The sequence below is a fragment of the Canis lupus genome, chromosome 1 (genome assembly GCF_048164855.1).
Source record: "Canis lupus baileyi chromosome 1, mCanLup2.hap1, whole genome shotgun sequence".
Classification (NCBI taxonomy): domain Eukaryota; kingdom Metazoa; phylum Chordata; class Mammalia; order Carnivora; family Canidae; genus Canis; species Canis lupus.
In genome coordinates, this window is record NC_132838.1 from 69692417 (window position 1) to 69836595 (window position 144179).

General features: G+C 47.7%; 1 protein-coding gene and 1 long non-coding RNA gene across 4 annotated transcripts; both read left to right on the forward strand.

Annotated features, from left to right (window-relative positions):
- Positions 1 to 3007: 3007 nt before the first annotated feature.
- TMEM200A (transmembrane protein 200A) lies at positions 3008 to 61698 on the forward strand. Of its 3 annotated transcripts, none has more exons than XM_072833929.1 (2): positions 3008 to 3115; positions 58472 to 61698. In XM_072833929.1, the coding sequence occupies exon 2, from the start codon at positions 58483 to 58485 to the stop codon at positions 59956 to 59958; it is 1476 nt and encodes a 491-aa protein (XP_072690030.1). In that variant the 5' UTR covers positions 3008 to 3115; positions 58472 to 58482; the 3' UTR covers positions 59959 to 61698. The 3 variants fall into 3 exon arrangements, with proteins under 3 accessions (XP_072690030.1, XP_072690026.1, XP_072690029.1); XM_072833925.1 differs by having other exon boundaries at positions 3018 to 3115; positions 58467 to 61698; XM_072833928.1 differs by lacking the exon at positions 3008 to 3115 and adding an exon at positions 53955 to 54355 and having other exon boundaries at positions 58467 to 61698.
- A 14229-nt stretch (positions 61699 to 75927) lies between these two features.
- LOC140619111 (uncharacterized) lies at positions 75928 to 76855 on the forward strand. Its single transcript, XR_012019054.1, has 2 exons — positions 75928 to 76037; positions 76593 to 76855. It is a non-coding gene; the product is annotated as an uncharacterized lncRNA (long non-coding RNA).
- The last annotated feature ends 67324 nt before the right edge of the window (positions 76856 to 144179 follow it).

Below are 144179 nucleotides of genomic sequence, written 5' to 3' on the forward strand. Positions count from 1 at the left end.
TCAAAATCCATTACCAGTGGTGTTATCCTCACTGGGCTTTTTTCAGATGGACAGACACTGGCCATTAGCAAAGATTAAATAATTAACCCGGGCTTGCCTTGAGCACTCAATGCCAGGAAAGAATTTATGACGAATATCCTGGGAGTTGCTTGGTCTACTGGATTGCAGACAGTCCTCTATTTATAGGACATCTTACCTTGGTCTTTTCTGAGACAAATAGTAAGTATTTTTATTTTTTTTATTTTTTTTTAAGTTCAGCTTTAAAAATAGTAAGTATTTTTAAAGGAAATGTAAATAATTCCCTTTGGGTGGTCTCACGTGGTCCCTTTCTGCTGCTGCTCCTTGTTGCTGGAATCACTGAAATCTAACTTTAGAAATGAGGGACCATCAACATAGAATGGGATTATTTGTTCTTTCATGGCCCTTGTCACATCCTCTTTGAGAAAGGCTCACTCATCTGACCTGTAGGGTGGTGAGATGGCGGTTTTAAATGTCTCCCCACTTGTATTAGAGGCAATGTCATATCTGATGATTTCTATGGACAGTGGGAACCTGTTATTCTCTGGAAACCTAGTGAACATGACCAGACAATGGCTCCTCTCCGGAGTTTTATAGAAAAATGTTGTTTTATAAATATAGAGAGCTACAACTAGAGGAAAGTCCCAGTGGAATCACAGTCCTCAGTGGAGTGTCCGGAAACCAAGAGAACTAGGCAAGTGGCGTGGCCTAACCAGTACTAGATACAGGGGAGGTAAAAATAGGACCACAGAAGGTGTATTAGTGTGACTTATTTCTTCACCTACCTCCCCGCCTTTTTTTAGTTTAGTATTTTTTTTAACATTTTGATGGTGAGATTTTTTTTTTTTTTTTTACTAAAAATGTCGAATCTCCAAATTCTCCTAGTTAAGGCAGGAGGACTGAGCCCCAGGAAACCCATTTCCACGGTGTGTCCTCATTGCCGGGTCGTGTCCGAATTCCACAATGTGCGGCCTTGCACGGCATCCCCCCCCCCGCCCCCGCCTTCCTGTCCCCAGAACACGAGCACCTGTCACCCGAGCGCCCATCACCCCAGGTACACTCGGGAGGCCCGCGGGTGTAGCCCCCTCTTCGCGGGCCTGATGCAGTCGCCACGCGTCGGCCTCGCGGCCGGACTGGGAATCCGCGGGTGTAGACGAGACTTTATTTATCATTGCGGTGGCCCCACGTGGTCAGGCCACAGCCCGCCTCTGCCGCGCGACCGCACGTGGCTGCCGCCCGGGTTCCCCGCGACCCCCCGCCCCCGCCCCCACGCCCTCTCTCGGGGCTCCTTCCGGGTGGACCCCCACTGCCGGCTCCCGCGGTGTAGACCGGGCTCTGCTCGGCCTCCGCAGCGCCCGCGCAGCCCGCCAGGGGGCCCCCGCCCCTCCTTCCCCGCCCCGCCCCCCCTCCCTGCCCCTCCTTCCCTTCCCCGCCCCTCCCCCTTCCCCGCCCCCCTTCCCCGCCCCCCTCCTCCTTCCCCGCCCCTCCCCTTCCGTCTCCGCCCCCGTCGGTACCCTTCTCTCCCCACCCCTCCCCTCCCCTCCACGCCCCCTCCCCCTCCCTTTCCTGTACCCTCCACTCCTCGTCCCATCTCCTCCCTTCTTCGCTCCTCCCCTCCGCTCCCCGCCCCTTCTCCCCTCCTCCTGCCCCCTCCCCTCCCTGTACCCTCCCTCTCCCTCCCCTCCTTCCCCGCCCCTCCCCTCCCGCCCCCTCCCCTTCTTCCCCGCCCCCGCCCCTCCCCTCCCGTCTCCGCCCCCTTCCCCCTTCTCTCCCTGCCCCTCCCCTCCACGCCCCTTCTCCCTCCCCTCCCGCCCCCTCCCTTTCCTGTACCCTCCACTCCTCGTCCCATCGCCTCCCCTCTCCACATCTCCCCTCCCCTCTTCGCCCCTCCCCTCTTCGCCCCTCCCCTCCGCTCCCCGCCCTCTCCCCCTCTCGCCCGCTCCCCCGTACCCTCCCTCCTCGTCCCATCCCTTCCCCTCCCCGCCTCTCCCCTCCGCTCCCCGCCCCTTCTCCCTCCCCCTCGCCCCCTCCCCTCCCCTTCCCTCCCCTCCCCTACGCGGCGGCCGAGGCGGGTCCGAGGGGCGTGGGCCCGGCGCCGGCTCCCGGGAGGCGGGGATCGCGGGGGCGCCCTGCAGCTCCTCGGCTCGGGACCCCGGCCCGGGGCAGGCGGCGGCGCGCCCCTCGGGTGGGTGTGTCCGTGTCGCGCGGCCTCCGGCCCCGAGAGGCGCTTCCGCGCGGCTCCTCCGTCCCCACCGCCAGGCTCTGCACGCGGCCGTCCCGGAGCCGCGAGTGGAACGGGGGACGGGGGGAGGCTGCGGGGCCCGGGAGGGGCGGGGAGGGGGCGGGGAAGGGGCGCCCCGGGGCGGGGGGGGCAGGGGTGCGGCGGCGGGGGCCGCGCGGCGGCGACACCGGCCGGACCCGGGTCCCCAGCGCGCGGTGACGCCCCTGGAAGCCCGCCCCCCGCCCCCCGCCCCCGCCCCCGCCTCGCCGGCGCTCGGGCGGGTGCTTCCCCGGGTCCGGCTGGAGCCGCGCTGAAAACTTTTCCCCGCAGCCCCCGGGGCCCTTTTGTCTTCCTCGCGGGCGGCGACGACCCCGCGGCCGCTGACCTCCAGGGCACAGGCGCCCGCGCTCCCAGCGCTCCGTGGCGCACCCCCACCCCCCCACCCCGCCCAGGTAGGGCGCCCGGGTCACCGCCCCCGGACCCCGAGCCCGGACCCCGGACCCCCGCGGACCCCGGACCCGGACCCCGGATCCGGACCCCCGCCCCCGCCCCGATCCCGGACCCGGGACCCCCTCCCCCTCCGGACCCCGGACCCCGGACCCGGACGCCCTCCCCCCTGGACCCCGCCCCCCGGCCCCCTTCCCCTCCCCCCCGTCCCCGCCGCCCCCGCCGCCCGCCCCCTCGCCTGACTCATCCGGCCGCGGTGGCCGCGCCGGGGCGGGAGGGAGCCGGCGGCTCCGAGATTCCCGCGGACGCCCCCCCCCGCCCCGCCCCGCCCCCGCCCGCCTCCCGAGGCGCCCGACGCCCCGACTGCTCCCGCGCTGACCGTCCCGGGAGGGAGCCCGCCGGAGCCCCGCGGCCGCGCGCCCCGCACAGGTGAGGGCAGGGCAGGGCAGGGCTGGGGGGAGGCGGGCGGGCGGGTAGGGGGGCCGCTCCTTCCCGCGCCCCCGCCGCGGCCGCCGGAGCTGGGGTGAGCGCGGTCGCCCGAAGTTTGGGGCGCAAAGCGGGTCCGCCGCTGGCGTGGGACCCCGGCCCACGGGGGGTGGGGGAGCCCGGAGCCCGCCGCGGCCCCGACTACACCCTCCTTTGTCTCGGCCCCGGGTCGGCGCGCTCCGCGAGGGCGTCCGCGGCCTCGTCCCCGGCGGAGCCCGGCGGCTGCGGGCAGTGCGGTCCCCGGAGCGCGGAGCCCTGAGCGCGGAGCCCGGAGCGCGGTGCCCGGAGCGCGGCCCCCAGAGCGCGGTGCTCGGAGCGCGGTGCCCGGAGCGCGGCCCCCGGAGCGCGGTGCTCGGAGCGCGGTGCCCGGAGCGCGGTGCCCTGAGCGCGGCCCCCAGAGCGCGGAGCCCGGAGCGCGGTGCCCTGAGCGCGGAGCCCTGAGCGCGGCCCCCAGGACGCGACCCCCAGAGCGCGGTGCCCGGAGCGTGGCCCCTGGAGCGCGGCCCCCGGAGCGCGGTGCCCAGAGCGCTGTGCCCGGAGCGCGGCCCCTGGAGCCCGCTGCCCGGAGCCGCGCCGCTGGCACCTACGCGGGCGGGCTCAGCTCTGCGCCCCCCTGTGTCGTCCTACGGCCGGGCCTGGGGACGAGCCGGGTGCGCGCGTGAGATGCGCGTGGTCACGGGCCCCTCGGCCTCGGCCCGGGAGGCGGTGGCGCGTCCCGCCTGCAGTTCGTCCGCCGTGTGCACCCCAGGGCCCCTCGTCGGCCGCTTCAGCCCCGTTGCGTTAAAGCGCCCCTTGACCTCGTGGTTTCCTCTGGAGAGGCTCGGGGGCCGCTGTGGACGACCGAGGACCTTGCAGGAGTGGAGTGGACAGCTGCCCTTGGCCGTGAGCGCGGCCGCCCTCGAGGCTTTGCGGTCCAGCCAAGTTCCCACGCGCGGCCGGAGGGCTTCGGGCGAGAACACTAGCAGCCCCTGTAACAGCTGTTGGCGTAGCTGGTTGGGCAGGCCTTGCATCGTAGAAACACTTGTTATCAAATGACCTTCCGTTCGTGTTGGGGCTGCTGATGCTAGAACATATTACCATTTGGTGAAAAAGGGGCTGCATTTTGAAACTTTGGTTTTCCCACTGCTGTTCATTGGTACAGAAGCGTATCTGCATGCGGTGTCAGCCTTTCCAAAAGGCCTAGGTGAAGAATAGGAGTCCTGAACAGAGAATAATGTTTTCATTAAGCGGAAACAATGGTTAAATGTTTTAGCGATTTAACGTTGCGGAATTTTTTTTTTTTTTTTTACTCTTAAAAATATATGTGTTAGGACTGATCCTCTCTCACCAAGTCCCACTAGAGAGCTCGTAATTACGGGATGATTTAGCTATAATGTGTAACCCCTGTGACAATTAGCTTTGTATGCTAGGCTGGGAAAGCCTTCAGTGAAAGAGGGAATTGTCGCGTGGGAAGTCTTTGTGTGTGGCTTCCAGGCCGTCGGTGCGGAGAGGATTTCTCTGTTGCATCTGAGTTGGGTCCAGGTAAGTGCCATGTGGTCTCCCAAAGGCAGCACCCGTAATCGGAAGGGATTCTTCAGGAAGGACCGTTGTGAGGAAGGATGGCTGCACTTATTTTAACTTACAAGAATTTTTAGGGAAGCTTTTGAAAGCTCCAAGAGCAAAAAAAAAAAAAAAAAAAAAAAGAAAGCTCCAAGAGCTACATTGCTATAGTCGGATGTGTGTGCTTTCAGAATTTTGACAACGGCTCACTCCGCAGAGGAAGATAACTACCGACACGTACGGGGAGCGAATCTGTGCTGATTGTTTAACTGTTCATTCCCCTGAAGATTCTCAGCCTAAAGGCAAAGAAATGCATACTCAGCTCAGGAAAATAGAGGAGAAGGAGGATAAAAGCAGATGTCACCTTTTACATTTCTTAAGCAGAATTAGTAGAGGATGAATTAATAAGTCCTCATAATAATGCACTTATTAAACAGAATATATAGCCTAAAAAGGGAAAGCGGTCTTAAATTTCTTTATTATCTCTCTCCCTAAGTAGGAGACCGCATGGGACCTCTTCCTTAAGCAAAGAGCATTTGGAAAAAAAACAAAAACAACAACAACAAAAAAAAAAACAGAACAAAAAAAGAAGCTTGTGTGGAGACCAAGAAAATGAATCTGCAGTGAGATGGACCCTTTGTGTTATGAAGGGATATATGACCTGCAATTTTCCTAAGTACATCCGTTTCAGAGCTTAAGAGGTTTTGTCTGCTGATATAGATGTGCTCCGGCTCTCGGAGAACACAGTGAGCACATGTGGGGTGCCCTGCTAGCGGGGGGACTGCGAGGTCGCTGCTCCTATAGGAACCTAGAGGCTGGGGGTGGTGCTGGAAAGTGTGCACAGATCCTTCCATACCTGGGATGCTCTTTGAGCATTAGGGGCCTGGTGGGTTGCAAAGGACTTTGGAGGGAGGCTTGGAAAACCCACGTTGTCATCTGACCAAGCCGCTGACTGAGTGGCCTCTGTGCCCCCTCATCCCCTCATGGACAGGTCGAGAGCTTTGGTCCATGGTCTCTCTTTTCAAAGTGCTTCATGATGCGTTCTGGTGGAATCGAGAGGGAGGAGTCAGAACGTGGTTTGGGAATGGTGCGGTTAGTAGAGTTGGGGTCAGGGGAAGACAGGCTGGAGGCCATGCCGGACCTGGGGAAAGGGTAATGGTGCTGACGCGAGGCAAAGGAGGCCTGGCCCATCATTGATTATCTGAGCTCATGAATAAAATACAACTCTTGCTTAGTCCTGAATGGTTTTTGGTGAATTTTAACAAATGACGGCGATTGATTTTTCACAACATCGCTAAGAGTTAATTAGGGCAGAACGGCGATGAAGCTGGCACGCTCGCACCAGGAGCCCATTAAGGCCAAGGAACACTGTTCTGCTCTACGCCCCGTTGCCTTTCTGCAGAATTGTAGAGAATAGGAGAAGCTAGAACGTACTTAGGAAACCCTGTGTTGGGATCTCTGGGTGGTGCAGCGGTTTAGTGCCTGCCTTTGGCCCAGGGCGCGATCCTGGAGACCTGGGATCGAATCCCACATCGGGCTCCTGGTGCATGGAGCCTGCTTCTCCCTCTGCCTATGTCTCTGCCTCTCTCTCTCTGTGTGTGTGACTATCATAAATAAATTTAAAAAAAAATAAAAAAAGGAAACCCTGTGTTCATGGGTCCTAGAGATAAGGCTGGTGTCCGATTTTGGTGCAGGTTCACATTTCTGCATAAAACATTTAGGTTGTGTTCTGGAAGGTAAGTCTCCAGTGAGGAGATGGAGACCTCCCGGAATGTCGTGATTCGTATCATTGATGTTTAGTCTGATTATTTCTGTGTGCTCCCTCCCCGCCTCACCCCCTCCCCTTCCCCAGCAGGAATTCTAGAGGTTTGACTATGACTGCGTCATTGCGAGCTTTGATGCTCACAAGGGCTTTGAGTGCAGCTGGGAAAGGAAATTCTCCTATAAAGGTGGGGTTTGGGGGCTGTGCTACTGCTAATGGGATCTGTTGTAGCAGCAAGTTGTGCTGGGGTGAAATTACACAGGAGTTGTGGGAATGTGAGCAAGGTGTGAGGATGAGGATGTCTACATCCCCTCCCGCTCTACCCTCCTCTCTGCCCGAAGCACCAAGGGTGGACGAGTTCCCTCCCGCCCCACCCCACCCCGTGTTCCTGGCCAAGCGAATTGGTCAGGACTCACCTGATTGTCTGTATGAGGAACCTCTACTTAACTATGTTAAGCAAAAAAGGACTTATTGGCTCATGTGACTGGAAGGTCCAACGGTAGACCTCGCTTGAGTCATGGCGAGAACCCAGAGACTCACGAGGCTTTGTCGGGGTTCTTTCTCTCTCTCTCTCCTCGTTTCTAGCTCTTTTCTGTCTGGGTCAGCTTCATCCCATGTGCTGAGAAAGCTGACTTTCAAGCAGTTTGCAGCCTGAATTCTTGGGCTTTTGAGCCATAGAAAAGAGGTCTTGTCTTTTCCATAGAAAAGAGGTCTTGTCTTCTTTCTAGAATTTCTCTTCTAGAAATTTCTTGGAAGGGCTCTGATTGGCCCTGCCTTGGTGGCCGTTGAATCCACCCGCGTCCGTCAGAGAGTATGATGGGGGCCGTCTAGCTGGGGGGCCTCCCGCTGTGTGCATGGTGCTGGTGGTGGGGTGAGGACCTAGAGGCTGGTGGGGACACCACGATGGACGCTCTTTGTCGAGATCACAGAGAGGTGTGGTTCTCCGAAGCTGATGATGCCGATGACCAAAAACGACATGTCTGTTGTGGAGAAGAATTGTCCCTTCCTGTTTCGGGACAGACCCCCCCTGAACAGTGATGTGGAGTCTGCACATGAAGGCAGCTCAGGCGCCCGTGACCGTGCAGATTCCAAAAGTGCGACCCTCTTCCCAACCAAGGCAAAGCCCGGTGATGAAGGAACACCCTTCATGCCTAGACTTCACTGAAAGACTCGTGCTTGCGGCCTATCTCCATTTATCTATATCCACACACTTCCACTAAGTATCGCCCTGCTTTATCTGCAGCCTAGTGAGCTCACCCTCAGAAGCCCGGGGCGTCTAGGGATCATGAGGCTGGAGACCCCCTACTTCGGGCACTACAGCTGTAGCCAGGGCTTGAGTGGGAGAGAGAAGAGGCGCACACAACGCCAACGGGCGGGCGCTTCCCTGGGTCTGTGGGAGGCAGCCAGGGGAGGCCCACGCGGCGTTATCACCTGGGGCTGACAGGTTATCACGGGAGCCGACCCTCGCCAGGACCTCCCTCGTCCGCTGGTCCTCGTGGAGGCCGTGTGGGGCGAGGACCCTGGGGGTTAGGGGCACGCGGCTCCAGGTCTGTGGGCCGCCACCGGTGGGAGAGGTGTGCAGAGGGGCCGCTTTCTACTCGACACCCAAAGCAACGGGAGCTCCGGGGGGATGGACTGGGGGGCTTGGGTGCTCAGTGGCGGGGCTGGCGGCCGCGGGTCCCTGGGGTGGGGTCTGCGGGGAGCAAGGAAGCTGTCCGAGGGGTGTGGGTGAGGGACCGGGGGCAGCTCAGAACAGGGCCCACCGCCTTGCCTCAGCCCCCCTCCTCCCTGGGAGGCCGCTCCTCCGGGGAGACCGGGTCCTGCTGGCTGTCAGGCGTTGTCAGGACACAGTGAAGAGCGGCCGCTCTGTGCCTCGGGGACGAGATCTGCACCAAGTCCTCATTACGGGGAATATTACGGCTTTTCTCCCTGTTTTCAGCCGGGAACTCGAGGCTCAGAAGGGCCAGATGACCCTGGAGCCAGACTGGAGACAAGGCGCCGTCACGGAGCCCCGTTGTGCCTGCATCCAGACCTGGTTCTGGGCCTTCGGGGAGCTGTCCATGGGGCCAAGGCCGTGGGGAGTCAGCGGGGCGTGTGGCTGTGCAGGGAGCCTGGGAGCTCGCGTGTGTCGCCAGGGTGGGAAGGACTCGTGCAGCACGATGGATCCGGAGCCGGGGATGCAACCACCCAGCGGGGTTTCCCCTCCGCGGGGATCTGTCCCTATGCAGGACACAGACGTCAGCAAGTCAGGTGTTTGGGGGGCTTCATTTTAGGCCCTGATTCCTGTTGCAGAGGAGGGACCTCTGCTGGCTGCCGTGGCCTGAGTTTACCTTTGTGCGGACAGACACTCTGCCCTGAAATATGATGAACAGGTATGGAGGGAGGGGGAGGGAAGGAGGGTGGGCGGGCAGGAGGGAGGCGCTCGCACAGGCTGAATGGAGGAGGAACGTGGGTCACGCTGTGGCCATAAGGGGCCGGCACTTGACGATGCTGCTTAATGGATGAACCTGCTGACCCGTGGAATATGAGCCACATCGTGTCACTCCCAGCCGACGCAATCACAGTCATCTGCTCAGACACGTGACCATACGTGTCGTCATGTGCATTGGACTGTGTGTGTGTGTGTGTACAGTAAGTGGAAAGCGGATGTGAAGGTAGATAAAAGTATATATTTTAGGCCTATTTGTGAGAACTCAGAGCCGTCACCTTGGGGGAGGGGAAATAACCACGCAGGGAACTATTAAAGCAACCCAGTAGAATAATATGTGTTGGGCAGCGCGGGTGGCTAAGTGGTTAGTGCCGCCTGCAGCCCAGGGTGTGATCCTGGGGACCCGGGATCAAGTCCCACGTCGGGCTCCCTGCATGGAGCCTGCTTCTCCCTCTGCTTGTGTCTCGGCTTCTCTCTCTCTCGGCCTCTCATGAATAAATGAATAAAATCTTTAGGGGAAAAAAAAAAGTATAATACATGTTTAGGGTTCAAAGGATTTTTCAGAGAGCAGCGCAGATCCCAGCGTCGGTGACTGTCCTGAAGTCCACGCTGAACGGTAGCGGTGGAGCGGACGGAGACGAGCAAGAGCAGGCCCGCCCAAAACCTGAGCGGCCAAGCCAGGAAGGCGCTCAGGAGGAAGAGGGTTCTGAAGGCCCTGCACGAGCAGAGAGACGACAGGGGAGCATGTAGGATTACGAACTTCTTGCCTGCCCTGCGGCCAGAGGCCCGGGAAGCACCCGCGGGGAGCAGCGGAGGAGGTTGGCCGTCCGGAGTCATGGGGTGTCGCCAAGGGGTGTGAGAAGGCACTTAGCACAGGATCTCGAAGTCGGGGCTCGTGTTCCGCGACTTGGGGGAAGGTCACAGGAGCAGGAGCAATCCCGTGACTTTGTCCTCATCAGCGTGTCTGATGGAGACAAGGCTGCAGCTGGCACAGAAGCACATTTGGGGGAAATCTGCTGTGGGCGGGTGTGACTCCCGAAGCTCTGCTTCTGTCCTGAGCCACCGTGGGCACAGAGTGGCCTCGTGCGGGAGAATGCTGGGGCGGGGGGCGAGCGCCAGGCCAGTTTGGGGTTCGGGTGGCTCCGCTGCTCGCGAGCTGGAGGTTCCATCTGGGGCTCCTCCCGGTTCCGTTGCAGGAGGTGCCCGCTTGTGCATATTGCTCTTGGGTGTCACTGAGGTGTCGCGGCACGAATCTATTTCACAGCATTTGTTAGATGCCACCGTCTGCTAGGCACTGGGCTAAACTCTGCGGATGTTGGGGTGACAGGGACCTCAAGAAGTTCACGATGTGGGGGAGCCAGACATTGGCCGGTGCCCGCAGCCCGCCGCCCCAGCGCTGAGCAGGGGTGCGGGTAAGGTAACGCCCGCCTGGCCCGGACGAGCCATGCTGAGGAGGAGCCGCCTTGCAAACGGCGGGCTCGTCCCAGAGGGGCTGACGGGTTGGCCGCTGCTGAGGGGGATTTTCCTTTTTGCGCATTAACATCTTCGGGCCAAAACGCAAGGTGAATCCAAGGAATCTCGGCCTCTGTCTGTGCCGCCGTGGGCAGGGCTGAGGCCCGGATCTGCACCCACGCGACTCACCACTTACCCGATGGGCCCCGCCATCGGCCGCAAGCGTGGACCCGGCGTGCGGTGGCCACCGCCTGCAGAGGACACGTCACCACCTCCAGCCATAAACACGCTACATGCTCCCCGTCAGAACTTTGGAAAACACGTGAAGTATAACAAATCGGGGAGACAATTTGCCTGCAATCCCATGACCCGAAAGCACCCGTCACATTTTGAGATTTTCTTCACTCATTTTTAATGCATTTTTTCCATAGTCAGTAACATGTTACACCCTGCGCTGTCTGTTTAACCTTGTGTCCTAAAGATTTCCCGACTCCCAGGCAAGCTCTGTTAATGTCTGTATGAGAGTTGATGGTGTGGATGCACCATCTTCTGTTAAAATTGGACCTTTAGAAGGTTTCCAAATATCTGGCATTATAAGTGGCGTTTTGATGGAATCTTTGTTCCGATTTCAGATTACTTCTCTAAGCAGGATCCGTGGAAGAGGCTGATTCCTGGGTCGGGGGGTGTGGATGTGTCAAGATACTTCGTGCAAAACTCATTTTCAGGATAGGTGACTGTGTACTGACAGTGCATGGAAATACCCCTCATCATGCCTGCACTGGGGTTTTATGTATTTATTTTTAAATTAAGAAAAGCTACTGTTTCAAAATGAGTAACAGCTTTTAACTTTTTACTTTGTTTCTTTGTTATTAAAAAAAAACACCTTTCAGAATGCAGACCATTAAAATGCTCTGATAAACCATTCAAATTTTAAAAATTTATTTGCACATGTTCCTGATGATGCAGATGGTGACACAAGACAGAGAGCAGGTTAGCTTGTGAGTAATTCTTTAAAATCCATAAGATGCACGTCCCGTGGGAGCGTCTTCATGCTGCGGAGAACCTGTGGGGCCAGAGCCGCACTCTGTAGAGTGAACCTGTCCCGCTGGGCGTCAGTGGCGCGTGGGATGCTGTGACCTTGTGCTCGTGACCCCTCTGCCATGGCGGTCCTGTGCCTGCTTGACGGGCGGCTGCGTCCCCGCCGGGGCTACTGGGCCGCGGTGAGCTGACAGGCAGGCTGTGAGGTCCCAGATAGAATATGAAAATGCTTGAGGTTTTCCCCCTCAAGCACGTTGGCTCTCTTAACTGACCCATTCCCCCCAAATAAGCCAAAGAACCTGAATTTTGAACCTTCAGATTTTGCTCCCCTTTCCAGAAAAAAAGCCAGCCGCATCATAGTCGCTGGCTTTCAGAGTGAGGACCCTTGACTTTCCCTAGGGAGGAGGAACTTGCATCTTAGGTAAACCTCTGTAGGGTTTTTTCTTGTCCGAAAACACCGCTTGAGACTACAAGGAAACGATTAAAGCTACCATAGCAGCCCGTTTGATGTGGGTTTTGCATACCATTTTCCATCTTTTCACAACTGCTATTTTTCTACAAAACTAACATGCAACTCAAATAAACGGTTTTGGTTTTCTTCTAACAGTTGAGGGAGAACATTAGAGCGTTAGGACGCCGTTTTCGTGTATGGATCTCAGTCAACCTTGAACATAATCATTCTCACTCATTTATTTGCCAAATCATGATTTAGGGAGCTTCGCTCAGGAGTCGCCGCAAGGTCGTACTCATGACCCGTTTGGTTGAATGTGAAGCACGTCATGTACGTGATAGTGGTGAAGGCCAAGGACAGTAGTTAGGGTAGTCAGTTCAAGGTCTCTAGGATGTTCATTAGTAAAGAGCTGAGGATAGGGCAGGGTCACAGCCCAGGTTGTGGCGAGGGCGCCTTCCAGATGGGGAGACACCCACCGTGGGTTCACTCACGGAAGGCAAAGGACTCTGCTGCGACAGGTGCCTGGGCTTTTGCAGATCGGAGGGTCAGGGCCAACTCCGTGTGTCTGGCGCGGTTGGGCTCACGCCTGCACCATCATGAGAGCCCAGCCTTGCACACTGCGGGAAGGAAGGTTCTATTCTCAGTGCACGTGGGGGCTACTAGAAGGTTTTTCGTTTAGAGCGTGGTGTGTAAGTAAGGCCATTTATTAAAAACAGGGGATTGGGAGCAAAAGTGCCCCTCACGTTAGAGACTCAAGACGTGCTGAACATCATCACGTGGCTGCAGACATACTATACATAGTATATCCACCTTCAAAGAGCGCTGAATGTAAATACAATAAAATACTTAATATAAATAAAATAAATGACATAAATAAAATATTCAATACTAAGATCAATATAGTTCTCTTGGTAGAATATGAACAGCTCAGTCAGTCCACCTCACTTTTTTGTTGTTGTGTGAAGCTTATTTATTTTAACTGTGGGCCTTGCATGTTGTCTGCATTCAGTCAGTGTTTGCTGAATCGAGTATATTTGATCTTCTGTGATGTCAGGGAGGAGAAAAATCACTGTAAGGTATAGAACACGGAATTTTTAGGAAAACAGGGCATCATTTTTTTCTGAAAATATTTAGATAAAGTGTTAATATTATCGTGAATATTAATCATATATTTTAAAGGATTTATTTATTTATTTGGGGGGAGGGAGTGAACCTCAAGCCGACTGGGGGCCCAATCCCATGACCCTGAAATCATGACCTGAGTTGAAATCAAGTGTCAGACGCTTAATTGACTGAGCCACCTAGGTGCCTCTGAAAATTAATAATACTTAAAATAATTAAAAATAAAATAAATAATTATTTAAAATAATTAAAAATAAAATCAATGATTATTTAAAATTAATTAAAAATAAAATCAATGATTAAAATTAATTAAAAATAAATTAATGATTATTTAAAAATAATTAAGAATAAATTAATGATTATTTAAAAATAATTTAAAATTAAATTAATGATTATTTAAAAATAATATTTAAAGAATATTTTTAAAATATTAAAATATTTAAAAATTAAAAATATTTTCAAAGTGTTGAAAAATGAAATCTTTTTTTTTTTTTTAATTTTTTTATTTATTTATGATAGTCACAGAGAGAGAGAGAGAGAGAGAGAGAGAGAGAGGCAGAGACACAGGCAGAGGGAGAAGCAGGCTCCATGCACCGGGAGCCCGACGTGGGATTCGATCCTGGGTCTCCAGGATCGCGCCCTGGGCCAAAGGCAGGCGCTAAACCGCTGCGCCACCCAGGGATCCCGAAAAATGAAATCTTGAAAACAAAAATGTAATATGCAGATATAATCATCTTCCTTACATACTTCTTCTCCTCCCCAACCCCACTCCCCTGCCCCTGTGCTGTAGAGGTAGAAATTTCTGGAAATGCACACGGTGGTCTTATCACACCTTATGACACATGTGGAAATCCCTTATTTATTCTCTAAGTCTTCTAGTCCTTGCACTGCTCTCTATGCAGGACTAACTCTGTCCAACACCTGCATAGTTGAAGAGAAGACAATAGTAGCACGTAATTAGTGATGTTTGCTTGTGAATGTTTAGCTCGGTGTCTTTGGGGAGATCGCGTTCAATATCTCCGCACCGCGTCTTCGGGTGTTTGTGAAGAGCATGCCGAGAGCCGGCCTCTGTGGTCGGTGCTGGGAGCCCCGCAGCTCCTCCGGAGGGACTTGGAGTCTAGGGGGCAGGAGAGGATTCACAGCCTTGAGAGATGATGCACGGCCTCCCTGAGCCCACGCTTGGGGAAAGGGGTGGTCGTGAGTGAAAATGTGGACTAGCTCACAGAAGCCTTAAATTCAGAATTTGATTAAACGATATATTTTTTAAAGATTTTATTTATTTATTCATGAGACACAGAGAGGGGCAAAGACACAGGCAGAGGGAGAAGCAGGCTCCCTGCAGGGAGGCCAATGCGGGACTTGATCCTGGGACTCCGGGGTCACGCCCTGAGCCGAGGGCCAACGCTCGACCATTGAGCTCCCTGCGTGCCCCTGGTTAAGTGATTTTTAAAAGACAATTTACAAAAGAGGACACAAGTGAAAAGGTGGCCGCATCCCCCTCCAGGTCGCAAGGCCGCCGCATCCTAACCCCGTTTCCACCGTTCCTGCCCCGGGGAGTTCGTGTCCTCCGGCCCCGGGGTCAGCAGCTCACCGCTGCTTGGCAGGAGACCCACGGGGTGGCAGGGCCCCGGGCCCCAGCCCCGCCTGCCACCCCGTGAACAGAACCTCTCCCCAGCGGCCTGTGGGTGGCGGTGGGGGCGGCACGAGCTGGAGTGTGCAAATGGGAGGCTGTCTCTTGGCTCCCTTGCCTTGGGGCCCAGCAACCTAGGCTCTGCCTCGACTGCTCGTTGCACCACTGCCCCTGCCTTTCAGAGACACAGCGGCTCGAGGCCCGAGACCCTCAGCGCCGCTGCCGCCTGGCCTCCGGGAGTGTTGCTCGTTGGCTCCTCTGCTCCTACATGCTCACCTGTTTCCCAAGCGCCTGGGTTGCTGCCCTTGCCCGACGACGTCTAGCAGGAGCCTGGAGGCCGACAGTTGTCAGGACAGGACAGGATCCAGGGGACGAGCCAGGGCAATTGCAGGGTGCTCCAGCTCCGGCCACAGGGACCAGTGTGTGGGGGACGCCTGCGGCGGTGAGGAGACGGGCCCCAGTAGCCCCTGCGTTGCCGTGAGCAGGGCCCACGCGCGGAAAGCAGGCTGCCGGAGAGGAGCGTGCTCGGGAAGCCCCCTGAGATCCCAGCGGGGACCTGATGGGAGGCCCGGCCGGCAGCCCAGGAGCTCCTTCCTCCTCCCGCCTGCATGCTCCGTGGGGCGGCCAGTGTCTCCGTCCGGCCGTGGGGCCGTCAGCAGTGTGTCCGGGGAGCAGCGCCGGGCGCGGCGTGCTGTGTCTGCTCACCCATCTTCTCGCTTGTCCTCAACAAAAGAAAAAAATAATTGAAAAAAAATGTGCCTTTCGGGGAACTCCCTCTGAGGCTGGCCCTTGAGGAGAGGAGGTGGGGTGCTGGGGGGTCGGCCTGACCTTGGATCCATGAGGGACCGCGCTCCCTGGCCCGACGCTGGGGCTCCGTGAGCTCCCGGCCGCAGTGGCCCACGGGTGACACCCGGGGGGGGGGGACGTCCCCGCTCCCGGGGCGGGGGAGCGCTGGGAGGCAGCTGGTGGAGGGGCTCCGAGCGGCCCCCTGGAGTCCACGTCCAGGGACCAGAGACGTGGATGCGGTTTCGGTTTCTGAGTTTTCTGTAGTTCGTCTGATAGGATTTGGGGAACCGCGGACCCACGGTCAGCAGTGGGAGCTGCCTCGCCGCCGGCCTGCTCCCCGGGGCCGCGGGGCCTGAGCCTGCCCTCCACTCCGGAGGCCAATGCCGGCGCCTGGCCAAGCGGCTCTCCTTCCGACGGGTTTTTAAAATACACGGTCCACTTTTGATTATCGGAGCTCTCTGTGATTTAAGGGACATTGTGTTTAGAAAAAGAGTCCCGTTGCCAGGGGTTATTGGAGAAGCCATGGAGACGTTCACCTCAGCCACCTAAGCACCGTGTGGCCCGGGTCAGGCGACGTCCCCCTGCCCAAGCCCACGCTGCTCAGCTGCGGCCGGGGCAGGACCTCCTTGGAGGGGTCGCCCACCCGCAGAGGTCCTGTAGATAAAGGATCCCATGGATCGTGGGACGCTGGGTGGCCTCGCCCGGTGTGGTTCTTTCCCTCCGGTCGCTCCCACTCAGATGACCTTACTTTGCACACATGCTCTTAGGTCTGCGTGGCCGTGAAGTCCTGGGGGGGGGCGGGCGAGCCTGTCTGGGGAGAGTCTCGGGCCTCGTGCAGCAGGTTCAGGTGCCCTGCTCGCGCCAGCCGTTGGCGAGGTCCCCCCTCTGCCCACCCGGAGGCCTGGCTGGTAACAACTGGCCGATGGCTGTCAGGACGGGGCACAGGATCCAGGGGATGAGCAAGGGCAGTTGCAGGGCTCGCTCCAGCTCCAGCCACGGGGGCCAGCGTGTGGAGGAGGCTGCAGCGTCCCACCCAAGGCCTCACTCCCCCCCAAGCAGGCCCCCCAGGTAGCACCCCCCCAGGTAGCACCCGCCCCCAGGCAGTGCCTCCCCCCACCACCTCACTGTGCAGCCGGATGACCCCTGGGCAGACCCCTGAGGCACGGGGAGCTTCCCGCTGCGCGGCGGGTGGGTGAGCAGGTGCCACTGCTGTGTTGGCTGGGCCTGGGGACCCCACACAGGCGTGGCCCCCACTTGAGTTGCTGTGGGACCCCGTCAGGGCTGCCTGGTGTCCCCGGGAGCTCAGGGGTCTCCCCGAACTTACGGGGTCCACCTAAGCCCAAGCAGGGCAGTGGTCTGGGGGGTCTGGGGGTCCCAGGGGGCCTGGGGCAGCGGTCCAGGGACAGGCCAGTGGGTCTGGGGGTCCCAGGGGGCTTGAGGGGGGCAGGGGACACCTGGGGGGTGGGGGGGTCCCTGGGGGCTTGGGGCAGCAGACCCGGCTTCTCCTGGCCGTGCCCATTTGGAGGTCTGGAAACATCCACGAGGCCCCCAGTGAAATTGGCAGCGGCAGTGCAGGGCCACCGTGCGTGCTCCAGACCCCGGAGGCCTTGGGGTCCCCGTGCCGCCCCCCACGCGGTTGGCACCCAGATAAGGAGGAGGGTCAAGAAGCCGCGAATGCCATCTGTATTATGAGCACAAATGATTATTCTTTCCTTTCTAAACTTTTCTGAGAAATTATGATAAATGTTAAAACTTGCAGGGCCAATGGACCCAAGGTAGTATGTAGGAATAATTTATTCAAATAATCTGAAAAAAAAAAAAAACCCCACAGGAATTGCTTAAGTATTTTCTGAACATTATTAGTTGTTTTTGCCAGTGAGCCTTTCAGAACATACTTCTTTTAGTTTATTAGTAATCGTGTTACTGAAGTTTTGGTAAACATATTTTTCTAAAGGCTGCACGATGTTCCGTTACCTATGTTTCATTTATGCATTTATTTTTTCTTAAGGTTTTATTTTTTGAGTCATCTCTATGCCAGGAGATCGAGAGTCGCATGCTCCACTGGGTGAGCCAGCCAAGCGCCCCCGGTACCTACGTTTTTAAATTAGTTTTTAATTAATAAAAAAGGAGACATTGATTCTTGTGAGAGGTGGAGTTTTCCTTTGCCATTTCCTTGATTCAAGAAAGAAAAGCATGAAAAAAAAAGAAAGAAAGAAAGAAAGAAAGAAAGAAAGAAAGAAAGAAAGAAAGAGAAAGAAAGAAAGAAAGAAAAGGAAGGGGAGGAAGGGGAGGAAGGGGAGGAAGGGGAGGAAGGAAGGAAGGAAGGAAGGAAGGAAGGAAGGAAGGAAGGAAGGAAGGAAGGAAGGAAGGGTTCCCAGACGTATCATTGGATATTATGGCATTTTTCTATCAAGCTTAACAACTTGAAGTGACGACCAAATCACACTGAAGTGAGCTCGTCCCCTTTTCCCTTGAAGTTTCCGATGGAATCTTTTTCTGTTCTTCTTAGAAGCTTTGGAGTGTCAGACACTTTGGGATTATTTTTGCTTTTTCTCTCATATCACAAATGTTTATATTTGGAGTATCTTTACTTACTGTCTTTTTGCAGAAAGATTTCTATCACAGCATCTCATCCAGGGTTAGAGAGAAACATGAGAAAAACATCATTTTTACTTACTTATTTTTACGATTTTATGTATTTATTCATGAGAGACACACAGAGAGAGGCGGAGACACAGGCAGAGGGAGAAGCAGGCTCCGTGCAGGGATCCCGATGCGGGACTCGATCCCAGGACCCTGGGGTCATGCCCTGAGCTGAAGGCAGACGCTCAACTGCTGAGTCACCCAGAGGTCCCCAAAACCAGTCATTTTTTTAAATAGAATCTTTGGAATAGAAATATAGAAGAAAGCAGTAAAAAAAAGGCGGTCTTTATCTAGCAAGGGGATTTGCGTTGTTAACACGGTGCTCCGTGCACGTGCTTTTGGGGCGTTATGCGTCGCAGTGGTCACAGTAATAAAACTGTGATTTTTCGGCTCCTAGAGCCGCCTCAAGGAAGGAGGAAGGGCTGGGCTCCCGCTGGGCCGTGTCCCGGAGGTGAGTGGGAACAGCCTGGCCCGCTCGGCAGCTTTTTATGGCCATCTTTATGATCTATTTGTTCTTCCAGGGATCCAAGAGTCTGTTTACATTCTAAACAGAGTTTATTGTTGGGGATTTGTCAGGCCGTTCCTCCTGTTAACCGTATTACGTAGAGCAGTTGCCTTATTTTGCCAAATCGAAGCTCCTCCAATAAATAATTTTATTTTATTTATTTTTTTTAATTTTTATTTATTTATGATAGTCACAGAGAGAGAAAGAGAGGCAGAGACACAGGCAGAGAGAGAAGCAGGCTCCATGCACCGGGAGCCTGATGTGGGAATCGATCCCGGGTCTCCAGGATCGCGCCCTGGGCCAAAGGCAGGCGCCAAACCGCTGCGCCACCCAGGGATCCCCAATAAATAATTTTAATGCAAAATAAAGGTGGGTTGCTACCCTGGCTGAACACTCACCGTAAAAATAAGTTTGTAGATCCTTTTGTAGAGGAAGTCGTCTCACAGGATTGCTTCCGGTGCCACCGGTTCTTTCATCTCCACCAAAGTCCCCCAAAGAAGATGCCAAGTAGGGGTGGCCCGGGTGGCTCCGCGGTTTAGCATCTGCCTTTGGCCCAGTGCGTGACCCCGGGGTCCTGGGATCGAGTCCCGCATCGGGCTCCCCGCATGGAGCCTGCTTTTCCCTCTGCCTGTGTCTCTGCCTCTCTCTCTCTCTCTCTCTCTGTGTCTCTCGTGAATAAATAAAATCTAAAAAAAAAAAGAAAAAGAAAAAAGATGCCAAGTAGAAGCTCATTGTCTGAAAAAAAAAAAAAAAGAATTTCTTTGCACTTCTTTAATTTTAAAGTCACATGATGTGCCAGTTGGAGTAAAGGAAGGTTGATGACCTTGCGACCAGTGGTTCTTCACACCATTTTCCTTTTTTTTTTTTTTTTTTCCATTTTTCTTTTTGAAAACACTTTTCTTGGAGTCTGAGCCTCAGCCAACTCCTAGCTACGTGAGCCCCCGTTATTATAAATAAACTATGAGGAGAATGTCCAGGTGAGTTTTTTAGGGGCTACCTTGTGCCCTTTGGCCGTGCCTCGACGGGCAAAATGCACAGTTGAGGAAATCATTCTTCAATCGAGGAAGAAACTCCCCCTTTTTCCCTGAAATCTTATGGATGTTTGGGGGGAAGTTGTGTATAACAAGGGGAGAGCTCCTAGACGTGGACTAGCTAGCATTCCCCGTGTTCTTTGTGTCCCTTCCGTGTCTGCGTCTGGGTTTATGCAACTGACGTGCAGCGGTTGGAAGGAACGGGACATAGTGGAAGAGCTTTCTGGTTCCCATGCTCGTAGCTCATCCCAGCCCCGTCCCTGGCAGGGAAGGGATGTCTGACAACGAGGAGGCTGAGCAGGGCCCAGTCCCTCGAAGCTCGAGGCCGGCCCAGGGAGGGGGGGACAGAGGACACACCTCGTGCGGCAGCCCTGGTGGTTGCACGATCTCTGCGGACAAGAGCCGCAGTGTGCTGGCGACAGGACGACGCTGCTCAGGGTGGCCCTTCTGTGGCTCGGTGGCCCTTCTGCGGCTTCCTCTCAGAGCCAGGAAGGCAGCCGGTCACTGCGGGCCATGAAGCCCGGTGCAGGGGAACTGGGTGGTCTCTCAGACGGTCCCGGGGGTCCCGGGACACGGTTGGGGGCCTTTCTGGACCCTCCTTGCCTCGTGTGCCGGCCCCTCTGCCCCCTGCAAACACCAGCCTCCCAGGGCAAAAAGCAAACCTTGGCTTTTGAAAAGCTCCTCTAGGTGATTAGCATTAAAGAGCGACATGAAAGCCCTTTGGGGGACACCCGTCGTCCGTCTGTCCATCCGTAGCGGAACAGATGCTCTTGCTGGGACAGCATCGGAAAGAGCCGGGAAGCTGTATCTTTTCGGTTCGGGCGCAGTCCCCACGGCTCCTCGGGTTCCTTGGCGACGGTTGAGTCGGGGGCCCAGGTCTCCAGAGGGAGTTCTAGAGAAATCACGACGCGGTTTCCTTACCCGTAAGTGTCTTTCCCTGGAACTGCCGTCCACGAGACAGCTGGACTCTATGACCAGACTGCAGAGCAGGTCCCATTTCTGTCTTTGTTTTTTCCCTTTGGGAAGTCCTTTGGCGAAGGTGGGAAGGACAACGAAAATGGGAGGCAATGAGCGTCCCGGGGCGTTGGGGGTTGGCGGTCCGTCTCTGCTGCCTGGGGCACGAGTTTTCGTAATGAACAGTCTGGGAGTGAAAGGGAGAATGAAAGCAGGCGTCGGGGAAGGGGGAAGCCAAGGCCTACGGTGCCGCGACTCCGTTGCGCTGTCCGGCGGAGACCTCCGGAGCTGGGCCCGCCTCAGCCAGCCACCTGTCGGGCGGGAAGGGAGAGGGGTGAAGCTGCAGATGAGCAACGAGGCCTGATTAAGAAGCTGGGAAGCGTGAAAGGATTCTGGAGACGAAAAGGCTTATATTGATGGTTTCCAGAGGGGTGAGAATCACGTATCTTCCTCCTGAGGATGGAAATAGTTTAAAAAGGAAATGTGCTCACGCTGCAGCGCCAGGAGGTGACCTACGTGTAGGTGCTCCCCAGCTGGGTCGGTCAGGCCCGGAATGAAGTGTCAAGAGAGGTGGCATATGTGTCCTGGGAGAAGATGGGACCCGTCCTCCGGGTAGGACAACTGGCTGCGTAGCTGAGTTCTGCTTCTGTGGCTGTGATTGATGTGTGTCCTCTGGCTTAGGGGGTCTTCATCCAGGAACAGTGTCTTAGAATCCAAATTCACGCGTCCTTCTTTCTCCAATTTCTGAGAAGATGATGGATCCTTTTGGTGCCTGTCCTAACTAGGTCATCACGCTTTCCCCATCTTGTCCCCAGAAACGATGACAATTAATTTTTACGTTTGCGAGTAGATAGCTGATTCTTAAAATAATTCTAATACTTAAAAAATACACGCATCACCCCATTACACACACTGAAATTACCGAGACTAAAAAGAGTAAGCATTTGAGTGTCCTTACTAAAAACGCATTTATTGAGGCTTTTTTTTTTTTTTTTTTACCATATCAACCCCTGCAGGTATGGGTGCTTATAAAACCACTTACCCCATGGCGTTCAGGGTATCACTACATGGCAATAATTTTGTTTTTAAAGATTTTATTTTAAGTAATCTCCACAACCCACGTGGGGCTCAAACCCAGCTCAAACCCACAGCTCTGAGCTCAAGAGTCGCGTGTTCCACCAGCTGAGCCAGCCAGGTGCCCCTAAATGGCAGTAATTTTTTTTTAATAATAAATTTATTTTTTATTGGTGTTCAATTTGCTAACATATAGAATAACACCTAGTGCTCATCCTGTCAATGCCCACCTCAGTGCCCGTCACCGAGTCACCCCCACCCCCTACCCTCCTCCCCTTCCACCACCCCTAGTTCGTTTCCCAGACTTAGGAGTCTTCATGTTCTGTCTCCCTTTCTGATATTTCCTACCCATTTTTTCTCCCTTCCCTTCTATTCCCTTTCACTATTATTTATATAAATAATAGTAAATGGCAGTCATTCTAATGCTAATCATTATGTTTAAGGAGAAAACAAGCAGACTTTTTTTTGGTAAAATCCATGATTCATCTGATAAAGGTGAATTAATTTAAAACAAAGCATGTTTTCTATAAAAATAATGTAGATATCATATGATATATCAGAGAGGTAGACAGCACATGAGAGACTCCTAACTCTGGGAAACGAACTAGGGGTGGGGGAAGGAGAGGTGGGCGGGGGTAGGGGTGAGTGGGTGACGGGCACGGAGGGGGGCACTTGACAGGATGAGCACTGGGGGTTATTCTATACGTTGGCAAATCGAACACCAATAAAAAATAAACTTATAAAAAATATAGATATCATATGAAAACAAGACCATCTTCCAGTTAGGTAATTAGGTAAATCAATGACATTTTCATCGCCTCTCAGGAAATTAGGCCTTTAGAATAAATAAATTGTAGGTCGGCATTATAGATTGCTGGACTTGCATAGTCCTCTGATTTTACAGATGAGGAAACAAAGATCGACGGTTGCCCGGCAATCACGCAGCGAGGCTTGGAGAAGCGGGAGCCACACATTAGGGTGGGGGCCCAGGGCACGTTCCGCGGTCGTGCACCGTCCAGAAAGCCAACTGCGGATTTTGAGAAGGGCCCGTGACGGGGATATGGAGAGGAGGACAGACGGCTCAGCGTTGGTACCGTCGGGGTTTAGCGCCCGACCAAAGGTTTTTGACCCCTAGGGGAACGCGATGATGCAGCCCTTTAGAGTTTTAAGAGACCCTTGATTTTAGACACAGAATGTGGCAAGCCAGGTTCTGATACTATCAATTGGTTCTGATGATTCACTGATTTTCAGATTCCCCCCAAATCTGAAAATTTCTGAGTAGAATTTCCAGGTCAGTTGTACTAAGTAAGGGACGAAAGGTCGATACTCCCCGGGGCAGATTTCCTCCCACGGGCTCCTGCCGTTAGGACGGAGCTACGGGGTCTCCCCCAGTCTTCTGTTAATGCCGACTACTTCAGAAGCGTAAAAATCGCCTTATAAAAATGGCTCATCTCGACACGTCAGGGTTACCGATAAACGTTTTTCTGCTGCCGAGTGCATTTTAAGCAGTTGTCGAGAGTGGCCAGAAATAAGCGTTTGGGTTTTGGGGATGTTGTAGTCCACTAAGAGCTGCTCCGAATGCTTTACCAACTTTCCGAAAAGGATAACAAACGAAATGTGCAACAAGCTCCCGGGCGATTTCTGACTATAATCTTTCTTTGATTAAAAAACAAACAAACAAACAAAAAACTCAAAAAAAAAAAAAAAAACCCCTCATGTCCTGATAGACACGATTATGAATCATACTGTTCTATTTATTTTATCTGCGTTGTCTGGTCTGGAGAAATGATATATTATGAAACCTCGCAGGTGTCTAACTTTCCTCGGGAGGCTCGGCAGCCGGAGAGCCAACGTGAAGGTGTCACACTTTGGTGAACTGACTGGCGTAGATTACCCGGGGTGCGGGGTGCCGCCCATGGGGTGCTGTCCCGCAGGGTGCAGGGCAGCACGAGAGAGGCGGCCGAGCAGCCCTGCCACTGCCCCTGTGGGCTGAGGTCTGTCTGGGGTCTCAACAAGTGGCATCCGATGGTAGGGAGCAAGGCCCGTTCAGCTCCGTCGTAGGGTCGACGTGAGGTTTACACAGTGAAGTGTCTGGGGAAGCTGGGCAGGAATTAGTGTCCTCCGGACTCAAGGGATGAACCCCACCTTCCTCATGAGTCTCTCCCCCAGAGAGCTGGAGAGATGCATCGCATACAGTAGGTGCTTACTGGATGCTGGCACATGGATCGGGACTGTGGGGAAACAGTGCCCAGTAAGGAGCACATGTGTGCTCGCACATCTTCGGGGGCAGCTCCAGTGTGGGTGGGCTTGCTGCGCTCCCCCGGCAGCCCGGCATTGGGTGCCGTCTGCCCCTGGCTCCCCGCTCCCCGGCCCCCACGCTAGTGACCACAGGGCCGGGCGGTTCTTTGCGGCAGGAGAGGAGGCCCGGCCTCTTCCCACCGACGCCGCTAACACCCCTGGCATTTCCGTTGCTGGTGGCCTATAACCCTGAGCCGTGGGCGCGTGGTGGCCCGAGCTCTGGGTGCAGAGCCGCCCGCCGGGCCGGCCGTCTACACGGCGTGCAGCCCTCCACACTTCACCGTGACTGGCTCGTCGGCTAAGCCAGCAGCCCCTCGGGGGCCCCGGGCCTTCCCTGAGCCTCCGTTGCCGCGGGTGGAGGCGCAACAGCTGGGCGGGGGGGGGGGGGGGGGGGAGGGAGGAGGAGCCGCCGGCCAGCAGAAGCCGCTAGGATCCTTGGGTTGGTCTGGGACCTGTAGCGGATTTGGGGGGGCAGGGGTGTGAAAAGGGCAAGGACTCGCCGGCACCTGAGGTCTCCTTTGGTCTAACCGCTGCTGTCCAGTCTCCTTCAGGTCTTCCTCTCCCATGGCCCGACCGAGGACGCCGTCACGCTGGGCATCCACTCAAAGTGCGGGTCATCCCAGGCTGAACCCTGGGGCTTTAGGCTTCAAAGTCGGGACAGAGGTGAAAAGCCTCTCCCTCCTCCCCCCTCTCTCTCCTTCCCCCTCTCCCCCCTCCCCTCTTCCTCCCTCTCCCCCTCCCTCTTCCTCTCTTCCCCCTCCCCCTCCCCCCTCCCTCCCTCCTCCTCCATCTCCCTCTCTCTCTCTCCCTCTCTCCCCCCACCCCCACCCCCACCCCGGAACACCTCCCTGGAACAGCCAGGCTCCAACCACCTATTCCCTGAAGACCCCAAGCGTGTGTCTCCGGCATAGAGCCTCCCTACTAAGTCGGACTCCCGTTTCCTGGCCCCGGGGAGCTCCTCTTGCCATTTCCCGAGCTCGCAAACCGGCAGCCTGGTGTGCAAGGACTGTAGACTCACCTGGTCCCTTCCGTGCCCCTTCTCAGCTTCCCCGCGACGTGTTAGCCCAGGAACCAGGCCTGGTGCGGGGGTCGGGAGTCGGGATCTTCCTTTGCCACCTGAGGACTCGGTGACCTTCTCCTCTTGTCGCCTCGTTTTCTTCATCTGTCAGATGGATTCCGATCTCCTAGGGCTGCTGTGAAGACAACAGTGGGTAATACATGCAAATCACTTCAATGAAACAGTATGTAAAGCAGCGAGGGGACCCAAAACGCCTGCTCCGCTCAGTAGAGGCCGTGATGGGTGAGGACCACACTTACGCAGCCTCCTGCCCTCAGGTTCAGGCCTCAGACCTCTGATGGTCTCCTGGTCCCTGGACACACGGACGGCCTAGCGCCTGCCATCGCCTCCATAACGGAGGCCGACCTCAAGCAGGACACAGTGGCCCTCGGTGGCCCGACCGCAGCCCGGCTCATGCCTGTGGCCCCTGCACTTCCGCCCTCGGAGCCGGCTCCTCCTCGCCCTGTTTCCCTTCCTCTTTTTCACTGAACTGACATCTCCTCTTTAAGGCAAAGGGCCGTCGTGTCCTCATCCTCGAAGCCACCCCTGGTCACCAGCCCCCGGGACCGCGCGCTCTTGTGAGAGTGCTCTTCACAGGGCATGTGCCCGTGTGGGGACGACAGAGATGAAATAACTTCTCCACGGTGGAGTCGTGTCGTCGCCTGCGGCCCAGAAATGACCGGCTGGCGCCCCGGAGGGAGGCTCCCATCCGGGCGTCCTCAGATCGCCGGCCTCTGCCCGCACACGGTGCCCGCGGTGGTCGTCCTGCACCCGAGCATTCCCAGGCCAGCTCGCTGCTCAGGGCCACGGTCCCGGGAGCCCTTGCCTGCAGCAAGGCTGCCCCACACGGGCAGACGCGCACTGGCCGTCCCAGGCGGTGACCAGAGCAGCGCTGGGTGACGGGCCCTTTGACCCACGCTGTCTCCAAAGGAACCGCACTGTGGGGTGGTGGCAAGGAAGGCGTGGGCTCGCTGCCCACGGGGCTGCCTCTGGAAGCCACAGCTGGGGAGGCCGTAGCTGAGCTTTGCCGCCGACGCCCGCGTCGCCCTGTGCGGAGGGTCCGTCCTCGTCCCCCGACCTTCCTGGTGGAGCAGCGCCCGCCACGCTTCATTAGGGTGACGGCGACTCTCTGGCCCTGGCATTTGTGCGGTGCTGGGCGGGTGCGGGGGCAGCATGATCACAGCCCTGGGGGCCTTCAGGGCTTCAGTGAACCGAGCCCCTCTGGGTGGTTGTCGGGCCATGATATCAGGGCTGCCCATTTCCCACGGCCTCGTACCAGCCCTGGAGGCCTGGCTCCCGGCTCTCCCGCACCGGGGGAGCCAGCATCCTCCTGCCTAGCAGGGTCCGCAGGATCCGAGACCCCGAACGCCAGCGGGGCCCATCCCCAGAGCTGCAGATCCCCAGCTACCTCACAGCGATCAGGTGGGGAGCACCGACCGTCCCTGCAGAAGGGCACAGCCCCGGCCACAGGCCCTGCCGCAGCGGGACCCCGTCCCTGTAAATACCCAGGGCGGCGGGGGCGGTAGGGCCCTGTGCCCCCCACGCCGCCACCGCTGCCGCTGCTCTGGCAAAGGCCTGGGTGTCGGCAGGGGCGCCCCCCCGCCTCTGCACAGTCTGCTCCGGGAGGCGGGGATCCCTCTCACTTCCAATTACCGGCTGCTGTACACGTGGGAGGACATTTCCTGGCACATTATCCTCATTTCTTCGTGTCTGGCTGACAGAGCCCTTGCTAATTTGTTTTTTTGGCGTCTTTTACGCATTTGTTAAGATGTCACAAGGTCTGCACGAAGTCTGGGCGTGAAGGGGGCCGAATTCACATCCCGGAGCTTCTGGCGGGTCTGCGACGTGGGCAGCGGCCTCCCTGGGAGAGAGGTCGCGGCTCTGGGTAAGCGGAGGACCGCGGCCTGACTCACTCGCCCGCTTGCAAAGGTCGGAGGACCCCTTACTGAACGTCGAGCCGCGAGGTCCTGAACCGGAAGGCAGGCAAGGGTCTGGGACTTAGCGTGAGCTCTTGCCAGCAGAGGAAGTTGCGGCAAGACACCGCTCAGTGATGTGCCCGCGCTCACCCCACTGGCTCGCGCTGGACCCCGAGCTCGAACTCCGGGCTCCTCGCTTTGTTCTGTGTTATTTTCACTCTCCCGTCGTGTTTCGCAGGTAGTAGGGCCTCAGCGACGTGGGAGACGCATTGGGTCATCTGCCTCCGTGGTTCATCTTGCGTGTAGGACGCATCGAAGCAAGGGCTCCCCATTTCCCCTCCCGAACAGTGCTGACTGGCTGTGTCGCTGCCCCGGGTGGACTGGCTGTCGTCCTTGCAGCTGGATTGAGTTGCCTGGAAAAGGGGTCACTTTGCTAGCCTTCCCCGCTCCCGAGTGCTTGGAACCTTGGTTGAAACACCAGCCAGCTGGAGCGCATCAATGTCAATCTGTAATTTTAGAGAAATTGGAAAAGCAGTTGCATCGCCAGCCCCAGACGCTCTGTTCCGTTGGGCTCTGTGAAGCGTCCCTAGCGGGTCGGTGAAGGCACACGCGGGAAGAGCGGGGCCGCAAAGCCTCTCTTTGCAGGGAAGGATTATACAAACAACCAATTTGAGTACAAGTAGCTCAGAGAATGTTCCAGGCTCTGCGTGAGAACCTTGAATGCTTCAATTTTAAAAAGCTCTTGTTAAACCTGATAGGATGTGGTGATTTTTTTTTTTCTTTTTAAATAAGGGGTCAGTGAAAATGCGTTTCTGTTCGTGACAATTGCTTCTGAAATCGCCGCTTGGGTGCAGGCGATTTTGCTGGCGACGATGGTGTCGTGTGGTCAAGAAGGAAACTCACGCCGCGTCCAACTTCGAAGCTAAAGCAAATGCCACACGTGACGGCAGGGAAAACACAGAGGCCGGGATGCCCGAGGGGGCGCAGCGGTTCAACGCCCGCCTTTGGCCTGGGGTGTGACCCCGGGGTCCCGGGATCGAGTCCTGCGTTGTGCTCCCTGCATGGAGCCTGCTTCTCCCTCTGCCTGCGTCTCTGCCTCTCTCTCTCTCAATAAATAAATAAATAAATAAATAAATAAATAAATAAATAAATAAATATATTTTTTTTAAAAGTTGGAAAAAAAGGGAGGAAAGTGCCTGGGGTGCCACTGGCAGCTCCCTCCTACTACGTCCCATACTCTGCCCTCACTCCTTGGAAGTGACTGGTCCCTCGTAAAGCCTCGCATCCCCGTTCTTGTACTTTTGCTGTTGATGTTTGATTACTGAGACCATTGGATCATGGATCTTGACATTTACACAAGTGTCTTCCTGTCCCACGTGCCCAACCTTATGGAGTAGGAGACCAGAAAGGAAATCATTGGGTCGAAGGGTGCACACATATTTAAAATTACACAGGTATTACGAGATTGTTACCCTCCCGGGTCTATGCTTACCCCACGCTTCACCGTCACCAGATCTTTCCAGTTGTTTTTAACTGTGTAAATTTAATATGTGTAAAAGGATATGTAATTGCTTTACTTGGCATTTCTTTCTTAATAAGGTTGGGCATTTTTTTCGTTTATTAATGACCTTTTTCAGTTTTTTTGTAAATTGCCTGTTTATGTTCTATTTTTCCAATGCAGTGTTGTTTTTTTTAATCATTGATTTCTCCCCCCCCCTTTTTTTTAAGTTGTCTTCATGCCCAATGAGTTGCTTGAACTCGTGACCCTGAGATTGAGAGTCACGTGCTTTACTGAGCCAGCCAGGAACCCCCTAACCATTGATTTTTTTTTTAAGATTTTATTTATTCATGAGAGATCCAGAGAGGCAGAGACACAGGCAGAAGGAGAGGCAGGCTCCATGCAGGGAGCCCGATGCAGGACTCGATCCCAGGACCCCGGGGTCACGCCCTGAGCCAAAGGGAGACACTCAACCATCAAGTCATCCAGGTTGCTCTAACCATTGATTTCTAAGAACTCTTTATATAGTTGGAACAGGCATATACAATTGCCTGTTGTATATGTTGCAACTTTGCAGTTTTTGTTCTAAAATTGACTGTAGTGGCTTTGCAATATAAGAATTTTAAAGTTTAATTGAACACCAATAAAAAATAAATTTATTATTAAAAAAAAGAATTTTAAAGTTTATATATTCATAGCTCCTCTTTAAAAAAAAAACAATGACTTTTGGCTTTCTTACACTGACTAAAATACTCTAAAGAAGGAATTGGTGAAGTGCTCTCATCAGAAAAAAATTCTAACTTGTCATGAGTAATTCATATAATGAGCAAATGGAACATTATGTAAAAATAACATTTCCCGGAATAAATAGGGGGAAAACTTACACACTTAAAACAATAAAAATAACAAAACTTTATTTTTTATTTTATTTTTTTAATAACAAAACTTTAAAGTGAAACCCAACAAGCAAATTTTCAAGTAATGGAAATTCAGACACTGTGCCTCCAGCGACGAGACTACGACACTGTTTGTGGAAAATAGGACACGGTTGCATAAAAAAATGAGAAAAAACATGAAGAGACTAAGTAAATCTAAATGAAAGAAATATGAAACCCACAGTCAGCTGTTCTATTCACATAGTACTCGAGATTTATTGTTAATTGGATAAGATCCACAGAGGAACTTTTTATTACACTTAATGAGAGTCGTTCAACTTTGACAGAACTTAACTTTTGGGTTTGCTTTTCAGTCGACGTGTATTGATGACCTGCTGTGTTTCAGAGAATGATTTCTGGGTCATAATTGTGGCTTATTAGATCAATCCCTAGGGAGTCGCCTATGGCTGACCTGTCTTCCCCCTGCGGTACCAGCAGTGGCCTCTGTTCAGCCTGCCGCGGGCTCCCTCGTCCTTCTGTCCCCCTGCCCCGTGTCCGTGCCACCTGTAGCCGCCGTCCACAGCTACATTGTAAAAAACAAAAAAACAAAAAAACAAAAAAACAAAACAGCTACGTTGTGGGGCTGATGTAGGTGACATTCAGGTGCCTGTCGTCTGGTTCCCCGTCTGCAGGTGTGCCTCGTAGATGCTGCACCTGACACACAATGTCCTAAATCCCGGACGGAGTAACTTATCTTCCCGGTTGTTATTCCCTGGAAGCGGCTTACTTCGTTTCACGAGGCCGGCCTTGTTGCCGAAGCAAAGCTCTTCCGCCTTCGACAGGAAACTGGGCCGTGTCCTCCACGAGTGTCCACCTCCGTGTCCTTATCTACCTTTCCCCTTTGCTCCCCGCCCCATCGTTGGCCCTTTCTCCTCGGGTCCCTGCATGACGCTGCTGAGTCTGCATCCACGTGGTCTCCCACGCTGGCCCTCGCCCCTGATCCTACAGGCCGGCCTGCTGCCGTGGGGCCTGTGCATAACTGAGCCCCAGCGTCCGTGGCAGGTGCGACGGCCCGCCTGAGTGCACCCCGAGTGTGGACCCAGGGGAGGTAGGACGTGGCTGAGGGGCTCAGAGACGAGGGGGCAGGTCGGGACCCCGTCCCCGGTGCTCGGGCGCTGTTGTGCACGCACTGGGCCAGGGCGGTGTGGACCCCGACTGGCAGCTGTGGCTGGTGGCCTGGATTCCGACCCAGGGGCTCATTGGGGGCTGCCTGACGAGTTACCGCAGGACATGGGGAGCACCTCCTGGGCCTCTGCCCAGCGGGCACTTGCACGGGTTCCTCGCTGCGCCTGGCACCGGAGCAGGGCTGTGACCAAGCTCCCCGGACACGCAGTCAGCTGTCCCCGCTCGACCGCTGGCTGCAGCCCCAGCCTCGGGTCCTGGTCTGCTGTCCACCCTGCCTCTGACTCCGCGTGGCCCAGCGCCCAGAACACTCTGGGAGGTGTGGGGCTCACCCTGCGCTGGGCAACCAGATGCGGAAGGACAGGAAGGACCTGAGAACAGTTGGGGATGCGGCGGCAGCCCGAGGCCTGTGGGGGCCTGAGCATGGTCGGCCGCTTCCGGGGAACAGGTGCGACATGGGGGGGCACAAGGGCAGCATCTGGACGGTGAAGGAACCTGTGTGCTCTGCCGGGGGTGTGGACCCTACGATGTGCCACGTCGCTGGGTCACTTCCTACTGGAGCGAGGCATATGCTCCTTGGGGTCACGGCCAAGTGGCCTGCAGGGTCCCACCTGGCCCACCCGCCACAGGCCCTCCACCTGGCCCATCCACCGCAGCCCCCCCACCTGGCCCACCTGCCGCAGTCCCCCACCTGGCCCACCTGCCACAGCCCCCCACCTGGCCCACCCACTGCAGCTCCCCCATCACCTGCCACAGGTCCTCCCACCTGGCCCACCTGCGGCATCTCCCCCGCCCACAGTACTGCCTGACCACTCTGCCCAACGCCAGGCGCCTCGCTGGGTGACCTGGGCCTGGGGTGCCAACCGCACGGACTTGCAGCCGCATGCATCCTCCTGCCCCCTGGCAGGGCGCCCCACCTCACCCGCGCCCGCCCTGCATCACCGGCCCCCAGCACCCTCTTATGGGCTTGATCACGTGGCCACCTGCTTCCCTAGGACGTGACCTGAGGCCCATCGCTCCAGAGGCCGCGGCAGGTGCCCACGTAGGTCTGGGAGCGGCTGCGCCCAGTCCCTGGCTCGCATCCTTGCTTGTGTGAAGCCAGGTGTGGCCCGAAGCGAGCCGCGACCCCAGCGATGCCCCGCAGACCCCGGTGACCCCAGCACTCTGACCCGCACAAGGTCAGCGGGCGGCCGCCTGCCCGGCCGGCTTCTCCCTGGGGTGTCCCCCCCCACCGCCGGCCGCCCCCTGGGCGCGGGTCAGAGACGTCGTGGACATGAATCGCTTCCGTCGGTTGGGCGTCCTTGCCTGGCTCTCCTCTAGAGCGCTTCAAGGGCTCCAGACCAGCAGGCGGCCACGTCAAAGGAGCCGATTCGGCATCTGAACATCCGGTGGCCAGCGTCTGGGGGGACGGGGCTAACGGGGCGAGCTGCCTGCTGACCTCTGAGGCAGGTGCCCTCCCTGGAATACTCTGCCTTCTGTGGGGAGGCACCTCCCCGCTCTTCCTTTTTAATAAACTTCCGATGAATCATATTTAGATGAATCATGTCCTTGGAGTAAGCTCTCAGAAAAGTATGGAAGTTAATTTTTAGCGTTTCGGAGGCCTGTCCTGGTTATCGGAGGTCGTGGGGCACGGCCAACAGCAGAACGCTATACTTCGTTTATTTAAGGTAAAGAGCTGTCGATGGACTACATAGTTTTCAAAAAACTACAAGGTTTTTTTTAAACCAAAAGGGAGGTGTTTGAGTTACCTTGTGGAACTGGGCCCTATCTGACCTCCTGGGCCGGCCTTCAGGTGTGGCTGTGATCACACCTGCTTTGCAGGTGCTCGTGAGTGGGAGGCATCCTCTGTGTGGTCCAGGACTTAGGGAGGGGCTGAGGACCAACCGCATGGCCTTGCTGCCCCACTTTGTTCTCATCCTTCCATGTTAGAATCTCTTCCGTAGGAGGCGGCTAGAAGACGGCCGATAAAACCTCAGATGGATTCAAAATCTGGAGTGATAAGATGTTAAATGCCTTTAACTTTCCCATTAAAAAAAAACAACACATTTTTTAAAGTCCAAATAACCTAATTGTAATTGTGCACATTTTCTAGTACATTTTCATTTTTTTTAAAAATATTTATTTATTCATGAGAGACACACACACACACACAGAGGCAGAGACCAAGGCAGAGGGAGAAGCAGGCTCCATGCAGGGAGCCCGATGCTGGACTCGATCCTGGGACCCCGGGGTCACACCCTGGGCCGAAGGCAGGCGCCAAACTGCTGAGCCACCCAGGGATCCCCTACATTTTCATTTAAAAAGAACACATATGTTGCTGAAACATGAAAAGAATCACGTAAAGAAAAACCTCGTGTTTCTGTGACATTGCTTAATGTGCTGGGAAGTCTATTTGGTGAAAGGATCGCATGCGACATCATGACTTTGCAGTGTTTGGAACCCGTGACACGTGAGACGCTGCCTCTGTTCAGCGTGGCAGATCTGCCGTTTAAACGAAGACAAAAATGAGGATCCGCGAACGTGACAGGAATCATTACTTTAAAAGCCCGAGTGAAACGTTAATGTGCTTACGTCTTAATTTGGGTGAGATTGAATTTGGGCGTGTGCGTGACCTTCTTATTTAACTTAATAATGAGCTTTCTGTGTCGCCAGAGTTGTTGCAGGGAAGCCACAGAGTGCGCGGAGGGGCCTCTGCAGGGAGGCTCTCTGGGTCAAATGGAAGTTTGGGAACACAGTATGGCCTTTCCCTTCGACATTTGAGATTTGTTTCAAGCCAGCAGTTGACTGTGTTTGATGGACATGAACGGACGGGGTGCTGAGGCGAGGCAACGCCATTTTTCGAAGTGTTTGTCTTTCCTGAACCTCATGCTTACAAAAACTTTGCAAATACAGCACAAAGAACTTTTTTTTTTTTCCCTAAACCACTTGAAAATAACCTGTTGGCACGAGTTAGCGGGCAAGTAGATTAGTGTGCGTTTTTTACAAGGACGTTCTCTACATAACTATAATACAACCATCAAATCCCAAACCTTAACACTGATGCTTTACTGCCTTCTAATCCTCAGACCCTATTCCTGTTTTGCCGGGTGCCCCAGTCTTGTCTTTTCTAACAAAAGGATCCGGTCCAGAATCATGGGTTGGATTCAGCGGTCACGTCTCTTCATCGCCTTCAATCTGGAATTTTTCTTTAGTCGGCCCCAGACGTTCATAATCGTGAAAGGCCAGTTTTGTAGGAAGTCTCTCAGCGTGGGTTTGTTTGATGATGCTTCCTTGTTCTCAGGTTCAGTTTTGGCATGGGTATCACAGAAGTGGTTGTTGAGGGGGAAAGTAACTCTTCCTCTAACCTCTCCAGTTCAGGGTATGGGGGCCTGCAAATTAAACCGACACAGGCAGGTTAGTAAGGAGGAAAGAAAATCAGATTTAATCAATCACATATGCACGGGAGGTCACAATGGTAACGCAGAGAAGTAGTAAAGATTTGAGACTCCTATGGCATCCTAATCAGGAACAGAGAGGGCCAGATGGGCACTTCGAGGAGGACACAGGACTTTTTAGAAAGGAAGTGCAGGGAAAGGGCACTTATGGAAAAACAAATGACTCTCTGGAATGATAAATGGGCCCTCAGGAAAATAGATGGGAGATACAATCAGTTCGGGTGTGGTGCCAGCTTCTCTCTCTGAAAGAGAAGATTGGAGTTGTTCCCAGAGATGGGGATTTATGACCATTGAATTTTTTTTTTTTTAAGCTGTTTTGGGAGCCTCTGCTTTTAGGCAGATAAGGGATTTCAGGAACTCAAAATACCTTTATCTTAAAATAATTTTTATGCCACAGTGGCTTATTCTGGATCCTTTCATGGCGCTTTTTCCCTGTTGGGTCAATTAGTGCATGATTTCAGTTCGCCTCATGATAATGATGTTCACTTTGTTCCGGTTTTTGCCACTCCTTAGTCCATCAAAGTTTCACAGTGTTTTCCATTTATAATTAATAAGTGTTTTGTGAGGGGGCACTTTGAATTTGTGTAAATATATTTTCTTAAACTTCAAATTTATGCATTTGCTTGTTTATATTATCATGGTCTCATGGCTTAGTGGGTTGTAATCTGTGGCTACCATTATTTATTTTGATGCTCTGTTCTTCCACATTTGGCTGGTGGGAGCTCGTGCAAGCTGACCTCTGTGTCCTCTTGACAGATCACTGTCATTGAGCATTTCCTTGCTTTTGGGGGCCCATGTTATTTTGAGGTCATGTTACACTTCTCCTACCCTAGTTCTGAAATTATCCTTCTTCCAAAAGGTCTTGTTCCTTTCAGTGGAGAACAATATTTAGAAACCAAAATTTGGGTGATAGGTGTGCTCATTATTAGGGCATTGTTGCTGCTTATAGACCCTCTCAGTAGATAGTCATCACTGCTGTCCCCGCCCCACCCCAGGGGGATGCCCTCCTCCTGGTCCTGCTCGGATTCCCTGAGCTGGTGTGCTGTGCCATAGTATTGCTCCTTCCCCACCAAATGGCTTTAGGAATGAATTGTTCATAAAGGAGAATAGGGCTCAATGCCATTTTTAAATGTTGATATAGAAGCAACCTAATAATTTGCTGGGCTCAGAAGATCTGTGGTCATATTTTTAGCCAAGATTCTGGAACATACTATTAAGGAGAAATGATTCCTGAAGTATCCTCATATCAATTCATTTTTTTAAGATTTATTTTATAATGTGAGGATGCATATTTTAATATAGCAGAGCTTTGATGTTTAATTTCTTCTACGCTCAGTAGGAAATGAACACACATGTATAGCATATCTTCTCCAAAATAGACAGAGGCATTAATTACTTAGGAGTAGGTTGTCTTCAGAGGATTTTGTGTCCAAAGTAATCTGTGATGAAACCTTCAGAATCAAGTGCCAGCAGTTTCTCATTGACATTCCATCAGATCTATGCTCTTTCATATCAGGCAAAGGTCTAAGGTACTGCCCACCCTGCACGCGCAGTATATACTGGAGACCCCAAATTTGTATTTCCAGCACAGATATTGGCCCTGGAGCTGCCTTCATACCACTCTACATTAGACTGTTCTTTGTGTCAATTGTACTAAAACTTTGTCATTGACATGCCTGTGGGACACCGAGATGGAGACGCGTTTGTGCTCCTTTGGTATTTCACAGGCATCTCCACTTCAGCGTGTCCACACCCGAACTCTTGATTACTAACACCACCCTGCGCAGTGCACATCTCCTTCCCAGTCTCCCCGCTCCCGACACCTGGCGTGGCCATGCCCCAAGTGAGAGATCTGGAAATGTTCTTGATGCTCCTTTATCCCTATGTAGGACAGTTTAATGCATTCTGTGGTTTGTGGTCTGTTCTGTTCTTTTTGGGACCTCTTGTCTCAACTCGAGTTGGAATGGGAATGGGATTGGGATAAAGCTGGGAATGAGATGTCTAACTTCATTCTACCCTGACCTTGAAGTGAGGACGGCTCCCTTCCAAAACCTTGGGCCCTGCCTACACACAAACAGGTCCCACCTGGCACCATCGAATGCCCTAGGCCGCCCGTTGTCAACAGAGTTCCCAGAGGCAAATTACGAGGGCCCTGTGGCCCGACTCATGACGGAGTCACAAGGTTTCTGCCCAAGCCCTCGGTTTGTTTGTTTGTTTGTTTATTTATTTATTTATTTATTTATTTATTTATTTATTTCAAGCCCTCGGTTTAAAGCAGAGCGCGTTGCTCTGAGACACTGGCTCTGAGTGGCTCCCAGGGGGGACGTGCTTTGGAAAAAGAGCGAAAAGATAGAAATGGATACACGGAGGGCCAAAGTTCTTCATCACAAATGAAAATGGGGTAGAGTTGAGAATGAAGAGCCTACCAGAACCTCCTGGGGAGTAAGAAAATAGCTGTGGGCTGGAGAACAGGAAGCTTCCATGGGCTACATGGAGGAGCCCAGTGGGCAGGTGACCTTCATTCTTCCTTCAAAAAGAGGGAAAGAAAAAACCCCAGTATTTCTCCTCTCATTTACTTCTTATCCTCATTCCTTATCCTCACAGCTGCCGAAGCGAGGTCTGCATCTCAGATCACTTCCCTAACCTGCTTAACCACACTCAGCAAGCCCCACGATTCTTACGTACAGTTGCGTGACCAGCCCGTCCCTCTCTCCACGCTCATCTTGTGCGGCTCACCCCCTCTACCCCCTAAGCCCTGAGCGCCTGGCCCTCTTTCTGTCTTGGAACGGATCAGACTTATTTGCGACTTTAGAGCTCTTGAACATCCTCTGCCTAAGAATATCATTAATGTCCCTATTCCAAAAAGGACGTTTGAGTCTTTCCACCAGAGCCAAATGCTTACTGATAAGTGTGATTTGGGGACTAGTTTCTGTTCTCCTTCAGTATTATTTATTTTGTACTTGAAGGAGAATCTCAGTGGCAATTAATACGAAATAACTGTTAAACTTAATTTACTATTAAGAAAACAACAAGAAGAGTCTGCTTCCAACCACTTCCAAAGTAAAAGTCTTAATAAGAATCCATGTAATTATGACACTGAAAAGATAAAAAGGAGAATAAGCCACAGTTTCTATAAAATATTCAGTATATGAAACACTTTGAAATCCTGGGGAAATAAGGGGGAATTCAAAGTATTAGTGTCACCAAAGGATGTCTAGCTCAATTTTCACATGAGTCGCTTCAGTAAAGACGGCGGATTTTTATTAGCGGTGTCTGTAAGTGCTGTAATAATTTCTTACAGGTACATGGAACAGCCCAGAGTACAAGAATGTGTGCATGCATTGTCTCTCTTGAATTTCCAACCTCATGAGATCAGAGAAGTGACTTATTAGCATCATGTCATTAAGTAAATATTGTTTGAGAGTACTCCGCATCAAGCACTGTGCTAGGAACTTAGGAACAAAGTGTGCTCATGATCTCCTAGAGGACAAACATAATAAACAAGTGAACCAGCAAATACATTTATGTGCTTGGAGGGATATTTCCCCTTGCTCATACACACTGTATTTCTGGAGCCAGGAACATACTGAACATCCAAACCAACCTTTAGATATGACATACAGGGAGAAGGAAGGAAGGGTCAGAGACTCTTGGTTCATATGAACTCATAGGAGGCAGATTACTTGAGGCATTGTAAAATTTTATTGTTTTGTAAATACTGTATCCTTGGGGACTGAAAGCTGAAAGCTCACCCCTTCCACCCCATCCAGAATAGAACCCAGTGGAATGCAGGTATTAGCAGATCGAGCCTCGGAGGAAGCAAAAAGAAATGGAAGAGAATCAGAGAGTTAGAGACTATAGAGGATGGAGAGAATAGAGGTTTGGCCCAAAAGGATGTATTTTCTTCATTTGAGGGCCTGGTAAGGTACCAAGCTACGGAGATGAGCAGATGGGTAAGGAAACCTCTTCACCCCCAATTCCCCACGCATCCTGTAGAGACTAAGAGATAAAAATGGAACATGGATTCATGAACGATTTAGTATGTTCTCCTTAATTCTGCGTGCCTGGCTTGCCAACAGCAAGCTTCATTATTAATGAGTCACATTATTCCTTGGTGACGGAATCAGCTCCTTATAATTTCCAAAAAACTATATGCCAGAAAAAAGGAGAGCCAAAGACTCCAGAAGATGATGGATCCCTCAGTTGTGAAGGGACATTGGGACTCCCTTGAGCCCCGCTTGGACAGTTTACTAAATTGATGGTAAACCTACGACCCTCCTCTGCCCTACAGACCCCTTTCCTCCACTTACAGGCACCCACGAGACCATTCTGGGAGGGCGTCTGAGGTTGTACCCTTATCCGAACGAAAACTCCAATCTGATATGTAAATGAGCTACTGTGCTATGTATGTGTAAGGAATTATTAGAGTATTTATAAGCATCATTAGCAAAGATCCATCATCTTTACTAAAACAAGTCATCTGGAAATTAAACTAGAGATGATTTGGTAATAATAATACTTTGAATTCCCATCTCTTCCAGGGTTTGAAAGTGTTTTGTATACTGAATATTTTATAGAAATTCCTGTTTTTTTTTCCTTTTTACATTTTAAATGTCATAATTACATTGATTTTCATTAAGACGTTTACTTAGGGAGGAAGATTTTTGTCGTTGTTGTTGATGCTGTTGTTTTTAACAGTAAATTAAGTTTGACAGTTATTCCGTGCCAATTGCTGCTGGGATTCTTCTCCAGGTTACAAAATAAGCAATACTGTAGAACAGAAATTAGCTCCAAAATCACGTTCATTATGGAGTATTTGAGTCTAGCGTGAAGATTCAGAGGATCTGTTTCACTGAGAAAAACAACATGATGATTCATGGTCATTAAGCCTCATGCTTATTTTATCAGTGGATTAGATTTTCCACTTTTCCTTATAGGATTGCTGTCTTTGTGTGTGTACACATAGTTAATTAACTGTAAGTCTGTAGGAATATGAGGACCACTGACCGATTCAAAACTAAACTTTTCCCTTAAACAGCTTTTCATTTGTTCCTTGTCTTCATCCAGGTGCTCAAGCCAGCATCCGGTGGGTGTCATCCTGACAACTTCCCCTCCCCCACACCAAGATCTTGGTCCTCCCTCCACAGTTCTGTCCACCCTGTTAACCCCATAGCCACCACCCTGTTCCAGCTACTGTCGCCTCCTATCTAGATTGCTGTAGGGCTCCTTACCTGGTCTTCCTACATCCATTTTTGCTTCCTTTCCCTCTGACGCCAGGAATCTTATAATCATGCAGATCTGATCCTGATCTAGCTCTGCTTAGAGCCTGCTCATAGTGTCTCCCAAAATAAAGCTTAAGGCCCTTAATATGATCTGTGAAATCTCCTGTGACCTTGCCCCTCCTACCATGTCAGTCTTGGCCCATGCTGTTCTTCCCTCCCTGCTCTACTTTTTTTTTTTTTTTAAGATTTATTTATTTATTTATTCACGAGAGACACAAAGAGAGAGAGGCAAAGACACAGGCAGAGGGAGAAGCAGGCTCCACGCAGGGAGCCCGAAATGGGACTCGATCCCGGGTCTCCAGGATCATGCCCTGGACGGACCAAAGGCAGACGCCAAACCCCTGAGCCACCCAGGGATCCCCCCTGCTCTACTTTAAAGTCACCTCCTCACACTCCTTTAGTCGAAAGGGGTCACCTTGGTGTTCACTTCCGTGCCACCCTACGTTCGCCCCTCCTACCGCATGTAACGCTCGCAATGATTTGTCCAATGTCTCTCTTCAACACTCAACAGTTAGGTCCTTTCTCCAGGCTCCCAACAGAGTGCTTGGCACATAATGAACGCTCAGCAAATATTTGTTGAATGAATGAAAATGAATAAATGAAATGAATGAGTGAATGAATGACAGACCAATGTGAATGTCCCTCAGATACTTAGTTTGGTATTGAATTATTACGATAATAATTAGAATCAGTTAGAAAAGAAATAATGAAAATTTGGGCACAGACTGGTGGTACTCTTAAAAAATTCGTTTGAAAGTATTATGGACATTCTCATATACTCGGGTTCAAATTGGCTTGGCAGTGTGTAGGAACGCAGAGAATCCTGCAGGTGAAGAAATTTAAATATATGGGTAAGCCCTCCACAAGTGGGAAGCATCCTTCATGAGAACAGATACAGAATGTAACGTCTAGAAAATACTGGCTTTCTCGTACTCCGGCTACAACCTGTCTAAACAGCCCCTGACGGGTAGAGGCTGATCCAGCGACGTAAGGACTTTACCTTCCCCGGGAATCTGCAGACCTATTAGGGACAGCAAAACCAGGGTAGACACACACCCAAGTCAAACAACAGGTTAAATAGATGCCACCAAGCCCAGAGCGGAGTGTACCCCGAGCCTTCACTCTGGCTCTGCCCGCGTTGCCTTAACGCGCCGTCGGCACATTGCTGGGCCCCTCATTCCCGAGGATGGCGCCCCGCGTAGCCCGGGGACGGGGAAGCCTATGGCAGCGGCGGGTCAGCCACGGCACCTTCCCCTCACCCACTCCGCACCCTGGGGACTGTCACCCGCGTCACAGCGCTGACCGCATGCACCTCGCGACTCCAGTCTGCTTTTAAAAAGTTCCTTCCCATTCTCGATCTTAAACATCTCAAAGAAAGGCCTTGGCTTCTCACAGAGCCCTCCGGGCGGCACGCGGGAGCGGGTCGTGGCGGATACTCAGATTCCGAACGGAGCGAAACAACTCGGAAGCATCAAGGGAAAATTAAATTATGGTTAATATTGCTTGAGGAACCTGGAATGAAGTACTGTTATTGCATTATTTTTTTTGAAGTGTTATATTTTATTATAAATATAATTATTTATTTATTTATTTATTTATTTAGAAGAAATATTTTATTCCCCATAATGAAAGTACAGAGAGGTGAATACAAACCTGCTACTTCTATTTTTTTAGAGCTCCTCAGAAACCAGGGAGTGTCCCAAACCCGAAGTGTCACTATGCACCAGTTCTGATTTTATCAATGTATAGTTTGCAAACCCTTTAAACTCAACCTGACTCAGAGCAACCTATTAAGGATGGGAGCGCCAATATTCTGATTTCGCAAATAAAAACCTGCAGCGGGAACCTGAATTATTACCTTAAAATTACAGTTTATTAAGGATACAAACTTCTAGTCTTTTCAGGTTATACTGGGCCATAAAAGCAATGTAGCAGTGTGATAAAATCACAGCTTTTAGGGTCCTAAAGATCTAGGTTTGGATCCTTCCGTTGGTCACATACCAGCTGAATCGCAGTGAGCAATTTGCTTCATCTCCGTAGATGGGGGCAACCTCTGAGCAATTATTAGTCATGTGATGTCATCATGTATCAGTTGGGTGAAAAATGACCTGGAGCCACCAGAGGGAATCCCTGAGAAATCCGCTAAGGGTTTCCTTTAGCTCCTGAAGCTAGAGGGTCAGGCATGAAACAAAACATTAATCCGGTGACAATACCCTTTTGCATTCAAGTCGCTTTTTAGCCTCCCTGGCTCTGGTTTCTTTAGAAGGCACTGGAAAGACAGCAGTACTTAGCTGTATCCATCAGGCAGGGTGTTCAGAGCAGACAACCCCACATCTCAGTGCTTTAAAACAGCCAGGACGTCTTTCTTATTCAGGTCCATGTGGGTTGGCCCGCAGCCCTTCCCGTCATCCTCGTATGAGAACCTGAGGTGTGGACCCATCTGGAGGGTCCCAGCCACGGGAAGGGGTCCTAGCGAATCACACATGCCTTGTCCCCCGAAGGGACACACACCTGTCCGCTCACCTTTCAGGGACAAGGCAGGTCACTTCCCCTGCCTGGTTCATGGGGTCGGGAAGATGCAAGGCAGGAAGGGGTCTGTGGACCTGGTGGGGGGGGGGGGGTGGGTTGGAATGTGGAGAAGCACCCTCAGGAGCACCTGGCCCATCAGCACCGTCTGGGCGGAAGCTGCTCGGTGCCCCGCGACGACCCAGCCGCCTGGATTGTCAGCCTGGCATCGGCTGCAGGCTTCCCCAGCACGCAGGCCTGCAGCCTCCTGCGCTTGTGGGTGCATGCTCCTCATGGGGGGGGGGGGGGCGGTGCTGAAATGAAGCCCGTGTCTGTGAACCCGGCTGAGCCCTGAGCGGCGCGCTGGACGTGCCTGGGTGTGCTGCATGGACGTGGCACCCGCGGCAGGTGCCCAGGCCTCCCCCCTCTCCCGCAGACCTCTCTCCCCAGGTCTCCTCCCCCAGGCCTTCCCCCTCCCTCCACCATCCCCTCCCCGGGCCTCCCCCCAGGCCTCCTACCCCCTAGGCCTCCCACCCAGGCCTCCCCTGTCCTCCCACCGCCCCCTCCCCCGGGCCTCCCCCAGGCCTCCTCCCTCCTGAGGCCTGCCCCCCGAGCCTCCAGGCTTCCCGGGGACCTCTCTGCTCAGGCACTGGGTTTACATAACTGTTCCATGTTGCTTCTGAACCATGGGAATGACCCTAATGACTTTTCTCCTGCTCTTAGAATCCCCGTGTTGTCTTCTGTGTGCGGCCCCAGTGTTGTTTTGATTGTCACGGATTATGAATTGCTAAAGCACTGGAACCTCTGGTCCCAGAAGACCGTCCGGGGGTGGGGGGAGTCCAGGGACCTGCCTGAAGACTGCACTCGGTCAGGAGGGGAAAGGCATGGCTTCCTGTCGCAAAACACAGTTGGACCCTTTCATCGGCTGTTTCCCAAATTCGCAAGAGTTTGCATCGTGCGCCTGGCGTCCAGCTAGTTAGCCAGTCGGCCTTTTTGAAATCACGAAGTCACTTCGGCTCTAGGGGTGAAATATAAAATCCACGGGCCGTGATTTTGCACAAGGAGCTCTATCACGTAGTTGACTGAGCCAAGTTTTAAATTCATAGCTGTAGCTCTCAAACTGATCTTGATGTAACAACAGAGTAATATGACTTTTGAGTGAAAAAGCAGTGTTTACCGAGCTGTGCTGCACGAGCCAGAAGAAATCAAAGTCTAGATGCTGCGTGATCTTCTATTGGGGATATTTGTTGTTAGACGAGCCAACTGGGGACTGTGCTTAGACCGTAGGGTGAACTCTTTTCCATATGGCTTTTCTGGGTATTTTCCCCATGTGTGCATTTTTTTCAGTGTGCCTCTGGCTACGCAGGGGCATTTCTGCGGCCCGAACAGTGGACGGTTGGCGGCTGTGCCTCACCTGGCTGCCGCTCTCCAGCTGTGCCCACACGGAGGCATGTGAAATAGATTTTTCAAATAAATGAGATTGCTTATCACACTGGGTTTTTGATATTGGTTTGATATACTTACTGAACATGTCTTCCTGTCATTAAATGTCTGTCTACGGGGATCCCCGGATGGCTCAGCGGTTCAGCCCCTGCCTTTGGCCCAGGGCGTGATCCTGGGGTCCTGGGATCGAGTCCTGCATCGGGCTCCGGGCATGGAGCCTGCTTCTCCCTCTGCCTGTGTCTCTGCCTCTGTGTCTCTCTCATGAATAAATAAAATCTTAAAAAAAAAATGTCTGTCTACATTTTGGGGATGACCGCCAGTGTCCGTCGCCGTGAGGGCGCCATAACTGGTGGGTCGGGTCGCTGTGTTAATACAGTCGAGAGGAGAAGAAGGTACATGCTGCTGAATTACCCCCTAAAAAGAGAGAAAACCCCTCCATATAAACATTGCTAACTAATAAAAAACCTTTTGCTGGCATTTCCTTAGTTTGTACTGATGACGCTTTAGGGGAAAAAATAAAATCTTGAAGCCAGTTGGGTCTAAAATATTCTCCAATCTGATTAGGGTGCCAGGTCCTTCTTAAGTGCCTTTCCTTAGTTTGGGTCAACTGCGTAGCGGCATGGCGATGAGTACGCGTCAATGTGGCAGGATGCGAAGGCAACTAAATAGATAGAGTGACACCACCGTCGCTTGCTTTTTGGGATAATCGATCTCTATTTTATTTCTGCATCCAGTACTATAGTTTTGGGTGGTTTTGGGGTTTTTCTGTGTGTGTTTTTTTTTTAGGCATTTGTTTATTTCTCATATACAACTTCGACGATTTTTACAGAAATGGGTTCCTACAAAGGTCAGAAACGGAACTCACTGTGTCATCACCAGCGATGGCGCGGTGCTGAGGACGTGGCACTGCGCTGTGCAATTCAGAGATGCGTACGATCTCCTTCTTTAAATGACATTTTTTTTCCTTTAAATGACAGACTTTGTTGTTGCTTTAAATAACGTATTATTTCCTCTCTGCATTCTACATTCATAAGCACAAATTCTTCCCTCTTCCCCTCATCTCCTTGTTTTCTCTCGACACTTGCGGTCACGCCTCCCCCTCCCCCTTATCCTATTACTGCGCGATGTGATTTGGGATAAAAATCACGTTCTTGAAGCTGAGCGGGTCTGGATGTGAAGCCCTGCTCTCTCTCCCATTTCCTGGCTGCGTGACATGAAGCAAATTACTTACCCTCTCTGAGTCTCAGTGAAGCGGTTTTCCTCCCTCACCGAATTTTTCTGAAAATCAAGGACAACGGTGTGTATTTAGTTCCTAATGAGACATCACAGCTCGGTAAACATTACCTCCTCTCTTATTTCTGATTTTTCATTCTTCCTTCACGATTTTCATCCTTTTCCCCCCAAAGCCTCCAGATGAATAAGTTGAGCTTCTTGACTGTTCTCTTGGAAAAGAGTCAAACTTTTTTCTTTCCCTCTGGAACAGATGAAAGTCCTCCTCTCCGGCATTTTTTCCCTATTTTTCCCCCTTTTGCTGTGATTCTTCATCTTCTGAGAGTCTGGTGACTCTAGAGTATTACGATCTTTGAGGTTTTGATTGTGGCTTTGACAAAAATCGCTTTGCTTGTGAGAGCCTTGCCATCATCTTCAAAAAGTCACCATTTTTTAAATAATAATAAATTTATTTTTTATTGGTGTTCAATTTGCCAACATATAGAATAACACCCAGTGCTCATCCCGTCAAGTGCCCCCCTCAGTGCCCATCACGCAGTCACCCCCACCCCCCGCCCTCCTCCCCTTCCACCACCCCTAGTTCGTTTCCCAGTTAGGAGTCTTTATGTTCTGTCTCCCTCCCTGATATTTCCACCCATTTCTTCTCCCTTCCCTTCTATTCCCTTTCACTATTATCTATATTCCCCAAATGAATGAGAACATATAATGTTTGTCCTTCTCCGATTGACTTATTTCCCATTTACCTAATATTTACTTTGGTCTCAGTAAGGTTGCAGAGCTTCGGCGAGTCAACTCCAGCCCTTTCCAATCGGAGTGAATCCTACAATGACCTTTTACGCAGCACAGGGTCTTCCGCTGCTTTATGAGGTTAGGCGGGGCTGGGCTGGGCTGTGATCATGATGGTGATGACGACTTGTGGTAGAGTAAGTCTCGGGGAGTTCACCACCGACTTCCGTGTGCTGCTTGGGGATTGCTGATAGGAAGCTATCAGAAGCTATGCTTCTTAGGTCTAAACCCCCAACCAGCCTGAATTCCTGCAGGTCCATCCATGCCGTCCTAGTGGCCACCTTCCCTCTATTTCCTCTGCTGGGAGTTCCTCTCTGCTCCTCTTCCTCCCTTGGTCATGAAACCTCTCCTGCCCGTTCACTGTCCTGACCCGCACACTCCGAGGTCACTGTCTCCTCTGGGCCTTGTGTGTCCACCAACATTCCCGTCGCCGCGCCTAGACTGCGTCTCAGCACCTGCTTGTCAGCCCAATGACAGCACAGGGGATGGCACACTCACCGCTGAGCTTTGGAGCATAGTTGGTGCTCAACGAGTCTGCACCAAGTGCAGAAATAAATGAACATCACAAGCACGGCTCCTCAGATCAAAGGGCGTAGAAGCTTGAAATCATTGTAAGTGGTGATCAGAATGAAAAGCAGCCCCCCCCCCCAAAAAAAAAAGAAAAAAAAAAAGAAAAGAAAAGCAGCCCAAGCAGTGCTAAATAGAAATGCGAGATTCCCTGCTTCCCAGAGTGAACGAGGAATTTGAATAAATGATCAACATCGTTCTGGAAGAATTAGGACTGTGCTTTGATTTGTTTAATTACTTGGCTTCGTTATCTTAGGTGGATTTAGGAACAAAGAAGAATCCTCGTCATCTTTTCAAAAGCAATAAAAAAAAATAGCCCAGATGCCCTCTAAATAGGTGGTTGGAAGCGAAGGATGCTGAAGCCTGAACAAGCCCAGCCATTGCTTCAACCCTCTACGTAATTTTCCTTTTGGAGATCAGCCAGTTCGGAGGTAATCAGGTGGCCCCAGGGGTTGTAGGGTCGGAGCTTGCTTCGGCAGAGCTGCAGAGCTGCAGAGCACTGCCCTACACACGACCGATGTATCGTCTTGGACTCTTGGCCCATTGCCGGGAGGGGGCTGCTACGCAGCTGTGTGTCGGGCCGTGGTGCTACAGCCTGCTCCCCACGGCTGTGAGGCTCTCATGGGCCAACGTGTGAATAAGCCAGCAAACGTCTGATTCACCTTCAAAAGGCTACGGGTAAAATCCGTGGTTTGGCAGGCAGCTGTGGCAAACCTAAGAAATACTTAGAATTTTATTTATTTATTTATTTATTTATTTTAATACTTAGAATTTTAAAGGAAGTTTTGTTTGTCCCTGGGCTGGATGTCATTGACAATCAAAAACCTGAACCAATGCTGCGTATTTGTTTAAAAAGCATACACATCAAAAACTCGTCCTTATAATCCCATTAGTCTTTCATTTTGATGATAAGCATCGAGATCGAAGGCATTTTTAAAACTCAGATTGAAGTCGCACGTGAGTTCATTTTTATTTTTTTTAAGATTTTATTTATTCATTCATGATAGACATAGAGAGAGAGGCAGAGACCCAGGCAGAGGGAGAAGCAGGCTCCATGCAGGGAGCCCGACGTGGGACTCGATCCTGGGGCCTGGGGTCATGCCCTGGGCCAAAGGCAGGTGCCAAACCGCTGAGCCCCCCCAGGGATCCCCACGCACAGTTTAGAGGCCGGCTCAACCTTGGCCTAAACTCAACTTCCATAAGCCCCGGGATGGGATGCCAGTGCCTGAAAGAAAGTTCCTCGTGACTGTGTTTGTCTCCATTCAGATGAACCGGGGGGCATGCACGGAGGCCCTTGGGCACAAGGCGCCAGTCCCTGCCACCCGCCCGCCAGGCCGCGGCCAGAGCAGAGCCTTGCCTGGCCAACGACTCACGCCCACGTGGACTGCTTGGCTCCCCTGTCCCCGCGCGCCCACCCCCCGGACCCCTGCGAGGCTTTCTCAAGGCTGTGGTCGTGGAAGTGAAGTGGGGCAGGAGGAGGGCGACTTTGCAAGTCACCCCCAGGAATGCACATAGTCAACCCTTCTTTTTCTTTTCCGTCAACGAGTGAACGAAGGCGCAGCTTTTCTTTCGAAATTGCGTCAGGCCACGTGTCTCCCTTTCCTGTCGGGTTGCTCTTTGACTCTGCTCCCTGGACATTTGTATTTTTTTTTCTTCTGTGGCTGGATGAGGAATCTCTTTTGTCCCTTTTCCCCTCGGATTGCTGTCTCCCGTGGAAGTTAGCAGTGAGGCAGGCTGCGATCTGGGGTCACAGACAGCTGAGGCTGAAGCTGTCCCAGGCGGGGCCCCCACACACCCCACCCGTGGAAAGCGGACATGTGCGTGTGTGGTGTGTTTAGAAACGCGCTTCCCTCCGTCGCTGTTGTTAGGTTAAGCCTCCCTCGAAGTCATGTCCTGTGCTCTTTCCAGTTTGGTCTTCGATGCCTGAGATCGTGGGCAGTTTACCATTATTCTCGATTTTCCCCTCTCGGCCAATATATTCAACCAGAGTGTGCGGACGACCTGGTAAGCCTGGCAGGCCCAGCCGGAGGATTCCTGACCTTGTATGACCTTTTTTTTTTTTTTTTTTTTTAAAGAAGTTCTGGAAAGAAGGAAGCATTTTTAAGAAAACAGAACTGATTCATGGTTTCTGATAGTTTGTGTCGCGTTAGTATTCCATAATTTTCTGCCCCGGAACATGGTTCACCTTCTCTTCCTCCACTGAACTCATTTTCCTTCTTCCTTCTTTTCTATCTTTTGACCTTCCCCCTTCCCTCCATGTCCTCCGTGTCCCCATCTAGCAGCAGCTCTGACATAATTAATTTTCTCCCCCGGAATCTAGGTTAAAAACTCTACCTGAAGCAGTATGGACAGGTAATTCGGTGGTGGGACCGGGGGGTGCTCCCTTTAAAACCAGGAGCCAGGCAGGGAGGGCCACACACACCCCCCACTTTGTCCTGGTTTACCTACCTCCTCCAGGTCCTCGGTGGTACAGTTAGAAAATGTCGGTTGTGGGTTTGAAATTGGGAAAGGGGGGCACCTGGGTGGCTTAGGGCTCAAGCATCTGCCTTTGGCTCAGGGCCTGACTCCGGGGCCCTGGGATCGAATCCCACATCAGGCTCCCCGCAGGGAGCCTGCTTCTCCCTCTGCCTGTGTCTCTGCCTCTCTCTCTCTGGGTCTCTCATGAATAAATAAATAAAATATTTTTAAAGATTGGGAAAGAGGAGGCAAAGATATATCTGGATGATATCATTGTCCTTCTAGGACACGTAAGAGAATGAACTAAAAATTTATTTTTTTAACAGTCAACAAGCTCAGTTAAGGCAGCTTAGTAAATTAATGCACAAAAGTCAATAGCCTTCCTACAGCCAAATGACAACCACTTGAAGATGTAAATGATAGGGACAGAAAACTCTGCTTTACATCAAAACGCAGTGACCCAAGAAAGAGTAAGAAGAAGTGAGAAACATCTATGTTGAAAAAAAGAGAAAGAAAGAAAGAAAGAAACAAAGAAAGAAACATAGAAAGAAACAAAGAAAGAAAAGAAAGAAACTATGGCATAAAGCTTTTAGTGAAATGCTACCATGGTACAACAGTGTCCGTCCTCCTCATATGTATGTAGAGATCTGGTGCGATTGCAATAAAATTGCCAGGTTTTTAAAACTCAAATTCTGAAGTTCACAGGCAACATAAAATGTGTAAGCATAGCAAGAAATTTTTGACGCAGGAGAATGAGAATAAACTAATCTTATCAGGTGTCCAAATATGAATTATCATATTAGTTTCGTTCAGGCAAATTAGTAGATTAATGGAACAGAATGGGCAATCTTAATATTGACCAAAATGGGTATGAGATTTGGTACATAGTACGACTATAAGAAATTAATATACAATGAAAGTATTTCGAAGCAAAGGAGGAGAGGTTTCCTATGAACACGTTAGAGCCCTACCTATATTCTTACACACACAACACATCCAGATACACAAGAAAATGAAAATGTAAGATAATTAGAACATGAAATTATTGGGGGGAAAATGAGGGAATTTTTTTTCAAGATTTCTTTATTTATCTGAGAGAGAGAGAGAGAGAGGGCACGCACACACATGCAATCTCAAGGGGGAAGGGCAGAGGGAGAGGCAGAGAGACTCCTAAGCAGATCCTGCACTGGGCATGAACCCCACTAGAAGGCCCAATCCTACAACCCGAGACCACGACCTGAGCCAAAACCCAGAGTCGGATGCCCAACCCACTGTGCCACCCAGGTGCCCCCACATGGAAGAACTTTTAGCATGACTTTCCAATGAAGAAGAGCTTTCTAATGATTCTGGGAAGCCATCAACCAACATAAGGCTGGCCACATAGAATTGAAATTTTCTGTTCGATAAAGGATACAATAAAAACGGAAGCCAAAACATAAATATGTGTGCCAGGCATATCACTACCAGAGAGCTGATTTCTTTCATATGCAAAGAGTTCTCATAGATAATTCTAAGACACCAAGTGAGAAAACCTCCTTCCCACTTCTCAAAGAGCTGCAAAAAACACAACACTCGGCTGACCTCTAGGAGGGGGAAACTAGGGAAACCAGTTTCCCTTACTGGTTTGGGAAACCAGCTTCACTTACTCTATTGCTGGATTTTTCCCTTGCACAGAGAGGGGAGAGAAGAGGAGGGGAGGGGAGGCGAGGGGAAGGGAGGTGAGAAAGACAGACGGGCTGACCAACACTGGTTTTATTTTTTCATTTTTTTATTTTTTGATACATGGATGCAAATTCTTATTTTTTATTTATTTTTTTGTCAATTTATTTTTTATTGGTGTTCAATTTGCCAACATATAGAATAATGCCCACTGCTCATCCCATCAAGTGCCCCCCTCAGTGCCCGTCACCCCAGTTACCCCCAACACTGGTTTTAAATTGGAACTGTAAAAATCTATTTCCTTGATTCACCTTGCTGCCCCTAAGCTGTGCAAGGAGGAAAAAAGACGAGGCAAACAAAAATAGAAATAGTCACATGTGTCCCCACTGCCTCCTCTGCCAGAGTTTCTCTAAAGACTATGTTCCTTATGCTGAAGGACTCGTGTGTTTCGTTCTTTTTTATTTTTTTATTTATTTTTATTTTTATTTATTTATTTATTTTTTGTGTGTGTTTCATTCTTTTCTGTGACTGGTGAAGGCTTTGGCCTTGGCCTCTCCCGCGAGGCCACCCCTTCCCCCCTTGCCTGAAGGGCGATCCTACTCAGGTCGCACTTCTGGGGGAAAAGAAATTCCCCAGTGGAAACGATGAGGTCTGACTTATTGCCTAATGTAAATGCTTCATGGCAGCCTCGAGCTACCGTGGTTTGGAAGACTTTATGAGAAATTCGATGGATGGTGTGTTACTGTGGATTAAAAGATGGCGCAGCTGTTTGCTAATTTAGATGGTGCTTTTGCTCTGGTGGGAAATGATCCCTAATTTGCAGCAGAGAAGAAAGTGGGATGTTCGGGCCCCGTCACAGTACTGGCCCAGTGGCACTGCACGCACCCCTGGCGGGCTGACATAGGACGTTTGCTAGAAAGTGGGGCCAAGGAGAACTGAGACTTGCTACCGGGTTTCGGCCTTCCCCCTTGTCCTATAGGATGGTCACCAGAGTGTTTGGGGCTTCTTGGGGTTTTTAAGTCACTGTAAAGGGTGTGATTACTGGAGCCTCACTTACCAGTGTTGTTTCCAGAAGCCTTGTCACTGTACCCTTAAGTGACGTGACCGCCGGTGTTTCTCTGCAGGGGAGAGGTCTGTATACCAAGTCTAGCCCATGGTTTTCAGTGTTTCAGCTCTTCATCTCAGCTAATCTGCATTTTGGTAACCTGTGACTTCTTTAACGGTAGCTTCTGTGCATCGATTTCAAGTCGGCTTCCTGCCCGGAAACGCAGTGAGCAGGAAGGGTGGCTACGTTGTGAGAGCTTGTCCTGACTTGAAGAATGAGGGTACAAGGCAGGAAGCATTATTTCTACTTTGGGGGAAATAGGCTTCTAATTTCTTCTGTTCCTGCGGAAAATGTCTCCCACTGGGTCTCAGCAGGGTTTTTTTCCAACAGCTCATTACGGATCTGTTATTTGGCCTCCTGAAGACTTTTGCGTTCTGTGAGCTTCGTGGCTCTTAGTCCTGGGAGAGCAGTTGTTCCTTGTCATTGTTACACAGTCTGTAATTGGTTTGGACCCTAATTGTACAGTTTGTCAGGCTGGCGGGTTTTGAAGGCCTCAGTAACAAAGAACACGTAGGATTTCCCAGCGCATCCTCTGTTCCTAGTGTTTTCTGCATGCGTAGGATGTCCTTGACCGTAACGTGGTGTTTTCTATCTAATGATTTGAGTATCATTCTGCTAATTTTAAAGAATTCTCTATTTCCCTGTAGTTCCAGCCCTCATGCAGATGTAGAATTATGCTGAATATTAGGATGCCCTTCTCCAAGGCAGACCAGCACAGGTCATCACGTGTGCATAAAATCGCAGCTTAACCTATTGTCACAAAATTAACATTTTGCAATGTTCGCTTTATATCACCCTTATGGCAAATTCTCTAGTCCCCATATCCCCAAGCCCCATATTCCTCTTCATTTTCAGTCTGTGTTATGCCCGAGGGTCCCAATGGAAGCAGAATGGTGCTTGCAGAATTGATCAGATCCCGCTGCCTTTGGTTCACCTGCATCATTAAGATAGATCAAAACATCAGATGAACTTAATTCTTGTAATTGCTTGTATTTTTTTGGTCGTACAACAGGTCTCTGAATCTGAAGAACTAGAACTAGGAGGAGGGCATGCTTTATATTCTTTCTATAATCCCCCACTTGCCTCTCTCTTATATAAACACAGCTCTTCCTAGTAACTACCAAATTATTAATGCTCCTGCCACTAAAATACAGTTTCCATTCAGATAGCTTTTGACTCTAAACCCCGTGCAAACCTGCAGTCATAATTCCCTCTCCACATACAGTGAGCCGTCGTTAATTATTTCGCTTCGCGTATTGGAGTGTGTGTTGGTTTGCCTAGCAGAGCAACGAAAGAGTGGATGGCACTGAGCAATGAAGAGCTAATAAAAATAGCTGCTGTTTTTTGAGGATTTACTATAGTCAACACTACAGTGAACTTTTCATAGATATTTCTTCATTTTATCCTTAACAGGGCCAGTGCTCTACATACTGAGTATTAAGGAAGGTTTTTGCCATTTGACTGACGGAGGAACTGAGATAGGAATTTAAAACACCTTGTCCAAGGGGCCCCTGGGTGGCTCAGTAGGTTGGGTGGCTGACTCCTGATGTTGGCTCAGGTCGTGATCGCAGGGTCATGAGATGCAGCCCTGTGTCGGGCTCTGCGCTCAGCGGGAGTCTGCTGGAGACGCTCCCCCTTTCTCTGTCCCTCCCCCTGCTCGTGCACCAGTGCTCTGTCTTTCTTTAACAAAATATATGAATCTTGGGGATCCCTGGGTGGCTCAGTGGTTTGGCACCTGCCTTAGGCCCAGGGCGTGACCCCGGGTCCCGGAATTGAGTCCCACGTTGGGCTCCCTGCATGGAGCCTGCTTCTCCCTCTGCCTGTATCTCTGCCTCTCTCTCTCTCTATGTCTATCATGAATAAATAAATAAATCTTTAAAAAATAATAATAAATAAATATATAAATCTTAAAAAAAAATTGTCCAAGGCTGCCTGGCTATCAGGTTTCTGTGATTCCAGAGACAGTGTGCAAATCCATTATGCTATGTGCTAAGTAATGATTTCTACCTATTCCTATTTTTTAAACTTTAATATGATTGAACTTATTAGTCACCCATAGGCATTTTCTCTTCCAACTCTGGTAAAGATGTAGATTAAAAATCCCAGTCTGAAAATTTAAAATGTCTCTCCTGGGAAGAAAGTCCTAAAACTGTTCTAGCTTGAACAGAAAATATTTCTATCTGTCACATTTGTGGATACCACATGGGGTTTTTATATAATGTTTTTGTTTGGTCCTGAAGGCACAGATTAACTTTCACTTCCTTTTGGCAGATAGCCTCACATTCTGGTGCATTTTTAAGCCTTGAGATAAGAATATAAATTCAAACAGAGAAGTAAGACAATATCAAATATATTTAGGATAATAAGCATACTGCGGTTGAGCGGATAGAGAGAAATCCTGGTGCGAGGGCCTTTGTGAAAGAGTGAGGAACAGCAGTGAGTTAGAATCTGCTTCTTGGCAAACTCCTACAGCTGTGTCTCCACTGCCCTGCTGCTGCTGCCTCTCGGAAGCCTCCGGGTTACTCCAGATAGTGGGGAAGAGCGTCCTCAAGTCCATCATCACAGCAAGTAGGTGATTTCGTTTTAGGTACTTTCCTGCTCTCGACCGGACTCCATGCTCCTGGAAGTCAGGACGAGCTGTGAGCCGTGCCCCTGGCCCCCAGCGCATGCCAGTCATGCCCTCGCATCCCTCACATCAAGTCATAGTCAACAGATCAACTTGTTGGGCATCTGTCTCATTCCCGGCACCATGTGAGGCCCAGGGGTAGCAGGAAAAACAACAGGAAGAGGAATATGTAACCAAGAATGAACGCTGGCCTGCTAGTCTGAAAACTTGAAATCCAGTCCTATTCTTTCTGCTTCTCCGTTGTTGGATCTGGGACAACATTCCTGGTCCTCAGTTGCTTAAAAGGAATGTCTGATTCAAAGACTTCTGACATCTCTCGACTCTGCAAGTGCGCGTACTTACCATGTCCGAGGGGAGTGTGCGAATGCATCTGGAACCGCATCTGCTGAGCGGGAGACTCACGGCGTGGTCAGGGCAGGAGGTCACGTGGTCGCAAGAGGATACAGGGTACAGGAATGGGCTTCCGTGAGGGTGGGAGCCCCACATGCGGGTGAACGCCGTGGAGAGCCGGGTCCACGGGGTGCATAAGCTCGTGATGGGAGTGACGGGCCACAGCAGCAACTTCGAAAACGATTGGCTGAGCAAGAGTATGGAGGTGAGGCCTGATGGTGAGGCCAGTGGTGTGTACTGACACGATATGCAAGGCAGAGATCTGCTCAGGCCGGAGCAAGCGCTTACAGCCAAGCCCGAGGTGTCGGGTGAGCACGGCCCAGAGGGCAGAGGTGCCCCAGGTAGGCAAGTGGACAAGAATGGGGCATGCAAGCGAGCGCAAGAGGCTGCACCTATGGTGGAAAGGTAGCAACGGGGCCTGAGTCCCCGTTGATGACGCTGACGTGCCTCATGAGCAGGTAAGAAGGCGCAGGCCAGACACAGCCCAGCACGAATCTGCTTGACGGGGGAGAAGAAGGGCGAGTGTGGGTCGCAAGCTGCTAATTGGGGCAGGGGCAGCTAGCAGCGCGTGGCTGATTCATGAGCACTGGGAATGGCAGATAGGCTGACTGATATGCAGCCAAAAGTTAACCCAAACTGATTTAAAAAAAATTTTTTTGGCTGTCAACAGATGCTTATTTTCATGCATGTCTTGACGACATCATGATTCCTCTCTGGAGAACATGGAAGGAGACTGTGGCTGACCCTCTAGCTAGGTTGAGGTATAACTCGTCGAAAGGCCTCCTCAAAAAAACAGTTGCTGATCATTATATTCTTCTGGCCAGAAAACTGATGTTGAGTCTTCCACTAGACGTGCAAGCCCAGGTGTCAGTGTTTACCGTTACATGAGTGAATATCTACACAGACTAACACTCCCCCTTAGGAGGAGGCCCCTACTGGAGTATTCCAGCACGTCCTCCATTTTCCAAAGGTTTAGGGAAAGCTGTGGATCCAGAGAGATTGGGAAGCACAGACTCTGTGCCCAAATTAGCAGAACAAAATTCAGCGTAGTAGCAAAATTCTTTACTTGGATGGTTAAGGAAATAAGTCCTATCCCTGCCCTGGGATGGTAGGGAGCACACATACAGTGATAAAAGTGTAGGATGGAGAGGATGTGGCTTTTTAGCATACATTAAAAAAAAATAGATTTAGGCTGCTTTCACATGGACCGAACACCATAGACCAGGCTGACGTTGCGGGGCGGGGGTGCAGGGGCCCAGGCCCAGACGCCCGCCCCCGGAGTTGCAGTTCCGCCAGAATCTTCATGGGGGCCACAGTGTCGGTCCCTCATTATGGCGTCAGCCTACGAGTTGAAGTCGATCCTCCTAAGCTATGACAGCAGTATTTGTGTCTTCCTCCAGCCCCGTCACGTGTGAATGGGATAGTCAAGCACCTGGGAGGGACCCTTGCTACCTTCCAAGACCCGGGCCTTCCCTTTCTCCTCGCACATGGCCTGGCTCCCTCCCTCCACGCTGAGCCGGGTGCTCAGGGGTGCTCCGCACAGACCAGGGCTCTCTTCTCCAGCCTCGCTTTCCCTTGACCTTCCTTGTCCCAAATACTATTCATTCGGCTTCTCACTGTGATGAGAGTCAGAAAGCTTCCACCTGCCGGAAGCTGCTGCAAAGGTCCTCCACAATAAACCTTTGGTTCTAGGGGCGTTAATTCTGTTTTATGGAGATAGACTAGCTCTTTACAGTGGAGGTTCAAGTTCTTTGAAGCAGTGACTGCGTTTAAGCACCTTTGCCTTCCTGTCGGAGTCAGTCTGGGCCCAGTCACCACGGCGGCTCACAAAGGAAGACACGGGCACCCGCCCGGAGCCGCGTGCCCCCTCGGGGTCTGGCCAGAGCAGGTTGAAGAAGCCAGGGGGTCCTTTCATCTCCCCCCCTCCCCATTCTTTATTTCTGACCTCGGCCCGGACTCTCCCCCTTCCAGTTGCGTTTTCACACGTCGACTAGCCCTGTGTGCTTGCTCTCAAGGCCCACTCCCCGTCGCTCTGTCCTGCCTTCCAATCTTCATCCGTCTTTCTCAAATGTGGTTTTCTCTTCCAGCCGCCTCTCCTCCGTGGGCCTCGGGAATGGAGAGGGCGAGATAGCGGGAATGTCTTAACCACTGGAGGTGGGCGTGGGCTCCGTGGAATGTGATCCACCATGGAGGCTTTCAACCCCTGATGGAAAAGTCCGTGCCTTTGTCTTCATTCTGTTTAGAAGGATGGCAAACTAAATCCTCGTCCTGCTACACGGAAATAACGGAGTTAGATGGCTTCTATCTGATCAAATTATTTTATTCAAACATTCAGAACTGTTTGGGGATCGAGACAACCTAGGTTGACTAAGCTCCGAGGTAGCCAAGGTCCGGGAGAGGTTCTGAACCGCAGTAGGAGGCCTAGCTGACTTTCCTAGGCTCCTGCTGTGTGTTACAGGATAGTTGGTCCTTTCGACATTAAACTCTTTTCCTCCTAGTTATAGTTGCGGCCAAGGCTGGATTTATTCAGCGGCTTGTTCAGCTAGCTCAACGTGTGGATGCCTTCCACGACCCCGCTTATTTAAACAGAACTCAGAAATCATAAATAGCAATTCAAAAGGAGAGCTTGATTTCACAAGCTGAGATCTGAAACCCTCTCAAAAATTTGCTAGAGACCCCGTGAGTCCTAAAATATCCTCCGTTTCCTCCCAGCCAGCACTGGCAGCTGGAGAACTATTCTTACAAATAATGACAAATATTTTACCAACTCACAACATGTTGCTTTCTGTTTTGGTATTAATTTCATTTGTTCATATTTTTGACTGGGGAAGTCAGTGTGGTGTGACATGATGGTCATCCAACAAATCCCAGGAAAAGAATTACTCTCATTTTGAACGTTTTAGTGTGTGTTTCTTGAACAGTGGCTCCGCGCAAGCTATTATATTGAATGTTTTTGGTGATGAAAATATGAATTGAACTTGATGTTTGACCACAAGAATTGAAAGAACTGAGACGTTATAATACAGCCAGTGCCGTGGAAAACTTGCTAAAATGCACTGAGAAATGAGGGCTCGGGTGGGATTGGCTGAGTGAGTCAAAGAAGGCTTTTAAGGGAAGTGGGACACGAGCTTCGATGACCAGCCTGTGCTAATATGTGAAATGGGGCATGGAGGGTGAGGAAGGGGCATCTAGACGAACGAAACCTTATTAACAAAGTCTCAAAAATAGTACAGTATGAAGTACAGGGCACTTTGTTAGGTTTTAGTTTTATGTAAATGAAAGAGAACAGTTAGAGATAAAGCTAAATCCCCTGGGTCTGAAATCCCGCATTTAATGCTGGTAGGTAATGGGGAATGTTTTATCTATTATTCCACTCTTTAAACAATTTCAGAGTTGTGTTTGAGGATAATGAATCACATAATTAATCTGTCCTCAGCTTATAAGCTTGACTGTGGAAGAGAAAGAGAATTGGAGTTTGGAAGGCCGGCTGGGAGGTTATTACAATGGTCTAGTGACAGGTACCGAGAGCGGCCTGGGCTGGGCGGGGTAGGATTGGAGTGGGCGGTAGAAAGGAGAAACGTCAGGGAGTGAACATTTCTCAGATTTAGAGCCTGATCAGCAGATGAGAGAAAAGAGAAAGGAAGGAGTTAAAGATAATTATGAAGCGTCAACCAGAAGAAGCGACACCGTGAGGGAAGTGAGACAAGTCAAGCCGTACGGAGGGAGGGTGAGCTCAGCTGTGCGAGCGGTGCGTGGACATACACGCGCTGCCCTGGGAACCCCGGCTACGGCCTGCAGTACAGGCTTGGGATGCGTTAGCACAGAAGTGATGGCGGCAGGAGTAGGAGCGGGTATGAAGGCCAAGGGGGGATATAAAGATGGCCAAAGGTCGGCCTCGCGGGGGCAGGCGGTCTAGTTGTAGGGGAGGGAAGATGAGCCACGATGGAAGTAGTCAGTGAGGGCAGGGAAGAGCCCGACTTAGGATCATAGGAGACTGGAAAAGAGCGAGTTTCAAGGAAGCAGGGGTCCGAGTGTTCATGGACACAGAGAAATAAGGAGGCTGAGAACAGATCGGGAGAAACGAAGTGTGATAGGCAAGAGCTCACTGGTGACTTCCACAAGAGTGGATGTTAAACTGTGATTTGTTGGAATGTGTTCTCTTTGTAAGTCTAGGGTTTGATGGTTTGGGGTCTATTAAGTGTTCTGGATTTTCCCATTTCTTTGAGATGACACAGATAATGAAAGACGGCATGCGTGTGTGTGTGTGGGGGGGGTTCCTTGTGATCAGGGACTGTTTTATATAAATGATGAGATTGTTTGAATAAACTATACCTTGAGCTCATGTTTCATTAACAACCCAGACATTAATTCAGCCGATAAAGGAAATCTCCAGAATTTTACGTTATTCAATAGACAAAACTTCTACCCAAACTATATCAGGTAAAGAGATACTCCACTGCCCTTTTTCATTATATGAAACAGCAAACAATAAAAACATATAAACAATTGCTGAACTGGTGAGCATGTCCCAGAACAGCTAAGATGATCATCTTTTCTCTTTCCTTTCAGAACAGAGGGCTGAGCTATGATAGCAACCGGGGGAGTGATAACGGGCCTGGCCGCCTTGAAAAGGCAAGACTCGGCGAGATCTCAGCACCACGTCAGCCTCAGCCCGGCGCCTGCTGCCCAAGACAAGAAACCGGCCCGGCGTCGGCCTCAGGCCGACGTCGTAGTAGTGCGGGGCAAAATCCGGCTTTATTCCCCATCTGGGTTTTTCCTCATTTTAGGAGTGCTCATCTCCATTGTAGGAATTGCAATGGCAGTCCTTGGATACTGGCCCCAAAAAGAACATTTCATCGATGCCGAGACAACACTGTCAACCAACGAGACCCAGGTCATTCGGAACCAGGGTGGCGTGGTGGTCCGCTTCTTTGAGCAGCATTTACATTCTGATAAGATGAAAATGCTCGGCCCTTTCACCATGGGGATTGGCATTTTCATTTTCATCTGTGCCAATGCCATTCTTCACGAGAACCGTGACAAAGAAACAAAAATCATACACATGAGGGACATCTATTCCACGGTCATCGACATCCACACGCTGAGGGTCAAGGAGCAGAAGCATATGAACGGCCTCTACACGGGTGCGATGGGAGACTCAGAGGTTAAACAGAATGGGAGCTCCTGCACCTCGAGACTAGCAGCAAACACCATCGCATCTTTCTCCGGCTTTAGGAGCAGTTTTCGGATGGACAGCTCCGTCGAGGAGGATGAGCTTGCACTGAATGAAAATAAGAGTTTGGGGCATCTCATGCCACCTTTGCTTTCTGACAGCTCTGTCTCCGTCTTTGGCCTCTACCCACCTGCGTCCAAGACGACAGAGGACAAGACCGGTGGCCCCAAGAAGTGTGGAACCAAATCAATCGTGTCGTCGTCCATCAGCGCTTTTACCTTGCCTGTGATCAAGCTTAACAACTGCGTCATTGACGAGCCCAGTATAGACCACATCACTGAGGCTGCGGACAACCTCAAGAGCAGGGCGAGGAACTTGTCCATGGACTCCCTGGTGCTCCCTCCACCCGACGCTGGGGAACCCTTCCAGCCGGTCAGCACGGCCTTCCCGAGGAATCATTCTGTTGGCGAGTCGCTGTCGAGCCAGTACAAGTCCTCTGTGGCCCTCGGACCTGGGGCCGGACAGTTCTTGTCTCCTGGGGCCGCGAGAAGACAGTTCGGGTCCAACACATCTTTACATTTGCTCTCGTCACACTCAAAATCCTTAGACTTAGACCGGGGTCCTTCTACCCTAACTGTTCAGGCGGAGCAACGGAAACACCCAAGTTGGCCTCGGTTGGACCGAAGCAACAGCAAAGGCTACATGAGACTAGAGAATAAAGAGGACCCCATGGAGAGACTGCTTGTGCCCCAGGCTACGATCAAAAAAGACTTTACCAACAAGGAGAAGCTCCTCATGATTTCCAGATCGCATAATAATTTGAGTTTTGAACATGATGAGTTTTTGAGTAACAACCTGAAGCGGGGAACTTCTGAAACCAGGTTTTAATGTTCAAAAATATATCATTTTACAAGGCTATATATTTTAAAACTATTTTCACCAGTGTTTCCTTGTTAAAGTATAGGTTATAAGCCTTTTTATTAATCAAATGGTTTGTAGTGGGTTAGACCTGGCTGTTTAATTCTGTGTGGGAGATGGCTGCTTATGTTTGGGTTGCTCATGGTTGCAGTTCTTTCTACAATCGCACATGGTTTAGTGTTTTCCCTTCCTTTGGAAGCATTATCTCTTTTATTGATATGAACACACCAGACTCCCATCTGAACTACAGCTCCCTTTTCTTTACTTTCAAGTTCTCACGTTGATGGTCATCTGCATAGAATGAAGTGTCCGGTTCGGAAAGGGCAGGGTGCCAATGTGTGGACCCACAGTACCAAATTTAGGCCCAAGACTCAAAATAAACTTATAGATGCACATGAGTACAAACCATAGGTGGATTTTCTAAATGATTGCTTTTTTAAAAGCATTTTTTTTTTTTACAAAATCAGATAAATTATTTAAAAGGAAAAAGATCTAGTTTCTGTGTGAGTGAAATAATGTGAATTGGTGAAATTGGTTTAGCTCTATGTGAGCTAATTGATAGGAATTAAGTTGGTTGTGACTAGTTCCCTGAGCTCTGGGTAGGTATATCTTTTTTCAATGTTAGTTCTATTTTAGGGATATTTTATTAAAAAAAACAAACATGTATTCGAGAACCATGGCTGAGAATGCCAGGTATTTTTAGGGATAAATATCAAAATGCTATTAGCTATAACTTTAGATATTCAGAATCAGAATTTCTTTGCAACTAACTCGGAAAAGGAATGAGCCAATTTAGTTTGTAGGAATGCTATCTTGAAATAATTATATACATGAAGAAAATGTTGACTAGTCACAAAAATACACTATGGGTTAGTTAACAGTAACTAGGCTCAGTATCCCTCCTCGCCATCTCTTTTGTCATCCAGCATCCATGCATTCCCACATCCTTCTTTCCCCTCAACATTTTTTAGATCCTGTTCTTTGGGAAATAATCAGCTAACCTTGACATTTCTTTTTATCTTTGTGTATCACTAGCTTGGTGATTCAAGAAAATTTAATCCTTGACAAATGGCCTTGAAATTTACCTTGTGCTGGAAAGCCTTATGAAGACCCCAAAGACTTTCTTAGGGTGTAATACATTTTTGGAATTGTGGCTGTCAGTCACCGAAGATAATAAACACGAAAATGAATGTTTCCATCAGAAAATGTTCATGTTTTCCATTAAGGTAACATTTAATTGTAAGAACTGTTTAATGGAATACTCAGGAAATTTTACAGATTCTTCCCAATGCCTAAATGTTTCTGAGCGGCATCAGCATTGGTATCATTGCAGCTCTTGTGGAAAAGGAGAAGGAAAATACATCTCTGTCCGTAGCTCCCCACAATCCCACCTTGTGTTGGCATCCGAGCTTCCCTGAATTGAGTCAGTGTTACTTGTTAGAACACCAAGCTTGTGTATCGTTATAGAGTGAGCTCAATATTTTGCTATAAAGCATTGAATAAACTTCTGTTCTTAATAGAAATTTGTGTTCTGCCTACATTTGCTATTATTTTTAAATAAAATGTACAATTCTGTTTAAAGTACTGTTGTTCAAACTTTCAAGATGTAGTCTCCTGGAGGCACTTGATCCTCTAGGATGTGTATTGGGTTTTGTGGCTTTCTTATTTTGCTTCTATTAAAGAGCTGGGTCTCTCCACTTATTGAAAATAGGCTATTTTCATATTTGTTCTCTTTGTGTGGTGATTAATTTTCTGTGTCAACTTGACTGGACTAAGGGACATCCAGATTTCTAGGTGTTTATGACGGTATTTACAGAAGAGATTCGTATGTGAATCTATCAACTGATCACCAGTGCAGGTCGACATCATCTCACCTGTTGAGGGATTGAATAGAACAAAAACACAGAGGAAGGGCACATCTGTTCCCTGTGCTTGAGCTGGGACATCTGTCTCCCTGCCCCCAGACATCAGTACTCCTGCTTCTTGGGCCTTTGGACTTGGACTGAGGTTTATACCATCGGCTCCCTTGGTTCCTGGGCCTTCGGGTTTGGACTGGAACGACACTGCCACCTTTCCTCTGCCCCTCTAGTTTGCAGATGGCAGGTGGTGGGATTTCCTGGCCTCCACAATTATGTGAGCGAGTGCTTCATAGTAAATCTCTCTATATCTGTCTACCTATCAATCTATTTATCTGTCTATCTCCTAAAGGTTCAGTTTTTCTGGGGAACCCTGACTTGGGATCATTTTCACTTAAAGTTTCATTGGTTTTCAGGAAAACAACCAGATACATAGCACCTAGCAAATGTCAGTGATAATCCCAAGTTTGAAAACAGTGACTCTAAGCACCCCTGATATGACAGGGGACTGGAGCCATGTAATTTGCTCAGTTCACCCCTGAAAGAGCTGTAGCAGCTTGAAGAGGATTAAACAGCATGGGGCTTGGAGGATCCAAAGAAAGGAATTGGGGCCCAAAGCAGTGATTCCTGCTCACTCTTCTCTTCATCAAAAAGCCTGAGGTTTTTTTTATTTCCCAAACAAGCCAACTTTATGAAATGATTAACTTTATTTTAAATTAATCAGACACGTGTTGCTAATTAAAGCTTCAGATGAATTTGAGACAGCGGACGCCACCATGTTGACTTGATACAATTCTACCCAAAAGCAATGAAACTTGGAATTTTAGTCGGAGTGTGTTTTGTACATTTCCCTTTAGGCTTTAATAAATCCTGAAAATTATTTAGAAACTCTTATTTCTTCCCTTGGGAAACATCAGGTATCTGGACTGTGGGCTAACTGCCTCTAGGCCAAAGAGATCTAAGGCCTGTGATCTACCTGGGATGTATTAGCTTGCTGGGGCTGCCATAACAAATACCACAAACTGGATGACTTACGCAAAAGAAATTTATTTTCTCTTAGACCTGGAAGCAAGAAGTCCAAGATCAGGATGTTTGGTTTCTCCGAGGCCTGTCTTCATGGCCTCCAGAAGGCCATCTTTTCCCTATGTCCTCACACAACCTTTCCTTGGAATGCACGTCTCCGAGTCTCTTTTCTTAGAAGCACACTAGTCCTGTTGGATTAGGGCTTTATCCTGTCCTCATTTCACCTTCATCACCTTTTTAAAGGTTCTGCCTATCTCCAAATATGATGTCATTCTGAGGTGCAGGGGGTTAGGACTTCATGAATTTGGAGGGGAACACAAATCTGGCTCTAACACGAGGTGTGCCTGGAGAAGTGGGGCAGCTGAGTGAGTGTTCTTAGCCTAGAGCAGGTAAGGAAACCACAGTATACCCCCTAATGGCTTTACTACCCCAGCTGTCTAGCCTGGAGTGAATCAATCTCTCAATTTCACTTAACTCCATTTTTATTAATTTCTTAATTTCGAGCCTTAGATTCCTCAACTGGGAAGTGAAATGAGCAAGAACATAAATGATAAAGCCTAAACTCTAGAGGCTCTGGGTTCTTGATGCCCTGGGATGAAGACCCAGTGCTTGTCACCATCTCTGTTTGCTTCTCAAATAATGAGGGGCAGGAACCATAGTAGAGCAGAGTGGTTTGACTCATGGATGTCGGAGCCAGAGCATCAGGATTTGCACCCGGCTCTGTCACTTTTGGGCTTCTCCCCCTGCTGCGGCAAGACCACCAACAAGTACCAACTGAGTGCCAGCCCCACTCCAGGCTAGTATAGATTTAATCGGTTGGAGCTCATAGAGGATCCAGGGTGGTGCCTAGGGGGGCACATGGTGAACACTCAGCATCACTATTACTATCTGACAGTGTCAGCTGAGTGCGTTCTCACCTTCTTCACCCCAACCACATCCCACCCCCAGATGCAGGATGGATTGAGGCCTCCTAAAAATGTTCATGTCCCACTCCCCGGAACCTATGAATGCTACCTTATATGGCAAAATGAACGTCTAACTCCAACTAAATGAAGGATCTTGAGTTGGGGGAGATTATCCAGGATTATTCAGATGTGTCCTCATGAGAAGGAGGCCGAGAAAGATTTGACTACAGAGATGATGTGTTCAAACCAGAGGGAAAATAGAAGATGCTCGGATCCTTGCTTTGAAGATGGAGAGAGGAGCCACAGGCCAAGAAATGACAGGAACAAAGCTCTCGACACTGGAAAAGGCAGGGAAATAGACTCTTACCTCAGAGCCTTCGCAGGAACCAGCCCTGCTGATACCTTGATTTTAGCCCAACGAAACTGATTTTGGACTTTTGGCCTCCAGAAGTGAATTAAGTATATGTTATTTTAATCCACTAAACCTGTGTGTTTTGTTACAGCAGCCATGGGGAGCTAATACATTCTCCAAAACCAAAGGAGCTTTTTCAGACAAGCGAGCGGGTTGTCTGCAGACTAACAAGCAGGGTGAATGCATCCATCCCAGGTGATGGCAGGTGGCCCAGTGTTGATGTAGGATCAACATTGATAATGTAAGTTATTTAGACAAAAGAGGTAGAGATTCTTTGAAGCAGCAAATATTGACTTTGGTGGATAATAAATAAATTGCCAACAGACACACGAAAAAATGCTCAACATAACTAATTATCAGGGAATTATCAAAATCAAAACCACAATGTGATAGCACCTTCCACCTGTAAGATTGGCTAGTATCTAAAAGACAAAATATAACAAATGTTGGTGAGGATGTGGAGAAAAGAGAACCCTTGTGCACTGGGAATGTAGCCACAGTGGAGAGCAGCATGGAAATGCCTCAGAAAGCTAAAAATGGAAGTTTCATATAATCTAGTAATTCTACTTCTGTGCTTTTACCTGAGGAAAATGAGGACACTAATTCAAAAAGATGTATGTGCCTCTATGTTTATTGCAGCTTTATTTACAATCACCAAGATACGGAAACAACCGAGGCGTCCATCGATAGATGAATGGATAAAGGGGATGTGACATATATACACAATGGAATATTACTCAGCAATGAAAGAGTATGAGATCTTGCCATTTGTGAGAACAAGGGTGGATCTAGATGGCATTATCCTGGGTGAAATAAGTTGGACCGAAAAAGACAAATAATAAATTATTTAATTTATATGTAGAATCTAAAAAATCAAAACCAATGAACAAACAAGCAAGCAAACAAAACCAGAAACAGACTCATAAATAAAGAGAACAGACTGGTGGTTTCCAGAGGGGAGGGGAATGTAGGGATGGGCAAAATAGGTGGAGGGGATTAAGAGGTGTAAATCTTAAGAGGGGAAAATATATATATTCTTATATATTTATTATTATTATTCATATATATGTATATTTATATTCCCATATTTGGATAAGGGCATATCTTAAACTGGGCTTAAGAGCAGCTATCAATTGTAAAAGTTTTCAGAGTCAAATTAGTGTTTCTGTTTATATAATTTTAAAAGAAAAGTGGAAACATTTTTAGCAACGTTTGTATCAAAATGGATATTGTACTAGCAATTAACAATTTACTAAAGGTAAAGTTTTAGTTACTTGTTTTAGCAGTTCAAATTTAACCCTTTTTAATTTATGGAAACACACGATGAATGACTAAAGGAAGTAATTTTTTTTTTAATCCATCGATTTACCAAAGCTTACCTACTGTATTTTAAAGATGAAAATCTTGGCCTGCCCAATGATGTACATCCAACTGCTGTGGTGTTTTCGATTGTTAAAGATCTTAAGCATTAAAAAAAAAAAAAAAAAAAAAAAAAAAAAAGATCTTAAGCATTATTCACTAAGAAGCAGTGGCCCTACATGCACTATCCTGTCTTTTACTTCCAAAGAATTGCTCTGTTACCCTTCTCCCATGCTACATGTAATCCCATCTCAGGTCTTGTATCAATAATAATAATAACGTTGATATGGGATCAGATCCTCATTTAAGTCCCTTGTGATCCGAATTCAAACTGAAGTAATTCAGTTGGTTTCTTTCTTTCTTTTTTAATTTGAATTCAATTTGCCAACACATAGTCCAACACCGGGTGCTCATCCCATCGCGTGCCCTCCTCAGGGCCCGTCGCCCCACCAGCCCATCCCTTCACCCCCCACCCCTCCAGCAACCCTTTATGTATTTCCCAGAGTCAGGAGTCTCTCATGGTTTGTCTTCCTCTCTGATTTTCCCCCACTCATTGTGCTTGTTTTGGCGGCACATATACTAAAGTTGGTTTCTTTCTGTCTGCTGTTTCTTTCAGGATGATGGCGTAAGAGGGGAAAGGCCAACTTCATTGAAGTGCTTTTTACTCATTGATGCCATCTTGAGATAGAATTTAAAAATCAGGCCTGCCCAAGAGCAGGGTTATTAAAGCGACAGAATTAGGTCACTCAACCTTTAAATGTCAGCAGGTCAATTCCTATGGGGATTGTAGGAAAAGAGAAAATAAATAATAAAGAGGACACAGGAAACTCCACACACAGGATCTTGTCATTCTCATGCATCAAGTAGGTCTTCACTATACACTTTGAATATTCTCTTCTTACTGCTTCCTTTCACTCCTGGTTGGTTCAGGAGTTATTTTATTACAGAAATTATTGAGAAATTCACTTTTATTTTTACTCCTCCCTACTCATTCACCATTTAATACTTTGAGATTTTGAATGATTTTCTAGTTTTCTCATCACCAAATAGTATGGGTTGTGTCTCCAGGAGCACGTGTACTCTGTAAATTAAATTTAGAGATTTTGTTTGTGGTGCAATTATTTATAATCTAGATAATAAGGCCATGGTATTTGTGGTGTAAAGATTGAATACTTGCAAATGAAAACATAAAAGTCTGGACTTTAGAAGCAATAGGACATTAGAGCTGACACCCAGTGGGACACACGTTAGTGGCAGTACCAGGACTCGAACCCAGAACTGTTGACTCCCAGGATCTACATCAATTAAAATCAAGCCAGGTGGTTCTTTTTCTTTTCAAGGGTTTTAAAAAATATATATGTTCAAACTCTGATGGATAGATTTTGAGTTCATTAGGACTGGTAAAGAAAAAGTATCTAAAATTTCAGGCAGAAAATACAGTGTTGAAACTTTCATCCCATCTTAGAGGTTTGTGTGGGGTGTGCAGGGGGTGATATACTTGGGACAGACATTAGATAAGGCACAGAGTTTGAAATGGGAATTTTTGCTATTTATCTTACCCATGATTTCCTGCATTTTAATATATTACCTATGTAACTCTACCATTTTTCCTGCCTGAGCCATTATATTATCTTTAATATGAACAAGATTTATGGAACTAAAGTGAGTCATTTGCATCCATATTCAATGAACCACATGTACATGAAGGAAGGCAGGAAGGCAAGGGGGAGGCAAGGAAGAGTGTGGGATTTGAGGGATAGAGAGCAGGGACTCCCATATGTTTTTAATGCTTATTGAAAACCCATGCATAGCAAATGGCATTCCATTTACACTTTGTTTTGGAATAAAACCAAGCTTATAATTTTTAATCATGGAAACAGTGAGAAAATATTCTTACTTGATTTAAAAATACATCTTAATAGGTATTATCAGTGTTTATTTTCCAGCTTATTTCTGTCAATCACCCTAAGGGTTCATGAATTAATCATTAATTTGAGGTTGTCGACTAACGAATCAATAGCTCAGAGCTGTTCAGAGATTATTATTTTTAAAAATGAAATCACTTTTTTTTTCTACACTCACATGTTCTGTATTCATTAGGTATAGTTTTTTTCTCTAAGCACTTCCAATTTCCACTGTGTTACCTTGTGTCACCAGTTATACTGTGTTAATAACCTGAGAAGTCAAATGAACTTTCCAGCCAGTTAATTGAAGAGTTAAGGAACTATCGTTCAAAGGCTCTTGCATTTTATGTTTGTTATTATAGTCTATTACTGTTTCAGGGTCAAATAAAATACAGATGAGCAAAAATATGAAGGGCATTTAGAACCTGGATCATATTCAATATAGGTTATGATTGGTTATCCCCTAGAGTTCAGTATACTCATTACCAATTCACAGGAAAAAAAAATGTCTTACAAAGTAATCAAAGTGAAAAATAAAATATACTCTAGCATGTGAACCCTGCACCATATTTTATATTGACCTGCAAGATATTTAGCAGCTTACAAAGCAAATTTAGTAGAAGCCATAGTTTTCTTATGCTGGAGTTCTGGCAATGATGTGCACTAAGAAATATTGATGCAAAATTACTGTATGTTTATAAACTTACACCAAAGAAGTCTGGTCCCGAAAGTACGGCCTGCAATCAAGTATTTAAATGTATAGTATTTCATCTGCAGATCCTTTAAACTCTTCTCTTTTAAATTCTTTTTTTAATTTATATATTTCATTATTGACTTTGTTGGCATAATCTTATGGCTGTGTTCTCTGGCTAAAGGAGAACTAGAAAGTGGGTATTGGCCCTCTGCGGCATAATGGTGAGGCTGCCATGGGCTCGCAATGGAAGGAAAGGGAGGATATCTGAAAAGGTGTGATATTGAGTATTTCTAAGTTTGCTTTATGTGTGTGATTTCTGTTGTCTTGCTCCTGTTGCCACAGTCAACCCAGAGTTGACTTTTGGTTAGAATGGAGGTTATTGTCAGCTTGGGTATTATGTCTTGAAACGGGTGTGTGTACTGCAAAGTCCAGGAAATTTAGGAATTGATTTTAACTTATTTGTTGCGGGCCCTCTTTTCAATATTTCTATTTATAGACGTCAGACTCTATTCATCAAGAGTCTTGTAAACGTTGGTACATATCAGGCTCCTAATGGATGTTGGTAGAATTTACTCTTCAGTTCATGGTGGAAAATACAGACTGTATTTCATTGTCCTATACTCACGGGTCAGATGGGTCGGTGTGCAAAAACCTCTACGATAAGAAAGGGAGAACATATGTGGCTGGTTATAAAAGTGGAAGGTTAGGGCAGCCTGGGTGGCTCAGCAGTTTAGCGCTGCCTTCATCACAGGGCCTGATTCTGGAGACCTGGGATCGAGTCCCAGGTTGGGCTCCCTGCATGGAGCCTGCTTCTTCCTCTGCCTGTGTCTCTGCCTCTCTCTCTCTCTCTCTCTCTCTGTGTGTGTCTCTCATTAATAAATAAAATCTTAAAAAAAAAAAAGTGGAAGGCATGGACTGGGCTATCAACCAGCTGCAGGAAGGGAAAGGAAGAATTAATCTGGGGTAACTCTTAGTCATTTGATCCTAGAAAGAATAAGAAAGTAATTTCAGGGGCGCCAGGGTGGCTCAGTTGTTGAGCGTCTGCCTTTGACTCAGGGTGTGATCCCGGAGTCCCAGGATCAAGTCCCACATCAGGATCCTTGTAGAAGCCTGCTTCTCCCTCTGGGGTGTCTCTGCCTCTCTCTGTCTCTCATGAATAAATAAATAAAATCTTAAAAAAATAAATAAAACAAGAAAGTAATTTCAAAAGCTGTGTATATCTTGTAAAAGCATAGAAAACAGAAAAGCTATATCTGAACTGCAAAAAGAATTCAGTACTTATGGTTGGTCAGTGGCCTTTTGGAAACATTAACTTTGTATTATGTTTTTGTCCCATCTACTTGCTTTAGTCTTTAAGGCCCAAGCCCTCTTGAAAATTCATTTCAGCAATGGAACAATTACCAAGGCCTACATACTACTTCAATTGCATGAATTTTAGGCCGAAATGACCATCTTCATTCAGTGTTTCTTTAGAGTTGCCCGTTCAGTTCATTTACCAAGGCCGTGTGATCGGTACAGCACGTCTCCCCCAGGCCCATGTCTCCCAGGAACCCCAACATTACCTGAGCATGCAAATTACCTTTATTTCCTAGATGTAACCCTGAAATAGAAACTTGCGCATAATGAAATTTGATGCCTATGTGCTAACAGCAGATACCAGAAGAGTGGGAAAATAGAAACTGAAGATGCAAACATTCACTCTTCCAGGGTAAGTAAGAAAAAAATCCTGCTGTTATTTATTTTATTATTAAATAAGGTAAAGAAAGAGATTCTTTAAAGGACTCTTAAGCGTCGCACGCACACCCCTGTGACGTCCGTTTGTGGCGTTGGGAACCCTTGGTGATCCTGCACTGTCCTTTACACCCTGAGAGAATATCAAAAAGAAAGTCATGCTCTCTGAAGTGAAACAGCTTGAACTAGATTTTGAAGGATTTGTATGAATCAAGGAACTATTTCAAGGACAGTCTTTTTAGAGAGAAATTGCCGCTCGAGTTAAGCCCCGGAAACTGAGAGAGTAGAGCCTGCAGGACATCCGGCCTTCCCGGAGTCGGGAGTTGGAGTTAGAGAGGAACAGAAGAGGAACAGAAGAGGAACGGGAAGGGAACCGGAAGTTCAGATTAGCGGGAACTTTAAGAAGCCGGGCCGGGGAGCTAGGCCCCAGGGCAGGGGTGAGACGCCCCAAACACTGAGAGACGTCGCTGGTTCACTCTGACCTCATCCTCTCTGTTCCCCAATTCCCCAAGGCTTGGCTTGAACCTACCCCTGTGTCCCGCCCCTTGTGGACAACGGACACTGGCTCGTACCAGACCATGTCATCTCTATCCTCCTCTCTTGCTCTTCCTGCTGTTAGTGTCCCCAGTCTCTTTCGTCTCTCGACCACGTCTATGTTTTTCCTTTGGATTTGACAACCCAAGCTATTACTTCCCCTTTGCTTGCAGGACTTTCTTCAACCATTATTCAGGTGTTTAGAAGTATTTGTGTGATATTACTGGTTATGGAAATAGTGTGGTCACTGTTAAAAAAAAATTCCACATCCCAACAAAATGGAATTGCATAGTTTAGAAAATTAAATGTCCCTCAAGATGCCACCCTTAGATGGCCAATGCAACAATCATTTTTTGAAACCCCATTGTGTACCAGGCATGGTATTAAGTGACGTGAAAACACCACCAGATGAGCCATTGTTTGTCCTTTAAGGAACTGGAGGGTATGATGCTGAGTGAAATAAGTCAATTGCAGAAGGACAAACATTATATGTTCTCGTTCATTTGGGGAATATAAATAATAGTGAAAGGGAATAGAAGGGAAGGGAGAAGAAATGGGTAGGAAATATCAGAAAGGGAGACAGAACATGAAGACTCCAAACTCTGGGAAACGAACTAGGGGTGGTGGAAGGGGAGGTGGGCAAGGGGTGGGGGTGAATGGGTGACGGGCACTGAGGGGGCACTTGACGGGATGACCACTGGGTGTTATTCTGTATGTTGGCAAATTGAACACCAATAAAAAATAAATGTATTATAAATAAATAAATAAATAAATAAATAAATAAATAAATAAAGCCTGCAAAGTTCAAATGGCCAAATCCTCCTCCACAGCGCCAGAGCTCACACCCTGCCCTGGCGTCAACCATCCCCTCCAGCCGGGGCCACCTTCCCGCCTCTCTGACCTGTCCCGGCCTGCGCAGAAGCCCCTGCCCACAGTGGGAGGGTCGGGAGGTGGAGCCTGTGGCCTGAGAATGAAGGGGCTGGACGAGGCCAGGAAAATTAACGGCAAATGGTTTTGAAAAGACTATTTCTCAGATGATCCAGACACAAATTATTAAGTCATTTAACCTGTCATCGAATGCATTTGCATACATTCTAAGTTTTTTATTTTGTCAGTGACAGATCTGTGAACTAAAATTATTTTAAAAAATAAGAAACATATGCCCCATTGGCTAGAGCAAAGTCTTCTCAAACCTTGAGAAACAGATTGGCATATATTCTTAGCTACCCTTGAAAGAGCACCAGGCAAACAGGTGTACTGGACCCAGGCCGGAGGAGAGCCCGGGGAATTTTCAGGGTATGTCCATCGGCAATTCAATTGCCTAATTGATTACATTTTGATGTTTAGCTTTTTTCCTCTAACTGTGGAACAAATATCTTTGTTCTCCAGTAGATCATCCCTGTCTGCAAGCAGGTAGGGCAGGGAGAAATTATACTTCTACAGGTTTTTGGAAACTCCTTTCTCCAGAAGGGAAAACTAGAGCTGGCTTAGCTGCCAGGGAGGGAACCATTCCTGTAATGGTTTCTGTAATACAGGAACTGCTGGGAATGGAGGAGCCTAAGACCCGTATCACAGCTTTTTCCACGACCTGGAACCTCTACAGCTAGAACCTCTACATTCCCTCCATACTGGACGCCCCCCTCAGAAACCTTCTACTCTCTTCTCTAAGTGAATTTGGCTTCCAGTCTATGTGCTCATCTCTTGGCTTTATTCTTCTTCCAACTTCCCAACCATCTACTCCAAGTCTCCTGAGCATATGCTTTATGGTTTTCATTACTGGTACAAAATGACCTAAGCCAATGGGGGTACAAATCTCCAGTAAGTTCTTTTTGGTTGTAGGGTGCCCGCGGGGGGGGGGGGGCTCAGTGGTTGAGCATCTGCCTTCGGCTCAGGGCGTGACCCCGGGTCCCAGGATCGAGTCCCGCATCCGGCTCCTTCAGGGAGCCTGCTTCTCCCTCTGCCTGGGTCTCTGCCTCTCTCTGTGTCTCTCATGAATAAATAAATTTTAAAGATCTTTTAAAAAGTTCTTTCTGGTTGCTTACAATGCTCGCCAATAGTTACAGATAGGCGTGGCTGCTCTCTTACCTTGCTGCGACGTTATAATGAAGGCAAGTCTCTACCAGGTCTTGTGACGATGCAGACAGTTATTAGCAAGTGGGAGTAAAACCGCTTGTTCTGCAAGCTCGATCAAGTCCTACTTCTCCAAAAATTTATAAGCTTCTACGACACTGCAGAGGAGTTAAAAGTTTTCCTTGACCCTCTTAGAGTCCTGATTGGGTCTGAAAATGAAGCTGACAAAGACAGATTAACAGGAGAAAAGAATACAAATTGTATGAAAATGTTACATGTCTATACGAAACTTCATAAGAGAATAAAGACCTGGAGAAGTGGCCGAAGTAAGAAACCTGTATACCTTTTAGACAAAGAAACAATAAATTTGTGAAGAATTGACAAGACAAAGGGGTTTGGGCTCTGGGTAGTAAATGGTGAAAAAGTAACAAGATTTGCTCATATGGCTTTCTCAGCCCTAAATCCTTTTCTCTTGTGATAAGAATGTCTTCCTCCTGATACAGGGAGATTTATCCCCTGTTTTCAGGGAAGAAAAGCAACTGTGGAAAGGAGATCAGAGTGACCTTCCTGCTTCTGCTGTTTCCTTAGTCTCCCTTAGCTTAAAATACTCAATATGCCACGATGCAATATTTTGGGGTAGTGTGTCCTGAACCCCATCAACACCTTGCATGGTGGTTTTACTCAAGACAGATGTACTAACAATCTAAAGTAGGGGTTCCCAAACTTTTTGGGCTCAAGAACCTTTTATCCTCTTAAAATTTATTGAAGACTCCAAGGAGATTTTGCGTTTGTGTTTTATGTATCTAGGTGCTCGCTGTATTGGAAAATAAAACTGAGAACTTGGACAGCCCAGGTGGCTCAGCGGTTTAGCACTGCCTTCATCCCAGGGTGTGATCCTAGAGACCTGGGATCGAGTCCCATGTCGGGCTCCCTGCATGGAGCCTGCTTCTTCCTCTGCCTGTGTCTCTGCCTCTCTCTCTCTCTCTCCCTCTCATGAATAAATAAATTTTTAAAATCTTAAAAAAAAACTGAGAACTTTAAAAAATTAAAACGCACATCCCATTAGCTTTCAGAGCAGTGATGTTTTCATGTATCACGTAGGCTCCGGGAAACTCCACTGCACACTCCTAAGAGAATCAGAGTGAAAAAGCAAAAGGAACCTTATTGTCAGGAATATAAGTCTACCTTGCAGACCTGTTTCAAGTCTTGGGGGCCCCTGGAGGTCCCAGCTATATACTTTTAGCGTCGCTAATCTAGAGTCAGGACTCAGTTACTCAAAAATGAACAAATGCAACTAGAACCCTCTGAACCAATATCTGCATATAGAACAATGTAGGCATGAAACCTCCCACACCATCCTTGAGAGTGAAAGATAAAGAAGGAAATAAAAGGGATGCCAGGACTTTTCAATTAAATCTGTTTATATGCATGTGGGGACGACCCCAAAACACCGGAGCAAATCCTCTTATCTCAGACACTGCAGATACCACAGGTGGAAGCCCATCTCTCACATCCTTGTTGCTTTTAGAAAGCCGCTGATTTTAACAATGAAGTCTCCTTTCTCATGTCATTATACTAATGAGCAAATTTTCTAGTTGTTGCTGAGACATTAAAAAAACAAAAAGGTGAAGGTCTCACCTCTACTACCACTTCCGCTGAATTATTTTGGAGCAGATCCCAGACATGCCATTTCATCGATAAACGTTTCAGCATTTATCCCCAACAGTCTTCTTTCGTCTTAGCCTAATTACGATACTGTTGTCACAGCAAAGAAAATTAACATTAATTCTTTAATATTATCAAATATTCACTTGGTATTAAAACTTCCCTAATCATTTCATATTTTCCTTCTCTTCGTTTCTTCATATTAGGATCTAAATAAGGTATAGACATTACAATTGGTTAATATCTCTAAGTTTCTTTCAATCTTTAGATTCCCCTCCCACCCCCAAGCCTCCTGATTTCTTTATTGAAGAAACCAGGCCATTTGTCCCCTTTCATTCTCCATATTCTGGATTTAGGAGACCACATGCGTCTGGTGTTATTTGAGAAGTTTCTCTGCCCCATCTGTCCTGTAAATGGATCATTTGGTTAGTGAAGCTTTTTGGCAAGCGGATTTTGTAGATGGTATTGGGTACTTCTCATTGGGTCCTCTTAGGAGGCACGTGAGACCCGTGAACCCTTTCCATGATAAGTGGGCTGTTAAATTTGTGCTGGTTTTGAAAAATAATCTTCATTGAATTAAACCTCTGAGACTTCTGGGCTTTTCTGCTACAGAAGCCACGTTATTCAACGTTACTAAGACACTGATAGTAACATCACTTTGCCTAGGAGGGAGTATTATAAACTAATTACAGGCATCAAGAACATCATTTTTGAACCAACAATTTTCAGTAATATTTTTATAATGTAACCCCCTTCACCTGAAAAAAGAATAACTATTTCTTTTGATTTTTTTTAAAGATTTTATTTATATATTCATGAGAGACACAGAGAGAAAAAATAACTATTTCTATTCTTATTTCTCCCTCTGATGCTAAAATCTCTGAGAGAAATATGTGACTGGAACAGTCTGTTTGTTGATAACGATTTCATTGTCTTTTGAAACTAGAACAGCCTAATCACTAACCAGCCATACCAGGTAACATTTTTTTTTATTGTCTCTACATTCCATTAAGAACTCTTTTATTTAAACAATAAAATTTCTTCCTGTTCAATAATACACTTCTTGATAACATCATCATGTGCCGATGTTTTGGCAAGGCTTTCACAAGCAAAGCAATTTTTGTCAAAGCCACAATCAAAACCCCAAAGATTGTAATAATCTAGAGTCACCAGACTCTCAAAAGATGAAGAATCACAGCCAAAGGGGGGAAAAATAGGAAAAAATGCTGGAGAGGAGGACTTTCATCATGAAACCTTCCTGCCTGTGCTGGAAGAGTCATTCAACACCCCCTACAGCTGAGCTAGTAAAAAGTTGCTCCATATATGAAAATGTAATGATTCACTAGGAAACTTCCTGACACACAGAGAACAAAACTTGATAGTAATTCTTAAAAAAAAAAAAAATATTTGAGAGAGAGAGAGAGAGCAGAGGGGAGTGTGGGTAGGGGGTGGGGGGAGGGAGAGAACCTCCAGCCTACTCCCACTCAGCACAGAGCCTGCTGTGGGGCTCGATCTCACGACCCTGAGATCACAAGGGTTGATTCACTCAACGGACTGAACCACCCCTGTAACTTGTTAATAATTATTAAATGGTCTAGAAAAAAAAACAAAAATCAAGGTTTGGGGCTCATATGCCTTTATAAAAGTGTTTGCTGCTCTTTGTTTGATCATGATTAATTTGGCCAGAAATGATGAGATTGCAACCTCTCCTGTTAGCCCTCCTGGTATTAATCATCTCCAAGGTGATTCAGTTTCCATGGCAACTGTAATATTTATTTTTGCATTACAGCACTGGTTGGGCTCTAATGGTTGGGAGGGCAGAGTCATCCTGAAATGTTCAGTCTCAGTCATCAATTTCTCATTGCTGATGTTAGAAAACTGGCTCATCACTTCCAGGTATTAATATTAATCTGTATTCAGGCAATTCAAGTACAAGGGTGTCCTGAGCATATCCTGTCCGTTGGTTCCCAGTTACCAGGCTTGAAGGCCCAAAGGGTTTTTACTGAGTAAAGGAGCTCCTGGTGTTTGCGTCCAAATTTTCATGATAATTTTAAACATACATAACATATTACCATATTTATATGCAAATAGACTGAGGAGGTCTAGCTATAATTCCTTCAAGGAAAAAGAAAATAAATATTAAATATGACTTTATGTATTCTCCAAAACAGAGATCTCAATCGAGACCGGCTGACAATGAATTAAAGTTTCTGAATTTCATTAAAATTAAGTGTATTCAAGGGTGAATTGCAAATGAGGAGAGGTCTCAGATATTTCCTGTCTTCATTCAGAGCAATGAATATTGTACCAGATGTAAGATTTTCCTAGACAGGCTCCCGAACAATGGAGGGGAGCGGGTTTCTGTCTTGGTACATTTGAATGTGGAAGGAAGCTTTCTCTGAAATATGGCCTGAGGCAAAATCACAAATTCTTGGTATTTTGAATTATTAGTGTCTGTATCCCTGTCACGTGTCTTCAAGTACTTTCCATCCTGCGTGTCTTCTAAAATATCCAGGCAACCAGGCAGCCCGGGGGGTCCAGCGGGTGAGCACCTGCCTGCGGCCCAGGGCGCGACCCCGGGTCCTGGGATCGAGTCCCGCATCGGGTCCCCACAGGAAGCCTGCTTCTCCCTCGGCCTGGGTCTCTGCCTCTCTCTCTGTGTCTCATGGATAAATATATAAAATCTTAAAATAAAATAAAATAAAATAAAATAAAATATCCAATCAACCTATTGGGTCAATCCATCTTAAAACCCTTGCTCTCTGGGACGTGTAAGACAATCATGTGCTAGGCAGGCACGTAGGCTCTTCATCCCGCCCCGAAGCTGGCTCCCCGGCCTCCCCGCTGCGGGTCAGGACATGCTGCCCGCCTAGCAAGCTGCCCCTCGGTCCCCGGGCTGGGAGCGGGGTGAGCGGGGTGGAGTGGGCACGCGTAGGGACAGCAGTGCCCTGGGCAGCGAGGCCCTGGTGTGGGTGCCCAGGAGCCCCGCATCGGCCCCGCATTGAGCCCCACATTGAGCCCCGCATTGGCCCCGCATCCAGCCCTGCATCGGCCCTGCATCCAGCCCCACATCCAGCCCCGCATCCAGCCCTGCATCGGCCCCGCATCCAGCTCTGCATTGGCCCCGCATCCAGCCCCACATCGGCCCCGCATCCAGCCCCGCATCCAGCCCTGCATCCAGCCCCGCATCGACCCCACATCCAGCCCCGCATCCAGCTCTGCATCCGGCTCCGCATCCGGCCCTGCATCGGCCCTTCATCCAGCCCCGCATCCAGCCCCACATCCAGCCCCGCATTCAGCCCCGCATCGGCCCCGCATCCAGCCCTGCACCCAGCCCGGCATCCAGCCCCGCATCCAGCCCAGCATCGCAGTGCCTCGGGTGGGCGGGTGCGTCGCGGGTGGAGCAGAAGGAAGCAGCAGGTGGCCCGCATGAGCACTGGCGCGGCCAGTGCAGGCCAACGGCTCCAAGGACCACCCGGCCTCCTGGGGGATGTGTCCGCGGGACCCCGGGGACCTGAGCTGCAGATGGCAGGTAGCACAGGGCTGGTGCCGCAGGGGCCCCGCTGTCATGGCCTGAGGTCCACCCCCGAGGCGCCGTGCCAGTGAGAAGCCCGGGGACAGCGTGGGAACCACCATGGTCGCCTTCTCTGCCCACCCGCGTCCCGCACGGCGCTGCCCACCCTCCCGGGGCCTCTGCGCGCTCAGGCCTCGTGCTCCCACGGCCGTGGACGGGGGTGTTGACGTCGTTCTCCCCCATCCCGTGCATGCTGGCGTGGGTGGGCACAGGTGCACCTGAGGGCAGGGACGCAGGTGCACCCGAGGGCAGGGACGCAGGTGCAACGAGGGCAGGGACGCAAGTGCAACAAGGGCAGGGACACAGGTGCACCCCACAGCAGGGACGGAGGGCGCAGGTGGCCGTGGGGCAGAGGGAGGGACAGGCTTGCACGAAGGCCCCGGGACAAGTGCGCCCTGTCCCGCCCCTGGGCACCCTGTCCACCGCACTGCACTCCCTGTCCTGCGCCCCTGGGACAGTCTGCTCATCAACTCCGCCACCTGTGGGCGGGCACATGCCTCGCTGCTGTGGCCACGAACCCACGTGCTGCACCTACTCAGAGCCATGTCCTTGTCTTTTCTTTCTTTCTTTTTTTTTTTTTTTTAAGATTTATGTTTTTTGGGGGGGTTGAGCATGCATAGTGGAGGGGGAGGGAGAAGCAGACCCTCTTCTGCGCGGAGGTTGACCTGGGCCCAGATCAAGGGCCGGATGATTCCCAGCTGAGCCCCTGGCCCCCCAAGCCCTTTCCGGAGAGCACATTAACTGCTGGATCCCAGAAGCCTGTGAACCCGGGTCCCTGGAGGGCGACTCCCAAGGCGAAGTCCTGGGAAGGTCTGGGCCGCCCACGGTGAGCTCATGGGGCGCCTGCTTCTCCTTCGCCCCGCTCATGCTCTCTCTTTTTTCTCTCTCTTTGTCTTGTTCTGTCTCAAATAAATAAAATCTTAAAAAAAAAGGGGGGGGGAGGGGACCCGGAGCAGGCTGGGTTCTCATCTGTCGTTCGGCTCGCGTCCCTTCCCTGGCACCGTGGACTCAGTGCCCAGGGGTGCAGGAGCGCCCAGGCCAGCGTGCGGCCAAGGCTATGGTAAAGAAGGGGCAGCGGCCAAGGAGTCGGGGCCCGGCGGCATCTCAGAGCTCCTGGCCACCGTAACAGGCCGGAGCCTGCGCGTGGGGAAAACAAGGTCCTGATGCGCTCAGGCTGTGACCATCCATTGCTGTGGCCCAACATAGTTGCACGTGAACCGCGTTGGAACCGGGCCCTCGCTGGCCTGGCTGCCAAGTGGGCAAAGTGGACGAACACGTGAGGATCTCGAGGCCGCAGCTGCAGGGACACAGCGAGGCCGGAGCAGGTGCCGTGGGGAGCGTGTAAGGTGCAGCCATGAGCACGCAGGCCACACACTCAGCAGGTGAAAAGAGCAGGAACGCGGGAGGAGCACGTGCTTTTGAATTTGTCGGTTAAAAGCAAGTGCAGGTTTAGAGTCCCAACAGCACCGGTATCTCCGGGGCCCCGCGGCCTGCAGCGTGGTGACTCGGCCCACGGGGAAGCCTGGATTCCTAGCACTTCTCACCCTTACCCAGAGATGTCCACACTGCCGGCCTCGGAGCCCACCTACTTGGAACAGCAAGCTGCAGGTGTGCTGCGGTGCCCGGCGAGGGATGCCGGGCTGGACCACTGCCTGCAGACATCGTCGGGGAGCCCAGTGTCAGCCCAGGAGACAAGGGGGTCAAGGTCAGGAAGAGGCCAAGGAGGAGGGGGTCATGGGCGGAGGAGCTGGGCCCCCCCAAGAAGCCGAGGCGGTCGCGATTGTTCCAGGAGCCCCAGGAAGCAGACACCAGGCCACACCTGGGTTAGGGCTCCCCTCCCGGGACAGATGTGCGACCGTGGGTCCTTCCCTGGCCCAGCACACGGGCGACGCGGTCCCTAAGTATCCACCTGACGTCCTCCAGGTGCTGGCTGCCCTGGTGAGCCCGGGGCGGGGGGACGTGTGCGCGTGTGCCCGCGGGAGGGGCACAGACCACACGGGAGGGTGGCATCCCCCTGGGGTGCACTTCGCCCCAGGCCGTCGTGCTCCCACACAGAGGGCCCAGTGTGGCGGGTGAGGTTGAGCCACGATGGGGCGGGGGGCGAGGGGGTGGGTGTGGGTGGCTTGGGCTGCAGGGGTGCTGTTGGCAGAGGCTCCCGGCCCGCTGCCTTCGGGGGCTAGGGGCAGGGTCAGAAGTGGTCACCTCCGTGCACCTGCGCAGGGCGGGGGTGGGGGGACACCCGAGGGTCCCCGAGGAGCCGCTGGGTCTCCGGGAGCCCGAGGCACTGTCGCGACGTCCCGGACCTGTGAGGGGCAGCTCCGCTGTGCAGGTGATTCTGCAGCACCAACAGCACCAGGGGCTCGAGGGCGTGCGCCTCCTGACCTGTGTGGCTGCGGGGTGGCTGGAAGCGGAGCCAGAGCCTCTGAACCAGAAGCCCGGGCGTGTCCCCGACCTCCAGCGACAGCAATGCCAGGTACCAGGGGCCGGGCTTCTCTCCAAGGCTCAAACTGCGCCGAGCTTCCCACCCCGGCGGAGAGCCACCTGCCCTGGCAGCAGCCGCGCCCATGGGTGCTGCCCCCGCCGCTGGCCCCAAGGTGATGCCCCGGCTTCTTCCCGCGCGCCGGCCTGGCGGGCAGCCCCTCCCCGCCCCTCCCACTCACCCGCCCCTCCCCGCCCCTGCAGCACGGTCACCCCGGCCAGGTGACACAGGGTCACACAGGGACGCGCTGCCTGCACCACGGGTCACTCCTGAACAGCATCCTGGCTCGCGCCCCGGTGCCCACTTGTCCAGCCGCCGCCCTCCCGGCCTCGTGGACCACAACGACCGTGACTGGGGTGGATCCAGACGGGCCCACGGAGCCAAAGGCCCCGCTCCAGACGCCCGCTTACTTCTAGACACGTCCCTGCCTCCGCGCGTGGAGGAGCTGCGCCCCAGGACCCAGGAGGAACCCCAAGCCCCAAGCAGGTGGCCCGATTCAGCAGGAGGGGTGCAAAGTCCAGGCGCCCTGGAGGGTGCAGCTCTGGAGAGTGCAGGGAGCCGTGCAGCCAGGGCGGCTCTCGCGGCCCAGCAAAGCCAGTGAAGGCCCGAGCCAAGCCGGGATGGACTAAGACCAGGCCATCCCCCGGCGACAGGTAACAGAAGCCATGCCACACTGTCTCCCCTGTGCCTTGGGACCCTGGCTTCCTTCCCCACTGGCATCGCGGTCAAGGCCTGGACACCTGCTGGCCTCACCTCACCTCCTGCCCTCCTGGCTTCACAGGCACAGCACGAGGGCCTTGCCTCCCTGTTCTGTGTTTTGCGACCACTGCCCTACTCGGTAACCTCCGCGGGTCCATCCTGCCTCCGGTCCTACTGGCCCCCGGGTCCCCCTGCGTCATCACACTCACCCCTGTAGCACCAGGGGCACAGCTTACAGCTCCATAAGAACATACTCCAAACATCATCTTAATGTCATCATCTCTTAAAGTAAGCCCCGGGGATACAGATCGCGCCGCCAGTGGGCCCTGGGGTGGCACGGGTGGTTGAGCCCATGGGTGTGACTCTCGGTTTCGGCTCAGGTCATGCTCTTGGGGTCGTGGACCCAAGCCCTGAGTTGGGCTCCTTGCTCAGTGGGGGAGCCCGGCTTGAGGGGCCGCTGCCCCTCACCCCTACACCTATAGGCTTGCACACACTCTCTCACTGTCTCTCAAATAAATAATTTTTATAAAAATAAAGAAAATAAGTTGTGCTGCCAGCAAGCACTGTCCCCCAGAGCCCCGTACCACTCTCGGGAGGGCTGCTGGGGTGACAGCCGATGTCCCCCAGCCATATCCCCAGCGCACCAGCCATGGCCCGTGGGGCTCGCAGCTTGTCGCTGCAGGTGGACCAGGTGGGGGACTGTGGGCTTGAGGAGCACTCAGCTGGGAGGAGCTGCCCAAGATTTCCAATCCCTGCAGCGACATGGCCTCCTCATTGCCCCTTCACCCGGGCACCGATGAGCTCTCTTCCCCGGCATGTCCCGACACGTCCCCTGTTGTCCAGAGATCTCAAACTGGGGCCGTTCTTCTTCGTCAAAGGCCCACATGATCTTTTGAAAATGCACATCTGACCACACCCCCGTGTGTCTTTAAACTGCTCAGGGCCTTTATGCTCTTGTTTCATAGAGACCACATCTTTCCTGCGGCCCAGGAGCCCCTGCCTGCCCGCTCCGTCCGCCTCCCCAACTCCTTTACCCTCTGCTTCTTCCACCTGCTAAAAGCTATTGAAGACGGCACCTTGGGTGACACTGTCACGCTCTGCAGTGGGTGGCCTCGTTCCCACTGGTCCAGAGAATTGTAAAGCGAGGCGGAGAGCAAGAAGTGTTTATAGGGTGAGAGGAAGGAACGAGGAAAAGAAACAAATAGAAAATGAATGAGACATGAGGAGGGAAGTTGAGAGTCCTGCCCGACTTGGCGCTCGGGCGCTGGCCGGCCAGCGGGTGGGTGCAGGGGGACAGGCAGGGACACAGCGGTCATCTGAGTTCCAGCTTGCTACTGGCAGCCTCGGGGGAGCGGCTTGGCCCGGCCTGGAAGCCTACGTCCTGCGGCCTCATTGCGGCTCCCCGGCACCTGGCTCCCAAGCCCTGTGAGCCCTGTAAGCCTTGTTGAGATGGCGAGGAAGCCTTCGGCGGGACCCTTGCCGGGACACAGAGATGGGGCTCCAGTGCCACCAGGGCGAGGACGAGGGCCGGCGGGCCCAGCAACAGGGAGCTGGGGCGATGGCAAGGGCCTGAGAGGAGAGGTGCAGGCGGGCGCTCCCTGCTGCCTGGGCCCAGCGGGCTCCTGCTGCGCGCACACCTGCGCCTCAGGTTCTCTCCAGGCCCACCTGGCAGGCCTTCGCTGGGCTGGGCCGGGACTGCGGCCGGTGACCAGGGGCAGGGTGGGGACCGAGTGCAGAAGGCGCCGGGCCTGGTAACACTGGCTCAGGGTGAGGCTCCGTCCCTCCTTGGCCCCGCCACTTCCTTCCAGCCTCTTCTGCTCCCGCCGCCCCTGGACGGAGCTTCCTCGCTGCCTCCCCGGCCCGCCCCGCTATCCTGGAGCTCCCCGCTCGCAGCTGCCGTCCAGGGAAGCCTCCTTGGCCCTGCCCTCCGGACGAGGTGTCCCCACCCGAACTTCACCCACAGTCCATGCGAAGGTTTCCCGTAGCAGCGGACAAGGGGATGGAGGCTCCCGTGTCGCAAAGGCCTCGGCCGCCTCCCGGGGCCTGAATCCCGACGACCCCGCGGAATTCCTGGCAGCCGGCTTAGGGGTTGGCCTCAAAGCCCCCATTAAGTCAATGAAAACTATTTGCTGTGCTACTTTTTAATTTAAAGATAAGGGAGTAACAAATGGTGTAGAGTAACAAACTCAATTTTTTGATAAGATTCAAAACAAGTGAATGTGTTCCCTTGGGCGCCTAACGCTTTAGCCAGAGCCACGGCCCTGTAGCGTCCACAGTGATGTAAAAGGTACGTATGGATGGTTTGCCTGATTTCTTGAAGAATACAGTTTGTGTTTTTAATAACAAATAATAAAATTGACTTTAAGGTACAATGAAATGCTTTCTGGAACGTTTGAGGTAATTTTCATTGGCATTTAACGATGTACTCGGGTGTAACCATACTTTTCTGGACAATATCTTTCTAAGTCATCTGACGAGAAAATGCTGATAGTTTTCTTTCTTTAACAGAGGTGATTGGGTTTAATCTTTTAAACGATATTTTTCGATATTGGCTCAATTTCTAAGCCCTCTTTTCTAATAATTATAACTGAAAACTTCAGAAAAGTTCTGTTTGGGGTGATTTCAAGCTCATAAATATTTAACCATAGATGAGTTTTTACTAAGTTAAAATGGGTGTGTGACATCATCGACTTGTCCTTTTGTCATATGACCCCCACTGAGTCATATGATCACTGAGTCCAAAAACCTAGAGATGTTTTTTTTTCTCTTAATGTGGATTCAACAAGTTATTTGAATCATATGACGGATTTTCTATTCAAGCCCTGAGATGACAGGTTGGTAATTATTATTGAACAATTTAAAGTTCTGGAATGGATATTTGCCTGGCTTGCTGCACTACCAATCAGGGTAACTTGTATCTCTCTTTCAGTGTGAAAATAATCTGACTCTGAACTCACAGTGACGTCCAGAAATACCCAGAATCAACTTACCCATCCTTTGCTATCCACACTGCACCAACTTACATTGTCCCCTTTGGGCCACCACTTCATTTGTTCTTTACCCCATTAGCCAAGTCACAACACATGTGGAATGGAGTATTACTACTGATTATCATTATTTAGACGATACGATCTTAAATTTGCCATGAAGGAAAAATCATATCATTTAAGGGATCAGCCAGTTGTGAATATTGCAACCAACAGTTGACAATCCTACTCTCAAGGAGCTCATTATACTCATAAAAATAGCCAACTTTTATGGGGCATTTCCTAGGATACTGGTACTGTGCTTAGCTTCTATATACATTTTCAGTGTAATCCACTGATTGAGTTATAATTATCAACTGATGAAGACATTCTGTTGGGGCCACGATAGTTTTTAAAAGCACAGTAAATACTATAATTACTTTGATTTCTTTATTAGTCATGATAATTCATATCGTTTGATATCCCAAAAATATTAAAATGAAGAGTATTGGATTTTTCTCCCAAAGGGAACACAGATTAAAGAAATTGATAAATTATTTTGAAAGAACAAATAACTACAATATAAAGCAGTATAAGATAAGTGCCATGAAAGATGCATGAACAGGTCTTATCCAGCTCAAGAAGGGGAAGTAAATGGGTTGAAAAAAGTCATAGTGAAAGAGGTCATAGTTGAGAGATGCTTTGCCAGACTGGTGGCACTTTTTTGACAAACATGGCATGAACATTGGCCTATGTCAAGAGGCCACATCATTGGCCATTGATGTGAGGAAACAGCCTAGTCATGGAGGCAACGAAGGGATGCGAGGTTCAGTGGAGGGAAAGTAGGTGGAGGCTAGTCGATGTTTACTGTAAAGGTGATGAAAAAGCAAAAGAAAACTGGGAGGAGGTGGGACAGTGCTCTAAATTAGGGTCGTGCAGGGGCCACTGAGGAGCTTGGGTAAACCTGCTCCACAGGGGACGAGGTACATTAGAGCTTCCCAGCAGAGCTGTGACATAATTGCACAGCACTTAAAGAAAGTGAATCTTGCAGGGATATTTTGAAAGCAGAGGTTCAGGAGGGTACTGATTTGGAAGAAGCCAGTAGAAGGTTATTTCAAGAGCCCAGGTGAGAGATAATGAGGGCGGAAGCCGGAGTGGTGGCAGTGATAATGAGGAGCTGGTAAAAAAATGAGCCCACATACGGCTGAGGACCCTCGTCACTGCACGTCATCGGCCCTTCAATTACTGGGCAAATGACATGAATTGTTCTCCCAAGCTGTGCAGACACCTTGTGATTTTATGTTTAATTTGGCTGATGACTCCCTACTTTTGGTCCAAGGCAAAACTCTTCTTCGGTGCTTACTTTTAATGGAAGTAATTGAAATCTTTCCAAGAGTCACACACAAAAAAGAAGAATTCAGATTAGAGAAAGTACTAAGAAGTGCTTAGTTCATTCCTCCAAGGATTAAGAGAACGAGCCGTGTGTGAAGTTCAAGGTTAAGTGGATACTGTGGACATAGAAGCCTTTGAAATGGTTCACGTGTGTGACCGCGTGTGCCATTTATAACAAAGAGCTGTGCTATCTTTAACTTTCTGAAAAAAAAATATATACTTAAGAGGAGATGGTTCTTATAAGATTGCTCCTTTGCTGAGATAGCGTAATTGATTTTGGGTTACCAGAAAGCACAAAATTGCATTTTGCAGGATGCAAATGCAGGAAAATTGAAGCTTTTGACCAGGCCCAGAACAGCAGGAAAGTCCAGTACCTGTAACACGATTAACTCATATTCCAATTATGTTTTTAACCAAGGTACTTTCACTTTCCATTCTAATTTCTAAAAATGTGTTAAACATGTCATGCTTTATAGACTCAATTATCAACATGGGTAGCGGCTGGTTTGGAAAAGGTTGGGTTTGACCATTGCCATTAACTTTCTGCTTGAGAGGACATCTCTGACGGTCATGGCAGCAAGGTTTTATACCTGCTTTTTAATTTTCTAGTTCTTCTACCTGGGACTCAAGCTGTGTTGCTTGTCTCTAAATTTCCTTGTTAGGTTTCTTTGTTTCTGTAATACCCTTGAAGGCAGAAAAGCAAAAAGTGAGGGTCCAGAAGGTAGAGTGGATATGGCGTAGAGAGTGGATCGTGGCCCCATTTCTGTATTTACGAGTAACCTCCTCTTCTTCCCTCTGACTTCCACGACCTGTGTATTTAAGTTGTAAGCAGCTAAACATTCTTCAAAAATGTCAGAAAGCCAAACACACCTGAACAGAGTTTGATATTATCATCAGAGAAAATGCGCATGCCTACGTCTCTGAAACCCACCCACTGATTAAGGGTGAGCCAATAATCCATATGAAATTTGTACATATTAATTTTAGGGGGGATTGGCTTTTTGTTTGTGTGTTTATTCCCAAATAGCTGTAGTTTTTAAGAGCTACTATGATCTACTCCCTTCCTCTTTGCTGTTACCCCATGGCCATGTTAAACACACACACACACACACACACACACAAATCTTGACATACATACACACAGATTTGTATTTCTGCCATAAATCTCATGGACAGTAGATCCAGAATGGAAGCTTTCATTCCCCTCCTAGTCCCTCCAAGACCTGCTTGCTTCCCTGTGTTTCATGTCTCGGTACCACCACCATGCTCTTGGTAACCTTCCTCCAGCCAGAAGCTCGGAAATGATCTGAGAGCTCTCCTTTTCCTTATTCCTTCCTCTCAGCATCCAACTCCTCAGCAATTTTACTCTCTAGATACTTCTGGAATGCATTAGTTTTTTTAAATTCCTACTATCATCCTCACAATTCAGGCTCATCTTTGTCCTTGACCTTTAACAACTCTCTCCAGCCTTCTTTTTTGCAGTCCAAAGTCCAACTAAAACACAAACCTGAACTCTCTACTAAAACCCATTCAATTGTTTGCAAATTAAGGTTTCTATGCCATAGCATAGCATAGGAGTCTGTCCATGACTCATCTTCATCTTCCTCTCTAGACTCCATGCTGTGCTTTATTTTTTAAAAAAAGATTTTATTTATTTATTCATGAGAGACACACAGAGAGAGAGAGAGAAAGAGAGAAAGAGCACTGCCCCATGCTGTGCTTTAAACTCAAGGATTAGGATCACATGTGACTGAGCATTATGGTGGGTGAATTACAAATATATGCCCTCCAACATTCCCATCATCTAGTTATTCAGCCAAACACTAATCCAGGTAATGCTGTGAAGGGGCTCTGCAGATATAATTAAGGTTACTAGTCAGCTGACCTCAAGATAGGGAGAGTGTCCTGGATTACCCAGCTGGGCCTCATCTAATCGTATAGGTACAGAACTTTCTCTAGTTGGAGGCAGGGAAGACGAAGTAGAGGATTGGAAGCATGAGAAGGATTCAACATACGGATGCTGGCTTTGAAGATGCAGAGGCCATGAAGCAGGGAATTAGGCTAAGGACAACCCCCAGGCTGTAGCCAGCAAGGAAACAGGGACCTCAGGCAAAACTGAATTCTACCAACAACCTGAAGGAGCCTGGAAGCATGCTCTCCTTCGTCACCTCCAGATTCTCCTTCGTCACCCAGCCTGGCTGTGCCTTAATTTCAGCCTTGTGGAAACTTGAGCACAGACATCAGCCAAACCCACCAGACGACCTACAGAACTATGACATGGTAAACCTGTATGGTCTTCAAACATCATGTAAGTTCGCACAGAGCATCTTTCAATTCTATTCACTTTACTGCCTCAGTTCAACATATGTGTTTTGAGTGCCTATGGTCGAGTGCTACGCTAGATGCAGGTGGTTTTATCTATGTGTGTGTGCCATATTTGCCTTTGTTTATATATTTCTGCATGTGTATGTTCATATATATGCACACATACATGTACATACCTGGTGATTATGTAGATATTTTTTACTTTGCATAATTATCAGAACTGGATAAGCAATCTAAGTAAAACTTCTTGCATCTATGCTGAATTTGAAGCCAGTAGGACAAACAGTTGGGAAGGGAACAGGAATATGAGCCAGGGGGAGAGAGAAGGCAAACTGGAACCCAGAAGTACAAACCGGAGTTCATAATATGCTGGGGCCTGTATGAGAGCTCACCACCCTCAAGTCTCCAAACTGATGAGGAAGTGTTCTCTTATCACCAAGCTAAACATTCTCCTGGCCCAGGAGTCAGAGCAGGTGAAGGAGGACATAGTGAGAGCTGGAGCAGGAGCATGGCGGTTGTTACCCCAGGCCAACCAGGTGAGGCCAGTAGAGAAGCTTGTAGACCCCACAACAGCGCCTGGGGTCTCTGCACCTGTTTTCTGAGAATTGAAGGAATATGGTTGCCTCTTCTATCTTCTTGTCTCGCACAACATTTCTTTTAGAACTCATGCAGGGAAAGGAATTCTGGGAGACGTAGCCTCAATTTAGCTAGGCTGACACCGTGTAGAGCCGCTACATTCTACCCCTTGTTAACTTGCCATCTATATCCACCTCCTTTAACCATACTAACCATACTTAAAGTACAAATACAGGCAAGATCATGCTTCTGTTTAGCAAAATGCAACAATCTCCTCATACACTGAACACATGGTAACCTTCTCCAGCAAAGAAGACACTGAATCTATTTACCCATCTTTAAGGGATGTTCATTCGTCTTCTAGATGAGTCATGCTCTCCCATGGGTGTCCTGTAACTTACAAACTGACATAAAAAAGTTAGCTCCTACTAATGTTATGTTAGATACTAGAAGAATGGGACAGAGGAAGACGAATATATCAAGAAATATATGTACCTACATATATATATTTCTACATATATATATATTTCAGAATGAAATGCTTAAACTATTACATTCTTTGTTTCTGTAACTGGTCATGTAGGCATAGTTGGTGATAAAACTACCATTTTCCTCTACCCAATTCCGTTTGCCCTCAGCCAGCACTTCAGAGAGCTGTGGTTCCTTGCTCAGCGGGGTAACTCAAACCATCCCTGAAGGGTCTGAGTCTGTAGCAGTGCTGCCTAGATAGAGCTGGTTAGCTTTCTGCTGAATTAGTCACAGAGCATGGAAGTGCTAAACGGTGCCCCGTGGGAGCTCTTAAATCACAGACATACTCCTCCTTACTACTCCCAGGGTGTGGGAGCATTTCAATTCCCCCTCATAATCAGGGTCAAGCATCTCAGCCAATACCATAACCCCATTCTTTTTTTTTTTTTCATAACCCCATTCTTTGCCTGATGATTTGCTGGCACAAGTTGCCTAACGAGGTGGGTAGCAAGCTCAGCTTTCAGTTTTGTGGATCATCGCTGGGTCTTCTGGAGGAAACATCATTACATGGAAACCAGAATGTCTAAGATGACCAGAGTCCTAAGTCATGAGTACAGAAAGCAAAAATTCTACTAGCTGACCTTTCATAAGAAGAGCTATCCCATTTCTAGCCCTTTGATTCCTAGACTTGTGAATCCTAGCTTGAGGGGAAAGGCTATTGAAAAAATGAGGATATTGGCCTAGCCCTGGTGTTGCCATCCATCACTGAGTCTTCAAAAAGCCACTCCCCCATTGTATTAGGCCAGCTGCTTCAGGGTGAGAAAGAATGTAATCACACCAGCAAACTCCATGAGCCCAGGCTCATTGCTGTGCTTCATTAGCCGTTATCACTGGGAACAGGGTCATCAATGACTCCAAGCCTAATCATATCAGAGAGTCAATTCCAGATAGTGTGCAACCTTAAGGGTAGGTAGAGGACCCACCCTTCAGGTTCTGTTCTGGGGAAACCCTTCCAGCACCAAGACGTGTATTAGCCAAGATTCAATCAGAGAAACAGAACCATTAGGATTTATTTAAAAATCTGATCTTACACGTGTGTAGGAATTTGTTAAACAGTCAAGGTGAGGTGGTTGCCTTTACATCTGTTGCTAGAGTTTGAGACCACCGAGAAGGGAAGATTATGTGACGATAAGAGGTGAGACGCCAACCCGGACCCCTTAAGATGGAATAGAAGCTGTTAGTCTCTGGCTCCGGCTCAGCGCTTCCAAGTTTGCAGAGTGTCCTAGAGGGACTAAGCATGCGCGTGGCTCAGGCGTCTGGGGAGTTAAAGGAGTTTCTGGCAGGAGCTGGAAGGGCCGCGTGGCTAGTGCTGCCTACCCTACCCCAACAAGGGGAGCCAGCACATAGGTGATAATACCGCAAAACGTCTCCAACGGCCCCGCTAACGTGAAACTCTTCCAAGAAGGGGGTCCTGGAAAGGACAGTGTCATCTTAGCTAAATTGGAATTAAGTACAAACCTACTGGAACATGTAACCATTGTAGCAAACATTGTGAACCGAAACCACTAACGAGACAGCGGTCCTTCGGATTAGGGATAGCGGGCCGTGTGCTGCTTTCAGTCTGTCTGTTAACAAGTGTTTTAAACACCTTTCTTGCCCTGCAGATAATCCGTGATGTATTCTGGGTGATTATTTTTAGAACTGTTGTTGCCAGTAGTCAAGACCCGTATTAAATAAGCAACGTTGGCCGCACACGGTGTATTTGGTTGGACAGAGTTTGCTGAGTTCTGAACAAAACATGGGGATGCAGTTGGAGTGCGGCCAGCTGGCTTTCCATCTAAATATAGTTCGATGCAGATAGACTCTGGTTCTTGTTAAAGGTTTTTGCATCTAGCTCTCTAAACAGATTTTTTTCTCTCTTTCATTTTATTGTCAAAGGGAAAATGATTATAGATTCATCTTTCCAAGTTAACTTTTCCTCTTTGAAGATTTAGTATCAGCAAAGAATAAAAGTGACAACTATTCGAGGACAGCATAGATTCCCCTGTTAAAGACCCTGCTATAGGTTAAGGGGTCTAGTGGGCCGGTGAGGAAACACTCCTCTTCCTTTCTCCAATCAAACAGAATGAGCTCACACACCTTCATTAGCTTCCTTCATTACTGCTCACTCCTAGGCATCTGCAAACTGTGAGTTGTGGTTAGACTAATGTGAACTTCTTCCCTCTGAGTCTTGGGAACTGGCTGCGAGGACAGCTGTACCTGTAGGGCAGACACCAAGTGCCTTCGTGTATTCCAGCCGGCTGCAAGCTTGGCTGGGTGGCCTCGTGTCCCCAGGCGCGGACAGGACAGGCCCAGGCATGCGGGGGTGGGCGAGGAGGTAGATGTGCCCACGGTGACAGAGGAGTGGGAGGCTAAGGCGAGGGCGGGGAGGATGAGCATGCACCTTGTCGGATGCCTGAGAGCGAAAGGGCCCGCCAGGCCTGAGCATGGTGCCCTACCCACCAAAAACCTGGCCGTTCTGCTTCCCAAAGGGGGTGTCCCCAGTGCTCACCCTTTGTGGGCAGGGGCGCAGAAGTCCCTAGTTATGCAAATGCAAGGTGGAGAGGATAAGGACCGCCCCACAGCCGACCAAGATCTGCACCGCTCTACAGTCTCACGCTATTCTCCTGTAACTATCACAGTGGATCCTTTCAATCAGCTTGTGAAGAAAGTCGTTTTTCATAGAATCAAGTACATTTTATCCTCATTTACAAAAAAAAAGAAAGAAAGAAAGAAGAAGAAAGAAAGAAAGAAAGAAAGAAAGAAAGAAAGAAAGAAAGAAAGAAAGAAAGAAAGAAAGAAAGAAAAGCAAGACCAACCCACCCCCGTGCATGAGGTTACGTGGCTCGCCCGGTCCCTCCTGTGTCCCGGGATCTGCCTCCCACAGGCGAGGAGCAGAGGGCCAGGGCCGGCCGTCCCCGGAGGCTGGGGCTCCAGGGGGAAGCCACTGGGACTCTGGAACCTGCCCAGTGGTGAGTAGAAGCCAGAACCTTCTACTGTATTGAAGATAGGGGTTTGTTTTGTTCTTGGATTCTATTTTGCCGGTGACTGAGGAGCAGAGAGCGAAGGCTGCCCTCCTCCTCTGGATAGACTCCTTGGCGGTGGCATCGTGAGAAGAATTCCTAGTCATCCTAAGAGTTTCGGCGCCAGCCACCGGCCCCTCCTTTCTCCTGCTAGTGTGGGCCACACCATCCTAGAGGAGAAGTCGATATGGCTGAGTCCAGGCCACCGAGCGCCTCGGCTGCAGAGGGGTAACCGCACCCCGCGAGCCCGGCCACCTGCTGTGAACCCTGGAGGCGTCCCCACAGTCCCCACGGCCCTGAGGCCTGGCCCAGGCAGGCCTCACACCCAGCGCAGCCGAGCCCAGGGTGGCAGTGGTGGCGCCGCGAGGACATGGGGCTGCGCGATTGCAGGCTCCTGGGGGGGAGGGCAGGAATCTTGGATCCCAGCACTCAGGAGCCACAGGAGCCTCCCAGATGCAGGCCCTGACACGTCCCCAAGCCCCACTTCCACTGGAAGCACCGTGTCCCCCAGCCACTCGCTCACCTTCCATAGGTGACACACAAGGATAGAGCTAGTGACCCCGGGACCTTTGAAAGAAGTAACTGGTGGAGAAGAGCGTAACAGAAGATCAATTTGTAAAAGCAATCGTATTTGCAGATCTCCAGCTGCAGTGAAGTCCGTGTTTTACCTTCCTTGATTCTGACAGTGTAGATATTTTTTCACACTCCTTCCATCAAAAGCAGGGACTTGATTTTTATTTACTGTTGTATCGCTTAGAGCCGAGAACCGTCTGGCCTTTAGAGACGCACGATATGTATGAACTGAATGAATGCACAGGATTCTTTTTTTTTTTTTTTTAAGATTTTATTCATTTATTCATGAGAGATACAGAGAGAGAGGCAGAGACCCAGGCAGAGGGAGAAGCAGGCTCCATGCAGGGAGCCCGACGAGGGACTCGATCCTGGGATCCCAGGGTCACAACCTGGGCCGAAGGCGGCCCTAAACCGCTGAGCCACCCAGGCTGCCCAGCGCACCGGATCGAAACAGAGAAATGTCCTCGTGCGGTGTGCACAGTAAGGATCCAGGGCGGTGCCGTGGCCTCAGCTGTGCTCGCTGCAGACGGAGCCCCGAGCCCCGACGGCGGCCTGCTCCTCAGGAAGAGGACGCCTGTGGCTCCCTTAACGGCAGAGCCTCGTCCTCAAGCTCGTCGGCCCTGGGTTTCCCATTTGCACCCACCAAGCAATATTCAGAATATGATTTGCTTCCCAGGTCAGTCTTCAATTTGCTGAGAGGATGCACTAACCCTCTGACTGACACACTCCAGTCTTCCTTCTCCGTTTTAGTGCTCAAGGCATATTTACGAATAAATTTTGTTTCTTATTGTTTTTTAGATTTTATTTATTTGAGAGAGAGCACGCACGAGTGGCAGGGAGGGGCCGAGGGAGAAGCAGACCGCCCGCTGCGCACGATGCAGGCCCTGACCTGCGGCTCCATGCGGGGCTCCACGGGGGGCTCGACTCAGCTGATCCCAGGACCCTGAGGTCCTGACTTGAGCCAGAGGCAGATGCTTAGCTGACTGAGCCACCCAGGCGCCCCATAAGTTACACCTTTCTAAAGGAATCAGTCTCTTATAAATTTGATTAGTATGAACGGTCGGTGAAAATCTTAATTTTTGGTGTTCTGACAAAAATGGCCTCTTAGCCTTGCAAAGTTGTAGAAAGAACAGTTTTTGGAGGGAGACAGATGGGAGTTGAATTCTTAACTCTAATGATGTAGTGTCGTGCCAAAGCAGGCGATCGTTTTGCTGAGCTGCATGATTTCCTTTTATGAAAATGTGGACAGTAGGTGGGGATGAGATGAGATGCAGGCAAAGTGCCTAGAGATGGCTCCTCACACACGCAGTTGGGGTTATTATTTTTTTTTTTCCTTTTTCCCTGCAAAGTGGAAAGACCAGTCAGGCTACCACTTGCTGACCCCAAAATGAGGCTGCCTACCAAGATGTCTCCAGAAAAGGCTGCAAATGTCTGGGATGAATTGCCACTATTTCCCAAATTGGGCGTCCTAGATGTTCGTGCAGAGCTTGCCTGACCTCAGGTGTCCGGTACTGAAAGGCCCCCCTTGACCTCCCAGCAGCCCTCTAGACGTCCTACTCCGAGCAGCAGGTAGATCCAGAAAGTCTCTGCCCTAAGCCTGTGTGGATCTTAGGGTCCAGCGCCTGCCCTCGTCCAGGGTCTCCAGGAAAGCAGAGTCCATAGAGATACGGAGACACAGAAAATGAGATTCAGTAGCAGCGAGTTGGCTCTCACAGTCACAAGGTCGAGGAATCCCACAACTGGAAGGACCTGGGAAAGCCAGTCCGAAGGCTACGGGCTGGAAAACCAGTGGCACAGACTCCAGTCTGGAGGAGAACCCAGAGCACCGAGGGCGGGAGACAGCGGCTCCCACCTGAACGCGTCCAGTAGACTGAATGCAAGCTCCCCTCCCTTGCTCTGTGGGGTGGATGGTGCCCACCCACCTGGTCACTCAGCCCATCCACTCGAAAGCTAATCTCTTCAGAAACTCGCTTACAGACATTGGCAAAAATAATGTATAGGGGCCCGGGCGGGGGGCTCGGTGGGTCGGGCTGCCTGCTCAGTGGGCAGCCTGCTTCTCCCTCTCCCTGCTGCTCCTCCAGCTTGTGCTCACTCGCTCTCTCTGTGAAATAAGTATGTTTTTTTAAATCTAAAAAAAAAAAAAAAAAAGCAATGTTTGGCTATTTGGGCATCCTACGGCCGGGTCAAGGTAACACATACACTAAGCCGTCACAGTGCGTATGGAGCTGCACCTGGACCTGCCACTGTACTGGAGGCTGGTCCCCGGGTGGCATCTACTATGTGGCCCCGACCCCAGCCCCGCGTATCTCCCAGGGCTTCTCCTTTTGTCCACACACGGCCCCAGAGGACCTGAAAGCCGCTGCCGTGGGAGCTCCATCACGTGACTGTACACAAATACATTTCACTCTACTTTTTGATATATCTAGTGGACCAAAATGTCTTCTTTTTATGCTGCAACTTTGATTTTTCATATTTATCTGAGTGGGAGAGAAAACGGTTTGTATATAGAGAAATACAATTATGGAGATTAGCTTTGAAAACTCCAAGTAATATTGCTGAAATCTGTCGAGTGACAAAATTATAAAAGTTTTAGGAAATTTAGGATGTTTGAGTTGAGCCTGAATATGGATAAAACCCTCTGAGGGATCCCTGGGTGGCGCAGCGGTTTGGCGCCTGCCTTTGGCCCAGGGCGCGATCCTGGAGACCCAGGATCGAATCCCACATCGGGCTCCCGGTGCATGGAGCCTGCTTCTCCCTCTGCCTGTGTCTCGGCCTCTCTCTCTCTCTCTGTGACTATCATAAATAAATAAACATTTAAAAAATAAATAAAAACTTTAAAAAAAAAAGACACACTGCTTCAGCTTAAAGCAATTTAAAAAAAAAAAAAACCCTCTGAGTGTGTAATTTATCTACGGGAGAAAAAAGTTGGTGTATCATTGATCATAATTGAACGATTTTAGGTCTTTATTCACCATACTAATCTTATATTTTTTAAGATTTTTATTTATTCATGAGAGAGAGAAGCAGAGACACAGGCAGAGGGAGAAGCAGGCTTCATGCAGGGCGCCCGACGTGGGACTCAATCCCGGGACCCCAGGATCATGCCCTGGGCTGAGGGCGGTGCTCAACCGCTGAGCCCCCCGGGCGTCCCAACCATACTAATCTTAAACCTAACTAAACATGTATATTCTCTCTATATCCTAATTGCTTGTGTTGTAGATATATAATACTAATATGGACAAATATTAAAGTGTCAAGCAAATATGCACATAAATAAATTCTCTTTTTAATCACATATGATTGGACAGCAGGTGCACTTCTTGATTCGAACCTCAGTGAACCACTTAGCCCACTAACTCCCAAGACATCCTAACAATTATACAGACTAAACTTTAAAAAAAAAAAAACAAGCTGGCTGAGATATAATCGACGTTAGTACAGCATACCTGTTTTAAGTCTACAGTCCCACAAGATTTACAAGAACCAGCACTACAGTCACAACATACAATATTTTCACAGGCACACACCAGCAAATTTCTTACATGCATATTTTGAAAAAAAATAAAAAATAAAAAAACCTCCCCCAGCTTCTCACCTTTTCAGCCCCGGATAACCACTTCTTTGATTTCCGTTACTATAAGTTAAATTTTTTTAGACACGATGGAGAGTGCCATAAATAGTGACTCTGTGTGTGAATATACTAGGCAGCTTTTTTCTTTTTTCATTTAAAAATCACTTTGAAAGATAATTAAAACATTGAAAATAAAAATGACAATTTATTGTGGATTTTACGACACAGGGTAACTGGAAAAACCAATTGTAGTGGGCCCGCACGATGGAGCACTACTCAGCGATGCAAAGGAGCCGCTGCTGACATACGAGCCCGCGAACGAGTGCCCAGGACATCACGCTGGGCGAGGAAAGCCAGGCCCCGCGTGGCACTCTCCATTTCTGTGTGTAGCTCTAAGTTTCCATTTGGATCATTTTCTATTTCACCTGAAGAACTTCCTCTAATATGTATTGGAGAGAAGTTCTGCGACCAGTGAATTTTATCAGCTTCTGTTTATTTAAAACGTCTTAAATTAGGGCTGTGTTTTTGCAGGATATTTGCACTGGCTACAGAAATTTAAGCTGGCCTTCTTTACTTCTTTCAGCACTTTATTTTTTTTAATTTTTTTAATAAATTTATTTTTTATTGGTGTTCAATTTCAAAGATATTAGCCCATCACCTTCTAACTTGCGTGATGCCTGATTGTGTCTGAAATCATTCTTGTTCCTGTGTATACCATGTGTCTCTTTTCTTTTGACTCCTTAAGATTTTATCATTGGGAGGTAGATAGTTTTAAATTTGGAGTATTAGAGGTTTTTTTGTACTGTGGGTTTATAGTTTTTGTCAAATTTGAAAACAGTTTATTTTTTTTTAATTTTTTTAATTTTTATTTATTTATGATAGTCACAGAGAGAGAGAGAGAGAGAGAGGCAGAGACACAGGCAGAGGGAGAAGCAGGCTCCATGCACCGGGAGCCCGACGTGGGATTCGATCCCGGGTCTCCAGGATCGCGCCCTGGGCCAAAGGCAGGCGCCAAACCGCTGCGCCACCCAGGGATCCCAAATTTGAAAACAGTTTAGCCAGTATTCTTTAAATATGCTTTCTGTTTCCATTTGCCTCTCATATTCTCTCTCCCTCCCTTCCTTCCTTCCTTCCTTCCTTCCTTCCTTCCTTCCTTCCTTCCTTCCTTCCTTCTCTCTCTCTTCCTTTTTTCTCCCCATAATTTATTTTGGGTAGATTCTATTGCAATATCTTCAAAACAAGTGTTGTTGCTGTTTGCAATATATATTCATCTGTTAATTCTGCCCAATGAAATTTTCATCTCGGACACTATATGTTTCGTTTCTTAAAAGTCATTTTGGTTTTCTTTTTTTGTTGTAGGAAAATATACATGACATAAAGTTTACCATTTTCACTATTTTTACATGTACAGTTAAGTACATTTCTATTGTGTCACTTGGTTCTTTTTTATGTCTTGCACATCTCTCCTCATCATGTTTATGTTTCCTTTAAATCCTTGACCATGGTTACAACTTGCCTTGATATTCGTCGCTGCTAAGTCCATCATGTATGGCATCGATTCCTTTGACTGACTTTTCTTATGGCAAAGGTCACACTTTCTGGCTTCTAGACATGTCTGACAATTTTTTTTTTTTTGATACCCAAAATAGTAAGAATTATGTTACTGAGTGTCTGGATTATGTTTTCTTGACCTAGTGCTAAGCTTTGTTTTTGCAGGTGGTTAAGTTACTTGGGGATCAGTTTGATCTCTTTAAGGCCTGGGTTGGGTCTATAGTATCATTTACTCCAAAAACAGTTAATTTCTGTTACTAATATGATCGTTTTGGAGTCTCCACTCCAAATGCTTGAGCATTTCCCCACCCTGTGTGAGCCCTGGAAATTGTTTGCCTCGTCCTGTGGAGTTTCGCTCCTAAGCATCTGCAGCCTATTGCTCGGCAAAAACTCAAGAGGACTTCCCTTAGAGTTCTGAGCTCTTTATCTATGTTATTTCCTCTCTTTCAGGGCTCTGTTTTCCACCATCAGCAGACCCTGCGACCTCCTTGAATCCTAATTTCTCATTGGGACCTCTGGGCTATGTTCTCTACTTTTTATAGTCTTACCGTTGGTTATAAAGAGAAAAGAGCCCACTCACAGGATGTCTCACCTTGTTTCCTTCTCTCAGAGATCACAGGTCTCTGACACCAATATAATTAAAGCCTGAAGACAGCTGTTGCCTGTATATTTGGCAATTTTACATTTTCATGGCAGGAGGTTAAGTCCTGTTTTTGTTGCTGAGCCTTGGCCAGAAGTAGAATTTTGAAAATGTTAATTTTCACATCTTTCCTGTATTCTAGATTGTTAACTAGAACACTCATCTCAGAAAACCTTAGACATGTTTTAGTGCTAAAAAATCAGCAAAGACAGTAAAGATGAGTGAGGACTCAAGCTGAGACCAATCACTTTAAATTACTAGGCATAAATTCTCCAAAACTAGACAAGTTTTTGTTCAAGAGCGAAGAACTGAAGGCCGTTGGTATTGACAGTATCTCTTTTGTCTTCTCTTTGCATATTCCTCAGAAACCCAAATAGGTTGTAATAAACCTAAATAGGTCTCTGAGCTTTAATGTTGTGGCAGTTTTTCCTGGGGTCATCACTTTTGTTTCATTAAGGAGTTCAATGGCCCAAGAAGGAGCAATTATCCCACATGGGTGTTTAACTTCTAGTCATACCAACTTCTCTTCTGAAAACTTGCAGCTCAGCCCACTGCTTTTATTTGGCTACACACTGTTCCCATAGCCTGAGCTTCAAATATGTGATATCTTCTTTAGTATCCATTGTGTTACAACTCTCCTCCCCCTCCTAAATAATAGGCATCTTGATGTAATTATTTTTCAAGCCTGAAGGCAGCGAATATGACAACTAAAATTAAAAAGATGTAGGCACTGTCACCATCCACAGGGAGAATTTTAAATTTTCTAGACAATCCATTTGATAGCTAGGCTCTCTGGAACATGTCTGCCAATTCCAGTTCAGCTCTTTGTTCCAAATTAAAGTATTTGGTTTATATAATCGAAAGAAGAGCATAGCATTTTACTTCTCTTCAGCTCAAGTCTTCATGCTTTTAGTTTTTTACTTAAAATTTCAGTGCTAAAAATAAAATCCAGGCCTCCTAGGGAATAGCACTAAAGTTGTTGAGAACTTTCCCTTATTCAACACATTTGTTGCTCTGCAGCCTTTTTCGCCCACACAGGTGTGCATGATAGATTAACTGAGTGACATTTCCGTTCGATAGTTTTCATTATCAGTGCACACCAAGTAAAGAACACAGGTTCATTCATCAACTGATTCACCCCTTTATTCACCCAGCACACTTGTGCTGAGTCCATTACTATGGTATGCAGGGGTGAGTTAAACAAATACAGCTCTGCCCTCGTGGATTTTAGAGGATCACATCAGTTAACATATCAACAAAGAAATGAATAATTATAAAATGTGATAGGTTATGAGGGAAACAATAGGCCTTGTAATGGAGAGTAGCAGGCCCCAGGGCGGGGGGGCGGGGGCAGATTCTCTGGTAGAGGTGTCAGTAAGGACTCAGGAGGTGACATGGAGGTGGAGACAGAAATAATTAGAAGAAGCCAGCCATGTAGACAGGGGCAAGAACTTTCCAGGCGAAGGGAAGTGCATACATTAAGGCCAGAAACACTTGGCAATTCAAGTGGCTGAAAGGAGGCATAGTCAATGGACTATAGTGAACAAGTGGAAAGCAATTGCAAAAGTAAGCAGGCATCCGATTATGCAGGGCCTTTAGATCAGGGTAAGATGGCTGGATTTTACTATCAACGCAACAGAAAACCCCCGAAAGAGTTGGCCCAAGGAGTAAGATAAGAACATTTATAGTTTTAAAAGTCACAACCTAGAGTCTGGAGGCTAGAGTAGGAGGAGAAGAAATTCAAACAGTAAAACCAGAAGACGGTTATCATAATAGCCCACGTGAGAGGAGACGGTACTGATCAAGAAGTAGTTAGAACGGAGGTTTATTTTCATCATAGAAACACCTGCACACGCTCATGCATTGGCTGCATGTGTAAATATGTATGTTGCTGTTTGTGGGCTTGAGCCATTGGGGTGAGGGTATAGGGGACGGAGGAAAAGACAAAAAAAATCAGGAATCACTTCCATTTTTTTGGTTGGGACAAGTAGGTGGGGAGAGGTACTATCTCCTGAAATAGGAAAGGGATGGGAAGGACATGATGAATGGCTCACTGTCTGAGTTGTCAAACCAGTTCAAAGCAAGATGAATATCAGCCACTGAAATATGAAAGCCTCGGCGTTTCCCCATTTGTTTATAAATACCAATATGACTGCACATCTGCATTTATTAGAGAGCCATCCCAAAAGGAAAACCAACCAATTCAATAAATGTGATTAAGACTTCTGTTAGAATTAACCTTCATAGGACCCAAATTATAGATATATTTTTTAAAGATTTATTTATTTATTTATGATAGAGAGAGAGAGAGAGAGAGAGAGGCAGAGACAGAAGCAGGCTCCATGCAGGGAGCCCGACGTGGGACTCAATCCCGGGACTCCAGCATCACACCCTGGGCCAAAGGCAGGTGCTAAACCGCTGAGCCACCCAGGGATCCCCTTATAGATATTTTTCACTTACCCATGACCTTTGCCCAAGTAGTCCATGATCCCCCAAAGTTTCCAATATGGGTTAAAATGAACTCTCAACACATCAGAAGGGTCTAAGGCATCTGCGTTATGCTTGTCCTTTCTCTTTTCCTTTGTGTATGAAATTTGGGGTTAGAAAAAGCATCCTGAATAACAACAGCTAAGACTTGAAATGGGCTCCCTGAGGTTTGGAAAGAGCCTCCTTCGGTGGGGTGGGGGTGCTTCATGTGTAAGGTGATTGGGTGCCTTGCACCAGTGACAGGCATTTGTCCTCCTGCTGTCACTTTCGATACCATATGCTATATGTACTAACCAGTACCTGGCGCCCGTAAAAAAGTTAACATGAGTGATATACGCATTTAGCCAAATATTCATTAATTGAATTTATTTACTTACCTCCCACCATCTCCGACTCATCTTCCTACTTCCTAGAGCCTTGTTGCAGGGACAATCCCACGCACTTCGGACCTCAACTAAAGCAGCCCTTTGTCTAGGACAAGCCCTTGGTGCTCTACCTTCTCAACATCTGGCTGGACCAGACACTTTTCTTCTGTGCTTTCGTAAGGCCCTGTTCACTCTCCTCTTTGAGTACTTCCAGACTGTACTGTAACTGTTGCCTAACTAGACAAAATTTTTTGGAGGGCAGAAACTATTTTTATATGTTGAGTATCTGGCATCACACTGGCACAAGCTAAATGCATGTGGTATGATGCATGAATGAATAGTACAGGGTTTTGCCTTGCACTATACATTTACTTACTGTTCACAAAGATTATATAAGAACATAAGGACAATAGCAACTTCATCATACTCAGATTGAATAAAAACATTTCCTGCCTGTGACAGAGTAGAGCAATATGGTGTGAGTGGGTGATGGTGGGGAGGGCTACGTGGAGGTGGGTAAGGACATTCTTATAAAAAGTTTTAGCAGGTGGGTTAAGTCTGTAATTAAAAGACTATCATCTCTGAAAATACATGCAAGTTGATTCTTTACCAAAGCATTTATCTGGTGTTTTGTTGACATGAATTCAAGTAGAACTTTGTCATCTCAAGGTTCATTTAGCTATTTAGGTTTGCAAATCAATTCTGACATATTTACAAATCACTAGGAGTTATGTTAATCTGATAAGAAGTGTGCTCTTAGAATTTGGATTTTGCAGGGCTTCCTTAATTCTTAAATTGATAATTGCAACAAAGGTCATCTTCTGCTTTTCTCTTTCCATATTAATATTCTTACATGAATTTTAGACAAAGTATATTATAAAGCAAAACCTAGCCAAATTAGTATCTGAATCAAATTAGTAGAATAACTAATCCCCCCTCAAATTCTGTTTATAATAATGGCTTTAGAGGTGCCTGGATAGCTTAGTCGGTCAAGCGTCCAACTCTTGATTTTGACTCATGTCATGATCTCAAAGTCAGAGATCAAGACCTGCGTCAGGCTTCACATTCTGCACAGAGTCTGCTTGTCCTTCTGTCTCTGTGCCTCACACCAACATGGGTGCTCTCTCTCTCAAACAAATTAATAAAATCTTTGGGGGGAAAAAAAGACCTTAGGCTTTATCAATTTGACAAGTGTAAAGTAATTTCTTTTTCTGGTTTCAATTTATTTTCTCAATTACTGATAAATTGGAGCATCTCTACAATTGCTTTTTGCCTCTTTGAAATGTACCTATTATGTGACTTAGCAGATGCTCATTTTTCTAGTTAGGCCCTTGGCGTAATTTTACTGATTTGTGTAAGTTTCTTTATGGTCTAGATCAGCAGTTATCAAACTTTTTCTTTAAAGGGCCAGCCAGATAAAGCAAATATTTTAGATGTGTACCACGTAGGTCCCTATTGCTGTGTGGCGAGAAAGCAGCCTTAGACAGCATGTAATTTCATAAAATAATGCCGAGCCATACAACTGATGTCTGACTTGGATTCTGTGACATTTGCTATAAGGTTTGCCATAGACACTTGGTTCATAATCCTAACTTGGAGAAATTGGCTTCTATTCCTAGTTTGATAAGATGTAATCATAACTAGATGTTGGACTTTATGAAATAATTTTTTCACTTTTAGTAAGAAAACCGTATTATATCTTCTCTAGTTGACTAAAGGGAAGAATTACATTGATGACTTTACTCATATTCAACCATCCTTACATTTCTGTGACAAACCCTGTTCTTCATGCTATGGTATTTCACAAATACCATTGTGCTATCACTTTGTTTCAATTGGCTGATATTTTATTTGGAACTTGTACATCTGTATTCATCAACAAAATGAGCCCCTGGTTTCTTTTCTTGTGTTGCCCTTCTCTGATTTTGAAATCAAGTTATACCATAATCACGAAACAAACCAGAATGTGCCCTTTCTCTATTTTCCACAAAAATGAGTAACAGTTTAACTATTTATTCCTTGAATTTGGTAGAATCTCAAAATAGCTTGTAGTTTTTTAAGATGGAATTTTTAAAGTTAAAACAGCCACTTTGAAACCCCTTAAAAGCACAAAGGTGAGCAAAAATCAAAATGGCTGCACTAATGCCTCAGGGAAGCTCGATTTTTAAAGGAATTTTTTTTCCTCCCTTCCACAACCTCCCCTACTCCCTTTTTAGCCTTTCTTTTCAGGGACCCAGTCCCACCCTAAAGACAGAACAAAGGAGGCCGGTGCCTGCACAGAATTCCTGTCAAAATCAGCTAGCTGCTGTATTTCCCTGTAAGGCACCCCCCTCTTCCTCCCAGAGGGCTTGCAGGTTTTGAAGGCCGTTGCCTGCTGCAGACTCCTTAATCCAGCAAAGCCATAAATCCATTGTTCCTTTTTATCCCAAACTCTGTCTTCTGCTCTATTTTGGCTCTGACGCCCAAAGGTCAGTTTCAACAACACTTTCTGTTTCCTTAACACTCATTTGCTCAACTTTTCTATTCCTTTTTGTGCTGATTTCTAGCATTTATTTTTCTTCGTAAGTATGTATGTTTCATGATGATTTTCAGGGGTTTTTTGGCACACTGCAATTTACTTTTGAAAATTATTTTAAGCTTTTTTTTCTGTGGTTGTTTCCACTTATTCTGTAATTTATCTATTTTAACTTTTTTTTTTTTTTTTCAGTAAGAAGTTCTGGCCCAAGGTCTCTGGATTTAGTCAATCTTTTCAAAGAACTGTTTTCATTATTCTCTTCAATTTTTTATTTCCCTTATACCTATCCTTATTTCTTTTTTTCTTATTTCTTTGATGTTGCTCTACTCTTTTTTCCTGATTGTATTAATTGAATGCTTAGGTCATTTTAAAAAGATTATTCTATTATTTATCCTGACAAATATGTATAAAGAATTATTTATACATATTTATACAATTTATTTATCCTGACAAATATGTATAAAGAATTAATTTCTTTTATATTGCTTTATCTGTGCCTCCCAGTTGATGATAAACATGTTTTTATCACCATTCAATTCTAAGGATATTTGCAATAGCCCTTATGAATTCCTTTCATAGGAGAGCTGTAGAGCAGTAGTATATCTTATAAGGACAACAATTGAGAGTTTTCTAAACGATCCACTTATTTTCTAATTTTATTTAAATTATTGTCAGAGATGTTCTGACATATTATTATGTGTCGTAATAATCATAATATAACATAACACATAATTATGTGTCATAATATGTCATAATAATCCATATTATTTTGGAATTTATTGCTCCTTCCTTTGCTGCCTAGTTACATGGAGAAATTTTCCAAATTTTCTGTAAGTGCTCGAAAAAAGTATCACTTGTTCATTTGTTGGATATACTTTAGTATGTTTCCAACGTTCTATTATATAGTGTTCTATTATACAGCTATTTTTTTTTAGCTTGTTAGTAACCGAATTATTCATATATTCAGATCTTTGTATCTCTTTGATGGAGGAGAGCAGGAAAAAAGTTGCTAACTAAAATTGGTGGTTACTCTATTTCTCCCTGACATTCTGACACCTATTACTTTTCTGAGTATCTGGTTCTATTGTTATGTACATATTTATTTATGGTAATAGTAGCTTCTTATTCTATTGTGCTTATTCTTTTTCATTCTTCACAGCATATGACTATACATTGTCCTTCATATATGTCAGACACCAACATATATACTCCAATTTTCTTTTGCTGTTATCTCACTTTTTAGTCTTCAATTTTCAAATTTTTTACACATTTGCTTTAATTGTTCCTTGAATGACAACATGTTACTAAATCTTGGTTTTTTAACTGTTCATTAGTAAATTTTATCCAATGTTTAAGATATAAACATATATCAATTCTATACAATTTTCTCCATTAAACAGAAGAGAATGCAATACTTCTCAACTCATTTTAAGAGTCCAGACATGAAGAAAAAAAGAGCCCAGACATGATAGCAGGATCATAAAACCATGACAGCAAAACCAAAGGTATTGTAAAGAAAACTATAGAGCAGAATCCTTCATGCATATATACACAAAATCCTCAACAAATTGTCAGCAAATCAAATCCAGTGACACATAGAAAGGATAATACTTCACAGCCATTCATATCCTGGGAAAACAGAGCTGATTTCAAATTTGAAAAATCAGCATACTTTACCATATTGGCAGACCAAAGATGTCACACATTAGGATCATCTCAATAGATCTAGAAAAAGCACTTGACAAGTCAACATTGTCTTTTAGCTGGAAGTCAATATCGTTTTTTAGTTGCCCAGTGACCTTGGCTCTCTGAGAGTTTCAAGAAAAGTCATAAACTTACAGTTCGTTCAGCTTGTTGTTAGTGATGTTGTTACTGTGATATATAATGGTAGGAGCAATGTCTCTTTCTGCTCTCTGTATCTAAAAAGAAACTAAATGTGATTATGACTATCCTTTTATTTCCAATAGTTATAATCTGCTCTTTTTCAGATGTACCAGGACTTGTTTTATTCCTGATGATTTTGATTTAAACTCTCTTATATTAAAATAGAAGTTAAAGACTTCTGTTTCCAGGAAGATAGAGTTGACACAATTTTCCCTGTTCCTGCTGCTAAGCACCACTAAAGTCCCTAGATGTTATATAAAAAAGCAAGGTAATACAATTCTAGAAGAAGGAGAGAATAAGCAGATTGGCTAGAGACCTTGAAATGCAAGGAACAACAATGTAGTGAGTTCCTCTGTTTTCTTTTTACCTCCAATATATCAGGGAAATAGGGCTCATTCTCACTGGGTGGTAATGACGTCTGTCCCTTGCAGTGTCCATGGAGACCACGTAGGAAGCCTGGACTTCAGTGGCCACCTGGCAGTAAGGAGGTGTTCCTACCCCTCTCCCCTGCGGTGGTATTGGAGGAGTCCAGCGGAGGGTAAAGGTTTTTTACCACCACTCAGCAGGCCACACACCTCTTCCTCACAACACCAAAAGCATGATCCATAAAAGGGAAAATGACAAACAAGACTCTATCAAAATCAAAATTTTTTCATCTATGAAAAACCATGTGTGGAGGATAAAAAGTCAAATTAAACCCTGGAAGAATATTTTGCAAAACACATATCTGACAAAGGACTACCATCTAGAGCATATAGGGGACCTTCAAAATTCAATAATCAAAAAGCAGACAATTTCATTAGAAATTGGGCAAGAAGTATGGGCAGAGATGTCAGTACACAGGATATACAGACAGTAATAAGAACATAAAAAGCCATGAGAGTAAATTAAAATCACAATATCACTAAATACCTATCAAAATGGCAAAAAAAAAAAAGTAGTAACAACACTAAATGAGGGTAAAGATGTAGAGAAACTGAATCACTCATACATCATTGGTGGGAATATAAAATGGCACAGCCATCCTGGAAACTGTTGGTAGTTTCTTAAAAACTAAACAAACAATTACCATATGATTTGGAATTGTATTCCTGGGCATTTACTCTAGAGAAACAAAAACTCTTGTATACACGCAAACATATACATGAATGTCTATAGCAGCTTTATTTGAAATAGTTACAAACTAAAAACCACCAGATATCCTTTCCTAGGTTAAGGGTTAAAATGTGCCAATCCATCCAGTGGAATACTATTTAGCAACAAACAAGAACAGACTATTCATAAAATCAGCACCCGAGATGGATCTCCAGAGAATTATGTGGAGTAATAAAAACCAGTCCCTTCCAAAGGTTACATACTGGACAGTTTCATTTATGTAACATTCTGGAAATGACGGTTATAGACTACAGAAATGCAGAAGAGATGAATGGTTGCTAGGGGTTAAGAATAGGAGCGCGGATCTTGGAAGGGAATTGGATGTTGCCATAAGAGGGCAACAAAAGGAGTCCTTGAGGTGGTGAAAATCTTATGTGTTTGCCTATATCAATGGCAATATCATAATTGTAATATTGTATTATTATTTTTACAAGATGTCACCACTGGGGGACACCGGGTGAAGGGCACATGGGATTTTGATTCGTTTCTAAAACTGAGTGTGAGTCTACCATCATCCCCAAACAAAAGATTTCATTCAAGAGCAGATGTTGTATATTCTTTATCACTTAAAAAAATATATTCTAAGCGCATTTAATACTACTTGTAGTGAATTCACATTCTGATTATTCCTTTTATTGTTAGTGCTCCTTATTTTATTTCTTCACATATTTGGGATGTTTTTTTAAATGCTTATTTGAAGTGAAAGATTGGTGATTTCCTCTCTCTCCTCCCCTTACCCTTTTCCCCAGTTTTCCACTCTTCTCAATTTTCTCTTCAACTCTCCTCACTAACAGTTAGTTGCCCTTCCTCTCAACACACACAAATCTGAGTTCACTCATCCCTACTTAGAAGTTTTTTATTGCTTCCACTCAGCATTTGGGCTTCTAATCCAAGGCAAGGACTTGTAAGGATGTTTGGGGACTGCTGTGCTATGGCAGTATTGGGGACACTGAGATGCAGGCACTGACCCGGCACATGGACTGGTTTAGCTTTGGGTGGTGAGGTGATGGTTTGCTTGCACCACTTCCCTAGGTCCTCAGCTTCCCATGAAGCTGAAGAGCCAGGAGGTGGTTCAGAAACATTTATTTATTCTCATTTTGTGGGTCAGAGAGCCATACCCGAGCCCATGGCTTCACACAGCAAGCCTCTCTCCAATCCCTCATCTCGCAAAGTTTGGCTCCCTTTCCCTGGCAGGAATGAAACTCCTGGCCACCACTTCTGGCTTTTGGAACCAGATTCTAAAATGCCAATGGTTTCAGCCCCATTTTTGTGTTCGTTCCTGGGCAGTTCCTGTTTCACGGAGATCTCCATCTTATTTCTGAGCCTAGACATACATTTTTGGTTTTCTATTTTATCTATCATTACTGTAAGTTTGGACATAAGTTCAGTGTATAAACTCTACTCTCTTGCTCTGACGCTCAGCCATAGGAATTTGCTTTTTACCTGCATTTTTATTTAACGTGAGTTGGTAAATAGACCTTAATGAATTGAAGAAAAATAGCTACAAAAAAGGGACTATATCATATCATCACCAGCTAAAGATGCCAAATGTTTTAATTCATTGTATTTATTAAAACTTTCTGTGTTACTGAGTTTTCTAGGGGCACTCACATTTTTTTTTAAGATTTTACTTTTTTTTTTAAGTAACCTCTACTCCCAATGTGGGACTTGAAATTGCAACCCCAAGATCAGGAGTCACATGTTCTACCTACTGAGCCAGCCAGGTGCCCCGGGGCACTCTCATTTTTAACAAGTTAAAAATGTTGTAAGGTATGAAATCAATATTTATCAAAACCACTCAGAGCTATATGCCAAGTATAAATAAAATATTTCATTTCTCCTACCCAGAGACAAATAATAAATTACTACCAACTCAAGTTGATAAACACTCAAAAGGAAAAAAAGAGAAAGCAGCCGTGAAAACAAGCCCATCCTTTATCACGTAAACAAGGCATCCAAGGTAGTCAGACCCCAGCAGCAAAGGGCTAACATACCTTTGAGCTCTCTGTATTGCATCCCTCTTCCACATTAAAAGGAATTGTGCAGGAGGAGAATTGGGGGAAGTGAACTGCTAGTTGTGCAAAGTGTCATCGGTCAGCCACAGTAATACATGGAGTGTTGTCATGTTTCCCTGCTCAGTTCTTTTATTTCCAGTTACATCCTTAGCCAAGAACAACAATACCTCTAACTAATTATCTCCCCTGCCTACACCCTGGCACACTGCATCATCTAGCTCATGCCTGCCTTGCATGGAGAGAAGACTCGGCGATTTTTTCAGTTCTCATAAAAAGAGGGGACAGTCAACCCAGATAATTCAGGACAAATGTTCCCCTGGGGCCCTGAACCATCTTGCTTATTTTCCATATTAATCACATTCACTACATCATGGCCAGATTCCATTTTGTCCTGTGTGATATTGAGGCACTCGTAATGTTTTATTATTCTATATACATTTATTTCTACCTGATTAGTTTGCCACAGCATGAAGTAAGCACCATTCAATTAAAAAAAAAAAAAAAAAAAAAAAGCAGGGCCAGAAACAGAGCACATTTTTCTATGACATGGGCTCCACATCATCTACAATGATAAACAAGTTTAACAAATAATAACAATAATAATAATCCTCCTTTTTCCTACTGGCTTTATCTCTATGACCAAATCAATAAAAACACAAGAATTAAGACATAAAGCTCCTTTGAAAAAATACCTTGTTGATCATGGTCTCTCAGTATCAGCACCATCGATATTTTGGGCCAGATAATTCCGTCTCGTGCACTGTACAATGTTTAGCAGCATCCCTGGCCTCTGCTTGCTCCACGCCAGGAGCAATACTGCCCTCCAAGTTAGTTAGGATGACCAGAAATGTCTCTAGACACTGCAAAAGCGTCCCCACACATGATTAAAAACCATTACGTAAACTTTACATTTGGGGGGATACTGATGTTTTTCACCTTCTGACTCTTCAGTTACGGATATGACCTTAGAATCCATCTATGCAGATCCCGCCCCTGTAACTCAACTATTTGTTTCCTATTTTACAAATGTTATGAATTAATCTTCTGAGATAGTCACCAGCTGGTCTGGTCTGTGTTCTCAGTCCACCCTCAGGCATCCTCAGGCAACAACATGAAAGCTACCGTTTACCCAGAGATTGATTAAGGGGACAATACTCAACAATCAGCAAAGATAGCAAATTCTGTGCTCCTCCAGCTTTAAGTCTGTGGGGGGCCAAACAGAGCAAGTTTATTTAGGTTGACACCTCAATCTCCTTAATGACCAGAACTTTATCCATGCTGTTTTTGAGGGAAGCAATAGGAATTTTGTGACCAGTTTACTTATGATGTTTACACTTCAAGAGCATCTTGATGCATATAAAATCTCAGCATTGCTAGTAAATTGATGCACAAGTGATTCAATAGAACTCTATAATTCTTCACAAACCTACCATCTCACATAAATGTTTTAGATCTGGAATGAAAAATTCAAGTATACGATGTTTCTCTTGACCCTTTAAAAGAGATGGGTTTAGTTTCCAAAAACAGGTTGACTGCCGGGGTTTTCACATGAATCTGAATGCCGTTCTTGTGTGTCACTTTTTTATTTTTTAATTTTTATTTATTTTTTTAATTTGTGTATCACTTTTTTAGGCTGCTTTTCAAAAATCCTGATATGTGGCATAATGCAATTTGCACATCGCCATCCTTAGATTGTCTCTGCAGTTTCTGACCCAGTGCTTTGAAGTAATTTTCTGAAATCAGTGGGAATAGTCTTTAAGCACAGTCTGTGCACTATGTGTGGATAACACAGTGAACCAGAAACACCAACACGGAGTAAAGTGTAAGTCTATCTGAATATGGACCCATTGGCTAGCGTCCATTCCATAAATATGACAAGAGAATTTTATGACTTTCTAAATAAACAGACTTGTTAACAAGGACATTTAGCACTGTCCGTGAAAAAATAATTCACATCTTTTTTTATAGGTAGAGAGACACATGCATGAAGTTAGAAACAGAAGTGATAGAGCAAAGATGTACGCCTTCCTAACACAGACCACAGACCTGATGTGGACGTGAGACATTGCACAGGAAGGGATTCCAACTACTTGGCTTAGGAAAGTCTCTTCCGTTATAAGCAGACTAATAATTTTTACTTGCTTTGCTGAGAAGTCCAAGATTAAGGAAGGAACCGGGGGAATGACTCACTCTGAGAAGGATACGGTACAAGCCTCAAGGGTGTTACATTTTGCAAGGCAATCTCCTTCACATACATATTCACAAGGTTTCTTCTCAATTTTGACCAATCTCAATAGGGAAGAACTGAGGAAGAGACCGACATTTGGGAGAAGGTGGCTATCCCATCCTACAGGTTGCAGTAGCCAAAGAAGGAGAAGTGTGGGTAAAAAATCCTGTTTTGCTGGAGCTTGAAAAAGTGGATTTCCAAAAACTCAGAGCAGACTGGAAGGCGAGAGGACATGCATAGCGTGAAACGATAAGGTAACTCAAGACATTGTGTGTGTGTTTTTTTTTGGTGGGGGGGGGTCTATAAAGCTAAATTCTGATGGTGCAATGATCACAATGAGGAAGGGGATGTGAGGGCTTTTAGAAACCCAAGCGACTGCTCACAGTAATGGACACACTCAGAAATATGGCAAACAAACAAACAAACAAACAACAACAACATTTCCTTCTCTCAATCTCTCAAACAAGGATGAGAACAAAAGGGGATAAATGGTCATTAGGTTAGTGAGATCCAATCTTAACACGAGCTGCGGTCCTAGGATACTAAGGATATAAAGATGTGTTGAGACCATGGACAGGAGACATCCTGGGTCACGTGGCATAATTTTAACCTAGAAAATAGCATGCTCCGCACACTCTCTTCCTCCCACCCCGCCCACCCTCTCTTTTGCTTAGGTCTCCATCAAGAAGAATAATTTTCAAACTTCAAAGGTAAGATAAACATAGGAAGGAAGTGAAGCCCCAGATTTGATAAGAAAGTAACAAGGCATCTGGGTTCTTTGCTGTGACCTAGAGACCAATCACCCCGGCATGTCCCCTGGAAGCTTTTCAGAAACAGACTCTTGGCTCCGCCCTAGATTTCTTGAATTAGGATCTGCATTTTAACAAGATCCCCAGGTGATTCCTATTTTTAGAACCATTAGTCAGTTGAAGTCTTTAGACACTGATGAAATAAAAGAACTTGTAACTGTGGTTGCTTAAAAGTAAAATCTTGGGAAGCCCGCATGGCTCAGCGGTTTAGCGCTGCCTTCAGCCCAGGTCATGATCCTGGGGACCCGGGATCGAGTCCCACATCGGGCTCCTGCATGGAGCCTGCTTCTCCCTCTGCCTGTGTCTCTGCTTCTCTGTCTCTCATGAATAGTTAAAAAAATCTTTGAAAAAGAATAAATAAAAGTGAAATCTTTCAAGAATACATAAGCTCAGAGATGGGTGAGTGTCTCTGTTTCCCAAGAAATGTACATTCCAAAAAACATATAATAATGATATTTTATGAACTTATAGAAAGGAAAGGATATGATGTTTCTGGAAAGCAATTTAGCAATAAACATGTTTTTTGGGGGGATGATACTAGCAATCCATTTCTAAGAAATTATCCTAAGGAAATAATATGAATTGAAAGAAACTAATGAAAACCCACTATGTTCAAACATATTCATTGTACATTCTTTAAAACTAGAAACTTTGAAGACCTTAAATGTTTAACAGCAGAGAGATTATTAAATATATAATACATATCAGTGTGATATTTATAGTTTTTTCTTAATGTAGAAAAATATTCGAATGTACATACTAGAATGGCTAATTAATAAAAGCAGGAAAAAAATTGCGTCATGAGTTTTGGGATGATTTTTTTTTTCTTTATGCTTTAAGTATTTCCTACAGACAACATGTCCTACTGTCATAATCAGAAAAATGAACATTATTTTAAAATGTATATAACTAAAAAAAGTATATAACTTATATACAAAAGCCTGAAATGAAAATATACCAAAATATTGCCAATAGTTGTTTTCCTCTCTCAAAGTACTGAGGTTATAATTTTATTTTTTCACATTTCCCTATATATCACATATGTCTATAAACTAATAAATATTAACTATTAATATCCATTTATAATCAGAAAATAGGCCTTTAAAAGGAAAGTCATAATAATATGCGTAAATTATCACAAATACTTGACAGCTGTGTAAGAATTTTTAGATTGCTGTTTGAGAGAAACTCATTATTTACAGGGTGCTTTCATTTTGGCACAGGGCCTGGCTCGATACATACTTATGCAGTCAGTAATGGGTATTTAACAAAGCTGTTATAATCAGAGAAGCACATGAAGCAAAGGAATTTTTAGCTGATGAAAGGCCTTTGTCCAAAAAGCATGGATAAACGGATTCCTGTCCAACTGCAGTGAGGTTTCTGATGTTATGCCATGTGGTTTTGCCTTATTAGACATTTTCCTTGGATGACAAAATGCATGTTTAGCTAATAAGGTTCTGAAGCAGCACTGGGAAAGCTAGCGTGGAGGCCCTGTGACAGAACCAAGATATAAAAACATCTCAGCCATGGAATAAAATAAAACAGAAACAAGTCCTAATATTTAGAAAAACTTTAAAATAAAGAAAGACATTGTCAATCAATCAGGAGCAATTGCCTTAGTCAATAGACGATCTTGGAGAAAATGGCCATTTGGAAGAAAACATCACATCAGATCCTTATTCCTATCAAAGCCCTCAGTACATTCCAGAAGATTTAAAAGGGTTGAATTTAAAAAAGAAAAAACATAAAACGAAGAAAATTTAAGTGAATATTTATCTGCTTTTGCAATGTGTAGAACATTTAAAACATTCATGAAGAGAAGGTCAATAGATTCATCTACCTAAAAGTTAAAAACCTGATGTCAAAAACTGTCATCAACCTAAAAGGCAAAAAAAAAAAAAAAAAAAAAAAAGTGTGTACCGAAGGGAAAAAGGTCTGTGTTGCATTAGGATATGAGCTGCCATCCTTAATATACAAAGTATTCCAAGGTACCACTAAAATCCCAAGTAGAAAATCAGTCCAGGACACAAATAAGTAATTTATTACATAAAAACTAGGAATGACTAGGAAAAGATTTCAAATTCACTACAAATCAAAGAAATGTCAATTAAAATGAGTGACCATTATGTAATGCTTGAAAAGAAGAAAGAAAAATATAATCGGTTCTCCATTATATGGGAAAGTAGGGTCAGATGAGTCCCGGTGAGAGCATAAATCTCTCACGAAACTTGGCTGTGAAAATCAAAAATTGACAGCAGCTGAACTGTCTTAAAAAGCAATGTATCAGACTTAAAAATGATGATCATCTTTGGCTCAGTAATTCTAGTTACGGGAATTTTTTTTTCTGAGGAAATAAGAGATTGAGGCAAAACACAGAGATGTTCACACTTTGAAAAAACAATGATGATGATGAAAAAGTGAAAACAACCCCAAAATCTATCAGTAGGAGAATAGCTAATAGATTATTGTACATGAATATCATTACATCACACAGATATTAAAGGCTTTTTTCATATAATTTTTAATAAATATAGGAATATGCTTGTTATGTAATTAAGAGAATGGGATAAAACTCTATATAATAATTCCAATCCATGTATTTGTAAATACAGGAGAAGAAAATCAGATTTCCTTTGATTATAGGGTTTTATTTTCTTCTTTAAAGATTTTCGTATTTTTCTTAAGACTATCTTCTATAAACAGAAAAAAAAAGGCTAGTAAAACACAAATAACACAAATAGTCACTAGTGTTTATTGAGCATTTACTGCGTCCCAGAGACTGCAGTGGTAGATGACTTTCATACGGCCCTCAGATCGCTCCCAGGTCGCTATTACTGTGACCCCATTTCACAGCTTCCTAGCACAGACGTGACCAAAACTTCTCATAAAACGAAATGAGCAGACTCTCAAATAGTTGCCTCCCTGCTCATGGCCCGCGCTCAGGGAGCTGCACTGAGCTCAGAGCGTCCATCCGCCGCGCGCCCGAGGGCGAAGCCAGCCCGGCGCCCAGCCTGGAGCCTCTGGGACACGGGTCCTCCCTGGTGGGAGCGCGGGAGGGCTCCTCGGCCCTGGAACCCCCCGGAAAAGCTGCTCACCCGCCAGCCTGGAGCCGTCAGCGTCACCTGCAGTTGCCCTCGGCCAAGTCACCGGCGGCCTCAGGGCCACACCCTTCCTTCCTTTGGATTTTCCCTTTACAGGGAGCTTTTCCTAGAAGCAGACTGAGGACTCCCCGGTCTTTTCTAGGGACAAGGAGGCCCACAGATCCTTGCGGCCTGGCACTGCTCTGGGGGGGCGCAGAGGGGATGCTTTCCAGGTGCTGGGGCCTGTGACAGCGCAGGTGGCCCCGAGGAGCACCTAGGACATCACGTCCTCGTTTGCCACCCCCAGGTTCCTGTCCTGCCCTGAGGCCCGGCTCCTGCTGCTGTCCAGGCCCCAGCGGCCCTAAGCAGCACCTGTCTCCCCTCCTCCAAGCCGCCCCGCACTCTGGGATAGGTCGGGACACGAGCGCATCCTGGACACCGCAGCCCACAGGACTCCAGCCCCAGGAGGAACTGCAGGCCCAGGATGCAGGAGGGCATCTAGCCTCTCGAGCTGCAGAGTCCAGAGATGCCGAAATGAGAAGCCGGGGCAGCCGCAGTCCACGCGCCGGGCCCAGCTCTTCCACCGGCTCCAAAGTGGAAGAAAGCAGTCCTGCGTGATCTGTTAGAATTGGAACGTGCGTGACGGCCGAGCCATTTCTGGGATGATTTCTGATGGAAATAAAGCAGGAATATATAGTAACGTGTGTACAAAAATGTTTATTAAGTCCCCGATTGTCATAGCAAAAAGAGACATACTTTCCAAAAAACGCTCTGTACAAATTAACAATCTCACTAAGCACAAAAGAGAAGGCCCACTGTCCCGACACCCTGGCCGGGCCTCATGCCGTCCGTCCGTTTCCTTTCTGCCGATCCGATGGCCCATGAACCATGTGGCATTTCTGAGATTTATGTTTCCCTGACTTCTAATTGGGCAAAAGCATTCGTAATACACTGATTGTTAATTTGCGATTCCTCTTCCAAATCGTCTTCTTTTTTATTCTGTACTTAGTTTTATATTTTGCTCTTTCCCACTCAATCTTTTACCACAAGGAGCTGCAGATGTCTACAGAGAAAATCCTATCAACATGTTTCCTTTTAGTCCATGGAGAGTCGCACCTGACCTGGGCTGGTGATATTCTGCCACTTTTTTCGCTGCTTGTATGAATTTATTCTAAGTGCAGCTGATTCCAGGGAAATTACTTTATTTGCAGTGTCAGGTGGAGCCCCGGATTTATTTTCTCCCAAACCAGTCCGGCGACATTTGCTGAGCGTATCACGCTACTTTCTCTATGATGTGGGAACAAAGGCAAAGGAAGAGTCCACGGCCCTTCATCATGCAGGCCGCCGCTGCTCTGCCCGGGGCACAGGGTCCCCAGCTCCCTGTCACCACCCGGCGGTCTCCAGGAATGTGAAAACCCGCTTTGGACACTTCCCTGTCCTCCTCCCGCAAGGTAGACGCTGGCGATCACCCCGGGGTCCCCCCACCGTCTCATGATGGAGGTCTCGCTACGAGTCAGGGACCCCACTGGCCACAGCCCGGCCCCTTGGGGTCCTGGGAACCTGGTGCCCTAACTCCTTAGAGACTCAGAGTCCCTACCCCAGCCTGCCCCTGTCCTGGCCCCCATCCTGGCCCCCATCTTGCCCCCATCCTGCCCCCCTGTCTTGCTCACCAGCCTGCCCCCGGCCTGCCTCCTGTCCTGGCCCCATCCTGCCTCCCCTCTTGCCCCCCGGCCTGCCCCCATCCTGCCCCCCTCTTGCCCCCTGTCCTACCCCCATTCTGCCCCTCTCATCCTGCCTCCCCTGTCTTGCCCCCCGTCCTGCCCCCCCTTCCTGCCCCCATCCTGCTCCCCTCTTGCCCCCCTTCCTGCCCCCATCCTGCCACCCCCCCTTCCTGGCCCTGTCCTGTCCCCCAGTCTGCCCCCCAATCCTGCTCCCATCCTGCCCCCTTATCTTGTCCCCAATCCTGCCCCCGTCCTGCCTCCCCAGCTTGCTCCCCCTTCCTGCCCCCATTCTGCCCCCCCATCCTTCCCCCATCTTGCCCCCTGTCCTGCCCCCAGCTTGCTCCCCCTTTCTGCCCCCATCCTGCCCCTGTCCTGCCCCCCCGCCCCCCTACCTTGACAAAACCACCTTTCTGTATCAAAGACATCTCGAGGATTCTCTCAGCCCTCAGCTCTGAACCCCGATGCTTCAAACGATGTCTCTTATTTTTATTCTCATTTATATTTAATAGAACAGGCGTTAAAAATTAACCACAAATACATTTTGTTTGGTTCACATTTCCTTCTCTCAATCTCTCTCTCCTCCTTCCCCTCCTCGTCCTCCCTCCCTCCCTCTTACTTTCATGTCTTATCTTATTTTCCCTTGAAGGTTTGCATCCTAGAGCCACCTCTTCTCCACCGTCTCACAAGCTTCACCTCTCATCTCTCCGCACAGCCCCCGAGGGAATTTGAGTTTTCACTTCTTGACACCGATTTATAAGACTTTTATCCTTTTAGTGGATCCTAGAAGATAAATTATTATCTTTTTAATTTTTCTCCCCAGAAGTTAGTTCTTATATTTCTGTCATATTTTACATTTCTCCTTTTATATTTTGCTGATTGACCGATTGATTGTGTCACCACAGTCCATCAGGGAACATTCTTCTAGAATCTCCGCCTTAAACGCACTGAGGTTTTCTCTCTGGGTCAGTATGTGACTGACGTGGTGGCCGTGGCCCGGGTGCACCGTGCAGCCCTGCTTGTAGGACACGAAACGCTGTAAACACCTTCGTGCTAATTATGTTCATTTGAGTAAATTTATCCAAATTCTCCCAAAGCTGACATGGCTTGGGCTACCTGAGTCGTCAGATTCTGCAAGAGGTGGTTAGATCCGTGCCACTGTTTCGAGGAGACCCTCTTCCCGGAGCTTGGGCTGTGCACCTGCCACCTTCGCCGCGGGAGCCCGGCGCCCTTGGGTGGCGCCGTCAGGGCTCGGGGGCTCCGCGCTCTCCGGCTGGTACCGAGGGTCGCTCCTCCGATTCTCGTTTGTTTTCACGGACCTCATTTGTTGCGAGCGCTCCTCCGTTTATTGTAAGAGCCTCTGCTGATTCATGGTAGGTATTGGCTCTGGCTCCTGAGCTGCTCTGGGGCTCCCTCCCGGCCGCGGGGAGTGGGCTGCACACGGGACACTAGGAGCGTGTGTTCCGTCGTGCACGGCGCCGGCTCCAGGGACACTAGCCTGGCTCCCTTCCCAGAGCCCGCCGGGGACGGTGTTTGCACGAGAAGCACGCTGGCCAGAGCTGGCCGACCCATGTCGCAGGCCCACCTGGGGCAATGAGCTAGGACAGCCCCGTCTGCAGAGACCGGGAGCCCTGGAGACCCAGGAGTCAGAGCCGTCGAGCCAGGGCCTGCCCGCCCGGCCTGTCCTGCCCCATGCCACCCGTGGTGGCCAGGATGCTGGCTTTTCTCTGCAGGTGAGACCTTGCGGCTCTGTCCCTCAGGGACGTCTCCGAGAGCCGAGGTCAGCGACGCCCCACAACCGTGTCAGGAGCCAGAACTTGCCGGGCAGACAGATGCCTGCTTTTCAGGACATTCTAGAGGTCGCCTGTGTTGTGGCAACGCGGTCACGTGAATTAAGCTCTTTTAAATTCCGCTTCTCTTTAAAACTGGTAGGATAACCATCGTGACAAGCTCTTGAATGATAGTGCTAATTAATGCCGTTCTCCTGTCCAATACCAGAGTGCGGTAAAAAGAATCTGCCACCACCAAATCTGCTTAATGAAAATCCGAGTGGGAATAGGTTTTCTACTCTGTATTTAAGAGTCTTTTTTTAAACGTATTTTACAATAGGCACATTTTATCAGATTATGCGCTCAGTCTAGGACTCAGGCCAGTCATCTGGTCCTTGCAAGTTACTACCCTGACCTGAACATTTTCTGTAGAGCCTTTCCTCTTTGGTTTGTTTTAATAAAATATTTCTGGGAGAGAACACGATTATTAACATCAATTACTTAATTCACAAAGCAATTCTGGGGTGGGGGAGGGGAGGCTTAAGTATACATGGAGGCTGACTCCCTATTCACGAGGAGACAGGCCCAGAGAGGGGAAGTAACTTGCTTAAGGCCACAGAGTAGACAGTGTCGAGGGTGGGACTGGAGCCCACAACACTACTGCCCACGACCTGGGTATTTCATTCCTATGCTGGCAACATGGAACATGTTTCGGAATGGAAACAGAGTCGTGAGTTTATGCGAAAAAGTGCCGTGAGAGTGGAATGAAATGATACCCGTGATCACAGCTCATTACCTGGCACTTACGACGTACCTGGGAAAAGTTAATTTGTACTCACGTTTCTTCCCTCCGACTAAAGAAGTTATTATGAAATATTTCAACATATTCATAAATCATAGCAAAGAAAAAAGTGCTACCAACATTGTTGAAATCCCTTCATGCAACACCTGTCTTCCACCAGGTAATCTTTAATTTGGATATTTCATATTTCAGCATTTTTAATGATTTTACCACTTCTTTATGACCATATATGCATATCTCAGAGGCATTGTATCTCATTATCGTACATATTTTAAACCATATAGATAGTATAACGTCTTCCGTATTTTGTAAATTATCCTTTATTGGCTCAACGTGATAGTGAGAGAGTTTGTTGTTATATTATGTGAATCACCTCCACTTTACTAATTGGTTTTCATTGCTCCACACTGTGGCGGTCTGTGAAGACCCGATCTTCTGTTAAGAGTCTTTTTTATAGGATATTTCCAACCTTAGCCATACAAATCGTGCTGCTGTCCACATGGTGCCTGTCCTGTGTGCGCGTGCAAGCGTCTCTTCGTGGCACAGCCTCAGGGATAAGGAGCGGAGGGCGTTGTTGAGTGGAGGCCGTGTGCATCTTCTGCTGAACTGGACACTGTCGAACTGCTCCTTGGAGACCGCATCCAGGTTCAGACTCTCATCCTGGGGCTCCACACCCCTGCCGCCTCTTGGGACTGTCGGGCTTTAAAGCTTCCAGTCCTCTGAAGGGTGGGAGATGTTGTCTTACTGTGGTTTTAATGTGCGCTTACCTCCTCACTTTATTAAGAGTCATTGGTTATCTTTTCATGGGCTCATTGGCCATCTTTTATTATGAATCGGTCGTTCACGTATTTGGCTCCTTTTTCTATTGGCTTGTGTAATTTCATATTCATTTTAAAGAGTTTCAAAAAAACATATAGTCTGATACTAAACCTTTATGCGGTCAATGTGTGGAAACATCTTCTGCTCTTTTATGGTTTATCTTGGAGCAGTGTCACATCTTTGCGATAAAGAAGTTTTAAATTTTAATATTTGTATTAGTCTTTATGTTTGTATATTTTTAAAAAAAACTCCTTCCCCAGCCTAAGGCCACGGAGATCTCTCCAACACTTGTCAATTTAAAATTTTCACTTTTAAAAAATTTTTAAAAATTAAAAAAAAAATAAATTTTTCACTTTTAAAAAATAAAAATTAGAAAAAATAAATTTTTCACTTTTAAAAAATAAAAATTAAAAAATAAATTTTTCACTTTTAAAAAAATTTTAAAAATTTAAAAAATAAATTTTTCACTTTTCACATTAAGATCTTTAAATCCGCTTTGAATGTGTTTGTTTGAGGGATAGGAATCCAAGTTTACATTCTGTTCAAATGGAATCTAATTTTTACAGGGTTGTTTCCAGGGCTCTTTCACTGCTTTAAGCCATATTTATATGATTCTGTCCCTTACATAACCAACTCCATTTGTTTATTTGCTTATCTCCGATTTAATACCATGCTGTCATGATTTCTGTAGTTAATAAATCCCTTGATATCTGGTAGTGCTAGTCACATTTTACTTCTGATTTTACCATGGATTTTGACTTCTTTCTCTCTTTAGAGAGAATGACTAACACAGGCAAAGATTTCAGAAAAGTGTCAGAGCTCACATGAGATGGGAAGCTCGTGACAGTCAGTATGGGTGGTGGAGAAAGCCCTGAACGGTGAGTCATGAGCAATGAGAAGCAGGTGTAATAGTCACACTCTAGGATCCAGTTTCCTCATCTTTAAGGTGGGTTTATCTTTGGTTAGTAAGAGTTGCTATTTTGAGACATGAGGACAGCAAGGATGATAAAAAAAAGAGAGAGAGAGAGAGAGAGAATGCTGTTTATATAAAAAGGAACTAATGAATCACAGAGGACATCTGTGTGTAGGTAGCTAAAAGGGGGCTGGATGGGCCTCCAGGAAGGGTAGACCTAGAAGGTTACGGCCAAAGTATCTACAGAGAACCACTGAGTCTTGTCTACAGCTTATTAAGAAGGAGACTGTCTCATGGAGCGTCTGGGGGGCTCAGTCAGGGTTGGGTGTCTGCCTTTGGCTCAGGTCATGATCCCAGGGTCCTGGGATGGAGCCTCACATTGGGCTCCCTGCTTGGCGGGGAGCCTGCTTCCCCCTCCCTACCTCCACTCATGCTCACTCTCTCACAGTCTTTCTCTCTCAAATAAATAAATAAAATCTTAAGAAAGAAAAAGAATGTCTCCCATGGCTGGGAGCTACTTAGTCTTGACACGAAACAGCGGTACAGCTCTGAACGCCTAAAAGTTTTGAAGACCGTATTAAGGTGGATTAAAGGTCTATACATTCCTCCGTATATGCAGCTGGTCCTCGAGACCGCCTTTCCCTGGGGTATCAGCCATTGTCCTCCACACAGCTGACAAACCGTGTGCCACATGAAAATCCAACGGAATAGAGCGCCGTTGAAGAGTGACAAGGACAAGGCCATTCTTTCTGCAATCCAGGGAAGGAAAACACTGCATCTGCGTGACGTGGTAGAAAGGATTGACGTGCTCCCCGGCGGGGAGCTTCCGGGATGAATTTTACCATGTGCTTCAGAAGCTCCCGGCCATAGTACTTGGTTAAAAACCCAATTGCCTTCTTCAGTTTCGAGGTACACACCCAAGACCGGGCAGAGGGCACATTCTTTTTCTCCTCTCTTCCTTTCTTTCTCTCTTCCTCCTCTCCTCTCTCCTCTTCCTGCCCTTGGCCATCAGAACACCTGGTTCTCGGCCCTTCGGATTGGGATTGAATTATACCACTGGCTTCCCTGGTTCTCCAGCTTGCAGACGGCAGATCGTGAGACCCCTCAGCCTCCGTACCCAATGAGCCACCCCCGCATAAGTCTCCTCATCTGTATCTGATTGGTTTTGTTTCTCTCAAGGACATTAACATAAAACCCTTCCCTCAGAAATACTGGGACTTCTGGCCTCTTTCCGGACTCAGTGCTGACCTAGATACTCACTTCTTCCTCTAGCGACATTACCCTTAACCCTCTGCCTTTCTTTAACTCTGCAGCAGCATGACTGAAGCGTCCAAAGCCAAGATCAAAGTCCATGAATCTTCTTTGGTCCTGCGCCTGAGCAGGGGTAGAAGCTACTTGAGAACTCTCAGCTTCCGGGGGCCCCTCAAAGTGAGTAATAGCCGTGTGCTGCTACTGGTGACCCCGTGACACACAAGTCAGATGGAGGAAGCAACATCGCGTACTGCTACAAATTCCTTTTTACCTGCCTTATATCACTACTTCAGAAAAGTATGCACAATAACTCCACGCAGTGAAGACTTCAGGCTCTCTCGGGTCTGGCCACTCCAGTGATGCCTCAGACTCATGGGGCGCAGGCGACAGCAGCCCCGAGCACTGCCAGCTTGTCCTCCTGCCTCAGTCTACTCTATGTCCTAAGACATTTCTGCACATCCAGAAAGCAAAGAGTCAGCTTCACTTTGCCTTTTTTCTTAATTCCGCATGGAGGAGGATGGTAGCAAAGGCCTGCTCACTCCCCAGATGGGAGATCTCCGCAAGAGAACACAGGACGGCGAGGCCTAAGGCTTGGCTTGGCCTTTAACGGAGAAGATAAAACTGTTGCTTAACTAAATGTTGCGTTTTGTCTCTTCTTTTACAAAATAAGGAAAAGTAAAATGCACCCTATCAGACAGATGAGCAAACTAAAGGTACAATCAAGAAAGTATCATGAACCAACTTTGGGATTGCAAAAAGTGCAATGGATCAGATCATTATTGGGATAATAATGATTGTTGCAGGAAGGTGAGAAATCCCTTAACTTCCCTCAGACCAAAATGGCTCATGAAACTCCACAGAGCGATTATGATCGTAAACATTTGTACAGTTTTACCAAGGACTTTCACATCAATTATGCCACTTAATCCTTACACTGGCATTAAGATACGCATGATCATTTCTCCCCTTATTAAAAAAAAAAAAAAAAAACACTGATGAAACTGAGTTCCAAAGAGGTTAATTGGTTTTAGAAAGCTCAGCTCGTTATAAGTGGACATTAACTTTGCTCTTCTCCCTTCCATTTTCTTTTCACAACTCTACTGTTTCAAGAAAAAGTCTGCATAAAATGTTGTATCAAAAGCGTTACATTTAGTCCTTTATTTGTGCAAGACAAGAATGCCCTGTGGGCACATAATCTTCTCGGATTCCTTTCATAAAACCAAATTATCCTTGAAAATTACCAAACGATTTTATTTAGATTCATATGTGCATTATGCTGATTAATATTTCCCGCAGAGATTATTAACGTTGCCACTGTTCTCCGAGTGAAGTCGGCTTCCTTATTGCAGAAACAAAAACAATATATGGAATCAGATGGCGGCTTTCATAATTACGACTAAAACCAAATGCAAAGACATAGATGAAATACACTGTGTCTAGATGGACCGCTTTTTCAGACAGCCTGTATGAGATATCAGGAGGCTTTTAGTAATAACAGGTTTGCTTGAGGATGATTCTTAAATATAGGCTCATTAGAGTCATGACTGGTGAGTGAGAGTATCGTAGGAATCCTGTGTGTACATTCCCAAAAGACCTTATGAAGTTATTTTTAAATAAAAATGCAATTTGAAAATAAATTTAAATACAATTTAAAAATAAATATTAAAAAATAAAAAAATTAAATAAACAAAATAAAAAATTTTAATAAATAAAGTAATAAAATGAAATAAAAAATAATAAAAATAATAAAATTTTAAAAATACATACAATTTTTTTGTTAGGAAAACAAATTTGGTATTTGAATTAATAAGGTGAGGGCTGAGGACTTTAGAAGAGTGATTACGGACCCATCAGAAGAGTGATTATCCACCCATTTCCTGCCCCCAGGAAGAGTGAAATGGGTGCAAAAATAGCACTTGGCATGGGGCGCCCCAGTGACTCAGCAGTGGAGCATCTGCCTTCGGCCCGGGGAGTGACCCCGGGGTCTTGGGATCGAGTCCCGCATCGGGCTCCCTGCATGGAGCCTGCTTCTCCCTCTGCCTGGGTCTCTGCCTCTCTTTCTGTGTCTCTCATGAATAGATGGATAAAATCTTAAAAAAAAAAAAAAAGAGAGAAAATAGTGCAAGGCAGTTTCTGAAGGCTGATAACCAGCAGAGGAACCTTCAGCGATGTCCTCTGGGCTGTTCTAGCAGGATCTTTCTAAGGGGCTCAGGGGCCCGCGGTGTCTGTACCCACAGACGTTACATCCGAGAGGAGAGAACCCGCATTCGGGACATCTTGGCCCCCTTCCCGCCCCAGACTAGCAGCTCAGACGTGAGCTTAGAGAAGAATATAGGCGGGAGACAGAGGCGACACTCCTCTCTGCCACTTCGCTGCACCCAGGGAACTGAGAACAGCGTTCCCAAAACTGGGCTTGAAATCTTGCCTTTTCTTTCTTGAGGCAGGTGCGCGTCGCGTGCACGTCCTGTTACGAGTTGGTGCGGGGAAGGGAGAAGGGGAGTCAGGACCCGGTTCCTAGCTCCAGCTGTTTTACAGAAGGTAGGGCTTTGGGCAAACCTCCGAAACCCGGAAACTTCAGGCATGAGGACGATACAGGATTCGTGCATAAATGGGCTACACTCCCTAGTCTCCGCCTCCTTCCAGAGCCAGCGGGGTCTCGGCTACCATGTTTGCTAACAACGTTTATCTGAGGTGCTTCTCTTTACGTTAATATTTTTATTTTTTTTAATTTTTTAATTTTATTTTTTTTACATTAATATTTTTAATTTAAGGAGCCATTCATGAACTCAGGCTCACCATCACCAAGCCCCTTTGTACGATCGTCTCCAACCCTACATGGTAATCAATGTTAGCTGGGAGATTGTTTTAAACCTCGGCTCCCGGCCCACTGCCTGCCACTCAACAAGCATCTGCGGCCTGCGCCCCGGGATCTGCACCCCGGGATCTGCGGTTAGAGACGCTCCACCTGTGGTTCTGAAGATCCGCCTGTTCAGCCACTGCTGCTTTATCGGTAGTTATAAAATGAGCCCATTTCATAACTCGTCTGTCAAGAGCTTGGGATCCGGATCTAGAAACAAAAAGTTGAATTTTCCAAAGAAGACAACTCATATTAAAAGGGCGGAGCAGGGACGCCCGGGGGGCTCAACGGTTGAACACCTGCCTTCGGCTTCGGTCATGATCCCAGGATCCAGGATCGAGTCCTGCGTCAGCTCCCTGCATGGAGCCTGCTTCTCCCTCTGCCTGTGTCTCTGCCTCTCTCTCAGTCTGTGTCTCTCATGAATAAATAAATAAATCTTTAAATAAATAAATAAATAAATAAATAAATAAATAGGAGGAGCAATAGCAGCTTGGATCTCTGAGGTCCGGATCATTGAAACGACTCCTAAAAAGGGAAGTGGCAGAGCGGTGGCCAGAGCCACTTTCCGACCGCGACTCTGGTGCCACAGTCACTGTATCGGGACCTTCTCACCAGTTGGCACAGCAATGACCTCGAGGGCGCCGGCCACATCAGGGGCCCCTCGCTGCCACGTGCAGCCAGAGCCAACATGCTTGTGAGTCCCGAACGTGTACCGGGCACCTCATAGCCTTGAGCAAGAATGAACTGCTTGAGTCCCCAGGACAGACCCCTGAGGCAGACACCAGGGCTCTTCCGCGGTCGTGAGGCACTTGCAGCCCAGAGAGGACAAGGGCCTGCCCTAGCACGCAGCTCGGGAGTGAAGGGATGAGGCTTAGAGCCCCGGGCTCGGCTCAAACCCCAAGACGGCCGAGCAGCCGGTGTCTTCTCGATACCTCTATAGGGAATTAGCGTTTGTTAGAACCCCAAGAATTGAGGGGCTACACAGGTTACCTCGTTTCATCCTCAGAGCTTGAGTAACTGACCCCGGTCACACGGGGCAGTGAATCACTGGGGGGAACAGTGAGTCGCATGGGTCGGACTCGACAGGGTACCAGCGGCAGAAAACCCAACAGGAACAGACTGTTAACCCAAGGAATGTTGAGGCCGAAGGACTGGGGAGCCCAGGGATAGAACCGGTTTCAGGTACCGTCTGACTCCAGTGTCCAAACGGTGTCACCGGGCCCTGGTTTTCTCTATGCCGGGTCCTCCGTGCTGACTCCGTTCTCTGGCCCCACACGGGGTTTATGGGCAGGCCCCTGAGTCCGAGAACACCTGCCCATGGGAGCGACACAGCGAGAGTTGTCACCCTGAGCCCGTGGGCCTACGAGCGAGGCAACCACAGGGTGTGTGAGGGGCTGACCCGCTGGGCCCGGCTGCAGAGGCTGCCGGCCGCGGGGACGGGTGTCCCCAAAAATCCCGCCGTCTAGCTGGGCCCCCAGTAATGGATCGCTCATGAGCACCCTGACATGTGACCCTGACGTGACCCGCGCAGTCCCCCGGGCTCCCTCCCTGCGGCCTCCGCTTCAAAAGCTCTTCACCCGAATCCAGGGGCTCGTCGCTCCTGAAGGATTGTCCCTGTCCGCCTGCCTGTCCCTTCGGGGTCTCGGTCCCTGGGCTACAGGTCAGCCCCGCGGGGGGACGGGAGAGCTCAAGGAGTCCCCACTCACCTGCGACACCGCCTCTGCGCTGAGTGCTGCCACCCGGGACTGCACCGCGGAGCAGGCCAGCAGGCCCCTCGCCCGGGAAGTGCAGACCCTGGGATCGGCCTGCAGGCACGGGCGGCAGGTGCCTCCGTCCAGCTCCCTGCTCCTCAGCTCCTACCCACGAATCCCAGGGTTTGCTAACACTCGGTCCCCATTCTGCCGAAGACCCAAACTTTGGAAGGCAGAAGCCAGCAAAGGCTGCATGGCCGCTTCCCCGTCCTGTCTCCCTAAAGGACAAGGAGGAGGAGGGGAGGCCCCATGAGGAGGCCCAGCAAGGAGACCCAGCGTGGAGGCCTGGGGAGGAGGCCCGGGGAGGAGGCCCTGGGAGGAGGCCCACGGCGCTGCTGTGAAGCTCCGTTCCCTCGGCTCACCATCGGTGCCCACGGGGCCACTGCCCACCGCTCCCATCACCTGCCTTTTTATTTAAAGGATTGCATTTATCTCTGTGTCTCTGTTTAGAGAGAGAGAGAGAGAGCATGAGCGGGGGAGAGGCAGAGGACGAAGCAGAGTCCACGCTTGGGGCTCGATCCCACCCCCGAGGGCGCGGAATCCGGGGTGAGACTGGGCACCCGGCTCCTTCCTTCTCACCGCCGCCTGCTGGGTCCCTGCAGCCACACGGAAGCCGGGCGTCGGATGTCGGGGGGCAGCAGTAGTCCCCCACCCTGCTAGCTCCCCGGTCTGCTCCCCACCTCCTGTAGAACATGGCTTCATACCTACTGGGGCCTTCCTGCCCCCCATCCCTCCTCCCCCCATCATCTGTCCCCACCACTGGCTCCCCGCCCCTCCGCTCCCGGCCTCCTGTAGAACACGGCTTCCTGGCTTCCTGATGGGCCTCCTGGGGCTCCTGCCCCGCCCCATCCTTCCCCCACATCCCTCCTCTCCCCCATCATCTGTATCCCCGCCCCCGGGAAGTGGCAGCAAGGCTGCTCCAGGTCGCACCCAGTGGGTGCTGGGGTCCCGCTTCTCCTACCGAGGCTGTGACCTGCCCCCCACAGCAGGAGCACCAGGCACCGGCCGGGGGGACCACTCCCCACACCTGCGGCCGCCGCCCCCGTCTCACCCGCACGAAGGCCGCCTTACTTCACCTGTGCCTCGAAGGCTCGAGTCACGGGTAACCTCAGCCGCGTTGGTTTTAGCTCCAGCAGGTAGACAGCAGCTTCCGTGGGCTCTCCTGAAGCGGGTTCGTCAAGGAGGGGGCGGAGGTTCCTGCTCGGGGCCTGTGAGCTCGGGGCCCAAAGCTTCTCTCTTGAGGGGAAGCAGTGATTACACCTGGGGTAATGGCAGAGGCAGTGGTCGCTGGGAGCTCAGGTTATGGATTATCAGGGTCCAGTTCTGGGATCCCCCCCACCAGTGAGACGGCCCAGCGGGGACACATCTGTGCGACTCACGTGTCACCACAGCTATTGCTACAGGAACACGCGACCGGCAGATAGAGAGACAGATGCTTTAAGTTCCTTTCTAGGACAAACGTGCAGCCTGTATTTGAAAGGAAAAAAAAAAACTTCATACGTAGAAAATATGGTCTTGAGATCCTCAGATGTCGCATCGGCTCGTCCTAAATACATTACAAAACAGTGATGGGGGACATTTGTCGATTAGGTCAAGGAGGATTTGCTGATTGTGGATTCCACCTACTTCAAGGCGAAAGAATGTCATAAGGAGCCATGTTTTAGGTTAATCCCATTAATATGTCCCTTCCCTGAAGATGTTAACATCTAGACTAGCTCATGCCAAGCCAGAAGCCGTCAGACTGAATCCAACAGGCTCTAGGAGCAAGAGGCCGAGGGCGTCCATGAGCACAGGAACGGCCTCTAGATCCTAGTTCTCACACGTCCTGAAACAGCCTGAACTCGGGTGAGTTCCCCAAAACCTTGCTTTATTTTCCTTTCCCATCACTGCACCCAAACCAGCTTCGGGCGGCTCCCCTTCTTGCCCCTTACGGACATGTCCTCCTGGAGCCATAGCTTCTCTGTCATTTTCAGACAAAAGGTCCACTCGTTCAGCAGATTTGAAACCTCACTGCAGCTTAACATCCAGCACCTGCAGGCCGGGCCCTGCCGGCCTCCGCCTGGGGACCCGCAGTGAAGGGGGTGCGTGGCCGCTCCCCAGCTTCTGCTAGGAGCTGCGCCAGGAGCCGGTGATCCGGTCCTGCCGGGTTCTGCATTGCTCTCTGGCACGACAGAGGGCCTGCCCCTTCCTGCCGGGCAGCTCCCCTGGGCCCTGGTGGCCTGCGACCCTGAGAGGCTCTTGGCTAGACGGCCGCGGCTGGCTGCTGCCTGCAGTGTCCCCGCGTGCCCATGGTGCATCTCTGCCCACCCACGGTGCATCGGTGCATCCCCACGCACCCACGGTGCATCCCTGCACGCTCACGGTGCATCCCCAGGTGCTCACAGTGCATCCCCATGCACCCAAAGTGCATCCCCGCGCACCCACAGTGCATCCCTGCACGACCACGGTGCATCTCCCGGTGTCCACGGTGCATCCCTGCGCTCCCACGGTGTATCCCTGCACACCCACAGTGCATTCCTGTGTGCCCACGGTGCATCCCCATGCGCCCATGGCGCATCCCCGCACGCCCATGGCGCATCCCCGCATGCTCACGGTGCATCCCCGCATGCCCATGGTGCATCACTGTGCGATCACAGTGCATCTCTGGGTGCCCTCGGTGTATCCCCGTGCACCCACGGTGCATTCCTGCACACCCACAGTGCATCCCGGCACACCCATGGTGCATCCCCACGTGCCCACGGTGCATCCCCGTGCACCCACAGTGCATCTCCTCACGCCACGGTGTATCCCCAGGTGCTCACGGTGCATCCCCACGCACCCACGGTGCATCCCTGTTTGCCCACGGCGAGGGACATTCCCTTCTCCTGATCCTGGGAGCACAGAGGCCCGAGCAGCACGAGGTCAAATGCCGGTTGTGTGCCGCGGGCCAAGCGCAGCCCTGTGCTAAAGCCACCTTCTCGGGGTTCGGGGTGGCTGCTGGGAGGCGTCCTCTCCTACCGCAGGGGAGAGCCTGCATCCCTCTTGAGGCTGACGACTCCCGAGCGAGGACCCCCCAAGTATCTGGAGATTCCTGTTGACGCCGAGGCCAGGCTGGTGCTGATGCGGGGCCCACTGTGCCTTCCCCTCTGCACCTGGCAATGAAACAGGGTCAGACCAGAGCCACCGGGCAGCCGGTCGATGCTTCCGGAAGCTCTGGGGCTGCCCTCCTTCTTTCGGACAATGTGGCGCGAACCTCCACCACCGAGAGGACCTGGAAGGCTGCTTTCCTCAAACTGACACGAATCAGTCTGGACACCTTGGTACAGCGGGTAATTCTCTAGAAATGTTCTATTTGCCAAAGATAACCACAGCAGAAACAAAAAAGCCCAAACACAATGATTCGTATAAAAGAAAGGGAGGAAGTCAGGAAATTGCTGCTCCCGCATAGGTGCGGGCTCAAGGGCTTCAGCAAGAGCCTCCTAACCTGCCTTATCCACTGCCTTGGCCGCTCTCCTTCTCTTCTTAGCTGGCTTAGCCAGCAGTTTATGTGACTTAATGTTTACTTTCTTCCCCCCCAAAGGAGCAGCTTTGGATTTGCTTGCTGGTCCGACTGTTTTCCTGTTTTCTAACTCCTGTATTTTTGCTTTTACTTTTAAGAATTCTTTCCTTCTTTAAAAAAAAAAAAAGAAAAAAAAAGGATCCTTTCCTTCTGGTTTGCTCAGCTTGCTTTGCTTTGCGTTTGTCAATTCTTTTCTTTTTTTTTTTTTAATTTTTTTATTTATTTATGATAGTTACAGAGAGAGAGAGGCAGAGACACAGGCAGAGGGAGAAGCAGGCTCCATGCACCGGGAGCCCGACGTGGGACTCGATCCCGGGTCTCCAGGATCGCGCCCTGGGCCAAAGGCAGGCGCCAAACCGCTGCGCCACCCAGGGATCCCGCGTTTGTCAATTCTTTTAGTCAGACGCTCGATTTCTTTCTTTCTGTTCCTTCACTTGTATTAATATGAATATGCAAGCCAATACTTATTCCTCTGATCCCTTATTTAAATATATTCCTTAGGCCTGACATACCTCTAGTGTTTTCATAATCATTTCTTCTAGGTAATTTGTGCAATTTTTCTTTTCCAAATTGAAAGGTCCTTTTTAATGCTTTCGCCATTCATTTGATTTTATTGCATTCTGCTAGAAAAATGCTATTTCTGTTTTGGGGTTTTTTTGTTTTTTGTTTTTGAAATTACCAATTTTTTTCAAGATTATCTAGGGGCACCCGAGTGGCTCAGTTCATTAAGCGTCTGCCTTCGGCTCAGGTCTTTGGGCTGAATTCCAGTCTGTCCAATACGAGGATTGTGACCTGATATTTCTTCTTCTCCTCTCTTCTCTCATTCCTCCTCTTCTCTCCCCATTTTAGTCATTGATATTACCTTGCTCAGTATTTATCTTTGTACTGTTACATACTTCACACTTCTGTTCCTTGATATGGGATTTATTGGGTTTTATTGGGTTTGCATTTTCCTCACATATATTTGTCCTCTAAAATTATTCAATTTTCTGAATCAACCTGTTTTAAATATCTCCCACGTGTCTTAAGTACCCCTTACATAAAACAGAAAGCTAGATATTGTTTTGTGGCTCCCTCTGAAAATCTGTCTTTTCGTAGGTGAAAGAGGCTTTTTTTTTTTTTTTTTTACATAGAGGCATGATAGCTATGTATTGTCTTCATTTTGCCATTTTTTGTTTGTTTATACAACCCTAACAAAGTATTTCATTATGTGCTTAGCTTAGATTTAATTTCAAAAAGCAGTTCTGATATATTGAAAGCCATGTTTTGCTTCTAGTGATTTCATTAATGATGATCATTTGATGTACTAACTTTATGCTTTATACACTTTCTGCTACTGTCAGCAATAGTTCCTTTTTCCTTTCTCTCCCGTCGCCCTTCCTCCACTCTATGTTAGTCAATTATATCATCTTTCTTAATGCTTAATTTTGTACTGTTGAATATGCTCACACTTCTATTACTTGATTTGATGATTTTAAAAGATACACTTTGGGTGAGGATGAGATGATTTGCATAATCCTGAAGCATCCCCTCTACAGACTGCTTATTTGTGGCAAGGGAGGATAAACAAAGCAAAACAGTGATTATATGTCATCATGATACCTATTCAGTCCCTGTTTTTGTGGATTGTTCCATTGGACTTCTTCTTAAAGAGGAATTTTAAGAGGAGAAAATGAACATTTTGACCAGATGATCAAAATTACCGTCACATGTGAGGGCCAGATGAGCTTCACACACCTCCAGATCTGATGTCCTGAAAACACAACATTGCCTTGGTAGCATTCTGGCTGGAAATGCATAGCCTAGATCCAAGGGTGAAGAAACATCAGGCAAACACAAGTGAAGAACGCTCTGCTAAAAAAAGAAAAAGAAGAAAGAAAGGGTGATGGTGGGGGGGGTGGCTGCATTCTTCAAAAATGTCAATGTCACAGAAGACAAAGGCAGTGGAATATTACAGATTAAAGGAACCTAAAGAGCCTGACAGTTAATTGTAAAACCTGACCCTTCACCACATCTTGTTTTATTTTTATTTTTTTTAAAGATTTTATTTATCCATTCATGACATAGAGAGAGAGAGAGAGAGAGAGAGAGGCACAGACACAGGCAAAAGGACAAGCAGGCTCCATGCAGGGAGCCTGGCGTGGGACTCGATCCTGGGACTCCAGGATCACGCCCTGGGCTGAAGGCAGCACCAAATCGCTGAGCCACCGGGGCTGCCCCACATCTTGTTTTAGAGGGGAAAATATGCTGTAATGATCTTCCTAGGTTCGCTGACAAAGCCTGGATATAGATGATAGATTAGGTAATAAATTGCATCGATATAGGTTTATGTAGTTGGTAACCGTACTGTAATGCAAGACAATATCCCTATTCTTAGAAAATATACATTTACTTATTTAAGGATAAAGGGCCACTGTGGAATGAGTGTGTGTGTGTGTGTGTGTGTATGTGTGCAGGAAAGGAGAACTAATGATAACGCAAGTGGGGTAAAATGTTTACTTACAGCTGGTAAATCTACGTAAAGGTGTACTTTGCACTATTTTTATTTTTGCAACTTTTTATAAATTTGAAGTCATTGCCAAATAAAGTTTCAAAAAAAGATAACCTTTGAATCCCTGCTATAAGACTTTGTTCACCTGCCTTCTTCTTTTGCTCTTTCCCTTCATCTTATTTCTACGTTGTAAATAATATTGACATTCTGTTCTGAGACCCCGATTCTCACATTTGCTTGGACCAAGTATTGCAGTTGAATATTTTCAACGTTCACTGCCAAACATTTCACTATGGTTTTCCCAGGCATTTCTTGGTTAGTTGATATTTCTTCCAAGCAGATTCCTTACAAAGCATTCATGGGAACAATAATCCCTGAGCCCTGGCATTAAAAAAACTATTTTTATGTAACCTTCACACTGGAAGGACATTTCGTTCAAAGATAAAATCCTGGGATCCCTGGGTGGCTCAGCGGTTGATCGTCTGCCTTTGGCCCAGGGTGTGATCCTGGAGACCTGGGATCGAGTCCCACGTCAGGCTCCCAGCATGGAGCCTGCTTCTCCCTCTGTCTTTCTCTCCCTCTCTCTATGTATCTCATGAATAAATAAAATCTTAAAAAAAAAAAGAAGATAAAATCCTTGATGAACACTTTGTAGAAATGGCTCTATTATCCTCTGACACTAAATGTAGCTGTGGGGAAGCCAGCTGATTTCCTTTTTCTTCTTAAGAAAAGATGGTCTTGGGGTTTCTGGGTGGCACAGTCAGTTAAGCGATGACCTCTTGGTCTCAGCTCAGGCTGCCCATGATCTCGTGGGTCATGAGATTGAGCCTTGAGTGGGCTGCGTGGTCAGAAGGGAGTCTGCTTCAAGATTCTCTCCCCTAGCCCTCACTAAAATAAATAAATGACCCTTAAAAAAAAAGAAGATGGTGTTCTTCACCTGGTTCACCAAAGGTTGACCAAAGACTGGTTGCAGTACATGTTGTTACTTTATTTTTTTTAAAGATTTGATTGATTGATTGATTGATTGATTGATTGATTGAAGAGAGAGAGAGAGAGGCTACGTGCAAGTGGAGTCAGGGTCAGAGGGGAAGGAAGAGGGACAAGGAGACTCCCAGTGTGGGGCTCGATCGCAGGACCCTGAGATTATGACCTGAGCCAAAATCAAGAGTCCAGTGCCTAACAGACTGAGTCACCAGGTGCCCTAGTTATTGTCACTTTAGAGTCTAATTACTTTACTAAGAGGTACTTTTGTGTTGACTGAACTGGGTCAACTTTGTCTACTTAGCATTTTAATATACAAGTTTTTAAAAAATCTTATTTCAGGAAAATTCTCTTGAATTATATCTTTAAATATTTATTGTATTTCACTATCCTGTTCTTCTTTAAAGATGTCCGATATGTGCATATTGCAGGTGGCTTGTCTATTTTTCTTGTATCATAGGAGGGGGGAGAAACACTTTCCCCGGCTGGCTGCTGGGGCTCCTAACTTCATATGCTTGTTCAAGTGGAAATTAATTGCTTTGAGGTCTATCTGGTGAACAGGATCATATCTTCCTGCCAGAATTGGGTCTCGGTTCTCCAATAATGTGTCCCCCCTCTTCTCCTATCATCAGAAAAAAGCAGCTGTCTCTCAGCTAGAAAGGGGCCTACATGAGAAGGGGACTCATTCCCCATTGACTTCTAGCATCCTCGTGCTCGCTGTTTCCAAGTATTCCAGGTTATATTTCCTCATCTAAATTCACGCTCATTACAGTGTAAAAAGAGGAGCATGGACCCCTGCTCTCCTTGGTTCACTCTCAGAACTTTAGTTTTCTCATCTGTAAAATGAGGTCAGTAAAACGTGCCTTACAGGATTCTGATAAGGACTAGCAATAGGATATATAACCTTCACACATGGTTTGTTGCATATGGTAGATGCTTGACAGATGGATAGCGATTCATTTTTCTTTTTTTAGAAAAGATTTATTTATTTATTTCAGAAAGAGAGGGGGGGGCACAGGGGGAAGGGTGGAGGGAGAGGGAAAGAGAGAGTCCTCAAGCAGAGTCCCCGCTGAGCAGGGAGCCCAACGAGGGACTGGATCCCAGGACCCTGAGATCATGAGCTGAGCCAAAATCAAGAGCCAGACCCTTAACTGAATGAGCACTCCAGGCGCCCCATGCTCTTTGTGTCACCTTATCCTTTTACCTCACTCTTTTATATTTAGAGAGAAATCTCAACGGAATGCAAAAATATTTATTTTTGGAAATTTGCTATATCTTACAGTTGGTAAAATTATAGAAAAGCTGTTTAAAACAAAATAGCTCATTTGGTTCAGTTTGGAAAATCTGAGTGTTAGTGCACCCCACTTTCCAATCTGAAAGAAAGTTTAAAAAAATAGGAAAAAGATCTTACTTGTTTTTATTACTGTGATAGTAAAACATTGATTTATCTGTTCAAAAGAAGATCATTTGAAAAGTAGTTCAGGGGATGCCTGGGTGGCTCATGGGTTTAGGGCCGCCTTCAGCCCAGGGCGTGATCCCTGGGTCCTGGGTTCGAGTCCCACGTCGGGCTCCCCGCATGGAGCCTGCTTCTCCCTCTGCCTGTGTCTCTGCCTCTCCCTCTCTCTCTCTGTGTCTCTCATGAATAAATAAATATTTTTAAAAAGAAAAAGAAAAGTAGTTCAAAAAACCACTTAAACGTTGAACAGTAAGTCACAGCTAAACAAACCAGGATTTGCCGTCAGCGAGGCCAAGTGTGCCTCTCAAATGCATCATTTATAAGCCGCGTGATTTGGGGATAAGCCACAGCTCTCTTCCCATCTGTAAAATGGGGCTTGTTTATTTGTTTCACGGGGTGTTTGGATTCAGTGAGACATGAAAGCGCCGTCCCATCTTAGCGATTAGCTGCAGTGTGTCCCCAGAGATCGATACCATAAAACAGCTGGGACTGCCGCCCCGGCCCACGAGTGCGATCCCTCATTCAGCGGGGCTGGGGAGCGGCTCAGAGCAGCCACCTGCGTGGACCCAAGGGCCTGGAGCCGGAGGGAGGGGAGGGCTGGTGGCCCACATCCGCACACCTGCCAGGAATGTCCCCAATGTCTGCTCATGCTGCCCTGCAGCAGAGCCTGGGCCCGCTGGCCTAGTCCCACGTCCTCAGCCAGGAGGGAGGCTGAGAGCGCCGAGCGGGCTCCTTGCTGGGCCGCCTCCAGCAGGTGCACCCGCCTGCTTCCGGGCCTCCCGCCATGGCCGTGGCTCCCTGGCCAGCCCGGCTCTCACCATCTGCGAGGGGCCAACCCCAAGAAGCTCTGCCGAACTGCCAGCCCGCAGTCCTGGATGCGGGGACCTGGACAGGGCTCTCAGAGGAAGGCCTGGGTGCCGCTCGGCCTTCCTCCGCCACGTGCAAGGGACGTGTGAGCCACGTGGCGCCCCACTTGGCTGTCCTGTTGGTGGCTGCCGGGCAGGTGCACCGCTGGGCCTCCGTCCATCGGTCCGTCCGTCCGAGAGGTCAGCCCACCCAACGTGAGTCGTGTGGCCTTCGTGGTAAAGGAGCCTGGACGGCCGCTGTCGCCTCATGCTCCCTGGGCTTCCTTTACCTTCTTAGTATTTTCTCCAGTGGACTTTTTGAGCATCTATGACTCACAATAGGAAGGAAAATCCATGGGGTTGAAATCAGTGTCCTGAGGACAATTTTCAGAACGTCAGGTACCCCCTGGCCTTCAAGTCCAGGCTGTTCATTATGACGACCGTGTGCCTGTGTGATGAAGCGCCTGTTTCCCGTCACTTATGCTTCAGTTCGCAGCATCCGAACATGCTCAGCAACAATCTGCCCGTTAAGATGGGACTTGCCAACGGCCCCGGAAAGATACAATCTGCCAGCTGGGGCTCTCCCCAGACCGACGGGAGCTTGCGGTTACCCAGGAACCAGGAGCGCAGCCCTCCCCAAGCGGCCCCGCCATGATTCTCTGACCACTACCTTGACAATCTGAGCTAACCACGCGGGGTACGGCCCTTGTTTTGCACGACTATGATACAAGTGTGAGATAGAAGCTTTGGGATTGATTAAAAGTAGAGAAGATATAAAATAATTATTGTATTAGCAACTCAATTATTGGCTATACATCCAATGTATCCCTGCGGATTTTAACGGTAAGAATGAAAGGTTGCACACATCTGGGTGATCATCCACATGGTGACTTGGGAAACGTGAGGACACGACTTCACACGTGTGCTTTTACCGTGAATAAGCAGAGCACCCATCATGACAAAGGCCGATCGATGTCCAGAGCTGTTGGCCACGGCACTAGATGATGCAGATTTAAGAAGAGGCCACGTGTAGGGGCCGATAGGGCCAAGCAAGGCCTGGTCCTCAGGCCTGGCCCTGAGGAAGCCAGCATATCGAGGACAGAGCACAGGACCCCCGTGGGGGGCCGCCCAGATGGGGCACTGCCGGACCCCGCACTACCATCCAATTCCAATTCACTGTGACTAGGCCCCTCTGCAGCTCGGCACCGTGGACACAGTGGCCTCACCCTAGCCTGAGACGGCCGCTGGATCCATCCCCTACACCCGGTAGAGCACTTTCAGAGTCGCAGATGCTAATGTTTACACGAGTGACTTCCTAGAAGCGTCACCAGCGCTGTCCGGGCCCCATTAATATGCGTCAATCTAATATATGTGTGCCCATAGCTCGGCGAAGTGCGGCCGAGACGCCCACGCCCAAGCCACGGACACCCCATGGCCCCAGGGCTGCCGAGCGCACGGTCGCAGCCTGCTCAGGCCCACGGAAGCCTCCTTCGTCACTCGCACTCTCCAGGCTGCCGCATCCCGCCCTGGGCCCGTTCTTAGGGCTGCAGACCCAGCTGCTTTCCTAATAAGCCCTCAGTCCAGCTGAGTCCGTCCTGAACACCAAGAATTCCCGAGTACCAAGTGCTGGGAGCTGCAGGAGCAAGTGGAGCCCAGGGCTCCCATCCGAGGGGGACGAACGCGACAGAGGTGCCACGGATGTCACCGTGCTCCTGCTCTTTGCCTTATAGCCAAGGCAAGTGTCACTTGTTGTCAGTAGAGGACACAGTTAAACGGTCGGCGGTGGGAACTGCAGGCCTTTAGGGTCTTACCAGAGTGAATATATTTGTATAATTACTTATTTGAGAGAGAGAGAGCCTGAGCAGGGGAAAGGCAGAGAGGCCAACCCCTCGTGGAGCAGGGAAGCCAATGTGGGGATGGACCCCAGGGCCCTGGGATCATGACCAGGCCGAGGGCGGCCACCCAGGCGCCCCTACAAAAGTGAGTCTAAAACTTGGTCCTACAAGCTTAGTTCTGACCGTGTAGCAGACCCGGTGCTTGACCTCTTGGAGGATCAGCTCTGTCCACCCTTGACGCTGTGAGAATACCTGACTCCCGGGATGAGGAGCAGGATTAATGCCCCCAAGCTCCTGGTGCGGTTCCTAGCCTGCGGTAGGGGACCACCAAATAGTACCTATTAATTTTATTACAAGAATGGACTATAAGTAATGAAAACAATGGCACTGAGTGAAGGAATATGGGCATATGCTCGCAGCTACTACATGTCCTTATACAGCGAGTTGGAAAAATGAATTCCAACTGCACAAGTTAATAGAATACATTCTCCCTTAAAAACATAGAATAATAGAAAAAAATTAGAATATTAGAGACGAAGTAATTACTTTGCTCACTCTCTACGACCCCCAATTAACTCTGTTTTCTCTCCTACCTCCTAAGAGGCCATCAGTATCATGAGATTTTTTTTAATTTAAACATAAATGTAAAAAAATAAAAAATAAAAAAATAAACATAAATGTAAAAAAATAAAAAATAAACATAAATGAACATAAAAGTATATAAGGTTCTTAAGTTTGTAGAAAAATGTGACATCAGTCATTAAATGCTAGGATACTACATGTTCTATGCTAGTAGTGATTTTGTCTGCTTTATTCAGCATTGTTTTGAGATCAGACTGGGTCATTCTGCTTAAATTTAGTATATGTTTGTAAACTGTTTTATGGGGGGCACTCCCATTGGTGAACATACCACATTTTATTTATCTATCTTGGATGGATATGTCTTCATTTTTAGATCCCTTCCAGTGATTCACTATGAAAAATAATGTTATGAACAAACTTGGCACAAGTGTAAAATTTTGTCAAGGAAACATGCCAGAGGCGTAGGTATAAATATTTTTAATTTTACTGGCTATTGGCAAATTGCTCCCGAACGTGATCGTAGCAATTGATATTTGCATCTACGATTTATAAGACCTGATTCCTCAGCCCCTTGCCAGCTTGTCTGCTCCTTTTGTTGATGGTTTCCTTCTCTGGGCAGCTTTACCAGTTTGATGTGATCCCACTTGTTTAGTTTCGCTTTCCTCGCCTTTGCTTTTGGGGTCAAATCCAAAAAAAATTGTTGCTAAGACTTCACCAACTTTGGGTACTAATTAAGAAAAACAATTTTTTAAAGTTTTATTTATTTATTTGACAGAGAGAGAGAGAGAGAATGAGCACGAACAGGGGGAGTGGCAGGCAGAGGCGGAGGGAGAAGCAGGGAGCCGGACATGGGGCTCCATCCCAGGACCCTGGGATCGTGACCCCAGCTGAAGGCCGACACTTAATCCACTGAGGCACCCAGATGCCCCTTATCTAATGTTTAAATTTTTGCAAGACTGGTTAATGAAAAATATCTTCTCTTAGCCTTTTCCTATATGATCTAGATACGAATACTTTGCTATCTAGGTGGCAAATCCACGTCAGTCACTTATCTTTTCACTTTTTAATGAAGTCTTTGTGGATTAGAAGATTTTATATTCTGAGGTGGGCACATTTGCAAACTGTTTCTTGATTTTTTGGGGGGGAGGAGATGATAAATACTTTCTTACTGGCAATTACAAAGATATTTTGTACACTCTTGAGTAGTTTAAATTTTCCTTTCCCTTTAGGTCTATAATATAGCTAGATTCACTTTTTTGCAGGGATCCAATTGGTTTTCCACATATGAAGGCAGTTGTCATGAAATTATTGGCTGAGTAGTCCATCCTTTCTTCCCTCCCATTGTTATAAGCCAAGTATCTGCATGCATCTCACTGTGTCCCTGGGCTTTGTTTAGCTCATTAATCCGTTCGTCTATTCCTGCATCAATATCACATAATTCCTCTTAACTCTGTAATCAACTTTGATCTCTGATAGAGCAAGTACAGTTCATTTGAGTTACTTTCAGAATTATTTTAGTTTTGCATATTTCGTATTCTATGCAAGTTATAGATTCAGCTTGGCGATGTCTATGAAGAGTCTGTTGGGGATATTGATTGGGACTGCATTTGCTTTATGTATTAATTTGGGAAAGAGCAACATCGTTATGGTCATGTGTTTTCTGGTCGATGACCACAGTGTCTCGCCATTTATTAAGGTCTTATTTGCTATCCTTCAATAGCATTTCAACTTCCCCTATAAATGTATTCTACGTTTTTTGTTAAACTTACTCCATCACTTCCTTGTCTTTATTGCTATTGGAGTTGGATTTGCTAAGTGATAATTTCTCAGGTATCTGGAAGCCATCGTTTCCTGATGGCTCATATCATATTGGACTCATTTGTAGACTAATTCATGTCCTTCCAACAGCTTACCATTCATTATTTTGTGTTCTCCAGGTAAACAATTATATTATCTGTAAACAACCATAGTTTTCTTTGCTTTTTAATTATTTTTAATAATAAATTTATTTTTTATTGGTGTTCAGTTTGCCAACATACAGAATAACACCCAGTGCTCATCCCATCAAGTGCCCCCCTCAGTGCCCGTCACCCATTTACCCCCACCCCCCGCCTTCCTCCCCTTCCCCCATCCCTAGTTTGTTTCCCAGAGTTAGGAGTCTTTCATGTTCTGTCTCCCTTTCTGATATTTCCTACCCATTTCTTCTCCCTTCCCTTCTATTCCCTTTCACTATTATTTATATTCCCCAAATGAATGAGAACATATAATGTTTGTCCTTCTCTGATTGACTCATTTCACTCAGCATAACACCCTCCAGTTCCATCCACGTTGAAGCAAATGGTGGGTATTTGTCATTTCTAATGGCTGAGGAATATTCCATTGTATACATAAACCACATCTTCTTTATCCATTCATCTTTCGATGGACACCGAGGCTCCTTCCACAGTTTGGCTATTGTGGCCATTGCTGCTATAAACATCGGGGTGCAGGTGTCCCGGCATTTCATTGCATCTGTATCTTTGGGGTAAATGAACTATTGGGACTTCATCAAGGTAAGAAGCTTTTGCACAGCAAAGGATACAGTCAACAAAACTAAAAGACAACCTACAGAATGGGAGAAGATATTTGCAAATGACCTATCAGATAAAGGGCTAGTTTCCAAGATCTATAATAACTTATTAAACTCAACAGCAAAGAAACAAACAATCCAATCATAAAATGGGCAAAAGACATGAACAGAAATCTCACAGAGGAAGACCTAGACATGGCCAACACGCACATGAGAAAATGCTCCACATCACTTGCCATCAGGGAAATACAAATCAAAACCACAATGAGATACCACCTCACACCAGTGAGAATGGGGAACATTAACAAGGCAGGAAACCACAAATGTTGGAGAGGATGCAGAGAAAAGGGAACCCTCTTACACTGTTGGTGGGAATGTGAACTGGTGCAGCCACTCTGGAAAACTGTGTGGAGGTTCCTCAAAGAGTTAAAAATAGACCTGCCCTACGACCCAGCAATTGCACTGCTTTTTAATTATTATACATCTTGTTTTTGACACGATTGGAATGTTAGCCACGACAGCCAGCATCCTCATCACACTTCTGGTTTTACTTGCAATTCTTGAAATGTTTCACCATTAATTATAATCTTTGCTGGATATTTACAGTAACTTTCACCAGGCTAAGGAAAGGTTTTCCTATTCCTAGTTAACTATTAATTGTGTGTGTGCATGTGTGTTAATCACGGATGGTATGGGATTTTGAATTTCTGATCATTTCTTTAACTGTAATTTGTTTCCTGGTTGTAATACTTTCCCTAACTTTTCCATGATAGTGTTAAATTCATTTTACACATCCTGTTCTTAATGCTTTACCAGATCTGCTTTTTCAGACTAACACCTGTGTTTTGCTTCTCTGTTGTTTATTTATTTATTTTACTTTCTCGGTCTCTCATTCTTTGAGCTTATCTCTCTACTGTGATTCATGCAAGTGGTCAGCTGCCTCTGTATACGATGCCTCTCTAGAGGGAAGAGCAGAGTCTGCTGTGCAGACTGGGCTCCATAATGTTTTTAAACAAGTTTGGAGGAAGGTGGGATGCCCCTGGTAGGACATCTTGGCACCTGGTCTGGGCTTAAGAGACCCCTGTTCCCCACATCACTAAGGGTGTGGTTTTGTGTCCCCAGGAAACATACTCCTGTTATGGGGCTTCCTGGCCCTAAAATTGAGTATGCATGCGTGTGTGTACGTGAGTTTCTAAGAGTTCATCAGCCAAGTTGTTCTTAATACCAACAAACATCATCTTGAATGCCCCTGGCCTCTTCTGGCGTCTGGTTTCCACCACTTATGAGCTTGAAGCATATGAGGTATTACTCTCATTTCCATGGTGTCCCTTGGACTTCTGCACATGTTTGGGACTACTGCTTATCTCTTTAAAATCAGAAACCATCTGTTTTAAGTAATTTAGGGAATCCATCACAACTTTTGAAAATGTTTCTTCTTTTATCGGGGTGACTGTAGTTATGTATTTGCTTACATATATATTTAAGTAAAATGTGTAAGTGATTAAGATGTAACCTATATTATACATACACATATATACACAAACATGCACACACACAAGCTTTCGTTTCTGGAGTTTGTTGCGGCGTGTCAGAGTTCAGTGTGTGCTCAGCCTACTATTTTGAAATCAGAACATCCTATTTTTTTTTAGCACCCTATCTTTAAATCACAAGTATTTGTCCACTGGGGACTTCTCTTACACTTGAACCTGCTGTCTGGAGTTACTAAGAAACATTAATTGTGTAAATTGAAAGAGCAGCATCAGATATTGTTTGATGTCATAATGGCCTCTTTTTTGACCTAAATACAGATGGTAAGGGTTGACCAATATAAAAGCTATTTGCAAATCATGGCTTTGGGTCTCATTACTTCTGTGAACTTGACTAAATTATTCACTATCTCTGAGCCTCAGCTGGGTTTTTGTGAGGGCCACAAAAGTGGAAAGCGTACATGGAAATAGTTTTAATTGGTTAAACGCTATGCATGGTTAGCATTGCCCCATTATCTCGGATTTCTCACCTGTCACAACTGAATTTTTTAGTTCACATGTTGTCAACACGTTTTGCCTGCTTACAGAGAAATCTGCTTGATGGAGATATTTCCATGCTATTCCAGAAATTTGATGATGCGACATTTCAAATACACATTTCACATTGATTGAGAGAAAGTACAGTGTTGTGGTTTTTAATATAGATTTTCGAGTGAGGCACATGTGGCCTTTACTTGACCTCCTTTCTTCCCACGTGCTTCATTGAAACAATCGCAGCTCCATGGCAGTTATATGCAATGTGTGATTCCCTGACACGGTTATTTCTGCAATAACTTGAACTGACTTGAAGGATGAGGACAACATCTCTGTGTCTCATTAAAATCCTGTGTTTGAAGAGATGGTGCAGCTGATTAAGAATGCCTCAAAGAAGATTATTAGAATATCCTGACAGGAAGACTTTCCTGGATTCCCAGCACTCAACATGTCAATCTTTTATTGAAGCTATCATTCAGTCTTGTTAAATTGCTGGTGCGGCTTCACATCCCTCTATCTAGATTTACTGAGGATTTTACCAGAAGAAAAAAAAATGGTGTACCCTAGGTCCCCGCTCTATAAACACCGATTCTTCCTGTGTGTTACTTTCTCGTACTAGAGAGCAGAGACTTTATGTCTATTGAAGTCATGAGGCCTGGATATAATGGAGTTCATGTGGCAACATCATGTTCATCAACCACAAAGTCCTCTTCCTGGGCGAGGGGATCTCAAACGCAGTGCCTTCCAATTATTATCATTGTGAGGTGTTGTTTACTTGTTATGTTATTCTGTTTTGTTTTGAACGTTGGTTTATTTAGCCACACTGTCTAGAAATTTCCAGAAATACAATGTCAGAAAACAAGAATTTACTCTTTGCAAATAGCAGAATTGCTACGATATTCTATAAATAGACTGGATTCAGGTGGAAGGACCAGATTAGTGCTCCGGTTTCTGCCAGAATTGAAAAATCTATAATTCTACACAAACTAAAATAAATCTCACAAATTAGACATCCCTTTACTGAGTCAGTCATCAGACCAGTGAGGAGGGAAAGGGTATTGTATGTAACAGGCCTTTGTTACTCCTTGTAGTTTATAGACAACAATGTTAGAAGGTGATTTGGCACTGAGCATGGAATAAATACAAGTCAGTTTATTGAAAACCTTCTTTTGGGGTCATTTTTACTGCTCTTCTGAGTCTGGGTTTGAAATTTCTAAAAAGAAAATGAAAGACTCCTAACTCTGAGAAACGAACTAGGGGTGATGGAGGGGGAGGTGGGTGGGGGGTGGGGGTGACTCGGTGACGGGCACTGAGGGGGGCACTTGGCAGGATAAGCACTGGGCGTTATTCCATATGTTGGCAAATTGAACACCAATAACAAATAAATATATAAAATAAAAAATAAAATAAAATACAAAGCTAAAAAA

Excerpts from the sequence above, each read along its gene's own strand:
- TMEM200A (XM_072833929.1), top strand. The coding sequence starts at position 58,483 with ATGATAGCAACCGGGGGAGTGATAACGGGCCTGGCCGCCTTGAAAAGG.